We start from the raw sequence: 144,179 nt of genomic DNA, 5'->3' as shown, positions 1-144,179 counted from the left end.
ATTTGAATTTGGTTTGGGGTTTGGATTTTGAACAGCCCCAAAGTTTGGGGGTGTTTGGATCTTATTTTTAGGTTTGGGAACAGCTCCAGTATAAATGTTTGTAAAACTAACATTGGGCTTGATTGTCCCTGCGTTCCAGCCCTTCTAATAGCACAAAAAATAGGCCAGAAAACAGCATGATCTGGACAGCTGGCACAGAGATGTGTAGCCAACATCTCAACCATGCCTCATCTGGCTTGGCATAGGGGGTGTGTCAGGTGCAGTAGGGTGTGTAGCTAGAATGCAGTGTGCTCCAGCTATCCCAGGATAGCATGCCGTCCCTTGGTATTGCCTGTTGGTGTATGTTAGAGCAGCTCTGGGGCTAAGGCTGATGCAGATCAGCCCAGGGAATCAAGGAACCATAATTGGCTCCATGACCAGCCTCACCCCTGTCTCCTGTACCAAGCAGATCTTTTGTGCAGAATTGAATCTGGTCTATTAAGAATAATTTAACAAACTTTGTTCACTGAATATCATGTTCTGAGGGTCCATTTACGGGAGTAAATAGGAAATAATTCAGTTTAATTCATTGAACATACTCCAGCTGTACACCAGTGTAACTGAGATCAAGTCTGGGTCTCAGTGAGTAAGCAATGATTTACAGTAAGGTACAAATCATATGTGACCAAAGGCTGATTGTGCAACGTTTATACCTCTGAGATAGCATGTAAATTGAGGAATTGCACCACAGTACAGTTTACCACCTGTGTATGCATATATGCATCCTTCATTTTTCATGTAGTCATTTAACTGGGTCTGGGCAGGAAATGAATAATTGTTATGCTGTTGTTGTTGTGAATTTTGTTCTGTGTGAGTTTTGCATATTTTTCCTTTGTCTGGAATGTGCTGTTTCAAATGTGACAAAATAAGAGAATGGTCTTCATAGGAATTTGGATGCAGATTGGATCTTGCATTTTTTAAAATATACATTCAAAATAAACAATGGCACCCATGCAGGGTGACCAAATTACCACGGTTACTTAATTCAGTGGCTATAATCACCAGTTTTTCGAAGCCACATTCGTCCAAAGTTCATCCAAAAGCTTGCCTAAACCGATACACCTTATAATGTGACCTGACTGCTCCTAAACTGTGGTTCTGGCAAGTTGTCTGAAGGGGCAAGTTACCGCAGCAAGGCCCTTATACAAAAAATGAACCAATTATTGTGCAAACCTGGTTGTCTGAACTCTGTTTAGAAGGAACTCCTACTTAAATGACATTTATTTATGTATCCTCAGGTTGTACCATACCCCGGAATGAAAACACTGGCTGCCTTTTCAGTGTAGCCACTGTAACATGATCCATGTTCCCTGGAGCTGAATGGACTATTATTGATGGGACACAAGGAAAACAGGGAAGGAAGGGAGATAGGATGGAAACATCTCAGAAATATGGACAGAGTAGTGCACAGGATTTCATAAAGTTCCACTTGTTCAATTTAACCTGCACTCATCTTCACTCTTTGCATATGAAACAGCAACTTTGAAAGGGATGCCCTCCAAGCCCTACCATTTTAAAGCTGTTTAGCTTGCAAAGCCTACACTCCGGGTTGGGGAGCTGAATGAAGCATTTTCAGGCCTGGTCTACACTACACAGTTAGATTGACGTAAGGCAGCGTATGTCAATCTAATTACGTCAGTGTACACACTACAGCCTTGTCCCACCAATGTAAGTGCCCTACTGCACTGACATAACAACTCCACCTCCACAAGAGGTGTAGGGCTTATGTTGATGTAATTAGGGCAACACAGTGTCTGTGTAGATGTTACTTACTTCTGCTGTTGGCTGTCCTGTCAATTTCACCGTGAAATTGACAAGAAAGCTAGGCAGCTAGAGCCCACCTGCCCCCAGATCCTCCCTCTCCACTCAGGGAGGCGAAAAGTCTTGGTGGCCATCCCCCTGACCCCGACAGCTGGGTTCCAGGAGGGGACCTGCGCAGAGCTGAGAGCCCTGGCTGTCAGTCCCCCACACTGTCCCTCATCAGTCAGTGAAAGCGCTTCTGGTGTGGACACACATCACCCACAGAAGAAGGGCAGTGTGGAAATCAGCCACTGCAGTAATTACTGCAGTGGCTGTAAATCAACCTAACATACATTGACTTAGGGCTGTAATGTAGACATGCCCTCAGTGCCCTCCAACTGGCTGCCCTGCCACTACTTCTGTAACCCTGTTTATCGGAAGGTTTCTGATGCCCCTGAGGCTTTTGAATAAATGGAGTTTATATTGTATTTGAATGATGTTGCTCACTTTCTCTCCTTGTTTAACTTTTCCTAGCTGTAAAAAGTCCTCCAACATATGTATGGTTTGCAGTAATTAGGAATTTAATAGTTGCATTTACAAAATGTTTCAGATGGCATCTGTAAAAGCAACTGAGGATATTTTCTTTAGCTGCACTATGTTCCAAACTATAGTCTTTCATCTGAGTTATGTGTATTGATTTTTGTGAGGCTATTTTGATCTTGTGTTCATTTTCTGTTGTTGGGTTTTTTCCCGCAAGCTTTCTCTGCCAAGCATGATCAAATTTATTAGTTTTAAAAAAAGAAGAAAACAAAAACAACAACAAAAAGAAAACAAAACCATAACAGCCAGGAGACATATCTAAAAATTCCATCTGGCATCAGCGTTGCATCACAGTGTGAATCATGATTCTGACCAGCAAAACATTACAGTATTTTTCTTTCTTCTCTGGCTGGACTATCAAAAAACCTATCAATTATGTTTAAGCAATTCTAAAACCATAAGGTTGAACTAGGGACATAAATGTTTTTAATCTGGTAGTGAATACTTCCCATGAATCTACTACACAGAATTTACTGTTCACTTAGGTAACAGCGCCTATGTGAGAATTCTCTTCCAAGAGTTTAATAAGTACTTTTAATCTTTAAGTATTTTATAAACATTCATTTATTAATCCTCATAACACTTCAGAGAGGGAGGTAAACAAGTATTATTATATCTGTAATAGACTGAGAAACTGAAATGGAGAGGCTAAGTGACTTTCTCAAGGCCACAGAGGGAGTCAGTATGAGAGCTGAAATAAGCAGTCAAGAGTCTTTGTCATAGGTTGTAAAGGCCAGTGTCATGCATTTGATCCTTGGCTGATTAAGAGCTATGAACATTAGGTTGCAGTGAAAAGCCCAAATTATTTATATCTTTTTTGAGAGTCAATGGGTATATGTTGTTGCTCTATCTCAAATGCAGTGACACTAGTGCAAGATTCAGTAGAATCAATTTGAGAAGAATGCAGGGTATTTGTTACAGACATTAGCCTAGAGTTTCCTATAATGACACCTCTATATAAATGATAATTCAACAATTTTATGTTAGAATTATTTGCTGGTGACAAAATTTTCAGACTCAAAGGTATGGGGATAATTAGGCCTCTTGTTAATCATTCTGCAGTTTTTTTCCTCCTCAATGAAATGAGATTCACACAGATTAATTACTACCTGCTATAAATAAACTCTGAGAACGGCAATCTGCATAGCAGAGGCAGAGGGTAACTGTCATTTAATATATCACAGCTTTCCATGCACCTGTTCTCCCAATGCTGTTACCATGGAAACCACACTTTATAAGAGAAGCGATACACAATTAGCATGGATCGAGGTCTATATCAATCAGAATAATTTGGAAGAATACTAGGAGCCCAAAGGAGAAGGCAAAGGTACTTGTCTCAGTAGGAAGGTATCAGACCTCTGCTGTGTGGTAAATAGGGAGGCAGCTACTGTGGGAAATCAAATCAGCAGAATTAGCAATTCTGGGGTTACTGAATTACACAAAAAGCAATGTTAGTTTCACTAAAGGAGAAAAACTTTGTCCTCTTGGTTTTCATTATAAACATTGTTTAAAAAGGAAGGGCACTAAAATTAACAAATACATAAAAACATATTAATATACTAGCATTAATGTCCAGACACAAACCTGGAAATTCCAGGAATTTCACTGATAAGGCTGTCAGTTCTGCAAGAATGGTGTGACACAGAGGCATGCTGGTAAACTGACAACTTTACTTCCTGGACCTTCAAAAGGGTACAAAGGCACAGTTTTCTGACCTGTGAATTATTATAGTCACAATGCTGTGAACTAAGGATGGAACAACAGCTTTAACTTTATTTTTTTTTGCTTTTGTCAGTTTGTGTCACAACTACAAATTTTAAGAGAGGGATTTAATGGATTTTTAAAATGTCTTTAAAAATCAAAAGTAGTTTTAAAAAGAAGTGGTAGGTGTGTGTGAGAGAGAGAATGAATCTTTTGCTAATATCGTCTTGGCTCTGAATCGCTGTTGAACTTGACAGAATTTTAATAAAACTGCTACAGTACTGAATCTGCCTCACAGTCTTTGTGGTAGTACATGAGACAATGTCTTTGAATTCTTAAGGGGTCCAATTTGAATGCAAGTGTCAGTGCGTAGCATTCTATATTTCTATACTAAATACAATAAGCACTAATGACAAGATCCATCAAAAGGAAAAGATGAACAAAAGGAATTTGAGCTCTTATCTTTGTGTCGGTGTTTCTTGGCATGAGTGATAATAGGAAATAGTTTCAAATACAAAGATCAGTATGCTAGCAACAGTTATCCAACTAAAGTACCCCCACTTACATGTAATATGTCTAGATGTAGTAGGTTGTATTGTCTTGACGCTTAACGATATCTATTGAAATTACATCAGACCTGAAAGATTTGTAGACCTTATACAATGGGACAGTTAGAAGTTCTTTCATGAAACCAGAATGGTCTTTGATACTATATAATACATAGTTCAAGAGTTCACTTTACATTACTATATAGATTGGACTCAGTGTGAAATGGAATGAAAGTCACAAATTGCTTCATTTTATTTCAGTGGACTTTCGTTCTATGTATTATGAAGGTAAACTCTACTTATCTCAAATATTTTCTTTAGCCATAAGCAGGCTCCACTGTGAAGTGCTGCACTACAAACTGGTTAGGTCTCCTCGTTTGCTCAATGAAAACAGTGGGAGAAGAAAAGTTTGTTGACCAATATATGCTGATAATATATATTATCCTCAGCATTAAGTACAAATATTATAGCAGTTATGTAGCCTAGATTGCCCTATACCTTTAGTACAATCCTGTTCACTTGCGATAAATATCCCATAACACCTTGCATTAGCTGAAGTAAGCTCTGGCTTAAGTAGATAGGAAAGCTGTCAGGTTCAAGACATATGAGATTTTTACCATAGCAACAGGTAGGGAGTTGCCTTCATGGCTTTGTATCTGGAATGTTAATATCCAAAACAAAGGTAAGGAAAGGAACAGAACAACAAGTAAAGGAACTGGGACAAACTGATGGGTTGAATTTTAGTGACTTGTAAAGAAATGTGTAACTTGTAAAATCATCCTATAAATACTAGCAGCTGAAATGTGTAATATTGGGAGCACACTTTTTGCGTAAGGTGACCAATCCATGAGATCATTTTTCAGAGACTGGTATTGTGGAGAAACTTTGTCCTGTACTATATTATTATTGGCTCAGAACAATGAACCTGACTGATATTAGTTATTTGCTTCCCTGAGTATATTTAATAATGAACCAAAGTGTGGGCAAGCAATTAACTATACAATTTATCAACAAGTTGTTGCTAGTCTTCAACTCCACACACCCCAGGGATTGGAGATGGTGGGGCAAAAAGTTGACATTTTCAGCTTCCACCCGTGGAGTGGAAGCCACATCTTGGCTTTTTTCTGTGCCTGTGACAGATAAAGAGATCATGATGTTGGTTCCCCATACATCTATTGGGACTAGTATAGTCTCCAGCTTAGAACATGACTGTCAGAGGGTGAGATGAAGAGACCCTGTCCATTATGCCTGATGCTTGTGGGAAAGGGAAGAGAGAATGCAGCATTGAAAAGCTGGGTTGAAGCTATAGTGAAACATTGTTTATAGGGAATTATTTATGCCAGATCCTCACCCATGCCAGTTCTGCACCTGTTATAACTGAAGGGGACGGGGAATGGAAGCCATAGGTCATTAACTCTGAAGCCTCATGAGTACAGTTTATATGTCAGCCTTGTTAATTATGTCACCGCTGATCATTTTAGCACTAACATCCAGGTGATATGCTTATCTCACAATCTCTAACTGCATCTCATAACTTCCTGACGCCAAAAGCCCTGATTGTCCCCTAAGCAGCTACTAACATTCCCAGTTTCTCCTCTGATAACTTTTGTATCTGAATCCTTTGAGGAAGACACAGGAAGCTTGATAACAGCAAAGGTAAGGCTTATTCCTCTCAGTCTTTCACACAGCTCACACTCTTCTTTTCCTTCTCCTCTCTCACCACCTCTTCCCTTGGTGCATCCTGGGAATTGTCGTATCTGGACCAGAGGCTACAGGAACCACCTAGGAAGAAACTTACAAACACAAACTGTGGTAGCTGTCTGACCAAGTTAGATACAATATCTACACTACAGATGTGTTGTTGGTACAACAATGCATAGGTGCTGGAACTAGGGGTGCTGCTACATCCCCTGACTTGAAGTGGTTTCCATAATATACAGGGTTTACATTTGGTTCAGTGGCTCTCAGCACCCCCATTATACACATTGTTCCAGCACCCCTGCAACAACATGCACCATTTGAGTATTTCAGCCCACTTCAGTCGTCCTAAATAACTTTTCAGACTGAATCACATATAGATCTGATAGTAATGATCTATCCTGCATGTCTACACAAATTTGCTTCATGAAAATAACACTCCCTCTGGTCAAAAAAAACCAACCAAACCCCAAAAAACCCCCAACCATGATCTTGTAAAATATCCCTTTGAAATCTCCAGATCTTAAAAATAAACACACTCCCAAAACCAACCCCCCCAAACAAAGAACCCCACTAAATTATTAATATTTTAAAAAGAACAACTTCGCCCCAAAGTTAGGAATTTGTTTAGTATGATTCAGCCAGTTTCATAAACCTCTTATAATTGGAGTTAATCCTGATTTACACTTCTGTAACTGAGAGGAGAATTGGGCCCCTTGACTCTAGCCTTGCAAAACAATTTGCAGTTGTACTGATATAATAAGTGAAACAGAACACTTCAGTAAGAAAAGTCTAAAATGTATGAGAATATTCATTTGGAAGGTAATGTCTCTACTGCATTAGGATTGAAGGTGTAGATGATCAGTTAGAAGCTCTTTCTAATCCAGACCAAATTATTCTGTGATCCAGTAAAGCAGCATGCTAGATCTTCTCTGTGTGCCTGTTTTTATTTTTTCTAGCACATTTTTTGATTAAAATAGCTATATATTTTGTGCCCTCTATCAAAACTAAGAGTGAAATTATGTATAGAGTTGCCTCGAAACATAACACCATTTGTGCATGTACCATGCACATATTAGAAGGAAGATGATAAATAGGAAGTTCTGATGAAACAGAGCCATGAACAATATAGCGGGAACAAAGATTATTTTAAGAAATGGTTTTTAAGGTTTGCTAAAGGTGCTGGGTTGACAGGACTGGAAACGGACATCCTGCATTTATCAATACAAAAAGTACAGCCTGGGCACATCTGTTACATGACTCCATCAATGTGCTTCAGCACTGACATGGAGGGACCACCACGCAGGATGAAAGAATAGTTCATTCTGTCTCTCAAGTCTTGGCCTCTGGACTGAGTCTGCCTCCTGTGGTAAGGACACTTGTATACAAAGAATTGGATTGAGACCACTAGCTCATTTCATGCAGGTTACCTCAAAAAACCTCTCAAACGATGGTAATCTTTTATGACTACCGACAATGGCCACGTTTGAACCCCGTGAACTCAAGATGAGAGTCTCTGTATCTTATTACCAATCCCTCAGTGCCAGCCCGTGTGTTTGCAATAAAAATTTAATCATGGTTTCTGCCTAAATTTAATATGTCTTTTTGAGGAATGAAAGGAACACATAAAAGTCCTTCACACTCTGACCTTACAGTTATTGCAGCAGACCTCTGTGAAGGTGACAAATCCTCTCCCTTCTTAATTTAGGAAATTAGGTACCAAATGTTCCACAATATCGCTGCTGCTTTGGAAAGCAGCAACAGCTGAGTGGGCATCATCAGTTGTTCCATACAATTTTTTTGGTGGAGCTTTCCACCCCCACTTGAGATGGCATGTTGGGGGGATACCGTTTTATTAACAATAATGGATGCAGTAGGCAGGCAGAGTTATAGGAACGAGATCTTTATTGATTATGCAGAGGTCAGCATTATATCCTGATAGGCCTGGGTTTGTCTCATAGCAGACTAGCCCCAGAGCCTCATGTGCCCCACTAAACTGGATCCCTCTTGAAGCCTGAGCCTTTTTCTCCAGTTCCACTCACCATAATACCAACACCACCTCTTATGACCTCATGTACCATGCTTAAGCACAACTGTTGTCATATTTTCTCTCTGTTTTATATCCATTTTTTCCCCTCTTTCCTATCCTTTTCTGACTCCTCTTAGTTCCTTTGTGCCCAAGGCTGGGAAATGATGGACCTAAATATGAAGAAAAATGAAGTCACATTCAGAGCTGTAAATTACATAATACCTTTTACAGAATGCCTGGGTATAAATATTGTCCCTGATTCCCCATCACCTTTAAACCAATATTATGCCAGGGTGACTGCATTGATTTAAATGTAAAACTGGTGTAACGGAATGGTGACTCATAAGCCATGATTCATATATTTCCCTGTCTATCCCATGCATGGCTGTGAAATCTGAGCTCCATATTTCAAAGGAGTTGGAAGAGAGTGTGAGCTCACTTGCACAGCCCCCTTAAATCCTATCGTGCCATTTGCAGTGGGGACACATAAATTCCTCAGCTTATGGGGCCGGCCCCAAGAGGAATGTGATGTATCATTATCTTGCTTCATTAACAAAAATCTTGACTGATAACTAAAACTAGAAGAAAAAAAGCCATAATTAATGATCATTCTAGAATAACTCAGCATTTTATCCCCCTGCCTTTTACACTTAGGGAGGCACAGAGTTTTTAAGGTACAGGGGCTGTTTGACTTCTACCACCAACAGAGGCACACACAGCTCTTTGCTTTTATTGCTAATGCGATGGATTCATGCTGATTCCCTGTTACAAGCCCCATGCAAGTTATTTACAACTGCAGCAGAGGGATCAAAACAACACTGTGATAACTAGCCTCCATTGACACGGTCAGGTTTCCTGTTCTGTAAGAAAAATGTTGTTTCTAGCCCACTGCGACCTGTGTGCCATGCATTTTGATGCAGATTTTTATTACACAGTCGGAAGCACAGGAGTCATGGCTTGTAAAGGGGCTTAGATCAATACCTGAAAGTGATGAAGTCATGTGAACAACAGGATCAGCAGGCAACTCATGTGGTACCTGCCCCTTGGCCTCAATCTCCAGGGAGGAGGAGGAGGAGGAGGAGGAGGAAGTGCCTTTCTAAAGAGCCTCAGACTGTACATGCACTTAATTAGAGCTTTCACGAAGGCCTACAATTATTTAAAATAATGGAGTGTTTCTGGAAGAGTTGGTGACTAATCCCATCTTGTTCTTATTGTAGGTATCCAGCCGGTTGTTGCTATTCATTATTTGTATTGTGGCAGCACCTAGAGGCCCCAGCCCCTTATGATTATGCACGGTATAGAACAAAGACATGACCTGTTCTGTAGAGCTTAAAAAAAATCTAAGTATTTTCCTTCCTTGATCTCTTGATCTTTGTGCAGCAACCTGAACCGCTGCCACTGCTGTCGCAGCAGCTTGGACTTTGTGTGTGTGTGTGTGAATTATAATTTAGGAGTAAATTTTACAGCTCATGAGAATAAGAGAAACACTGCTGGCAAGGGCAGAGCACAGCATTGGCAGGCAATGGCCAGGGTTCCCCACTTAGCTCTGCTCCTGTGCTTTCAGCCTCATCTGGGACATCCCTTGCTCTATCCGGCTTACTCTGTCATTATCAGAGACATCCAGTCTAATCAGCAGCAGGACCCAGTAATCTTCTGCCAGGTCCCACTGATTTGCCATATTAAACTTCAGAAGGTTTTCTCATACTTACCCTGCACACTGTGCCATTGATGTGGCATTGCAAAAATGGCTCAGCTGTGGAATGGCCTCATCAAAGTTTCAGGTCTGATTCAATTCTAGGTTCAGAGAGTTGAACTTTAACCAAACCATGCTTACCATGAAGCATTACCTCTTGATCTATGTCTCTTTGTAATGAAATATGCCAGAACAGCAGCTAGTTCTACAGTTTTCCTGTGGCAGAATCCCGCAAGATCTCTGTAAGCAATTTCTGCATTCTAGTCCCTATTTATATCTGCAATTAAAGAAACAAATATCATTGTTATCTTTCTAATTTCATAATTACCTCTTTGAAATAATAACTGCATTCCAGGTGTTTTCTAAAATAAAACAGCCAGGGAAATTAATTTCAATTAGAAGGGGAAAAGTACAAACAGAAGTGGAGCTGGAAAAAGAAAATACCTGACACTTTTCTTGGAGGGCGCTTCATTTAGATAATTAAATCTTGGCAGTGTGAATGAACCATTGGTAGCGATGCCCTTTAAAGAATGACATTCCAAATACATTAATCTGCTGAATTCTGAGGCTTCCCAACAGGTTAAAACACATCTGGAGGCAAAAAGCCTGTAAATTCTGGATAGTTTTTTGGTAAGTAGTACAGCTACTTTAGGCTCTCTTGCTTAGATGAAATAGTAGTGTTAGGAAACATGAGTGTACACAGGTAAATGCGTATAAAGCAATTACAAGTTTATTGTGTGTGTGTCTTGGCATTCAGAAGAAACATAAGTCTATAAGCTCAAAGGATGGTGGAGAGTCTACCAAGAACCACACTTACGTTTTAATGATCCATTGCAGACATTTCTCCTTTTGTTTTGTATCCCCCTCAATCACTCTGCCTACTCTCTTTGTATTGTCTTGTGAACACCATGCAGCCTCTTTTCGTCCTAATGCTTGACAGGGTAGCAGGTGGACACCATTTGCAGTGAGATATGTGGAAGAGAGCTTGTAAAGACCTGCCAGATCTGGCAGCCTTCAGGAGAAAGTCATGCTCATTAAAGCTGCAAGTCTAAAACTGAACTGAATATTAACTCCTCTCTCATTCTTTAGTTCAAGGCCACCCCAAAGATCCTGAAGCAGAGCTCACAAGAACATACAGCAAGGCATAAAAGCAAATTCTGGAGGTCACAACTTTTCTTATGAATATTTCAAAATACATTTGTTGACACTAGATGTGTTAGGAGTTGTCTTTACTGAGGTGTGACTCAAGAGGTTTGGAATTTTGGTTCAGATAAGCACCCAAAAGTCTAAGATAAAGTTCTTAGACTTTATGTGAAACTCTTAAAGCTGGCCTAGGAATTTCATATGAGCTGGCTGGTAATGCTACACCAACAAAATTTCTTGTTGCACTGATGTACTGTACTCCGGGTCCTGATTGAAATCAAGAAGTACAGAGAGAAAATGGCCAAAAGTAAACATAAATGTGATTCTCTGGAATGTCCTCTCCTGTGAGCTGAGTCTACTCCTGTGGCCTCAGTCTAAGGGTAAATCACTAATGTTTGTGTCCTGGTACAAACGTTTGTGTAATGTCGAGCCCATCATTTACTATTGCGTTAGCTACAGTGAGTAAATTGGCCATTAACTCAAATTTAAACACGGCCACAGACTTAAGTCTAAACAAATCCTGTACGTGAACTCATTAAGGGGCATGAGTGAGAAACAGAATTCAAAACGGGCAGCTCCAGTAAAAATACTGTACGCCTGGAGAGGGAAATGTTTCAAATGAGGAGTGGTTTGACACACTGATGGGATAGACAGTGGTATACATGAAATCCTTCACATCATGACTTAGAGCGACTTTCCTTGCAGGGAAAGCATTCATAATTATCTCAGTAAGGTATACATTCATTTGCCTTAGACATATTTTTCATAATTGCTCTTCCTTTCTTTGCTAATAGCCAAAGCTACTTGTATTTAAAGACTTGTTCCCTCCTAGCCTGCCTTTTGCTTCCTCTTTGATCCTTCAGTGAAATCATAGTGCTGTGTTATTTGTGATATTACAATCATTTCCATGGCAACAGACTGATGTCCAAAGCACAGGACCATGACTTCAGTGTGGGATCAAGCAGGAGGATATAAAGTCCTTATTAAAACACATACTTTGTCAATAAGAGTAAAGGGAACTCATAAAAAATCCATTAATTTTATTATTCATTCTCCTTTCCAAGTTAGCACTAGTGCAAATGAAAGTACCCCCTTTAAAGGATCATTTGGCTTTTGTTTGTTGGTTTTGATTGTTCAGACTTTGGTTTTGATGGCTGTGGGAGATATGAACTAAAAGGCAATGCAGCAACGATTTATTCAATAATTTGTTTAAGGGCCTGATTGTGCAGCTTTTTCTTCTATTGAGTTGTACTTACTCACACAAGTAGTTCTGTTAAGGTCAATGAGACTGCTTGTAAAAAAAAATATTCAATGCGTGAAATTCACACTGGCACAAATGGGTCACGCAAAGACTATGCCCCACTTAAGTACTCAAAATAGGTGGCACTTAAATGGTGCATAAACCTTGCATGGGCTCTCTGCACAGGGGTGAATTTTACTCTCGGAGAGTCAGAATTGCACAGTTGGGCCCTGTAATGTGGTGCTGCTCTTGGACATGAGTGCATATTCCAATGCCCTCTTCCAAGGCGTGGTTTCTTAAGGCTGAAAAGTGACTGCAGGCTGAAAGCAGCACCTGCTATAAACAGAAGCCGTATCACTCTGTAGAGAGAGACTCAGGATCAGGGAAGGGAAGGGCTCTCTCTGCACCTGTCCGGTGGAAGGCCTAAGAGGGAGACGCTTGCAGGAATAGCAGTTGGCTGGGAGGACGTCTGAGCTAGGGCTGGTTGTGAAGCTCTGAAAGAAAAGCTGCAAGGACTGTGGAGCTCTGGAAGAAAAACTAGACAAGGCTGTAAGGGGGCACCGAGCCTGCTTGCAGTTGCTTTGTTTTGAAGTTAATACGAGAAAGCTGTGATCAAACAAACTGGGGCTGTTCTGTTGGGAGTACAATTTCACCTACCTGCCCTTGCTGGTGCATCTGCTCCAAATGTGTATTTGTTATGGTGGCTGATGAGATGCAGCATTAGACACTTACATGGGAACAGGAAGGAGAGATGATCATTCGGACAGAGTGGAGATTGTGCAGGCCTCTTAAAGATTTTTTGTGATGACAACAATAATGGCCAATGTGGAAACAACATGGGCAACAGGCTTGCTGGGCAGATGGCTCCCCATTCTGTTACAGCGCGGAGCCATGTTCCTGGAGATCAAGACTGTCACAGATGTGCCCAAGGGGTGAGAGTCCTAAGGTCTCTTTTGATCCCAGTTCTCCTGCATGGCAGAGAATAACACAAGGCCTTTCTATTATGGTCCCCTCCCTCATTTTAAAATGTTATATTTGTTGTGTGCTAGCTTAAAGGATACTTTTTATGTTGAAGACGCAATTCTGAATCTCTAAGCTCCAATCATTGTCCCAGTCACTTCAATAGGAGTTGAAGTTGCTATTCCTCTACAGTTTGCTGGCGTGGCAGACAGTAGGTTAAAAAAAAAAAGGCCAAATTTTCAACTGGTGTAGCTCCACCCAAGTTTCTAGCTTAAAATACAAATTCACATGAACTACATGGACAAACAATGAGCCTTCAGTATCCTGACCTGGCTGGAAAGGTGAATGATATTCCACCAAATTTCACTGAGAGTTACTGTAAAAAACCAAAACCAACCAACCAACCAACAAAAACAAAACAAAACAAAAAAACAAACCAAACCAAACTGCTGCCTGCCCCCAAAAAGGAAACAAGTCATTTCAGTAGGGGCCTAAAAGCTAGTCTGGAGAATGATTGTGATCATAGCAGCACTGTGAAAAGTCCCCCATTCTCGCACAATGGGCCTGGTTCTCCTCTGACTTATGCCAATGCAAATCTGGAGTAACCCCACTAAGGTCAACGGAATTACCTGGGTGTAATGCTGGTGTAAACAAGAGGGAAAATCAGGCCCTCATTTCAGTGGGTAAAGAAAGCAAGTAGGCGTCAGGATCTCATCTCCCATCAATGCATGCAGTGATTTATGCATAGAACTCCTCATTAGCATCACTGGGGGAACAGATATTTACATTATTAAACAGGGCTTTCTCTCTGATGCCTGAAGTCAGTGAGCATACGGCATATTATTAAAGATTTAGGAGAAGAAATGGCAAAAAAGGAACAGGAGAGAGAAAAAACAATCTCAAACCAAATAACTATAGGAATTTTTAGATTTTTTTTTTGAAGCCAAGAATTGTTTAACAGTTTTGAAGCAGTGGTGCAATCTCATTTTTAAAAGTGGTGTGTGTGTGTGAGAGAGAGAGAGAGAGAGAGAGAGAAAATACATGAATCCTAGCACTACAATGGGCGGGGGGCACGACACACACATAAAGGACTGTAAAAAGTTGAGGGTGCGGGAAATGAGCACCCTTCATTGCTCCCTAGTGGTTGTTCCAAATCCGAAGGAGCCCTAGATTACAATCCAACTTTCAACATTACAGCATTCTGGAAACACTGCCACAGCTCATGCTATTTCCTCAAGTTAGTTTTTCTCTGTTTTCCTTTTAATGGAATGAGGGAAGATTAATTTCTGATCTGGTTACTTGGCCTCTTCCTTCAAATATATCTAAGGCTAGACTATGTCTTCAAACATCAGCATTTTGCTTTTTCCTCTGAAACGCTATCGCAGGATGAAATGGAACAGCCTCTCACTGTAACCCAAAACCAGGAATCGCAGCAAACTGGCAAGAGTTAATCTTCATTAGGTGGATGCCTATAGGCCCAGCACAGACTCTATAGTCCCTCTATATTCTCATGCTTACCATTTCCTTTATTGATTTGCCTGTCTAAATGAGTACTTCTAAACTCTGTGGGAGTTTTCCAATTAGATAAAAGGCAATTCATGTCACCCTGCTGCCGCACTAACAGCCATAACCAAGAGAGCACATTGAGGATTTCTCAGCAGAACAACCTAGTTTAATCAAGGCGACCCCCTTCAGAGCTACCTCATCTGCAGGACATTTCTCTTAATATGCAATGCTTTCTTTATTAGAAGTTTAGAATAATGGGCTGCAGCTAACCTAACAGCTGTGGTTGAGTTTTATAGGCCAACTATATGGTTAGTGGAGAAGATGCATGAGCTTCCCTTCCATAGGCTGTTTTTGGGAAGTGCTGCTTCTCAAATGAGAGAGTGGGTGTTGTGCACACAGCTCAGTGCATTGCTCCAATCAAAGCTGCCAGAGGCATGACCCTTTTTCAAATTAGAACAAAATGTCTCGGAAGAATGTGGCTGTTGCTGAAGGAATGTTGCTACCACTGTGAAATCTGCCCCTTTGAATCTGACAACCTGCTAATGTACAGAATCCAAAGAAAGTTGTGCTCAGAGTTCTGTATCATCTGGTGCAATATAATTTCTGAATTTTGGTATGGAAAATGTGTCCTCTCGAATGCTCAGAATTCTTTGAACACCCCAATGAGAAAGACAATGTGTATGTGGCAGAGAACTCCTGGACAGGGAGGGGTAAACTACAAAAGAGGTGGGGATTGGGTTCCATTCAATTAAGCATAGAACAATTCTGCTGCTTATCCCAATCTAAATAATTTGAATTTCCCCTGTTACATGCTCCTTTCAACTTCTTCTGCCATGTGGCCTGCCTTCCCAACTGATCTGCCAAGAGTCAGTCCTGGCACTTGGTGACTCACCTTCTGGTCTCTCACAAGGTCCCCGCACTTAGTGGCCCTGGCTTTAACCCCCCAACTGGTTCTGAGAACTCTCCTATTTGTTGCTCTAGTCACCCAACCTAGACTCCTGGCAACATGTGGCTCTTCCTCCCTATGAACACGTGGACAGGCGCTAGACTTCATGCAGCCTCCATTCCCAGTAGGGTCCCAGCAATCCTCCTGTCACACATATCCAAAAGTTTCTTGGTGTTGCTCTACTGCAACAGACTCCAGCAGAGCTTCTCTCATTTTGGGACAAGCTGTGGTATTCACCACTGGCTGGGGTAGAGGAAAGCATCGAGTCAATCCCTTCACAGTAGTCTTGGGTGTATAGGACAGCACAGGCTGAACCATTCTTTAGAATGGTGCAGCCTGCTCCCTATAGACAATGTTCTAGGAGGAGGATTGGCTATGGCTCTGCCTCCTCCTAGTCCCTTTTGGGGAACACTGAGGGAGAAGTTCCCAGGCTTCTCTGAGCACAGGACTATAATTGTTGTAGGGTTTAGTGCAAGTTGTGCCAGTGTGGGTTATAGGGATCTGTGAGCGATTTTTTTAAACTGATAGCAGGAAGCCAGGCAGGAGTAGGGATGAGGAAAGTTCCAAGCAGAAACTCTCCAGTGAAGCAGAAAGATACAAAACTGTTTTAGGTGTGTAGTAGTATGCCTTTAAATGGTTTGAGAGCCCTCTTATGGCACTCATTGTGTGTAAGTCTTCTGGCCAAAAGCTCGAGGGGGTTCTCTGTTTGCAGCTGTTGATGAACAAGGAAGAATGGCCACAGGGCTGCTTCATGTGCATAAGCTATTTATCCAGAACTCCAGATGGACATGAGCTTCAGAGGGGAAGGAATTCTCTGCTCCAGCTATTGGTAAACAGGGGAAATATAACCACAGAGAGAGTTTTATTTGCACAAACTTTCTACCCAGAATTCCTCCAGTCCCAATTTGGGAGTCACCATAACTATACACAAACTCAGAATTGGTTGGGTAGAGAAACCAAATTAAGAAAGGGATGAGAGTGTCTATCTTGTGGATTGGGATCTGTTGCAGGGTCTTATATACCATTGGTTCCCTATCTGCAGTGGATCCTACACTGTTGCAAAGGACTTTGCACTGGGAGATATCACAAAGATAATTCTGAGGTAGAGTGCAGCAGTGAGAGAGACTTTTACTGAAGTTACAGCAGGACACTTTCCCCTGCTATACTTTGAGGAGAATGCCACCATGACAGCTATAGTACCACCCTACACAATATTTATTAGACAAAAAAAACAGTTAATGAAGTACATCTCATCCATTTCTTTTCAACAACATCAAGCAATTTGCAGTTTGATGCTGTCAGACCAAATTTTTACAAAATTAGTGTAATCCTAATAAAATAATAAATACAAATTCCATTAAAAGCTAGCTTTTTGAATATTCCTCTGCAACATTTGCAAGACAAGTGTTGTGGCATTCTGTTAGAGTAGGAGATACAGAAAGTGAAACTGACTGATCTATTTTCATTGGTCAAATTGAGAGAAGTGTAAAAAGTAAATGCCATGACTAGTAAAGAGTAATGGAGAGGCTGAAAATTATTTAATTATCGTCTAAAATGATGTTACTAACAAAAGGTGAGGAAATCTGTTGTTTGAAACTATGATTTTCGACACTTTTGATATTTTACACAATTACTTAATGACTATTTATTAACTGTAAAAGTTCTTTTAACCTTGTTTCACATCATCGAAGGGACTTAATCTTGCCCAGGATTATGTAATCATGTAGTGGACACTGCATCACAGGGCAAGGTGACTAGAACTAAGGTTGCATTGGCAGCTTCTTCTGAATATCCCAACTCCGTGGGTTTAAATCCTAAACTTAAAAGTCCCAGCACTTTGATTTTTTCTTAAAAATTTTGCATTGAACACACACAAATTAATAGCTTACTCAGTGATGCAATGTAGTGATTGCCATTACTATATAGTGTCTAATTTCCTCTGTACAGACTAGCTTAGTTTTATCTAGTTCTCTAGAAGTTTAATTGTCTAATATTTTGCTGTATGACATTAAAAAAAAAACCTTTCTAGCTGTATGGGTATGTAGCAAAGCAACAACTCACTGGTGCAGCACCTCCTGCTGGTCAGCTGGCAATAAGCTCTTTTTCCAGCATACGGAGTGCCCTCTTCCAGCCAGTGATTCATCTGCCTCAGGCACCCTTGTCCCTCCCAGATCCCAGTGCCCTTTATCTCAGGGTTCTGCCCCCAGCAGTAATCCACAATCTGGGTCTCCCTCCCCAGGGGAACCCCCAGCCTCTATCCCCACTTTGCCTCAGTAGCTACTGCCAGTCATCATCTAGCCCCCGCTCACTGGAGCAGACTGCAGTCAATAATGGCCACTCATCATTGGCAATGGATTAGGACCTGCTGCCTTTGCTTATCCTCAAGCTGTCCCTCTACAGCCCCAGTACCTTTTGGGCCCTTAACAAGGCCTGTAGCCTGAGGGTTTACCAGGCTGGGGAGCTCCCTAGCTCTGTTCCACTTCAGGTACTGTCTCTCAGGTAGCTAGCCCTTCCACCTCCAGGGCTAGAGTGAGATTTTTCCCCCAGCTTCTGGGCTCACAGCCCTTTTATAGGACCAGCTGTGGCCTGATTGGGCATGGCCCCAGCTGTGGCTGCTTCTCCACTCACCCTAGCTTGACCACTTTTAACCCCTGCCTGCAGGAGTGGGGCAGCCCTCCCACTACAGGATAGTTAAGCTCTGGAAAAGGCTTTCAAGGAAGGTTATGGAATCCCCATCACTGAAGGTTTTTAAGAACTGAAACACTTGGTCCTGCCTCAGTGCAGGTCCCTTCTAGCCCTACATTTCTATGCTTTTATAAAGAGCAGGTGTTCAGAACCTTGTAGCAATAAAAGAAGATCCAGGTTATCTTTTGATCAAGAAATTTGCTCTAGTGTTTGGAAGGAGTGAGGTGGAAGATAAATGAAGATCAGCATTCAATTAGCAGTTCTATGGATACTATTGTAGATTATAAAAAATGGAGGTTTTGAATACAGCTGTGTACATAGTATTGGTAAGGGAAATATTAGATCACATGGCATTTCTGACCAACTGTGTAAAGTTCTGAAAGCTTTCCGTTGTTGGAAGACAGGGATGATGGGTTTTATTTCTGATAGCCTGAGAGAGTTTCATGGGAAGGTTATATTGAAAATATATTTCATGAGCACAGACCATGATTTTGAGATGCTTCAGGTTAACGTGAGGATGGGCACTGTGTTAGAATCTAGATAGCTAGAACAACCTCATCATAAGGCCTAATTCTGCCTCTGTTTAAGGTAAGTGCAAAATTACCATTGACAGAATCAGATGCATTGCATAGATTCTAGATTTTGCTCTGTGCTTCTGAAACATGGGGGAAAGAGCATAGGCAGCTTCTTCAGACTTATAAGTATCTAGGTAGTATTCTCATCCTCTGTGGATCGGTCACAGGGGAAGACATGTAACACACATTGACCAGTGAGTCACATGTGCTCTAGCTGAAGGTGTATGCTTCTCCACTTCATAACAGTCCCAAACTGCATCTCTCTGCAAAACTCTTAGTGCCTACTCAACAGAACATTTTCTTCTGGCAGGAGTCCTAGAGCACAGGATGCATCTGCTGGCATCCTGGTTCCCTTTAGCAGCACTGACTGGAGCAGGATTTGGCCCACAGAATTTAGTGATGGAAAGGACCAATTAGGTAATCTAGTCCATCTGCTTGGCTAGTTCATGATTGTTTCCTATAATGTATTTTCTAGTGTTTCGTCTAGTTTAATTGAGTCAAGTGACAGAGCTTCCACTACTTGCCTTGGGGGACATCTTTCAAAATCTAATAGACTTCTCTGTTAGGAGACATTTCCTGATATGCAGCCTAGATTTTCACTTGTTTAACTACCATTGGTAATTGTAAAATGGCAATGATCATTGCTATCTTCATTAGCAAAACACTGTAGCCAATTCTGAATTTAGCTGGCATTTTAGACCTCCCACTGATGGTGGGAAATAGAGCTGGTCAAAACTCAGAATACCCATTTCTTGGGAAATTCCAAGATTTTGAAAAATGTTTTGTTACTAATTGGAACAAAAAAATTTAAATTTTTCTGGTGGAAATAAAATGAAATATAAAATAAGTATGCAAATAAAATACTGAATTCAAAAGTTTCATTTTGAAGAAAAATGTTTAAAACAAAGTGTTTAAATTTTTCAAAATGAAACTTTTGAATTCAGTATTTTATCTGCATATTTTTAAATTTCATTTTATATTTAATTAAAAAAAATGATTAAAAACAACTGCTCAGATTAGTATTGAGTGAAACATCTTCTATTTTCTTCTTCAAATTGTCTTCTGGTTGATGTTGTTATGACACAGTTTGACACTTTGAATCAAACGGCCTGCAGGATGTTTCGGATCCATGGAATCAGTATTTCCTGATGGAAAACTGTTCCTTCTGAAAATTTCTGACCCTGCCTGGTGGGAAAGTTGCTCCAGCAAGGTGACAAATAACTGTGTGTTGATTTTGCTGTTGTGGTTGGAATTCCTTCTTGTTGCTGAAGATACATTGATATGTCATTCTGTCCACTGCATGCATATGAGCCATAGTTGGGTGGATTTGTTTCTGCGTATAAGGCATATTCTGAGGCAGGATGAATTTTAGATGCTATTACTTTCATTAGAAATGCAGCATGTATAGGATGGCAAGTGTTAATCTTGATAGAGCGCAGTTGTTATTTCAGCTTCAGTGCATTTTAATCATACTACTTTTGTCAAACATAGTAACAATTCCAATTTTTGACCAAGGTCTCTGTTTCTTTCTACATACATATATATATCTATATATCTCAGGAACATAACAGAACAAAAGTGCTATGGCAGTTATGGATCTCCATATAGGAGTAACTGGGTGAAATGTAACCACCCGTGATGTACAGGAGGTCAGACAAGATGATGTAATGGTCCTTTTGGACCTTAAAGTCTATGAATCAATGCTAGTAGCCAGAGGTAGAAAATTTAAAATGTGTGGCTATTTTTTTAAGCATAAGCCTGATATTCCAGGATACATTTAATACTTCAGTCCACAACAGTATTTAAGGGAAGAAGGCCATCTAGTAACAGGAAGGGAAATTAAACAGTGGCTCTTCTTCTCCAAGCCCTATAGCTGGGAAGATTTGCAATTTATAGCCAAACCATAATATTGGGCAATTTCAAATGCACAAAAGATGAGTACCAGCATGCTCTGCTGAACTGAGGGCTCAGAGATAGGTATTCCTGAGTTCTTATTCTGCCTCCATGACTGGTGTGGTGTTTAGTCTGGGGCAACTCATACAGCCTCTCTGTTGGCTTTTCCCATCTGTAAAATGAGGACAATAATACTTCTGACTAATGCAGGCTGAGGATTAAAATGCAAAGCACAATATAAATATGAAGTGTTATTTTTCCAGCTTGAGACTAAATTCAGGACAATCTTCTCTTAGTATGTTTTTCTGGAAGCCTTTCCCCTTTTAGAATGTGTATTAGAATGTCTGTGTTTTTTATACATTGGTAAAATGAAATGGCAATAGACACAATAGTGCAGTTCCAACGGAGGACTGAAGCTCACTATTAACTGAGCACTTTTCCCAGTAATAATCACAAAATGATTGCTCTCCAATTTCTTGGTGCTGCAGAGGTGGTAATATTCCTGTTCCCTCCTGGAGTGGAAGGCATTCTGAACTTTCACTTCGGGTATGTCTACATTGCAATTAAAAGCCCATGCCGGGTCCATGCCAGCTGACTTGGGCTAAAGGGGCTGTTTAACTGCAGTGTAGAAGTTCAGGCTTGTGCTGGTACCTGGGCTCTAGGGCCCTATGAGATGGAAGGGACCCAGAGCCTGGGCTGCAGCCCAAACGTCTACAGCGCAATTAAACAGCCCCTCAGCCTGAGCCCAAATCAGTTGGCACAGGCCAGCTCTGGCTGTCTAATTACAATGTAGACCTACCCTTAGAGACATGGAACGTGCCTGTGGCATGCCTCTGGTGTGACATCCCTTTTACATACTCCTACAGAACCAGAGGGTGCCTCTATCAAGCTGTGGCTCAAAGGGAAATCTTTGAGGGAGCCAGTAGGAAAAAGAGAGGGGATGACAATAACTGTGAGGATATAAAGGGAAGGAGAGGAGCTTCATGCACTGATTTTGTAACTCAGCCAAAGATTTTCTTGCCTGGGAGAGCTCAGGACAGGTCTACACGGCAATTTAAGGTGTGACTGTAGCGTGGGTATGTATACCTATGCTAGCTTTATTTGCGCTAGCATGGATAAAAATATTACTGAACACGTGGCATTATGGGCTTCAGCACAGGCAAGTCTTGAGTCCCCTGAGGAGTTGTACTGTCAGCACAAAAGAAGCAGAAGACACCACTAGCTCAGATATGGTGCACACCGGGGTACAATTCGGGATAGCTCAGACTCTCTTTCATCCAGATCATTAGTTGTTAGAGAGGCAGAATTCAGCCCTTTTTCCCTGAGAGCTCCAGCCATTTTTACTGTCTGACCACTACTGCACTCCCCACTTTGGGTTTATCATTTTTTAGGAGCCCTTTCTCAGTATGCTTCCTTGGCAGCTGGCCCTTTAAAAGTGGGGTGAAATGGACAGCTTCAGCCCTAAGGAGATAATTTTGCCTGGGATGGTTGCAAGCTTGGGGACCTTCCCATGGGGCCAATAAGTATTTCAGCAACTTTTCAGATATATTTTCCTACCTTCTTTCTCAGGAGGTGGCCCATCTTTGCAGTACTGATAAAGAATAGGAGGAGGGCTGGGTTGAGTTGACGAGAACTTTCATCTAAGCCAGAAGATGTCAAGAGTGGCTAAAAACAGAACAACAAAAAAAAAAGATACAACAGTAACAATTATGGGGAATTTACTCTTTCCCTGCTAGATACAGAGAATCTTATTTCCAATGAGCAGTCAAGTACATCTTAAAAAAGGCTTTATTTGTATTAGGGAAGCTTCTTTTGTTTATCACCACTTATACTTGATCCTATAAGTGGTTTGTCTTAAAGAGTTGCTGTCTGCTGACATGCTAGCCTTTAAAAACATTCTTTTTTAGAAACTATGCTCCATATGTGCCACACTCATTTCCATATGTCTTTTCCTTCATTAGGACAGCTAGTAAAAATGGAATCACCATCTGAAGTCACTATGACATTTTCTGTGACATAATTTCCACAGTTATATGTCACTGAGGACTGAGGCAAATTCTGCCCTGATTTACACCATTGACATCAGAGGGGATGCATGAGATGGAAGTCCAAATACAATAACTGATCCTTTAATTCCCAGAAGAAAGAGCAGGAGTGGATGAGTATTTTAAGAAAGAAAGGACCTGATTCTCATCCCACTTATCCTGATATAAATCAATAGGCTTTCTACTAAGACAATTGAATTACACAACTATAAATGAAATCAGAATCAGATACAAAAATCTGTTTTCTTAGAAATATCCTCTAGTGAAGGGAAAACAGGGAGAGAAATATAGCAGATATCTGGAATAATCTGAAGTATTTCCTAGCTCTGTAACTAACTAGGATGGTCATTGCCTAACAATTGGATGGCTTGGTGACTAGTTGGCCTGGGATGCCATCACACAGTAGAGATGGCATCATCTATAGCACCTTAGATTATCCAATTATTTTAATGTTTCCCTTCAGATTGAAATGTTAATGTTTCACATGAATAGCTAACAATATGACATCGCAATTCCCTCAATAGAGTTTGAAACTAAGTTTTAATACCTTAATAAGAAACAGAAATTGTTTGTTAGTACAGAAGATTTTGTGACTATTGACTTACGTACACTGAATTAAAAAGAATAAGAAGTGGTTATCTGATATATTCTTTGGAGGATTATTCCATGTAGATGACATTTATGATTTCCTCATAAAGCCATCTTTGAATCATCAGCAGTTGATTTGCAGAAATTTCCACATACACCATTGCTATTAGTCCAGAAGCTATTCTGTGTTTTTCTTTGTTTGGCTCCCTTTGGAACATCACGTTTTAAAAAAAAATCTTATTTTCTAAAGTTTTCAATGGGAACAATCAAACAAACTAATAAATTCCAGTCACTAACCCACCATTTCTGTCCTGTCAGGGTTTTGTACAGGACTATTCTTCCCATATATTCTGGAATCTAAAATCAAACATGTTTAAACATATTAATAAAAAGAACAATTTTAATTGGGGACAAAATTCTTCTTTCAGACAACTCCGTAACAGGCCTGTGGATGTTGGGAGAACAAAATACTGCGACAGAGCAACACCAATTTAGACCAGCAGAGGAACTAGTCCATTGCAATTAAGGAATTAAGATCTGCTATGTAGAACTGAGAAACAGCTAGTGTAATGACACCGACCTAAATCAGAAGATAATAATTAATTACAGTGCTCTGAAGAAGTGAAGTGCCATGGAAGTCTTAAGTATTTTCATAATCTCATTTACACTCGAACAACAGAATAGGTTTTGCTTTCAATGAAACTTAAAAACAAAAAGTTTGCTTCTCTTGTAAACACACACATAATTTTCCTGATGTGTCCTATTTGACTGTGGAGTCAGAGAAGGAAAAAATTGATTTAATATCTGACTTCCAATATTGGTACAAAAGCTCCAGTGTTTTACCCTGAGAAGTTTTGGATTGCCGTGGCTATAATTAACCACAGTTTCACTAGCGCCCCAGGAACAAAGAGAAGCAGCAGCAGTAGCTATGGCTATTTTGTCAGAGGAGGAAGATACTAACAAGTCTTATTTTCCTGAATTCTGTTGTGCATGTGAGAAATCTTATGGGATAATGTTATTTTCAGGATTCCTTTTTCCTCTTTATTTTAATGTAGTAGGATATTATTTGATTTTGATTTCTGTAAGAGGTGGAATCTCTGGTGGACATTGTCAAGAAGAAAGAGTCATTACTTGAACATTGATCTGTCCACTAATGTTGCCCTTCTCAACTGACATAAGCGTAGTTGTAATTTTGACCATCTGTCAGAGATCCACATTTGCAATGGACCCAGCACATCAAAATTTGTCAGGCTTCTGCTCTTGACTGTTCCCAGGAAGAGATTTTTAGTGCTGCTACAGACCTTGATAAGATTCCACTGGGCACAATCCTGATGGGTTTTTATTTTTCCTTGAAGCCATCTCAGTGCTTTTGGCCTATCTTCTCTCCAACTGGTGTGGTGGCTGGTATCTTTAGCGGTGTAGTCTCTTTGACACCAGAGGAATATCTTCTACATTCTTACTGCAACAAATCTATGACTTGCCTTGTATAGCCATTATGGTTATCAGCTATTCTACTCACATGCAGCATGTGGGATAGAACCCAAGATGATCATCTCCTAAAATACAGGCCTCCCTATCATTTATGCTAAAGGAAAATCCTCCTTTATTTGTTCTTGTTGTTATATGTAGTAGTAGGGCTTTTATCTTCTGAGAGTCATCTCTGGTATATTATGTCATGTTATGATATGACAGATCTCCCAGGCTTTTCCATTGTGCTTCTCTTCTTTTGCATCCTATAGTGCATTCCAACTTCATATTCAATTACTTTGACCTTGGTCCCTTCTTCTTAAGTGAGTATGCCATTGATGCTTATGCACTTTATTATTTTTTCCCCCAAGCAGTCACCATCTACACACAGTTCAGATTCAATTAAACTAAAGCAAACCTTCCTGTTTTGTATATTTTCTTCTTGCTGTTCTTTGTCCTTCCTAGTGGGACTGTTCTGAATAACCATTCTGACATTCTTGCTATTTATTTTAAGTTATGAATAGACCAATGACCAATAGTGAATGGCACTTTTTAAATAATAGAGCCATTATCCTTGATAATATTGTATGCTGGTGTAGAACTGATAAATGAAATTGTTCATAAGTAAAGCTTTATGAAGGAAACAACATTCATTCATAAAAACCGGTCACCCCAATAACTAGCTAATTGACAATTAAGATGCTTGTTAAGAGCCATAGCTGTTCAGCCAGCTGCCCTTGTAAATTTCACTTTCAATCCAATTGCTGCTTAAATCACTGAAACTTACATTATTTCAACATTGTAACTTCTGCTCACTGTTTGTCATTCATTATCCTTGTCTATTTTGTAACTTCTGTTCACTGTTTGCCATGCCTTACACTTGTCCATATTGTACCTCAAAAACTCCATTTTAAAATGCTCACTCCATTTTGTAAACCCTGCTGCAACCTTCATTTTGCAAAACCCTGATGTAATCTTATTAGTGTAGTTTAGATGTGTGAATGAGGTATGTATGGATGATGGAATCAACCTCATATGGTGTAAAGCCAGGAGAGCCAGCTCCTTTGTCAACTCCCCCCCCAACTTAAACCCTGGCATAGAGTGTATATCGGGAGGTATGGCTGAGGAGGAAATATAAGGGTGAGGAGGACTGTGATAGTGCACTACAAATTCTTAGCTAGCATGTGGTCCCTTAGGCATATAGCCAGCTGTTGTAAATTAAATCAGCCCATATGCTACGTTAACTTAGTAGGGGCAGCTGGAGCTTGAAAATCAGGGAGCTGTAACCATCTCTCTGAGAATCCTCCTCCTCTCACATGAAGGCAGATGACTAAAAAGTAACAAATTTTATCAGTGCTTGTGTAGAAATGCTAGAAGTCTAAATACTACGATGGGTGAACTCGAGTGCCTGGTATCAAATGAGGATATTAATATACTAGGCATCATAGAAACTTGGTGGGATGATGACAATCACTGGAACACGTTAATACCAGGTTACAAAATATATAGGGATGACAGAGTAGCTTGTGCTGATGGGGGAGTGACACTGTATGTAAAAGGAAGCCTAGAGTCAAATACAGTAAAAATCTTAAATGAAACAAACCATAGTACCATAGAATCTCTGTGGATAGAATTTCCATGCTTGAGTAATAAGAGTATAGCAGTAGGAATATACTAGGGTGATGATGGTGACTGTGAAATGCTCAGGGTGATTAGAGAGGCTATAAACATAGAAAACTCAATAATAATGGGGGATTTCAGCTATCCCCAAATTGACTAGGTACATGTCACCCCAGGACAGGATGCAGAGATAACGTTTCCAGACTCCATTAATGACTGATTCTTGTAGCAGCTAGTCCTGGAACCCACAAGAGGAGAGGCAATTCTTGATTTAGCCCTACGTGGTGCACAGGATCTGGTCCAAGACGTGAATATAGCTGAACTGCTGGGTACAGTGACCATAATATCAATTAAATTTAACATTCAGGGGGAGGGAAAATACTAAAGAAGCCTGGCAGAGTAGTATTTAACTTCAGAAAGGGGAACTGCACAAAAATGAGGAAGCTAGTTAAAAGGAATAGTCACAAAAGTGAAAAAGTTTCCATACAGCTTGCAGGCATTTAAACACACCATAACAGAGGCTCAAATTAAAATGTTTACTGCAAATTAAAAAAATAGTAAGAGGAATAAAAAATGCAACCATGGCTAAACAACACTGTAAAAGAGGTGATTAAAAGCAAAAGGGCATCCTTTAAAAATTGGAAGTCAAATCCTCCTGAGGAAAATAGAAAGGAACATAAACTCTGGCAAGTCAAGTGTAAATGGATAGTTAGATGGACAAAAAAGAATTTGAAGAGCAACTAGCAAATGACTCAAAAATTATCAGCAATTTTTAAAAAGTATATCAGAAGCAGGAAGCCTGTAAAACCATCAGTGGATAATTGAGGGGCTAAAGGATCATTCAAGGAAGACAAGGCCATTGAGGAGAAGCTAAATATATTCTTTGCATCATTCTTACTTGAGACCATTGCTCTTTGTTCTGTCATCTGCCACCACTGAGGACAGCCTAGCTCCATCCTCTTTGGAACCCCCTTTCGGACAGTTGAAAGCAGCTATCAAATGCCCCCTGATTCTTCTCTTCTGCATCCTAAACAATCCCAGTTCCCTCAGCCTCTCCTCATAAGTCATGTGTTCCAGTCCCCTAATCATTTTTGTTGCCCTCTGCTGGATGCTTTCCAGTTTTTCCACATCCTTCTTGTAGTGTGGGGCCCAAAACTGGACAGAGTACTCCAGATGAGGCCTCAACAATGTCGAATAGAGGGGAATGATTACGTCCCTCGATCTGCTGGCAATGCCCCTACATATACATCCCAAAATGCCATTGGCCTTCTTGGCAACAAGGGCACACTGTTGACTCATATCCAGGTTCTCGTCCACTGTAATCCCCAGGTGCTTTTCTGCAGACCTGCTGCTTAGCCAGTCGGTCCCCAGCCTGTAGCGGTGCATGGGATTCTTCCGTCCTAAGTGCAGGACTCTGCACTTGTCTTTGTTGAACCACATCAGATTTCTTTTGGCCCAATCCTCCAATTTGTCTAGATCACTCTGGACCCTATCTCTATGCTCCAGCGTATCTACCTCTCCCCCCATCTTAGTGTCATCCATGAACTTGCTGAGGGTGCAATCCATCCCATCATTGAGATCATTAATGAAGATATTGAACAAAACTGGCCCCAGGACTAACCCCTGAGGCACTCCACTTGATACTAGCTGCCAATTAGAAATCGAGCTGTTGATCACTACCTGTTGAGCCCGACAATCTAGCCAGCTTCCTATCCACCTTATAGTCTATTCATCCAATCCATACTTTTTTAACTTGCTGGCAACAATACTGTGGGAGACCGTATCAAAAGCTTTGCTAAAGTCAAGATAAATCACTTCCACTGCTTTCCCCATCTCATCATAAAAGGCAATTAAGTTGGTCAGGCATGAGTTGCCCTTGGTGAATCCATGTTGACTGTTCCTGATCACTTTCCTCTCCTCCAAGTGCTTTAAAATGGATTCTTGAGGACCTGCTCCATGATTTTTCCTGGACTGAGGTGAGGCTGACCAGTCTGTAGTTCCCCAGATTCTCCTTCTTCCCTTTTTCAAAGATGGGCACTATATTTGCCTTTTTCCAATTGTTTGGGACCTCCCTCAGTCACCATGAGTTTTCAAAGATAATGGCCAATGGCTCTGCAATCACATCAGCCAACTCCCTCAACACCCTCTGATGGATTAGATCCAGACCCATGGACTTGTGCATGTCCAGATTTTCTAAATGGTCCTTAACCTGTTCTTTCACCACTGGGGGCTGCTCACCTCCTCCCCATACTGTGCTGCCCAGTGCAGCAGTCTGGGAGCTGACCTTGTCTGTGAAGAATGAGGCAAAAAAAGCATTGAGTACTTCACCTTTTTCCACATCATCTGTCACTAGGTTGCCTCCCCCATTCAGTAAGGGTCCCACACTTTCCCTGACCTTCTTCTTGTTGTTAACATACCTGTAGAAATCCTTCTTGTTACCCTTCACATCCCTTGCTAGCTGCAAGGTCCATTAATAATGAGTAGCCAAGATGGTCAGTGATGCAACCCCATGCTGTGAGTATTCTTAAATTTCTGACTGCCAGATGCTGCAACTGGATGACAGGGGATAGATCACTTGATCATTGCCTTGTTCTGTTCATTCCCTCTGAAGCACCTGGCATTGGCCAGTGTCAGAAGACAGGACACTGGGCTAGACGGACCATTGGTCTGACCCAGTATGATTATTCTTATGTTCTCTCCTGTGCCAAGTGGATCTTGGTGCAGGATAGAATCTGGCCCCATATTTTAGAAGCAAATGAAGACCAAGATTAGCTTTGGCCCAACATCCTTAATAGGGACGTTTTCTTTTTTCTGATGTGGCTGCTGCTAATGTTGCTTAAAGCAGACAGAAAAACACAGCTGACTGTGCTGGGAATGGGAAATACTGACTGACCTGAAAGGCAGAAAAAGGAGAGGAAGGAATTAGTGCTGTTATCCAGGCTCAGCTGTTTTATCTCTTGCATGAGGTTATGACCAGGAACCTTTTCTAAGACTCAAAATTCTTTGACTCAAAACTAAGCTTGGTGAGTTAGAGGGTTGAGTTTACCACATACCATAGATCTTCAGCCTTCTACACTTTGGTTTGTGGATGTTTAAAAATAAATGAGGGCAACATAAGAGAATCCAACCCAAACCAAAATCCCAGCAGATTCCTGTGTGTGTGGCTAGAATGGGGATATTCAATTTATTTGGGTAAATAGGGGACTTTTCAATGCAAATGATGGGTAGGGGTCACAAGCCAATCTAGAATGAGGTTGGTCTGTAATACTCTCCTCAGAATGACAGTTTGTAAGTTCACAAACCAGAAAGCATTTCACTCCATTACATACCTTGTTAATTTTTTTATTCATATAAACCTAACATACTTTTTCTCATCATAATTGGCGTTTCTGAGTCTCCTGCTGGTGAGGCCCAGCTTGCTTAAGAAAAAAGGTGATATAACTTGTGACATAACGTGAGAGACTGCAAGGAAGTGTTCATCTTGATTTACTATAGTAGTAGTTTGACACTTAGATTTAAATATTACACTTATTTTTACTTCCATGCTAGTACTGATAACAGATTTAAGGTGCCTGTGTCCACCTGTAGCATTTATACCTGAGCTGATATATCTTAGATCATACCATAGATCCCTAGACAGACTAAATAAAGAATGGGTCTGGGAAATTATGGCTGATTAAAGGCTAGTATATTAACCACACTAGTGCTGTGTGGAAGCACATAGCATGCTGTGTGAATCATAGACATTACCACCAACATATTAGGGTTGTTTTGGATAGTAGTAGTAGAAACGGCAGCAGTTGATCGAGGAGAGCTGCTGCTTCCACCCAATCTGAGGCTCAGCGTTTGTAGGGTTTAAACCCCTGAGGTACAAAAATCCAGGACAGCTGGGATGATCCTGAGCCTATAAAACTGGACAGATGGGAGTGTGTACTGAGCACCTTTACAGATTTCCCAAGACAGCTACCTAAAAAAATGGATAATCCTGGGAAAACTTCAACAGGTGGTGTCACAGGGTTTTCTGCTCACTACTGGGGTGACTCCTTGTTACTCATCTGGGGATTAGTTGTCAACCAGCCTGACGACCCCTACAGTTGCTTGCTTTGTGGTCACTCTCTCTGGACTCAATTGTTCCTTCTTTGCGGCTCATGGTGCTTCTTCATGGCTTGGACCTCCAGCTAGGTCACTGTAATTTTATCCTTTCACGATATCAAAGGATCACTAGACTGGCTGACGAGGTCTTGTTCTCAGCAGTCCTCTAATTCAAGCCTATGCCACTTCCTTGTGTCTGGTGGGGAACCTGGGCCAACCCTCTACTCTACAGCCCAGGAACCATACAATCAGCAGCCAAGGTCTGCACCATCTCTAAACCCTGCCACCTTTCTCCTGGCTGCTTCCTATTCTACCTCTACCAGGCTTCTCTCTCCACCACCCCCCTATGCAAACCCTTCCTTCAGGGCTTGGATCCTGGGGCTCAAATTTCCCTCTAGGTTCCCTCCTTTCCCTCTCTAACCTCAAAGAGTGACTGCAGGCATCCACACTAAAGCCCTTTCTGCTCTCATTTCCTGGATTTATATAAGCCCCGCCTGCTCCTACCTGGTTGGGCTCCACCCTCAATCAGTGTTTGCCTATCAAGCCTAACTCTCCTTCAGGTGTGGCCTACCAGGTTACTCAACCCTGCTCTGAGCCTCATTAACTCTTTTCCGGCTCGTGTGGGTTGCACACCCCATCACAGGTGGAAACCCTAGCATGCTGGATCTCACATGATTGTGGTGATTTCATTGTGGTACTATTATATATCTCCTTTCCCCTTTCCATTTCTGTTCATTTGGGGCCTATCCTAACTCTCAGTGAAGTCCATGAGTCTTTCCATTGACTTCAATGGCATTTGGATCAGGCCTTGGAACAGGAACTGTATATCTGAAATGTCCAGACTGAAGTCACCCCTCTGCAACCTGGGTACTAGGGATACAATTGCAGTGACATAACAGTGCTCACAAGTGGTATAATTTTCCTCTATGCAAGAGGATCCGCACCAATCCTTTAGAAAAAACATATGTTCCACTTCATCTCTAATTTGAAGGCTTACGTGGAACTTAAGTGTTGTGTAGGCCTTTGGGATGGATTTCATTCATGGTGTACCAGTACTGTACTAGTACTGTCCTCTTCCTCCCTCTTTCCATTCCTTGTAATATGAATGTGTTTTCTGAAACTATTCTTAAGCTTTGATCCTGGTGCCATTGAAGTCAAATGAAACACTTCCACATAAATGATATTTTCAGGGATGCATAACTTGACTTGTTGCCTTGTGTATTTTTACCCCAAATCCTCCCTCCCAATAGACTATTAATGCTGAGTTCCAGTAAAATCACCTATATAAGTAAATTCTGGGGGAACCTTTCTGATCATGCCATTAAATATACACAGAACCGTAGTACAATAAAAACAAACACCTGGTCTCTGGGGGGAAAAACAAAATGGGCCAGATCTTCAATGGGTATAAAATGGGGTAGCTTAATTGAAGTCAATGGAGCCATGCTGATTTACTTTACTAGCTGAGAATTTGGCCTGTGGTTAGCCCAGCACATTGGAAAGAGAAGAGTATTATAAAACAATACATGAGCATAGCCATCACAGCACACAATTCCTTAAGCACAAGAAGTGTCAACTACCCTCATTATCACAGGGCTTAAAAGAAAATCTCTCAAAGTTTTAAGAGCATATGTGAACAATGCCCAAAACAAGTGCACGTGGTGGGGTTGCAAGCATATGCCAGCAACTGTAGAATATGCAACTGCTCGATGCAAATGCACGCTTCAGGAAAGAAAGGCTCATAGCACTGGCACGTTTTCAAGAAAGAGCTTTAGAGTGAAAAAGGAAATGTGCACCTGGGCATGTGCGCATGCATACACGATTTTAATATACCACTATGCAGAATAAAGAAAAGAAACGTATTTTAATTAGCCTCTCACTGAGCTGAGCAGTGTGCCTGCTGTGAAAAGGTGGATATGAGAGGACTTTTGCAAAAGAAGAAAAAGTACAGTTGGACACATTCAGGCCAGAGTGAAAATTTCTTACCCATCTCAATGAGAAAAACACAAAGTCAGATAGTTTATGTGAATTCGATCTTGGGAGCCAAATCCTGCTCACCTTCCTGTGTGAGAAGTCCCACTGAAACCAATGGAATTATTTTAGACTAACACCAGTGTAAATGAAAGCAGAATTTGGCTGATTGACCTCATTGGGCTTACTTGCATAAGGCAGGCAAACAGGATTTGGCCTTGTGTTTATATATATATATATATATATATATATATATATATATATATTCTCTCTCTCTCTTTGTGATATATATATTTAGAGTAACAATTATTAATAGAAAGCTAATAGGTTCAGGTTTTTAAAATGCTACTTTACATTTGCTGTACTTAAATCTAAAGCTAGGAAATTTATTTGACTTCATGAGCAAACTTTAGTCTTCCTGATGACTACATGTAGCAAGGGCAGGAGACAAAAGAAAGAGAACTACCAGGGTGATGCTTAATTGTACTAAATCTACACATTAAATCACACTCCGGTGACGTACTGCAGCATTCAGATGAAATAAACTATGAAGAAGACATGGCAAATATTGGATTGTGGTTTTTTGTTTTTAATATTGGCATATTAAATGTTGTTTTACAGTTGCTTAACACCATGGATTGGATTTCAATACGTCTCCTGATACGCATCGCTGTGAGAGAGGAGAAGCAGGCTAACATCTTGGTTTTATTTCACGTTAGTAAATTATTCACTATTGTTAAAGATGAATGGACAAGCTTCAGTAAAACTTAGGAAAAGTAACATAAGCTGCTAATTTCAAATGGTTAATGGTTGAAAATTAAGAAGTGTTATCCCTTTAGATCTGGCAAAGGCAAGCAGCTGCAGCCTTTGTCCATAATCTTTGGTGGCTATAATTTTTTATCATGGGAATGTTTCTCAGGGATTCTCTTTGGCTTCAGTTAATTCAGTTAATAAATCCAAATATCTCTGTGGTGTTCCCAGCTGCAGAGTATGTAGAAGGTCAGAGATATTTGTTCCTATTCAGGTGCCAGTTTGATTTGCCATAACAGGCCATGAGACATGTTGTACAATAGGGAGCAGCAGAGCTGATGAAGGGAAGAGAGCTCAAGCAAATGTGCTTACCTACCTTCCACACATTCATTACTCCCTCTCCTTGGTCCTAGTCGAGGCAGGTGACATGTGAAAGTGGGTTTTCAAACATGAGACTGACTCAGGGCTATCTTACAGCGATAGGTAAGAGCCCACTCTAGGCTTTTGATCCTGCATCCTTTGCACACCCCAGATTCTAATGGAAGTCAATGGAGCTTTAGGGCACTACATCTAACTCAAAACCAAGTAGGCACTTGCCCTTAGGAGTCTTTATAATTTTCTGTGACTTTGTTCCTTGCTGTGGCTATGTATTCTGTGGGAATTACTCCAGCTCTGCAGTGTTTTTCCATCAGGAAAGATGCAATAGCTCAGACTCTTTCTAAACACCAGTGTTCTTTTAACTAAAACATGTGCCTGTACGGATGTTATTTTCCTTCTTGGTTATCTTTTTTTTTTAATTAAATCCCATAATATTGTGGATTCAGAAATGCAGAAGGGGATGTATGGATCATTTGCCAAGAAGGACAGCTGGGGTTCCTGGCATCTGCTCATTCCTGATTTCTGATTATTCTGACACTGCATTGGCCTTGGCTGTTAAGAATCCCTGTCTACCTCTTGCTCCAAGCTTTGGTAAACTTGAATTCTAGAACAGCTGGATCCTTTTTGAAAAGCAAAATCTCGGAGTCTCTTGGGTCCTAGATTCAGAAACTTCTTCCTTCTGGCCTTTCATGTCTGAGTGTGGTAGACAGCATTAGACTTTATAATTCTTTCTTTCCAGTCATGTTTGACAAATTTAGGAAAATCTCCTGCTAGGTCTTCAGAGCAGCAGTTTGCCTCTGGTGTCTGGCTGGAGACTTCAGTAAGGTTTTGTAATCCAAGGATATGCTTTCTGTGAACTGGATTATGAATTTAGGTGTCAAATTTTTCTTCAGTCAGAATCACAGTGGGAAATGATTGCTCTACAGGAGAAAAAAATGAATATAACAAGGTAGATGGGGGCCAGCCATTAATGCCAGTGTAGCCAAATTCTGTCTGTATGCAGGTTCAGGTTTTCCATTGAAATCAGAGTGAGTGCTACATGTGTAGAATTTGTTCCATAATAACAACCCTGAGAGTCTGGCCCCACATAACATCAACCTTGTCCTTGTATTAGGATAACAACAACAATCTGAGTTCCAACTAAAAATGTAACACTGTGATCTGAAGGAATGGGATGTGTGCATCTCCTGGATACATTACAGATGGAAAAGAGCTATTAGACTATCATCCAAGTCCATTTCCCTGCCAACTCTACAGTACAGTTTCTAGTGTATTGCCAGTTAGTTTTATATGCCCCCAGTAATGAGGTTTCCATCACTTCAGTTGGGAAACTATTCCACAGCATAATACACTTGACCATAGGAAATATTTTTGGTTATTCAGCTTACATTTTCCCTTTCTAATACCTTTGGTGTAGCTGAACTGGTGCTGACTCATAAGCATAAAAAAGTCAAGATGGGTTTTGCACCATTTCAGCTAATGGGGAAACAGACGGCAAAGAGAAACTGCAGAACTAAAATTCATTTGCAAATTTGACATCATTAATTTGGGCTTGAATAGGGACTGGGAGTGGCTGGCTCATTACAGAAGCAGCTTTGTCTCTCCTGGAATTGACACCTCCTCATTTATTATTGGGAGTGGACCACATCCACCCTGATCGAATTGGCCCTGTCAACCCTGGTTCTCCACTTGTGAGGTAACTCCCTTCTCTTCATGTGTCTATATATATATATATATATGTCTGCATCTGTAATTTTCACTCCATGCATCTGAAGAAGTGGGGTTTTTACCCACAAAAGTTTTTGCTCAAATAAATCTGTTAGTCTTTAAGGTGCCCCCGGACTCCTTGTTATTCTTTTAGTGTGAAATTCACCATGTGCCAGGGGCTGCCTAGGCCTGCATTGGCCTGAACAGAGGGGAGGGAGGTTATGGAGCAGCCATGCAAGAGAGTCTGTATGATGTCACTCAGTGAGGCTGTGTGCCAGCACCAAACAGGCCAATGTAGAGGTCAAGGACACTAAGGCAGGACAGGGACTAGCTGGAAGAGGGGCTACTGGATCCGTACTTATGTGATCCTAGTGCCCGAGCCCCCTATATGAAGGGAGTGGCAGGGCTGGAGGGTCCATTGAAGCCTTGCAATTGTTCTGTGGGACAAAGGAGTGATTCCATGGTCTCAGATGAGTTACCTACATAATGTCTGAATACTTTTGTGTTTGTGTGTGTGTGTGTGTGTGTGTATGATTCATCTTTAAAGTGTCGTATCCCTGTGGAATTTTAATACTTGTTTATATCACTGACAACTATATAAGAAAGAGATTATTAATGAAGTTATAGTCATTTTGTGAAACACTGCTATGATTTGGTGACTTAGAGAAACACCAAGCTTTAGAGTAATGAAAAAATAAACTGTGCATTTGGATTTGGTTCTGGACACTTTAAATCTATCATGACTGAGACAGACCCAAGACAACTTTGAGACGTAACATATCATCTTCACTCAGACATGCATAAAAAACACTTCAGTGTGCTCCCAGTAGAAATAAGTTTCTATTTCTTCTAGTGAATATTTATCTGTGTCTTTCTGTTTTGAACATATTGGTGTAACTATGTGGATAACTGAAACATATGATTTTCTAACTTTTTCATGCTGAGAACCACAATTAAAAGTAATTGATTTTATCTCTAAGGTAAAACACGCCTCTTTTAAAGTATTATACACACTAGCACCCAGGGGACATTGTTATGTCACGTAGAGATGGTTTTCTTGTTTCACTCTTCAGGTTCTCCATCTGCCTATTCTAAAGCAATTGTGTCTGAGAAATGAATGAAGCTATTTCCTGACAAAGAGGCAGTGTAAGAGGAAGAAAAGCACAAGGTACCAAGAGGTTAAAAAATATTATATAAATATGATCATTTGTAAGAGAGAAACACTAAACCTACGTCAATCGAAAGGCATTTGTGCAAATTGCTCCACAAATATAAACAGCGTAGACTGCTGTGATAAGTAGAGACATTTAAGACTGAGATGTTTTATATACAACTCTGATGTTAATTGTAGATCAAAAAGATTCTGTTGATAAATGCAACTTGCATTGCATTTTTGCTTATAAAATAAAGATACAAATTGCACAGTCTGAAGCTGTTATACCTCTGTAGTGGCTTCGAGTAGTCAGCCTTGGAGGGAGGCCACTCTGTCTCGCTACATTACTTAGCAAGCTATCAATAATCAATTGGCAAGGGATTAGCAAGGTAGACTAGTAGTCAATGGTCTAGGGCCCCGGCCCTTTGTGATGGGGTCTGATAACTAGCAGTCTGGCACCTCAGCTCCCTTGCTTGGGCAGAGGCAACCACCATCAGGCTTTAGCCCTCTGGGTGGGGCAGAGCAGTTAGCAGTCTTTAGCTCAGCCTCCCTAGCTGGGGCAGGCAGCAAACACAGGCCTTACAGCCTCGGGTGGGTAGGCTGCTCCCCAGGGATGGGGTTGGCGGCCAGGGGTAGGGAGACCTAGTCTCACCCTACTCCTCTGGATTCTAGCCCAGGGACCTAGCAGTGGTGAGTGATCCCACCACTGGGTTAACGGGGAGCCCACTGCAACATGCTGACTCAACTCCTGGCACCACAACTGGACTAATGTCTGGTTTCCTTGGGCTCTTTCCTACCCCAGTCTGTTCATAGGGCTCCTTCATTCTTGGGTTCTCCATCTTCTTGGGGTACTCGGCGGATGGCAGCAGTGCAGGGATGTCTGCCTCCTTCACTGGCTCCAGCCCAGCTAAGCTGAAGGCCCAGCCTCTTATACTTTCTGGCTCCTCCTGCTTCCAGTGCAGGGGATGGGCCTGGTCTGGCTCCACCCACCACGGCGCATGGAGTGGTTCTTCCTGGTCAGCCTCGGAGGTAGGCCACTCTCATAGAATCATAGAATATCAGGGTTGAAAGGGACCTCAGGAGGTCATCTAGTCCAACCCCCTGCTCAAAGCAGGACCAATCCCCACTTTGCCTCACTACAACCTCTATCTTATTATGACTAAAGGAGACCCAAACCAGGACCCCAGATCTGAATAGCTTTGAACTTTGGAGGAATGTGGTGGAACAGAGGTGCCAAAGAAGGGCTGAATTTTGCCCTGCGGCTGTAGCTGGAGGAACTAACCCCCCTCCTCTGAACATCTCAGACTTGAAATCTCTGAGTCTGAATAATGTAGTTCGAGTCTGTTGGGATGAAGGCCACAAACACGCAACAAACCCAAGCTCAGGTACCACAGGAACAAATTATTGATGTTAAGAGGAGGAGAGACTCCTTGCCTAACTCATGGCTACCCAGCATGAACTGCTGTACTCCCACAGTCAGAGCCAGAGGGAAGCGTAAAGAAAGGGCATAGAGGAATCTGCCCCTAAGAAGGACAGACAAGCACAAACAATGCATACAAAGAGACTTTAACTACAGAGACTGGGGCAGATTCTTGTGATGTCCAGCTTGTGCTGGGCACAGTGGAGTGAAGTGGGGAGACAGCCTGTTGGAGCCAGTTACAGCTCCCTGATTCGCTGGCCCAGTGGCAGTGCAGGTTAGAGAAGTTTGGGAGCTGCTTTAAATGATACCAACTGGGGTAAGGCCCCACGGGGGCTTCCCTGCTGACAACATGTCCTTTTGCTGGGCACTATGGGAAGACGCTCTGCTGGCCCATGCCAAGAGTTTCCCAGCTGGTGACATGTGGCAGCTTTATGCTGCCTGAGGGACAGGAGGAGAGCAGTTTGGGCCAAAGAATCTGCCCTTCCATCTCCAATTCTAACAGTGCTGTTTTGAACTTGGAATTTCTGAAATATAATTTTAATAAACGTTTTTCAATTAAATACAGCATTATGTCGCTTCAACCAGATCTCTTTTAGTTTTGCTAGTTGCATATATGTTTACATTTCATGCACTGTAGGTACAGTGCATACATTCAAATACTTCTGAAATATGGAAGTATAGAACTGGATACTTTTAAAGGTAGTAAAAGCCTTGCAAACCTCTCTGTTGTATGGAATATCATCCTAGCTTTTGGTATACCTATGGGGCCAAATTCAGTTCTCATTTACGCTGTGGCATCCCCACTATAACCCTGCCCCACAGATAAAACTGAAGAAGGTACTCAGGTCAATATGTGACATAATGGACCAGATTCTTAAAAGAGATCAGGGCTAGATTTACAGGCTATCATCATCCACAGCTGGGTTCAGATTTTCTAAAGTGCTCAGCATCCCATGTGTTGAGCTCTCCTAAAAATATAGCTATAGATTGGGAAAAAATTATAGGTAAATACTTCATCGAGAGCAAGGATGGTCCTGTGCTAGCCTAGGATTTGTGAGACCTGGATTCAGTTCCCTGCTCTGTCACAAATTTCTTATGTGCCTCAGTTCCCCATCTGTAAAATGGGAATAATGGTACTTCCCTACCTCACAGGTATGTTCTGGGGATAAATAAACTAAAGTCTGTGAAGGGCTCAGATACTGTAGTGATGGGAGTTGAGATAGACAGATATAATACATATGTTCCCTGAACATACAACATGTATAATATATTCATATACAGTTGACATTACATTGGGCCTGATTCTGAACTCATTGGTAAATCCATTGATTTCAGTAGGAGCAGGACTGAGCCCACAAAGATTACCACATTCACAGCTTGTTAAATATAATTATATTTGAAAATTGGGTCAGTTAGGTAACTCTTTAATATTTTGCTTTATTGTTTAAAAAACTATGTCAGGTCAAAATGATATGCAGGATTTTAACCCCTCTTCTGCATCTGTTGTCAAACCCCAGAGCTGTGGGGCAACTGGAATAAGCTGCAGCAGCATACAGGGCCATTAACAAAGCCTTGGAGCTACCGGGAGAGAATTTCCCCAGTGCAGCCATGTAAGGGCCCCTCTCTCCTGCAAGCCCTGTTGTATGGAGTGTGCTATGGCTGGGACAGAGGGCAGGAGGATGTGGGCTTGGAATGCATAGGACTGTGGGCCTTCCCAGAGGTGCCAGAACTTATTAGGCATTCTGGGGAGGCTGCTGTCATTTAGGAAAGACCCCTAATGCCTAAGATACAATTGGGGCTGATTTTGCCTCCAAAGTAGCTTGGAATCAGGAGGTTGCAAACATGGCACAAAGCCACATTTGCCTTCCCTCCCCCAGGACTGTGAGATCTGTGTTGTGTGAGGCGCCGCAGATTCTCATCTGATCTTTCTAAAGTAAACAAGAAATGAAATAGAGCAAGTATTTTTGTTTGCAGAATATATTTTTCTCCACACAGATAGACAAAGAAATACCAATTAGATTCTGCTCAAGTTCAAAGGTAAATGACAAAGATATGTTGGTCTCTTACCTAAGAGACAATGCTAGGCTTAGGAAGCATATTTTCCTAGGTAGTGGGCAAAGTAATTGTTGTTAACGTGATGAAACTTTGTAACCACTTAAATGTGAGAGTTAAAATACACTTGCTGTTGGCCTTTTTTCCGAGTGTGTACCTGAAAATAAATGCCTAGAAAAAATGGTTTGAAAAGAGTGCAGGATAAGGTACAGTCTGAAGCAAAGGAAGGTGAATAAGGAACAGAAACACTGTCAGAATGGCAATTGTAATAGCTGGGATCTACTCCCTTAAGGATATAGAACAACTGGGCCCAACGTGAAGGTGCTTTTTTTTTTTTTTTGGTGTGTGTAATGACATACAAGTCACAGCATAATTACTTCATCTAAGCCTGTGATCTTGAGAGAAATCCCAGAATACTCTGTCATGCTCGCAGATGGCGTGACTTGGCATCTCTGTGAACTACTTGGCATATCTTAAATAACTTTTCCCCTTGCCTACTCTCCACATGTCTGCTTTTCAAGACTGAAGAATTATCATAGTATGTCCAGGAGCTAGACGGATTCACCAATCTACTTTTCCCAACCCAAGGGTATGGGGTTCCCTAGGAAGAATTTTTTAGGGTCTAATGAATCCTCTTTTATCAATTTTCTCTATAAACTCTCTCCTCCCCCTCTATTTGTGTCTCTTTGCTATTCCATCATCCAATTTTCAACCAGTTGTTTTTGCCCACTGTTCTGTTCCTTTTTTCAACTGCCTTGAAGCTCTGATGTCTGGCAGTAAATGCCGAAGTAATTTAGCTGCTGATAAAACAATGGAGTAGCCAAGTCATGTAGATTTGCTAAATGACTGTGTGTGATTTTTGCTGAGTGCCCACTTACCCAAATATGAATGCTGGTTAAAAACTGATCACAAGAAAAACAATTAGATTATTCCTTACTGGCTGTATGTTGTCAGGACTTTCTTTACATAGGTCTAAAATCAAAACAAACTGAAAACCTCACACAACAGGTAAAATTTTTCTCTGAGATCCACATGATGGAGCTCAACTGATTTCCTTTGCTCTCAATGTTGTCAAAACTCCTATTGATACCAATGGAAGCTCTGTATATATAAAGCGAGCATAATATCAGTCTAAAACTGCTCAGTGGATCTGAGCTAATTTTGCTGGTAATTAGTTTTCCTACCACTCTTAAAAAAAACTTTGAGTCTAAACAGCACAGACATGCTTCTTTCCATTTGAAGATTCCCACAAACATTATTTCCTGGCAGGAAAGGTCAATCCTGAGCAGAGTTTCCAATAGGGTAAGATGAGGCTTCCAAGATTAAACTGGAAGGAAAGAAAGGTGTTAGTCACTAAGAAAATCTAAAAGGAACTTTAATTTTTGTTATTCTTGTCTCTGGAAGTGATCAAGCTAAGGGGCAAATTCTAATCTATACACCCCCCCCGAGTGATCCCACTGACTTGCATTTTTTCTTTTTCGTGCCTAAAGTCAAAGACAAGATGATACAGGAATGGATCATATAACGTTCCACCAATGAAAAACTGGTTTATAGGTTGAGGAATAAGATTTTTTTTTTAAAATGGAATCTTTTGTTAGATAAAATGGCATCAAACATTGTAATCCACTGACAGGATTCTCTGGTTGCTCATGGCTTCTTGCACCATACTGGTGGTCCAGAGCGGTCTAACTCTGTTTAATGGGCTAGCGGACTGTAGCACACAGTCGTTGGCACAGGGAGCATGACCATGGCAAAAAGGGAATGACTTGTGGTATCCCTGTGCCCATATGCTAGAATAACCCTGCTGAGTGGTTGGCAGCTGGAGTAAAATAGAGGCTGCACTACTGTGTTCTGGAGACTGGTCTAGTATCCAGTGGTCCCAGGATCAGGGGACTTAAAATGTGGCATGATCCACATTTGCACTGAGCACAACTTAGCTGGTCTGGAAGAACTGGGCTCCTATGTTTGTAAAATCAAAGCCCTGCTGATACTCTTTGTATATTAATTTCAATAAAGGACTCCTTTTTTAAAGTGATCATTCTAAAGATAATGCAGCTGGCAGCTCCTACCCTACTGAAAGGCAGTGTCCTGTGCACCACCAACTGTAGCAACAGCAGTTCTTGATTCAGTCTCACTGCGGAGAAGTTTGTTATTCTATTTAACCTCAGTAAAAGAAACAATGGGCCTGGTCTACACTGTGTGTGTGTGTGGGGGATCGATCTAAGATACATAACTTCAGCTACGAGAATAGCGTAGCTGAAGTCAACGTATCTTAGATCGACTTACAATCACTTACTTCGTGTCCTCGCGTCACGGGATCGACGGCCACTGCTCCCCCGTCGACTCCGCTTCTGCCTCTCGCCATGGTGGAATTCCAGAGTCGACGGCAGAGCGATCGGGGATCGATTTATCGCGTCTACACTAGACGTGATAAATCGATCCCCGATAGATCAATCACTACCCGCCAATCCGCTGGGTAGTGTAGATGTGGCCTAACTTACATTGGCTTTACACCCAGAACCAGCACAAGGCATAAGCTGACTGAGCAATTGCTTAGGGCCCTGAGCAGTTCAAGGGGGGGACCCCAATTCGCTTTTTATTAGGTGTTGTGTGTGTGTGTGAGGCCAAAATATAACTGCGTAGGATCTCCACAGGCTGGCACTGCATCTGTTTACATCAGTGGACCACTCCAATGTAATTATGATTTTCACCAGAGTGTGATCAAGAATGGAGCTCATGGGGGCCAAATCTGTAAATCTGGAGATAATACAGGTGTGACTGAGACTAGAATATGGCCCACTGAGCCCAACTGAAGTCAAAGGGAGTTGCAGCTTGTGTCCTTTATCTGAGGTCTGAATTTGGCCCATTACTGCAGTTGTAACAGACAGTTCTTGCATAATAGCGCTGGCACATATAAGAAATTTTATTATCATTTTAAAGAACTATCTATTCTTGCTTTATTACCCAGCTCTTCCTAATTATTACTCATGGCTCTGTGTTATGTCCTGTTCTTCCATATTCTGATTCAAAAACAAAATAGCCAGGGAAGTCTTAGTATTTTTTTCTGGCAGCTTCAAAACAGCCACGCCTTTCAATGGCATCACAAAAAAAGGAAAAAAGAAAAAAAAAGGGAAAAAAATGCCAAAGTGATGAGATGACAAAAATATAAACACTTGACAAACCTCATTTTTCCCCAAAGAAAAGTTAAATCCTTGGCACTGCCTAAGGGTAGCAGATGTTCAGGGCCATATATCCAGCAGATACATTTGTGCAGGAGATAATTAACAAAGAAAAAGATTTTGACATCTCAGTCCTTGCCCGGTGCTGCTTTTAGTACTATGTTCTAAAACCTGAATGTCTGCAGAGGACTCTCTGCCAATAAGTTTTCAACAACTGCTGAACTTTCCCTAATGGAGGAATTTACTCCAATGGCTTTTGCACTGGGCAGGGATATATCAACCTGACAAAGACCAATATCTAAGGATACTTGATAGAGACATTCCATCTGCTTTCCTCAAGAATTAAGATTATCCTTATCTTGGAAACTGTTTACATAGTCCAAGGATGAAGTTTGTAGATAGGTTTAAGGTGAAATTAGCTCTGGGTGCTTAGCATGTTCTCTTCAAAATAAAACATTTATCCTGAAAAAATATCTATAACCTTCTTGGTCATACAACTGCAGAAAACTGTTGATTTAAATTTAAATTTCAACTCATTTGCTGTATGGCTTTATTGAATACTGAAGAGAGTGCTTCTACTGCTGCTTTTGCATCTGCTAGTAGTCTTTTATTGAATATTTCTTTGTTTAAGAAAGCAAACTAGATGTAAATGACATTGTAATTTCTCTAACATTTAAACTGAGATTTCATCAGCTCTCTGTACTGAGAGAAAGAACATTCTCTGCTCCAGTGAAATTAGCCAATAATCCCATTATTAGAAGAGGAGAAAAAAGTGAGACTTTTTGTCCCTTAAAATGTTCCTAAGAAAAGTTCAAAGATGTGATGTTGTTTAGAGATCAAAGAAAACTAGATGGAATTTAAATATGAAGAAGCAAGAATTTGCCTTCAGGTAAAAGATGACATTTGCATAATAATGAGAATGACTCCTATGTTGGGAGGTGAATGTCTGACTAGAATCTAAAATTCAGGTGCTTGAACGATCTTTTACCTTAGATGCCAATAGGAAATATGCTAATCTGCGGAAGTTAGTTGTCCATCATATTCAGCATTTTCCATAGGAACGAAATGGAGTGAATTCACACACAGGGTATAATGTAACAAGACACTGAGCCAAATTTTCCTCACAATTACACAGGTGCAACTCTCACTGTTTTTAATAAAGTCAATGGATTTTACACCACCTGGCCAGATATGCAGTTAGCAAACAAGTAGAGCCCATAAGTTATTTCTGAAGTGCTTACTTAGTCAAAATTCCCACTGAGAGTTTAGACTGAGTGAGAACTCCAAGATCCATTTTGAAAATTCTGCAGTTTTTCCTATTTGATAATATATGCAAACCTGATAACTTTCATTGATGCTTTTGCTTCATCTTTCTCTCTTGCTGTGTTTCCTCTCACTCTTTATTACTCATTCCTCCTTGTTTTTCTTTTCTTCTTCTCTTTACCACACATCTCTCTTCCTCTGCCCAGTTTATTCCCCACCCTTCGGTCCACCCATCAAACATGGCTGTAATTTTCTTCCTGTGTTTTGGATTTATAGGAACATATGCAATGATCTATCTCCCTAACCATCTCTCCCATCTGCATGGGGCATTCAATTTTCAAAATTGGTCCTTAAATCTATATTTAGGCATTTAATTACTTGTGATAAGCATCTAAGTACTGATCTGTGGTGCCTAAATTTAGGTACCCAGCGCAACCATAATGTACATTTTTAACACCTTTAAAAACAATTTTTCCCCAGAGCAGCTGGGTTCAAATATAATTTCCAGGTCCTCACTGTGATGGGTTGGATCATAGAAACCCCCTTGGGAAATGCCACCTGATGTGCCTAGACTACTTCTGACCCTGTTTTCCCTGGCAGCTTGGGACTTCAGTGCCCTGCCTGGTTTGAGCCAGACACACTAGCCTGCTTCAAAAACAGACCCAGGTCTGAACTACGTCCCACAAACTGCAGGCTTAACTGAAAACAGCTCAAGAAGTGCTCCTGTCTCCAACACTCAGGTACCCAGCTCCCAATAGGGGTCCAAACCCCAAATAAATCAGTTTTACCCTGTATAAAGCTTATACAGGGTAAATTCATAAATTGTTCACCCTCTATAACACTGATAGAGAGATATGTACAGCTGTTTGCCCCCCCCCAGGTATTAATACACACTCTGGGTTAATTAATAAGTAAAAAGTGATTTTATTAAATACAAAAAGTAGGATTTAAGTGGTTCCAAGTAATAACAGACAGAACAAAATGAATTACCAAGATTAAATAAAATAAAATAAAACACGCAAGTCTAAACCTAATACAGTAAGAAAATGATTACAGATGAAATCTCACCCTCAGAGATGTTCCAATAAGCTTCTTTTACAGACTAACCTCCTTCTAGTCTGGGTCCAGCAATCACTCACACCCCTTCAGTTACTGTCCTTTGTTCCAGTTTCTTTCAGGTATCCTTTGGGGTGGAGAGGCTATCTCTTGAGCCAGCTGAAGACAAAATGGAGGGGTCTTCCAGGGGCTTAAATAGACTTTCTCTTGTGGGTGGAGACCCCCCTCCTCTCTCCTATCCAGAATCCAGCTCCAAGATGGAGTTTTGGGGTCACATGGGCAAGTCTCATGTCCATGCATGACTGAGTTCCTTACCAGCAGGGCCACATTCTCGGGAAAGCTCAGATGTGGATTGGCATCTCCAAGTTCACTGTTAGCTTAAGTGTTTCTTGATTGGGCACTTACTGAGAATAGTCTTTTCTCAGGAAGCTGACCAACTGCTTCACTGAGGCTACTTAAAATTAAACAAGTACATAGCCAATATTCATAACTTTGAATACAAAAATGATACATGCATACAAATAGGATGAATATATCCAGTAGATCATAACCTTTGCAGAGATATGTTACATGGCATATCTAGCATAAAACATGTTCCAGTTATATTTACTTTCATAAGCATATTTCCATAAAATCATATAGAGTGCAATGTCACACTCATTTTTTAGTACACTGGGCTGACCTCTTGAGGCACCTGGATATCAACTTACTCTGCCAAAGCCTCTCATTGGGTCGGTAATTCAGCCAAAATGTGAATGGAACCCTTCTGGCCTGCCATTTGCTTGTAATCATCAAGTCATATTGTCTACTAATCTGACACCTCCACCTAGCCAAGCAACCTTCAGTTTTCACAGATTCATAGATTGATAGATATTTAGGTCAGAGGGGACCATTATGATCATCTAGTCTGACCTCCTGCATAATGCAGGCCACAGAATTTCACCCACCACTCCTACAAAAAAACCCACCTCACACCTATATCTGTGCTACTGAAGTCCTCAAATCACAGTTTAAAGACTTCAAGGAGCAGAGAATCCTCCAGCAAGTGACCCGTGCCCCATGCTGTAGAGGAAGGCGAAAAACCTCCAGGGCCTCTTCCAATTTGCCCTGGAGGAAAATTCCTTCCCGACCCCAAACATGGAAATCAGCTAAACTCTGAGCATATGGGCAAGATTCATCAGCCAGATACTACAGAAAATGCTTTCCTGGGTAACTCGGATCTCACCCCATCTAATAGCCCATCACAGGCCATTGGGCCTATTTATGAATATTTAATTACCAAAACCATGTTATCCCATCATACCATCTCCTCCATAAACTTATCGAGTTTAATCTTAAAGCCAGATAGATCTTTTGTCCCCACTGCTTCCCTTGGAAGGCTATTCCAAAACTTCACTCCTCTGATGGTTAAAAACCTTTGTCTAATTTCTAGTCTAAATTTCCTGGTGGCCAGTTTATATCCATTTGTTCTTGTGTCCCATTGGTACTGAGCTTAAATAATTCCTCTCCCTCTCTGGTATTTATCCCTCTGATATATTTATAGAGAGCAATCATATCTCCCCTCAACCTTCTTTTAGTTAGGCTAAACAAGCCAAGCTCCCTGAGTCTCCTTTCATAAGACAAGTTTTCCATTCCTCGGATCATCCTAGTAGCCCTTCTCTGTACCTGTTCCAGTTTGAATTCATCCTTCTTAAACATGGGAGACCAGAACTGCACACAGTATTCCAGGTGAGGTCTCACCAGTGCCTTGTATAACGGTACTAAAACCTCCTTATCCCTACTGGAAATACCTCTCCTGATGCATCCAAAGACTGCATTAGCTTTTTTCACAGCCATATCACATTGGCAGCTCATAGTCATCCTATGATCAACCAATAATCCAAAGTCCTTTTCCTCCTCCATTACTTCTAATTGATGCATCCCTAGTTTATAACTAAAATTCTTGTTATTAATCCCTAAATGCATGACGTTACACTTCTCACTATTAAATTTCATCCTATTACTATTACTCCAGTTTACAAGGTCATCCAGTTCCTCCTGTAGAGTATCCCTGTCCTTCTCTAAATTGGCAATACCTCCCAGCTTTGTATCATCTGCAGACTTTATTAGCACGCTCCCACTTTTTGTGCCAAGGTCAGTAATAAAAAGATTAAATAAGATTGGTCCCAAAACCGATCCTTGAGGCACTCCACTGGTAACCTCCCTCCAGCCTGACATTTCACCTTTCAGTAGGACCCGTTGTAGTCTCCCCTTTAACCAATTCCTTATCCACCTTTCAATTTTCCTATTGATCCCCATCTTATCCAATTTAACTAATAATTCCCAATGTGGCATGGTATCAAATGCCTTACTAAAATCCAGGTAAATTAGATCCACTGCGTTTCCTTTGTCTAAAAAATCCGTTACTTTCTCAAAGAAGGAGATCAGGTTGGTTGGCACGGTCTACCTTTTGTAAAAACATGTTGTATTTTGTTCCATTTACCATTGACTTCAATGTCTTAACTACCTTCTCCTTCAAAATTTTTTTCCAAGACATTGCATACTACAGATGTCAAACTAACAGGCCTATAATTACCCGGATCACTTTTTTTCCCTTTCTTAAAAATAGGAACTATGTTAGCAATTCTCCAATCATACGGTACAACCCCTGAGTTTACAGATTCATTAAAAATTCTTGCTAATGGGCTTGCAATTTCTTGTGCCAATTCCTTTAATATTTTTGGATGAAGATTATCTGGGCCCCCCGATTTAGTCCCATTAAGCTGTTTGAGTTTCGCTTGTACCTCAAACATAGTGATGTCTACTTCCATATCCTCATTCCCATTTGTCATGCTACCATTATCCCTAAGATCCTCTTTAGTCTTATTAAAGACTGAGGCAAAGTATTTGTTTAGATATTGGGCCATGCCTAGATTATCTTTGACCTCCACTCCATCCTCAGTGTTTAGCAGTCCCACTTCTTCTTTCTTTGTTTTCTTCTTATTTATATGGCTATAGAACCTTTTACTATTGGTTTTAATTCCCTTTGCAAGGTCCAACTCTACTTGACTTTTAGCCTGTCTCACTTTATCCCTACATGTTCTGACCTCAATAAGGTAGCTTTCCTTGCTGATCCTTCCCTTCTTCCACTCCCTGTATGCTTTCTGCTTTTTCTTAATCACCTCTCTGAGATGCTTGCTCATCCAGCTTGGTCTACAACTCCTGCCTATGATTTTTTTCCCCTTACTTGGGATGCAGGCTTCCGATAGCTTCTGCAGCTTTGATTTAAAATAATCCCAGGCCTCCTCTACCTTTAGATCCATAAATTCTTCAGTCCAATCCACTTCCCTAACTAATTTCCTTAATTTTTGAAAGTCAGCCCTTTTGAAATCAAAAACCCTAGCTGCAGATTTATTTTTATTAATCCTTCCATTCAGTTTGAACTGAATTAGCTCATGATCACTTGAGCCAAGATTATCCCCTACAACCATTTCTTCTATGAGGTCCTCACTACTCACCAAAACCAAATCTAAAATGGCATCCCCTCTAGTGGGTTCAGCAACTACTTTTTTTGTCCCCTGTGAAGTATTTTCAAGTCCTAGTTTGGTCTTTTTAATAATATTTTCATTTCCACTTATTTTTCTCTTTGACATTTTCAGTTGTGTGTCTATAAATTACCTGGTTATTGGATCTGGAACTTTTGCAATACAACTGCCAGATATAACCTAAAAAAAAAAATAAATAAAATTCTCTCTTAGAGGATACAGGTGAAATATATCACAACTTGTACTTTTAGTTCCTTTTTTTTTTCTTGGACAAGCTTCTGAGTAAACGTGGTGCTCCAAAATGCAGGGAACGTGCTGTACAACATTGACTTGAGCCAGGCAGAATGAAAGTTGTGAAATGAAATCTTCCCTTGCACAACTCTGCCAATGTCCCTTGTTGCTGACTTGCAGCATCCCTTGGTATTCCAGTCATGGATTCTTTTTGAGAAAAGGTTGGCCGTTTTGTGATGTGCTCAAATAGATATTAACCTAAGACCAGAAAACTTATTTTTGCTTGTCATCTAAATACAAATACAGATCACCAGCTGTTGTAAATCAGTTGACTTCAGCTGAGGAATCAGCTTCAGGTAAACAACCATTACAAATATTTCATGGATCCCCTGGCACAGTATTACACAGTTAATGCAAATTCTACTATGGCATCAAGACCCTATGGACCTGATTTTGTTCTGATTTCTATCAGTGTAAATCAGAAGCAACTTGATTCTTCACTGAAGTCAACAGAGTTTCAGCAGTGCAAAAGGAAATTAGAATCAGGCTCCATATGAGAGTCTTTAACACCATGTTTATGTGTGGCTCTGATTTTTGCAGCATTGTGTGACAGATGCAGCAGTAATCTTGTGCATTCATTTCTGAGCCTGACTGCCACATTATTTTTCAGAGTGACTAAGATCTCCAGAAATATAAATGATATACTGTGTGTCCTAACAGCGTATATGTCTACTACACAAAATTATTTTGGCCCACAGATGTAATTTTCTGTTGGCAACATACTGAAGGAAGATTTCAATATATTTTTGCAAGATTTGCTTTTAAAACATAAAGATATAAGAGCTGTGCAAGTTATATCCTTTAGATCAGCGGTACTCAGACTGTGGGTTGGGACCCCAAACTCTGAAGCCAAAGTCTGAGCTACACTGCTCAGGGCTGAAGCCGAAGTCCAAGGGCTTCAGCCCTGTGCAGCAGGGCTCAGGTTACAGCCCCCTGTCCATGGCTTAAGCCCTTGAGCTTTGGCTTCGCCTGCCCCCACAGGTGGCTGGTCTTGGACTTGGGCTTTGGCCCTCCTGATGGGGTAGTGGGGCTCAGGCTTTGGTCCTCCTTCCTGGGGTCATGTAGTAATTTTTGTTGTCAGAAAGGGGAGGCACTGTGCAATGAAATTTGAGAAACACTGCTTTAGTTAGTGCTCTTAACAAAGGTGGTAGCAAAAATGTTTTCTCTCTTTGTCACATAGTGGACTATTATAGTGTCTGTGGATGTTTTGATTCACATTATGGAACACTCTAGCACAAAATAAGTCTCCAGCTGACTGTTCAGTTCAACATTATTTTAGTGACTTTTTATTGGTATGCAAGGAAGCTTTTTGCCTACCGTATTTTAGTTAGATTCAGTATGATTTTTACTCAGTGCTGTTAATTGGCTCTGAGGATGCCTTTGTCTCATTTTTTCCTACCCTCCTTGAGCTGTCACCAGCCTCCACTTCATTTCCGGGCATAGTTTAATTTTTAATCATTCTCACTTAATTTTATTCTAATCTGGCTTTTGTTGCCAGCTCTGCCATTGGGTCATGGACAAGCCACATAACCACGCTGCGCCTCAGTTTATCCATCTTAAAAAAGGAGATATAAATACTTGGATTGATCACACTTTGAAGATATAAAATAATGTATTATCATTATTAACGCCTCAAAACTGAGAAGGCTAAAGTATTCTTTAACGAAAGCTAGTGGGTACTTAAACAATGCAAAACAGGCATACTTATTATTTGGATGAGTATGAGAATACATAGAGTATGAATATTTTCAAGAATAGAAAAGCCAAGAGTCTGATTTTATTTCATATCGGTGTGGATCAGGGGAAAAGTCTATTATTGTCAGCGAGGTGCACTAATGTAACATTGGTGAAAGTGAGGCCAGACCTGGGTCCAAAGTCTATACATAATGTTAAAGTTTATTCTTGCCTTCAGGTCTGTTAGTATATATAGTAAAGGTCTGTGACCTTTCAGAGTTTTTTTCCTTGATCCTCTATAGGCTGCATATTTGATGGCAAAAAGGCTGAGCAGGAAGCAGAATTTGTTTCTCAGTATTAATTGCTCGAAAATGTGTTGCTTTTTTTTGTTTGTCTTCTAAGTTCATTCCTGTTCAAAGTGCGGGCTTTCTGTTACATTGTGTTAAAGGGATTTTAGCAGGGGAATGATATTGTTTGTGATGAGGAGGACGTTGGGCTTTGATCAGCAGTTTTTGTGCTTGTTGAACATCCTTGTTCTGTTCTGTATGCTGTGTAGGTGCCTGTGGGTTCTTGATCTATGTGCAGTGAATTTTGTTCACTGTAGTTCTTGTCACAGTATTATGCAAAGCTTGTTAAAATGTGGAAACTTTTTTCCCTCTGTTTCTCCTATGTTATTCTAGTGACCTCTGGCTGAGATATAGACTGTATATTCCTTATATACTAATCAGCTTTTGTTTATGCCAGAAATTTTGGTTTGTCCTGTACTATAAATCTATGTAGGTTACTGCAATATATATTCAGCATTGGAAACTCTCTGTTTCTTTCTTCTCTCCTTTCCATCATATACACGAATAAACAGATATTGAACTGACAGAAAACTAATAACAGCTTCTCTCCCTTGACATTTTCAAAGTTGTCAGGACAAGGGACTGACATTCTCATATAGTGGCAGCCATCCCTGCTGAGTCACATACGTTTCTCTATACTAGACTTTTTGATGCCAATTAACTCAAGATAGTTAATATATCTGTGTGGACATTTCCCAAAGGTTTTGTGTCAGTAGGTAAGCTGAGGCATTATTCTCCTTGCCAAACAAAGGTATGTTTTTTATCTTTGGGTAACTAATGCGCATGAGCTATCCCGAAATAAAAACTAGAGCTGGTGAAGAATTTTTTTGACAAATTTTTTTTGTTGGCAAATGGCAATTTGTTGAAACTGAAACTTTTTGTGGAAATATATTGACTTTGATAAAACTTTCACTGGGGATGTTTCCCGGGTCCAGGATGGAATTTCTGGTCAAAATCAGAGAAAGAGAGAGAAAATGTTTGTGAGAGCCCTGAATAACCAACAGTGGTCAGGTGCAAGTCCATGCTCCGTAACCTGTGTCTCCCACATCCCAGCTGAGTGCCCTAACCACTGGTCTATTACTATTCTGGGGTCTGTCTGTCTGTTTCTCTCTCTTATTTTTCATGAAAAATTTTGGAAGGTCTCAGTCTGTGTGTGGGGAACAAAACCAAATGCTAACACTTTGAAATTTTTCACAAAATGGAATTCTTGTTTTCTGGCTAGCCTTAGTAAAAACATGGCAAAGACAAGGCACTTTAATTTTACCTTAAGGGTAAACTAGGGAAGATCAACTCCAGGCAGGGGCAGAGTGCTGACCTTGCCTAGTTTACCTCATAGTAAAATTCAAGTGTTTCTCTTCACTGTGTTTTTTTAAACCTTGGGATAGCTCATGTGTGTTAGTTACCCAGAGGTAAAAAATGCCTCTTTTTTTAAAAAGTGAAGTAAGATCTGAGCCCTGGAACAAGCATAAATGTTTGCATCTTGGAACAAACGCTTAGTGAGTGTCCATGCTAGCCTTTACAGATGTGTTAAGTACTTCATGTTAATCAGCAACTACTGTAGTTAAAAAAGCCTAGTGTAGATACCCTTACTGTCTGCCAGCCCCACTTCATGGCTGCACTGAAGCTGATATTTGCAGCAAAGGATGCATTTGCCTGTAAAGCGTACTGTTGAAGGTGTTGGTGTCAAACACAGTATCATTACTACCGCTGTCTCAGTATTTTCTCAACAGTACAGCATTGCTTGTCAATCAAAATTAAATTGCTACTGTATTTCTGTACAAACTCATTCACAACCAAGCAGTCTGAGAAAGAGAGTGAGAAAGAGACAAGCACTAAGAATGTTCAAGAACGAAAGCCAACTCCATTTCAGCATCAACAAAAACACAGTCAACATAGCGTGCTGACTGTTTTCCAGTTAAATATGCAGGAAGCAGAACTTTCTAACTTGCTAGGCGCCTCAGTTCATGAACTTTGTTCACTGAAACAGAACTTTTATCTCTCAGTATATGAACTATGAATTGTGTTCTGTTTTCAGTTATTCCACCTGAGACAGCATCAATTTAAAACAATAGTTACTCTGGATTCACACTGGTACCAGGACCGGCTCTAGGCACCAACAAAGCAAGCATGTGCTTGGAGTGGCACATTTCCAGGGGCGGCATTCCGGCCATCCTTTTTTTCCCTCCAGCCCCACTCCGTCAACCAATGAGCCCCTGCGAAAAACCGAGAGCCGGCCCTGACTGGTGCAACTGAGAGCAGTATCTGGCCCTGTGTGTGTAAAATGCTAGGAGATTCTGAAGGATTTTTCTCTCATTTGAAAGTCAGAAGAGACGATAAAATAGGAGGGAAACATGATTTTTTTCTGCATGAGATGGCTGAATTATGAAAATCCTACATTATACCTTTCAGAAATAGTGGGCCTGATTCTGATTTCACTTACATTGGTTTTATATTGGTGAAAATGTATGGACTTCAGTAGAGATAATCCTGATTTACAATTGCATAACTGAGATCAGAATCAGAAGCATTAACTCTTATGTCTAGTATCACATATTGATTGACAGAACAATAAATCTCATGTTATGGTTTTTAAAGATCTAGCATTACATGAGCACAAATAGTTAACAATACAAAATAGTCTACCTTAATAATAAAATATCACTCTTCAATTATATTTTTAAATTACCCATAGAGAACGCAGCACAAATAGTATAGACTAAAGAATTCCAGTAAACGGAGGCTAAGCCAAGGCAAGGTATTGAAAAATGGTCCATCTAATCAATCCATCTTTGCACATAATAATAGCATTTATATAGCACTTTATGTGCCAAATCCTCAACTGGTGTAAATCAATACAGCCCCAGTGACTTCACTGGAGATATGTTGATTTTGACCCGCTGGGAATCCATCCATTCATGTTCAAAGTGCTGTACATACATATAAGCAGCCCCACTCTATGTTGAAATACAATCTATATTTGAAGTTTTCCATATTTCAAGAAGTAAGTTTAAAATGAAAGCTCCTGTATATATGTGAATTCTTCTGGAGTAATAGGGGAGAGAGAGAGAGAGATCAGATTTGGTCTTGAATGTGGCAAGCCCTTTACTAACCGACTGCCTCTATTATTGCAGTGGGATCATCGAGCTTGGTCTGCAATGCTTCCCGGCCATGTGAGCATCTTCTCCCTTGCAGCATGCCCCGTTCCTCCTGATTGGTACAGCTCCCAAGAACAGACCCCTTTCATTAGGGGACAGTCCCAATCCCCCCAGCTCAAGAGCAAGGATCCAGGTAGATTCTTGAAAAATAAAAACAGATCACCAAGGCAGGTGGGTATCTGCTTGATTCAGTCTTGCCATGTCCTCCTGGTGCTACATGAGCTTCCCAATACTGCTCACACAGCTGGAAACCAACAGGTGTGGTGAGATTGTGACACTACATGGTTTGAAATCTATTAATAGATTCAAAATTCCGCCAGCCTTCATTCTCGTGACTTCAGTGGAGATACTTCTAATTTTTCCCTGATGTAACTCAGAGCAGGATCTAGCCCTTTCCTTTTGATTCACTGCAGTTATATTTTTAAGGTTGATTTTTTTCCTTAGTGTTTGTTTACATGTTGCTCAGAGCTGATCACACACAGCTATGACCCATAAGCCATAGTTAGTGCTCTGTAGCTGTATAGACATGTAGACCAGTGGGGTGTAATATTCTCATTATTTCAGGCTAACTAATAATCAGTAGTTCTATCCTAGTTGCCAGTGTTTAGATTTGTGAGTTGAGACATCTTGAACAAAATGTTACTGAGAACATTTCTGCAGTGTCTTGCTGACTGAATACAAGGTGCTGCCGAGTTTGCCATCTGCCTGCATGCTCACAGTGGTAATTATATCAGTCTCACAAGTGCTGGAACAAGAGGGATGTCAAATGCACTTTCCTGCCTTTTGAAGGTAATTTTCATTTTCTGAGCTCATTTGGAACTGCATATGATTATCAGCTGCTGCAGGTGTGAGAGCAGCACAGAAAAAGAGATGCACAGAGAGAAAGAGAGAGAGAGAGAGAGGTCTGAACTCCTAGAGTGCCCAGAGTAAAGTGCATATGCTAATCTTGGCAATTTTAAATTAAGTGCAGGGCTGGAAAAATTCCTTCATTATTACTGCACATATTTTTGACTGCTATCTTAAGGTCTTTTTTATTACTCAAATAGCCCCAAAAGCATGTCCCTTTGTTTGAGCGGCATTTGGAATAAAAAAAAAAAAAAAAAAAGGAAAGCTATTGAAAGTGAAACTGTACTCAGTTTGCTGCAGATGCAAGGGATTCTTTGTATTGTTTTGCTTGCTGCTTCTGTTTGGGTTGTAGTTTCAAAAGATTATGGGGTTAAGAAGGTTGGTGGGTAGCAGGGGAGGTGATTTAGTTAGCATGAGATGTGACTTAAAATATAGACTACAGGGCTCTAGACAAGCAAGGTCTAGTATAAGGAGGACTGATAATTATCATTTCTCTCACTGGGAAAAGGGGAGATTTCAACATCTGTTTACATCAGCACCCCCTCCTGGCTGATCCGGAAGAACAGAGAGGTTAATATGGACAACTATGTTGTCTCTCGACATGACCAAGAGATCTGTCAGGTGGCTTACAGAAGAACAGGTAGGTAGGAATTGACCTTCATTTTAGGAAGTATTTGAAGAACTCTCTGGATTGGAACACTCCCAAACTTTGGGGAAGTTTGGATCTGGCTCTGCAACAGATCCTTATTGCTACAGTGGGCTGATCCAACCCTCAAACTCTGGGAATGATTAGGGTGGGATTGAAATGTTGTAGCTTTAATCCATCTCATGGAACTTGTGGGAAGGGAGCCATGTGGGAGGAAAATTTCATGAGGGTCCTCTTCCATAGTTTCGTCCTGATTGTTCTGTCAGGAGATTTGCTCCTCAGGAGATGAGCTGTGGAAGCTGCCAACAAACTGCAAAGATCCTGGGGGAATCCACTGGGGAACCGGACCATTCATAGCCACTTTGGGCCCACAGCAATCTCTGTCCTGCTCTGTGGCAACAGGGCTGTAAGGAAGTTTTGTATCAGAGACTTCTCTTGAACATTGCCCTTTGAATCGTCCTTAGAGGAAATCTTCACTGTCCAAACTCAGCATCTCCTCCAACACAAATACTGCCCACACCCCACTGCAGCCTGCCAGGTCCTGCCTGTTTATATCCCAACCCCAGGGAACACCTTCCATGAGGTCTTGAGAAGAAGTTGATACTGTGGAGAAGTGGCTGTGAGATTATGTAGTGAGGGAAGATTCACACACAGAGGATCCTTTCCATGAACGGATTTTGAGGGGCACAGTATCTGGGACCCTCCCCACTCATGCGGTCCAGAGCTCAGTCTCCAGCCTGAGTCCAAACATCTACACTGCAATTTTATAGCCCAGCAGCCCAAGTGCCACAAGCCTGAGTCAGTGGACATGGGCCAGCCAAGGGCATTTTATTGCAGTGTAGACATACTCTCTGTGCCTAAATGTTTGTGGGTCAGGGCCTAAGTGACTTGCCCAAGTTTACTCAACATGTCTGTGGCAGAGGCAGGAAGAGAAGCTGGCTTTCCTAACTCCTGAGTCCATGTCATAACTGAGGTACTACCCTTAAAATCACTAATTTCTTTTAAGAGCTCCAAATAATTCTGAGACACCCAAAATTCCTTGTTCTTTCAAGAAATAAAACTATGTTAATTCTGAGCGTCTTTCACCATTTAATATTACTTGAATCACATTTTATTTTCTTTCCAAGCAAGACTTCTGCAGCTGTTTATTAATATTTGTGGTAGATTTTACAGATAAGATTACCAGCCAACAAATGGACAGTGCTAAGTATGGAGACAGACAAACAGACAGTGCTATGTATGGATGGTCCATTGAGCCTTAGGAAAATAAGGTTTATGTCTCGGGACTGGATAACTTTTATCTCATTTGAAATTTTTTTAGGGTAGTGGCTTTTTTGGTGACAAACCCATATATTATTAGTGAGTTACAATAGCGAAACAAAAATTGTCACTCATCCTCCGTGACTAAGATGGAGACATACAATTGAGGATGGTTCTGTTCCCATTTCCAGATATAAATGGGCAGTGAATATACCTTTCTATAAATTAAAGGGTAGGACTATTGGATAATATGTCTTTAGAAAAACAAATAGCTGTAGACAAGTGGCTAGCTAATATTTTCCAATATTTCCAAACTCAGACCCCTCCTAATTGTGTCTTCAGGCCTCTTGTGGTTCAAGTCTGCACAGAATTCTAGTTTCAATTTTCAGGAACTTATTCTCTTTCCAGGGCACTTTTTGGATTTCTTTCAGTGCTGTAAAGGTCCCCTCCATCCTCCCACAGTTTTTACACTAATCACCACCAAGTCTCCACATCACAGGCACTAGCAAGCTTCTTTCTGATCAGAGGAATGGGCACAGTTCCATTTACAATCTAAATGGTTCAAGCTTTGAGTGACATAAAGCCCTACTTCTCTCTAAGGGGATAAAGGTGCTGGGCCTGATTCATCACTGCCCTCCACCTTGTGTACTCATCACTGCTCTCCACCTTGTGTACTCACAGTGTAATGTGTGTGTGAAATGGAGCCATTTCAGTGTAATGTGTGTGTGAAATGGATCTGGTGGCATTTTACACCCACTTTGTAGTCATGCGAATGCAGGGTGATGGTGAACTGGGCCTTCTGTCACCGTGAGATGGCTGGCACATACGACAAGAGACCAAGACAAAGACTAAACCTATATCTCCTGTATGGTAAATGTCATGGACTCAAAGGTTGTGTGCCACTCCTCAGTTTTTAAATGGGTCCTTGGAGTCCCTTCAGTGTGACAGACCCCCAAAGGGTCCTGCTCTTCTTTAAGCATAGGCCATATGGCCACAGTGCCTCAGAGACTGAGCCTCTAGACTCCAGCACTCCTGTTTCACACTGTGAGCTCTGCCCAATGAGTCCAACTGAGATATTCTTCTTCAGAGAATGTTTGCCCTCTTCAGGGATCAATGCATCTCTGCCAGTATGTGCAGTGACACCAGGCAGCCTTTTCAAAGAAGAGTAGGGTTTATTAGCCAACTGGAACACAGCATCGGGAAGTCCTGAGGTTAGCACAGAGAAGCAAAGGTGAAGACATAGTCCATATTGGCCAAGTCAGGGCTTCCCTGAGCCATGCTACCGTGAAAGCATCTTGACTTCCTCTCTGTGTCTCTGTCTCCCAGTCCCAGCTGAATTCCTTTGGCTCTCCAGAGACCCGGTCTTATCCCAGCTGCCTGTCACTTCTCTGTCCCTTGTCCTCCTCCTGCAGACCCCTGCTGAATTCACATGTTCATATGCTGAAGTTTCCTATTGTTAGGTGTCAGTTGTTTGGTCGTTAGGGTTCCAATTGGTTTTGTCTGCTCCATCAATATGGGTGGGTTTCAGCCGGTCTTTAACGATTCATTCATACCGCCACAGACAGTTACACAACACAATTACCTCATGTTTCCAATTCTACCCCCAAAGCAGATTTTGAATTCTTTTTCACTTGCTGGGTAGCAATTCCTAGTCAAGTCAGTCATTGCCATGCATAGCGTTCATAAAAATGTTACAGAAAATTTTCACTTCATCACAGTCATGATGAGCCATACTTCTAGGCCACCAAGCTGGCCAGAGTTTTGCCTGCTTTAGAATAACTGTTATACTGAGACAAGTGTTTATGCTAGATCTAGACCAGTTTTTTCATATTGTGGGCCACATTTTAAAGAGATTGTCTGGTGGACTAAAAGGATTGTACTGTGGACCACCTACCTCTCTTCTTTGTGACTGCATGGGCCCCACACTCTCGCATTCCTCGTCACACAAGACCCCTGTTGCAACTTCAGTAATTACACAGGAGAGTATTTAATGCCTTTTTAGTTGATTTGAATGTGATAAGTGTGTTGTGCTTTTTGGAAAAAAATTAGTTGCACTGTGTTTGCTTTTTGCTTTTCATTTAATCTCTCCCACCCATCTCTTCTATTTCTCTTTGATGCAAAAAGGCGATGTGCCAGCACCAAAGCCCATTGAAGTCTATGAAAATGCTCCCATTGATTCCAATAGGCCTTGGATCAAGTCCTGTGTGACTAAGCAACTCTCTGTAGACTACCAATGATCCATAGACAAGAGTTTGGGAACCTCTGTTGTATTCATGATGTTAGTTATTATGTAATGCTGTCATTACTTACTTGATATTGTCACCCCCTGTGCTGAGCAGTAGTAGATGCCTGGGGCTTTGCAGAGTTGCCCCCTGCTGAAGGAGAGATCAGTGACACAGAGTCTGGGTATATGCTTAGTGTGACTTTGTTTTATTTCCACATATGCACCTCTTCTAGAACAGAAGTTATCACAAAGAATGCACAAGAAATATCTTCTGTCAGGAACTTAACTGAAACACCAATGCTTGGATCCTATGGAGCACTCCTTTGCAAGAATTGACTTTAGTTAGAGAGATTAGGGCAGAGAGAAAACTACCTTGCTGCTTGCCACAGCTCCCCCAAAGAATCTGCATCAGAAAAACAACATAAGGAAAACAAAAGTAACACAGCATTTTCTTCCAAGACTAAAAATTTGCTCAAATGCTAAAAAAAAAAAAAAAGAACTGCTAAGACTATGTGTAACAACACCACCTGGTGATCCCAGCTATAACAGAATAGACAACTCTGATGGAGGTCTGACTGACATATTCAGGTAGACAATAAAGGGGTTGGATCAACAATGTCTGGTGTGATTTTAACTAGATCTGAGCAAACAGTAGAGGAAAAAATTATTTTATAAATATTTGAAAGCAAATTTAGATTCAGCTGTTTGCTACATTTTTATGTTCATTTTCCATGAACATTTTGGTTTACCAGTGCAAATACTTGCAAAAAGTGAATTTTAGCTAATATTCACCACAGGAAAATATCAAATTGCATATTCAGTTGTAAAACCCCCCACAAATTGCAATCAGTGCCTCATTGGCTGATCATCCAAAGAGGGAAACAGAAGCAATTCCCAGCAACTTATGAACCATACCAGTAGCCAGCATGAATTTTGAATTGTGAGTATTTGCAATTTGCAGTTGTTACTTGATCTGTAGACCAAGAATTAATCACTGAAGAAATTTTGAATTATGAATAAATTCAAGAATTCCACAGCCTGTGGACAGCTATTGATAGGGGGAAAAAGGTGAAATTAAGCAAATAAATTATTCATTATGAATTATTCACCCAACTCTAATTATAACAGAGTAGGTAGAAAAATAATTAGGTTCTGAAAAGTGCTGGTCTGATCCATCTGATAGCTGGCATCTCACACACACACATGCACACACAGCTACATGGAAATACATCACAAGCACACTTCTTAGGGAATACTGCCTATTTTAATTATAGCCTCACATAAGACTGATGGGTTTGAATCTGCTACGTGGAAAACTCTTAACCACATTTTAGTTTTGGCCACTAGATAAACATGAGTGGTAGCAAATGGTTATACTGGCTTTTTCTCCCTCATTTAGTTTAATAGCTTTAAAATGTTTTCTTCATTAGAGAGAGCACTAAACTGCTGTGTACCTAGGTAGAGGAGTGCTAAAAAAACAACAACCAAACCCTTAGTTCAAACCAAAAATCCATACTAAATTAAGAAGGCTTTCTGACCTGCCAAAGACCTCCTATTTCACTGACTGCAAAATCAGAGTTCTGTAATCTCTCTCTCTCAAAACCAGTTAGTTATTTAAAAATAGTAGCCTCTTTCTTCTCCAGCTGTCAAGGCCTCTGTTTCCTACCTCAGAAGCCAGCATTTACTGATGTTCTTTGAATGACACCCTCCTCAGTTCTGAGATGGAGCAGAGCGTGGAAGAATGTAGCATTTCACTGATGGATGCTGAGACCTTATCAAGAATGTTGCTTAGCAACCTCCATGGTGCTGCATTTTGGAAGGGTGAGGGAGAAAGCAGCATAACATACAAATTAAGGGGACTGTATGAACATGTTTCTTAAAAGGTAGCCAGAATAGAGAAACACTGAGCTGTTTATCTCCAAGTTCTTTCACTATTTGGTAGGACTGGATCTGGCAAACCTTACCAGACCCACATGAGCAGTTGAAGTGGAACTACTCACTCCAAGGAGGAGTGCACAAGTGAGTAAACAAGATTTAGTTCTTAGGTGTCGTCTTTATTCCCCCTTACCTAAAAAAGGTGAATTCTTTCCCATGTGTTCCCTATAGCTACAAATCAGGTCAGAACTATGTGATTCTTACTTATTACTATATTTAATTTATTATCCATACCATCAAGAGGGCCAGAACCCTCTTCTAGTTGCCGAGGGCCCTTGTGCAGCAAGGACTAGCAATACTGGTGGAGCTGGGGTTGTGGCAAGCTGGGGGTATTATTAGTGAAAGGTCATAAACTCTGCTTTTCAGGCAGCTTCTGGAGTTTTTTGTTTGTTGACTTTTTACTATGTTAATTACTTGAGGGCAGTGTTTGGATTGAATGTCAGGTGGAAGTCATTGGTGGACCAAAAACAGAACTGGCATTTGTGTGTGTGATTGCAAGAAAGGGATCTTCAATGCTCTTGTTAATATCCTAATGTAAGTGAGAACTCTATATTAAAGTGTACATGCATAGTGACATTCGTGTAATCGGCACGTGGCAACTTTTTTGGACAGCAAAGAACTAAAGTGTTCTAAGCAAAATGAGTGGAATGGCTATAGGAACTTTAAGATGCTTCATGCCCGGGGATTCATTCCAAGTGTATGTTCTGTCTACAAGTGGCACACTCTTGTATTTATCTTTGTCATAGATCCCTTCTTCCTCCATCCTTATAGCTGATATTCTAACTCAATTTACTGCAAAAATGCCCATAATTCAAATATAAATAGCCCAAGCTGCTAGCTTCCTCTGCAGTCAAGTTTTAAAGCAGAATGTGACCTATATACAGTAAGTATAAAAGGACAGAAAAGTGAGGAGGAAGAACAGGAAGAATGATGGGGAAAGAGGAGGATTATGCGTACATGTCACCATTGCCTTTGTGTCTTCCAAGAATCCCAGCCCTTGGGTTAAGGTGAAACCATATCATATTAATAAAATTCTCACAAATAACACATTCTTACAAATATATTTACATTAGATTTTTATTGTCTACCATCTTAGCAAAATTCACACTGGAGAAAAATTGTTAGTCATTAATATACAATAAGGCTTCCATTTCTTCCTCTTGAATATCATGTCCCCAAATACCACATAATAGTCCACAGTATGCCAGTGACTCTGGGATTTTATAACGCTAGCAATTTGGAATGTACTCTCAGTGTTTTTGCCAGGGTGATATGAAATCAATCAGCACTGCAGAAAAGGAAAAGAAACCAACAGCATGTATTAGTCAACTTCAAAGCATTACAAAACTCGGATTTCCACATGCTGAATACAAATGTGGCTAGAAGTGTTCAAATATTGCAATCAAATAGCTTTGAATGTCAAATGAAATTACTTTGGGAATCTGCTTAAGCCCTCTTCTTAAAGCACATTGGTACATAAATCCCCTTATTTCACTTGATTAGTCCAAAAGGCTACAGGATATATTATTACATAACAGAAAACATGACCAAAGTGTTAGTCATTAGCTTCATTGAATGCACAAATTCCCCAAGGTCCTAATTTATTCTAGTTCCGTATCTTCTGAATGGAAAGCAGTCAGTGAACTTAATAAATAAAAATATACTTTAGACTCATTCACACTTGTTTATGAATACATTTTTTTCCAAGAAAATCCCTGGAGACATTAGCATCATCCCTATCTTGCTCAAACTGAATGTGATAGCAAAATAAAAATATAGTTATTACATGCATACTAAATAAGCGTTATGGACAAAACTGTTTTTGTTCCCTGTTAGATGATAAAATCCTTCTTGCTGACACAAACTCAGATAATAACAACAACGATCAACTCTAAGAGTAGATTTCTTTCTCAACTTAATTAAATCACAAAGACGCATACTCAGTCTAACTTTGACAAGCTGCTATGGCAGCAGAGCCAGGTAATCAAATGTCGCTATAACCCGAGAAAACAGTCATGAAAAGTGACGGCTTCGTAGTGCAGAGACATTGACACGAACACCGGAAGAAACACAGGCTCCAATTCAGGAAAACACCCTGTTCAAGAAAGCCCTTCAGCATCTGCCTAAGTCCCAATGAGACTTAAATATGATCTCCAATTTAAGCGTGGCTTTAAGTGCTTTTCTGAATTGCATCCTAATGTGTTGCCGTGGGGATGTATGGAACTCCTGAGTCTCATGCGTGTGCTCTTGTTGGAGAGGTTGCTGCCACCATACCAAACCAGGAAAATTATAGTGCAGAACCTTTCACTGCAAATCATTATTTGACAGCTTATTAACTGGTCAGTACACGCATCGGGCCAGGTACTGGTATGAAAGTGGCATAGTTCCATTGACTTCAGTGGATCTACACCAGGTTATACCACCAGATTAGGGATCTCCGCAGTGGAATCTAGAGGAGAACAGATTGGACTCCTTTGAATCTAGTTGTTTAACATAACCATGGCAATTATTCTTTACGATGTGCAAAGAACTATGATAAATAAAAGCAGACATAACTCTCCTGTTTTCTGTATGATGGGGTGATGGGAACGTAGTTTTACTTACCTCAACTTCCCCTACAATTTTAAGCCTTGTAGTGTAGCTGGATGCTGTTAAGCAGTCATTGCACTCCACCCTGGAGATGGTTACATGTGAATGTTTGGTGAAAAAGTATGTCGCTTGTATTTAGTTTAATGGTCTAATTCTATGACCTGAACTTGGGTGAGGGTGCATGGAAAATTTTTCCTGAACAAATCTGGGGTGAGGCCCTAAGTTTCTCCACATTGAAGTCTCTCCCGAAGACCAATTTCTGTCATGATGCCTACAAGAAAATTGACAGTGTCACACCTGAAAGAACAATCTAGGTATAATTTACAGCATTTTTACACATGTATTTGCTCCCCCCATCTGCTTGGTTTGCATACATGTCAATCTTTAGACTGTCAGATCTTGGGGGTGGGATAATGGATTCTGGACGGAAAACACACTTTGGATGGGTTTCAGAGTAGCAGCCGTGTTAGTCTGTATCCACAAAAAGAAAAGGAGGACTTGTGGCACCTTAGAGACTAACCAATTTATTTGAGCATGAGCTTTCATGAGCTACAGCAGTTTGCTCAAATAAATTGGTTAGTCTCTAAGGTGCCACAAGTACTAGTGAGCTGTAGCTCACGAAAATTTATGCTCAAATAAATGTGTTAGTCTCTAAGGTGCCACAAGTCCTCCTTTTCTTTTTACACTTTGGATGCTCTGGGATAAAAATAAAAAACAGTAACCATCCTTACATGAGAATTATTTGCAGATGCTGGGCCTACATTTGTAAAGTACTCTGGGTATAGTTGGGTATAAGAGGCATTGTATATTGTTAGTGCAAGCTACTATTACCATTAAATACAGTACAAATACAATCAAAATACAATATACTCTTCCAGTTTGCAAATAACAGTAACAGGACAGAAGGCAAAACAACAGAATTCAAAGATGAGGCTGGAAAACTGGAGAGGTTTTTGGATCTGTCTAAAGATGTGATTGATTCTCTATTCTACTTCAGTTTATTTGTGCTCAGAAGTCAGCTTCTGTGTTAGAGAAAAATAGAAAGACTAAATCAGCACTTTTCCCTCCACGCAAGATTTGTGTATATGTTGCAATTAGGGTAACAGATTATACCTCCAATTTTAGAAAATTTTCTGTTTTAAATTTGCAAGTACATATACGCCCCTACAATATCTGACATCTGCTCATGCATGCAAATAATTGTTTTGACTCTGTGACAGTTGCAGAGAATGTTTTTTAGTTTTTGAAACATGTCAGACTGATAATTAGAATTTAATTCCCATTTGCTAGTGACATAGATTTCTGAGTCAAGGATTTTCTGACTTTTGCAATCCATTTTTCCGAGTCCACACTGGATACTTCAAAACACTCAATGTGTTTCTGTGAGACTCAAGCTCTTTCTTATTCAATAGCCTGCTTTCTGTTTTCCTTACTACTACAGATCAAGCTATTTCCAGTTGTTTATGGATATTTTAATTGTTTTGAGACTTTTTTTTTTAAAGAAGGATTGTCTTATGGTTCATGTATTGGTCTAGATTTGATGAGATTTAGATTCATTTCCTGGCTCTACCACAGACTTTGTGTATTATTATTTATCATTTGAATGGTCATAGTCTCATGAGGCCAAGCACGCCAGAGCCCCATTGGGTATACAAACATAGTAAGAAACATACCCTGCCTCAAAAAGCTTACAAACCAATAGACGAGACAGACAAAGGGTAGGGGGGAAAAGTGTTTATCTTAATTTCATAGATGGTATGGAGAGATTAAGTGACTTATCAAAGGTCATCTTTTCTTTTAGATTGTACACTCTTTTGGGCAAGGACTGCATTTACTATATGTTTGCACAGTCCCTACAACAATGAGGTGGGGGAGCGCAGTCTCAGCTGGGGCCTCTAAGCATTTCTGTAACACATTGTTAGTAATACATTTCCATATATTTACAGTTTGAGGTTGATAAATATACTGCCTCAAATATATTAAATAAGGGCTCTTCAAAGGGGGGAGGCTGATCTCCTTATTGATCTCTTCCAGGTGTCCTAAGCAAGTGTGGCAATCATCATGATGCAGAAACAACCCCTTCTCTAGAATTGCCTTCCTCTGTGCTGTGGGTTGGCCTCTTATGGGAACTATTTCCCAGAAGGCTTTTCTGGGGCCTGGTTCCTCTAACTGTGACAGAGACAAGAGGCTGCAGCTGTGAAGTAGCCATTTTGCAAGAGAATGCTGTTGTCTGCATCTCCCAGTTGTCCAGATGGTAAGTGTTCTTAGCTCCTGCTGGGTTTTGCTTTCTTATTTTGGCAGAGATGACACAGCCTGACAGGCCCTGTCTTTATAAATGTTAATGCACCTATGTAACTTATCTCATGTATGCAGTCTTGATAACTCCATACAGGTAAGAATCTGCAAATTCATGGCTCAAAGAAAGCCAAAGGAAACTAGAAAAATAGTTAATTCTCCTTTCTTAATTGTTTTCATCGAGGACTTAATAAACATGGACTCATTATTTGTGCTGAGAATGTTCTGTGGATAGCTTTTAAGTGGTTCTTAAATGGAAATAGGCTAGTGTGAAAGGAAAACAGAGATGCTGTCCTTGTCCATGTGTTTAAAGGATGCTACTAAAAAGGTTCTGTGTTCCCTGAGAGTATGGGGGGTTGTTGGGGTTCCCTCCCCACTCTGAACTCTAGGGTACAGACGTGGGGACCTGCACGAAAGACCCCCTAAGCTTATTTCTACCAGCTTAAGTTAAAAACTTCCCCAAGGCACAAATTCTTCCTTGTCCTTGGACGGTATCGCTGCCACCACCAAGTGAGTTAGACAAAGATTTAGGAAAAGGAGCACTTGGAGTTCCTGTTTCCCCAAAATATCCCCCCAAGCCCCTTCACCCCCTTTCCTGAGGAGGCTTGAGAGTAAACAAGGTGAGCACAGACCAGACCCTTGGGTTTTTAGGACACAAAAAAACCCAGTCAGATTCTTAAAAACAGAACTTTATTATAAAGAAAAAAACTAAAAGAAGCACCTCTGTAAAATCAGGATGGAAGGTAATTTTTCAGGGTAATAAGATTTAAAACACAGAGGATTCCCCTCTAGGCAAAACTTTAAAGTTACAAAAAATAGGAATAAACCTTCCTCTTAGTATAGGGAAAATTCACAAGCTAAAACAAAAGATACTCTAATGCATTTCCTTGCTATTACTATTTCTGTAATTTTAGATGTATCATTCAGTAGGAGCTGGATTACTTGTTTGGTTTCTCTCTTTGTCTTGGAGAGAACAAAGAGCACAAACAAAAAACCCTCCCCAGATTTGAAAGTATCTTCTTTCCCCATTGGTCCTTCTGGTCAGGTGCCAACTAGGTTAATGGAACTGATTAACCCTTACAGGTAAAGGAGGTATTTTATGCTACCCTTGGCTGTATGTTTATGACAGGCATGTACACATCCACATCTCATGTTCTTCTGGAGAGATTTGCACTGTTTCCTTTTCAATGTTTCCTATCAGTAGAAGCCAAACCATTCCTGTACTTTAAAGCAAGGAACCTTCGGACCAAGGTTTCATAAAATTTCATAAGAAACAGAGAGCCAATACACCATTCTTGGTACTACTTGTAAAAATAAAACTAAAATAGTACTATTGAGCACCCCAATATAGTGTAACCCACTGGCGGATGTGTGTTCCCCTCTGCGCCTGATCCTCAGGAGATATGAGTCTGTGAACAACCCCACTCGTGGAGTTTTGGATCAAGTTGTAGCAGCCCAGGCTTTAGAACTGGCAGTCCCTTGTTCGATCCTGTGTGTGTTGGTCCAAATGTCTGCTGTCAGAATAGCACCTGCATCCAAGGATTTTAAAGTGCTTCACGTATATTCAATGATTAAGCCTCACAACATCCCTGGTATGCTAGGATGTATTATTGAGTAATAATAGCTAGGGAGATTAATAAGTGAGGCACGGATAGAGTCTATTAAAACCGTGATCTCTTGACTTCCAAGCCGATGCTAAAACAATTAGATAATGCTGCTTTCGTAGTGAAAAATCCTGTATTGAAGGGCTCATTGTAGTAGGCTTCTTGTTTTTCTCTTGTCCCAAGAAAGCTCTGTCTGAGGGCTTTCAGAATCGTTACCCTATTAAAAACATACAGATTTCACTCAAATGTTTCCTTTGACTGACGAGTTTGAGGCTGCATCAATAAAATCAAATGAACTTGTGACTAAGCCGGGGCAATAGCTGGATAAAATGACAGTGTCCACAGTACTGGAAGTCTCTTTGGAAGATTTATGTCTATATTACCAATGAAATAAGAAGGTGGCCTGAAGTTCTGGTAACGGGAAAAATATAGCTCTCCCAAGAAAGACCTGTTCATTGCACATCTTCAGCAGTAGCCATTGTAATCACCTTATAATGGTGTCCTCTTGAGAAGTTAACCTGCATCCGGGATTTCCTTGGGAATCTGAAGGGGGTTTAAGGTGCAGGGATTCTTTTCTTTTTTTAAAAGAAAAGGAAACTGACAGGCACAGGGCTTGAGTGGCATAAGACTAGCTTTATGCCACCTTTACAGACTGTTGATGGTTGAGCCGGACAGAGCCTTTGGCACAATTTAAAGCTATCTCATGCTTGCTCTGAGCTGTGCCTGGTTGCCAGTGACTCAAAGAGTTTGTGCCACCAGCTTGAGATTACTGTGATGCTCTGTTTCCCCACTTTGCCTGCCACACTCCCCCTACACCTCCTGTGCAGACAGATGGGGTGGTGTAGAGCTGGTGTTGCCTGCCTTGCCACGTAAGGGAATCTTTAACTTGCAATTAAGGTGGCTTTATGGTCCCTTTGTGACGGGGGCTCATAAGCACTTCGGCAATAGAAATAATAATAGATAATAAGGTTGTGGCCAAGAATATGGCCCACAATCTGAGTTGAAACAATATCCACTCTCAGCTGTATTATTTACAGAGGCACCAACAAATTAATTCTGTTCTTTTCCAGTCTTGTCTGCCTTCAGTAGACAGCTACTCCTGCATTAACTTTGCATCTTCTACCACCATAACAGGAAAAGATGAGGGTGGGATACAGAGAAACTTCTCCCAAGTTCCCTTTCAAAAGAGTCGCTTGGAGTATCTGCTTATACAGTACTAAAGAGTCTGGGATATGATTTGATATCTGAGTTCTCTGTAAAAAAACAATGGTCAGACCTAGGCCCAGGAGGATGCTGGGAGTATGTGATTTTCCTGACATCTGGATCCAAGCCTTTTAGGTTTTCCTCTTAATGCAAAATGTTAGAGATGCTAAATTAAAAATTGACTACTACCCATATATACAGATCTCAGAGTAGCAGCTGTGTTAGTCTGTATCCACAAAAAGAAAAGGAGTACCTGTGGCACCTTAGAGACTAACACATTTATTTGAGCATAAGCTTTCGTGCGCTACAGCTCACTTCATTGGATGCATTCAGTGGAAAATACAGTAGGGAGATTTATATACACAGAGAACATCAAACAATGGGTGTTACCATACACACTGTAACGAGAGTGATCAGGTAAGGTGAGCTATTACCAGTTGGAGTCTGTTTTTGAAGGGTTTTTTTGGATGAAGAATTGCGACTTGTAGGTCTGTAATCGAGTGACCAGAGAGACTGAAGTGTTCTCCGACTGGTTTTTGAATGTTATATTTCTTGACGTCTGATTTGTGTCCATTTATTCTTTTATGTAGAGACTGTCCGGTTTGGCCAATGTACATGGTAGAGGGGCATTGCTGGCACATGTTGGCATATATCACATTGGTGGATGTGCAGGTGAACGAGCCTCTGATAGTGTGGCTGATGTGATTAGGTCCTATGATGGTGTCCCCTGAATAGATATGTGGACACGGTTGGCAATGGGCTTTGTTGCAAGGATAGGTTCCTGGGTTAGTGTTTTTGTTGTGTGGCATGTGGTTGCTGGTGAGTATTTGCTTCAGGTTGGGGGGCTGTCTGTAAACAAGGACTGGCCTGTCTCCCAAGATCTGTGAGAGTGATGGGTCGTCCTTCAGGATAGGTTGTACATCCTTGATGATGCGCTGGAGAGGATTTAGTTGGGGGCTGAAGGTGATGGCTAGTGGCGTTCTGTTATTTTCTTTGTTGGGCCTGTCCTGTAGCAGGTAACTTCTGGGTACTCTTCTGGCTCTGATTCTCCTGGACACAAAGGCCCCTTCATGCCACTCTGGCAGCGTAACCTTACTTGGCATCCATTTCAATCTCTCTGGTCACTCGATTACAGACCTAAAAGTGGCAATTCTTCAACAAAAAAAACTTCAAAAACAGACTCCAATGAGATACTGCTGAATTGGAATTAATTTACAAACTGGCCACCATTACATTAGGCTTGAATAAGGACTGGGAGTGGATGTGTCATTACACAAAGTAAAACTATTTCCCCATGTTTATTTCCCCCCCCCCCCAGTTCCCCTCCCTTCTCCCCCCACTGTTCCTCACACATTCTTGTCAACTGCTGGAAATGACCCACCTTGATTATCACTACAAAAGGTTGTTTTTTTTTTCTCTCTCCTGCTGGTAATAGCTCATCTTACCTGATCACTCTCGTTACAGTGTGTATGGTAACACCCATTGTTTCATGTTCTCTGTGTATATAAAATCTCCCCACTGTATTTTCCACTGCATGCACCTGATGAAGTGTGCTGTAGCTCAGGAAAGCTTATGCTCAAATGAATTTTAGTCTCTAAGGTGTCACAAGTACTCCTTTTCTTTTTACCCATACATAGTCATTCGCCCCTTTTTACCCATATATAGTCATAACACAGATGAATTTATAGTACTTAATGTACAGTGCTTATCCATGTTAATGTCGAAACCGCTCTTATGATACAAACTGTCACTATATGCTACCCTGGGATATGTCTCAAGAAATCTGTTTCACAGTAAAGGGCTAGACTGTGCTCTCAGACTATACGCATATACCAAGACTCTGAGACATGTTTTATGGATGTCATCTCTGTCCAAAAGTTCATACAAAACTCAAAGGTCTAGGAAGAGGCTCTAATTCCTTATTCTGTGTATTTCCTGTCTTTGCACCATTCACTCATTCCTTTCCACTTGGTGAATACACTCATTTTATAGTCATTCGTACTCTTTCCCAATGACTATTTAAGCATTTCTTACACACTCAAACAGCTTCAACGGGAGAGATTCCCACCTCCGAATGACAGTATGCATCCGATGAAGTGGGCGGTAGCTCACGAATGCTGATGCTCAAATAAATTGGTTCGTCTCTAAGGTGCCACAAGTCCTCCTGTTCTCTTTCCACCTCAGAATGTCACTCCTATCGCTCGGTGGAGAGGGTGCTCACCTAGGATGTGTTCTGTGTTCAAGTCCCTGCTCTGAATCAGGTAGAGGAGGGACTTGGAGCTGGATCTCCCACATCCTAAGGCATGTGCTCCAGCCCAGGGCTATTGGGTGTAAGGGTCAGAACCACCACCACTGTGTTTTGTGCACAGCCCAACTGGGAGGCATGTTCTTAGATGGCCTCTGAGCATGCTGACTGGATCTCACCGCAGGTGAGATGCGGGTGTGGAACACCTGAAGTGGCAGGTAGGTGCCCAAGTCCCCCATGTGAATCTAGACCCAAAGAAGAAGAGGATGCATAAGTAAAACACCTGCAGCATGTCTTCAACTACCATTCCACTGCACTTTTTTCCCCTTGCATCACAGCTTTAACCCACTCCCTCTGCAATACCACAGAGCTGGAAGTATTAGTTCCTTGAATAAGCCATTGAACACCGTGAATGTTCCCACTGTATTACAATTACAGAAATACAGGCACTAAGTGAGTTTATGCTGATCCACTGGGAACACTTTAGAAAGTTTAATAGCCCTTAAAATTTCTCATTTCTAACCTGTCATGGGGTTGCCTAGAGGCTGCTCATTTTGCTGCACTATAAAACATGTAGGGAATCAGGAATCTGGCTCAAGGCATCATTAAAACCTTCTTTTTAGGCAGTACTAGTCATATGCCAGATAGGTTGCTGTGTCCATTTCCTGCTGCACTTACAGTAGGAACACTGCAACATATTGCAGGACTTTGAAATGCTTCTGATCTAATTAGAAGGGCTTACAAAAACCCATGTACAGATTAAGTGAAATCTTCAATAGAAGAAATAAATAAAACACAAATCTAATGTTAAAATCTGGGCATATTGCATATGCAAAAGAGAGTCAAAGTATGGATTTTTGTTAATAACACTAGACGTATCATTAATGATTATAGAGGCTTGATCCCCTGATACACAAACAGAGGCAGTTCCTGTGGTTCATAGGCTACGTCTACACTTACGGCAGTATGTAGAGCACATACACTGCATGCATGCCTCCCTATCATCGGTATAAATAGCTCTGTAAACAGCGAGGCACTGCTTAGGTGAATTAAGACACACACCTGAGCCTTAGGGAATGTCCCCTACATAGCTCTCTACATGCCCAAGCAGTGTCTTTTGGGTCTACACTGCTGTTTTTAGGAGTGTAGTGTCCTGCTGTCACCCCACTCCTGGAGCCTTTCCCTACTGTAGAGGGAGACTCCAGCAGTGAGGAAGGGCTCTGGCAGGGAGGAGGCAGCGGGAAAAGGCTCTGCTGGTTCTCCACTGCCTCCTCCCTGCATCACTGCTGCATGGAGCTACACACTACAGTATGAGTGAGGCCTGCTTTTCCCTGTGGCGCGTAGCTACACATACCCTACGTGCTGCCAGAAGTAGAGAGAAGGCCACAGAAGATGAGCTTTCAAACAGTCTGAACTACTTCTAGTTTACTAGCCCCAACCTCTTGGTGCTTTATCCTGTGAGGTGTTGAGTACGGTGTACTGGATCCAGCGAAGTACATGCTTACCATGAAGCATTCGAGACGTCCCATTACCTTCAGGGCATTACTCACATGTGTAAAGTTAAGAGCATTCTTAAGAGCATTGCTGGGTGAGGCCTAAAGTACTCATCACCTTGACGATCTAGCCTCTGGTGTATTTATGAAGGAAAGATATTTCACAGTATGGTTTAAATTGAAAATCTTAATGCTGTGAAGATTGAAGACACCTGTATTATATGAGACAGTGTTCAGTGGTGGAAGAACAGAAAGATGGGTCCCCTCCCTCAAATTCTGATGAGGGTAACACTTATTTGTACTCATCAAGTGTGCTAATTCAACTTTTCAATATGTCAGAACATTTAATTCTGCTCCATTCCCCACACTCTGCACCCCCATAGCCAGTCCTGCTCCTCTCCCTCTTCCTCTCTGTCCTCCATCTAGCCCTGCTCCTCTCCCCTGTCCTGTATGCCCCACATACAGGATTGCTGCCCACCTTCCCCAGTCCACATCCAGTCTTACTCCCACCCTCAATCCAGCCCAGCTCCTGCTCCTGTACCTGGGGTCTCTGGGCGGGAGTTGCCATCACAATCTGCAGTGGGCAGGAGCACACATACCAGGTGCCCCTGTTCCAGTGGCGGTGGCGTGCATACTTCCCCCCCCCCCACTTCCCCGGCTCAAGGCTTCCTGTAAGTCCCTGGTGCTGAGAGAAGGTGCTGCAGGTTCTGGCAGGAGCGCCCGGCCAGCAGAGTGGGACCTGGGTGCCATCTCTCATTCAGGTGAGCAGTGCACATCTGGGCCTCATTTCTGTGGATGCAATTGTACCACTGAACCCTGCCTAGAGCCACCAGCGCTCCTGGGCTCCTCTGAGTTAGATGGGACCCTGTGCACTTGCACTGGCTACTCCTCTGCCAGTGCAGTTGGCAGATTAGAGAACTAGCCTAAACAACCACTCTTGATGGAAAATCCAACTGATATTAAGAAAGGAGTTGATTAGCGGTTTCAGTATAGCTGTACAGGAAGGTGGTTAAAGACTTAAACACCCCCTCCGTGAGCGGACAACTTAAGAGAAAGTTCCGTTGCTAGGAGACTGCAACCACAAAGTATCATGCTGATTTATGTTTTTATTTTAAACAAGAAATGTTGATTAATGAATAGATTTAACAGATTCTTTTTTCATTCTCTGGTCCTGTATCGATGATAGAGCAAAGTCTGGGGGCTACTTTCATTTGTGCTGGAGCTCCAGTTGGACATAGAACTGCCCCAGGATTGGGTGGGGGACTACAAAGATAATGTAAAGATGCGCTGGGCACTCCTCAGCTGGAGCCAAGGATCCGGGTCAGAAGCTTGAATTGAGGGGGTTTTAAGAGGAAGAAACTACCTTTTTGTTTTTTTCTGTCTGTTACAGTAACATAAAGACTTAAATTTAACTTAGCACCCGCAAACAATCTCCTTCAGAAACACAAGAGTCCCACAATAGATGCTATTATCCTTCAGCATGCAGAAACTATTCTAGTAGGTTTGTCCTGTCAACATGAATTGCATCTTGCCAGTTCACGCGCCATTCTTCCTGGAGTAGATGATTCACTCTTTGACATATCGAGACAAATGATTCTCTCGTATCCTACCCCTCACAGATGTATGATCTGTACTTGGTAGGTCAAATTTGGAAAAAAAAAAATAGGCAATGAGACTCAGTTCCTGCAATGTGTGCACCTGTCAGACCCTCTGCCCACACTGGGCGCCATGGACTTCAATGGAACACTGTGTGGGCACAGACGTCTGCCCCATTGCAGCTCATTGTAGGGTTTGGGGCCTTAATTTGCAAAATATAAGTGGTGGTGGTTTCTTGATAACTATATGTGCCAAATATGCTGTTGCAACCAATGTGCTTTGCATGCACAAAACCAGCTCCTAAAGTTCTTACTCTGTGAAAAGCCCATGGACATCAATATGAATTTTGTTTAGTTAAGAACAATTAAGAGCTATGCCATTTGTAACACACTGTCCCGATTATGCTTCTACATATGTGTATAAATTAGCAACCTATTTTTGGCCTTAAGGATTTGATCCTGCACCTACCTATTGACTTCAGTGGTGCAGGATCAGGCCCTAAATAAAAAAACTGGACATTGAGTGGGATTCACAAGGGGGATTTAGGCACCTAACTACACATTAGGTGCCTAAGTCCAACATTTAGTGTCATTGGCATTCACAAAACCACTACTCAATGGTCACCTAACCCTGCATGTGCCAAAATCCCTAAGCCCTTCGGTTTCTGCTGTTGAAGTTCCCAACTTGCCTGTATTTCTGTGGCTGGACATGTGCGCAGCCGAATCCTGACACTGACCGGTGGCTCAATATCTAACTCACGCCTAAGCCACTGCAAGATTCAGAGACTAGGTGTTCTCCCACCTATCTTGCTTTTGGGGCCAATCTGGTAGACATGCTCAGAGCACATCCACATCCACACAAAACAGATGGGAGAGGTGCCCCCACCCACAACTTTAGCCCAGTGGTTAGAGCACTCGCTGAGGATGCGGCAAACCCAGGTTTAATCCACCCCCACGCTGCTTGACATGCATAAGTGTCTGCTATGTCCCAGCAGTGACCTCTGGGGTGCATGGTTCTCTGGAACAGGGCACTCTCAATCTCTCCTGTTGAAGCTGGTCCACATTGTAGAAGTAGTTGAATAGTCATTGGGCTGGAGAGAGTGACTCAGAATGATTCCAAACCCCAGTGGTTAAGGTGCTCATCTGGGAGGTGGGAGAGCCAGGTTCTGGTCCCCCTCCTTCAATGAATGTTTAATTATTTAGACACAGTAGAATGGCTTCAAAAGGAGAGCTTGAGAGACCACTGCCGAGTGGTTAAGGCCCTCCCCTGAAAGGGGGAAGCCCTAAGTTCAAGTCTCTGTTCCATGACAGGAGGAGGAGAGAATTGAACTGGGGTCTCTAACCACAGGGGTAATGGTTGGGGGAGAGTGGGAAGGCTCGTCTGCCTTAGTCTTTCTTGACAAAGGACTAATCTGGCTGGTTTAGGCACCTAACTCCAGGACAGAGCTCATAGCTGTGAATCCCAAATGGAGATGGGCACCTAACTCCCACTGAGGAATAGGGCTCAGGTCACATCCCTCTCCTCAGCATTTCCTATTGGCTAGTTAGGCATCTTCCCTGCTCAATGTACCAGCTTCTATGAATCCCATTCTTAGGCACCTCACGCTCCCATGCCTTGGATAGGGAGTCTGGACACCTAACTCAGGGCTGCAAATTCTACCTGGCAGCAGGCAGTCCAGTGCTCAGCAGGACAACACTCCAGGCCCCATTGTGACTTGTACCCTACAGTCTTTATTCTTCCCATGTAACATTCATGAAAACACAAACTGATTTAAAATTGATAGAAGGGGAAGCAAAACCGGCCATGATGTGACACCACAATGTTGAAGAGGCATGCTCTGCATCCAACCCCCCTGCTCCTTGTCCCCTGACTGCCCCCTGGGACCCCCTACCCAATCCCCTAAGTGCTGTGCACGGCGCCGCCGCCACCACCCCCTTACCATGCCGTTCAGAGCGGCAGGAGCTCGCAGCCCTGCTGCCCATGCGGTGGCACACCTGCGTGGGTGGGGGAACAGCGGGGGCGAGCCTCCCAGGCAAGGAGCTTAGGGGCTGGGCAGGATGGTTCCGCGGGCTGGATGTGGCCTGCAGGCCGCAGTTTGCCCACCTCTGGCCTAAAGCCTAGCTACTGAGCCGGTAGAATAAGTTTCTGTGCCACTGCAAGCCTCATTTCTTCAGGGAGGGTTTTGAGCATTCAGGAACGCTCTTGGTGTGGTGATAGGTGTGTGCAATTTATTGCACTCTAGTAGAATTCCAAGTTCTGGGGTTGGATTCTCTTTTCATGCTTTAGCTTTAGTGGAGTTCCTGCTGTTTTTCAATGATGTAAGTGAGAGGGGGACCAGGCCCCTCTCCTCCCTGACCCCACAATTCTGCACCACTGGAATCTTTTTCGTGCTATGTATTAGTGAATCCTAGCATGTTGCCTGCTGCTCATAGATCTGAATATTTTTCCTACTTGAAGAAGTGGATATTTGTAATAAAGCTGATTTGGACACCTTCCTACTCCTTTTAGTCATTATGTCTGAAACGTTAATACAAAGTGCAAATGCATGTTTCATCTCTATACATCTCACTACATACAGATCTGAGAAACTGTGAGCTTACCACAAAAGCAAGTTTGAGAAGGAAAGATTTATGCTAACAGAGGCCAATCCAGTTATAATTGGCTCTGATTGGCACCCCCACAAGCTATAATGTTCTTGCAGACGAAAGGCACTCTCAAAGGTGTGAAATTCTTTCCTGCCTTTGGAACATCAAAGAAAATTAAAGCAATTTCTTCCAATCTGATTCATAATCTCAAATGCCTTTCTGGCCATAAGTGAGGGCATGCGTGCGCACACATACACGCAAGTCCCTATATGAAAGAGAGGCTGCCACCCTTCTAAAAATGTGCCTCTGTATATTCAAACATCCACCGGCACCACAAAACCAAAAAAGACTAAATGCTACTATTTGGTTTGGGAATGCAAGATAGGAAGGAAATAGGAGAGAAGAAAACTGGTTTTAAGAGGAGGGAAAAATTCTAAACAAACCTTCTAATGTATTAGTTGTAACATTTAGCAGAGGAGCTCTTTAAAAAGGGTTTAAAAGCTGTTAAAAATATCAGCATCATTTAAAGCCTTTCAAAGAACCTTCAGTCCATTCTTATCTTGCTACTACCTTGTCTTGTTCATTTTATGTTGCTGCCCAAACTGTGCCCTGGGGTACTAACACATGCTTGGTTTGTAGCTCCTCTCAGTTGGATACTGCTGCTGGCATCAGATACAGATCTGAATGTTTCCTGGAAAGAGATTCCAGCCCTTCATTTCAAAGAGCCGTCTCTAAGTCGTGAAGTACTAGTAATGGTTTTTCTTTCTTCTGTTTCTGATAGTTTGATGAAGATTTAGCAGCAAGCGGGTGAATCCATGTAGCCCCTTTAACAAATGCAGGCTTGGGGAAAACTCAAGGTCATGACTGTTCTGAATAAAAATAGTGGCATAGGAGGTAAGAGCTCAATTCTTCTATTTCTAGAAGTTTAAGCACTGCTTAAGTCACAAGATGAAGTGAGTTTGGTGGTTTTATTCTAGTACCACATGGATATTTGTCTATATCAAAGTACCACCAGATAACTGGGGGGGCCATTACTGGGAGTGTCTGGGTAGCAGAGACCAGTGGTGAACTAGCAGCAGGTTATTCTGAAGCAGTGAACTATGGAGCTAAAAGGGCAAGTTTTAACAGTGTCTCCCCATGCTGTGCCTGGCTTTGTTGAGTGCTCTCAGCACAATACTTCATGAGCTCCTAAATTTGTTCTTTATTCCAAAAGAATAAATGTTAACATTACCTTTAGATTTAGTTGTGCCATTTCTGCAAACTCACCTCTCTGAATCACTGACTGAACTCAGCAAAAGGTTTTTATCTGCTGATAACTTTTCATTTGAGAGATTTAAAGTGCCAGATGACATAATTAAATTCTCACCTTAAAATCTCACATACAGGAAGCTCTCATCAGGGTCACATGAACAAGCTGATTGTATTAGTCATGCTACAAGAGTGATGTACTCATTCCAGTAAGTTCATATATTCATGCTGAAGTATGATATATGATAGGATACTTCACATTTAACATGATATGGTTTCTTTACTTCAGTGTTTTTACCAGTTATATTCTTGTCACCATAATTTATATCACTTTTGCTTTGCTGTATGCATTCTGTAGTCTATTTTCATCTTCTTTGCTATGCTATGTTCCACTACAGTAAAGAAGTGTCCTCTGAGTGTATGTAATTTTGAAGGATAGTAATCTGTCCACATTTAAGCTTGAAGCTAAGTTTCCCCAATAACCCCCCCTTTTTAATACCTCCTGTAATTTACCAAAACTAAACCAATCTCATTGAAATTTTACATGTAGAATTCTTCTGGAAAGTCTAAAGCAAATAAGGCATTTGTGAATGACGAGTTATCAAAATGAAGTGTTTGAATGCTTTTAGAAGTCTCCCATCTTCTGCCTTGTCATAACCCAAAAATGTACAGATGGCTTGAAATAGCTACATCTTCGGATTTTACTCTCTCCTGGTCTAAAAATTTGATTGGTACCTGTCAAGGCTGATTCCCCACTCTGGCAGTTTGAGTGCAGAAGGTCCCACAAGGGGGCCCACAAGGATTCTGAAAATTTAATACTGGCCGCTCCGGGCTGGTATTAAACTCCCAAGATCACAGCTTCTCTCTGATCTTGGATGGGTAGATGCTGCCACCACCCAAGTGCAAAAAACCCCTTTGGACCCAGGAAGGTGCACTTGGGAATTCCTCCCTGTGGGGTACCCTCAAGCCCTTTCACACACCCCTCTGGGGAAGAGCTGAAAAAAAAAAAGGAAAGCAGCTGTTGCCACCACCTAATTAAACAACATATGCACAAACCTCTTAGGACACACACCCCCATCCTGTTCTTAAAAAGGGAAATATTAAAAACAAAAAGAAAGAAAATACATCTGAAATTTAGGTTATTGCAAGATTTAAAAAGCGCAAATATAATAATTAAGCATCAAGAATGGCTTTCTTGAGATCCAGCTTAACGGTTACAAGCAAAACAAAAGCATTTGTGGGTTAGCACAGAGGAGTCCACGAGCCAATAAGAAGAAGGGAAAAAAAAAGAGATAAATATAATCGCATCTTCCTAGACATTCCCTGATCTACTTGTATATCTGGGGGTTTCAAAGAAGTAGTCTCTAGGTATGATCTGATGGTTTTTCATACCTGTCTTAAAGCTTCCTATAGCATAGTTCAGCCCTGTTCCTGCTCTGTGTCTCCTCTCTCCAGAGAACAATAGACAGACAGACACAAAGGGAAAGTTTTTTCCCAATTTTAAAAAGTTCTAGCCCTCCCATTGGCTCTTTCGGTCAGATGCCCACTCCCATCCTTTTACCTATGGGCTTTTTTAACCCTTTAAAGGTAAAGCAAGTAGAGAACAGCTACTAACAGGAATTTTATGGCTGGCTGGCTGCCCATAAAAGGAAGCTACCCACCCCCTTCATTTATCACAGTACCATTGGCTAGCTTTTGGGGATTAGAAGAGTTTATCCATGGATTAGGAATTCTATATGCCAGTTTTAATGGTCTTTAGGAAATGGGCATCACTAGATGCAAAATTTCTGATATATCTATGTGCTTTTATGGACCATATCATAGTATCTGTGCACCTCAGCAACATGACTGTTTGCTGTATCTTAACTCAGCATTACCCAGTGGTGAGCTGGAGCCGGTTCGCACTGGTTCGCTAGAACCAGTTAAATTTAGAAGCCCTTTTAGAACCGGTTGTCCCTCATGGGACAACCGGTTCTAAAAGAGCTTCTAAAAGAGCTTCTAAATTTAACAACCGGCCAAAAGTGGCACCTTAGGCACTGACTCCATGGGTGCTCTGGGTCTGGAGCACCCACAGGGAAAATTTGATGGGTGCAGAGCACCCACCAGCAGCTTCCCGTCCCGTGCCTGGCCCCAGCTCACTTCCGCTCCACCTCCGCCCCTGAACACGTCGTCCCACTCTGCTTCTCCGCCCCCACCCCCCAGCTTCCCGCGAATCAGCTGTTCGTGCAGGAAGCCTGGGAGGGCTGAGAAGCAGGCGGTGGCTTTGCGCTCAGGCCCAGGGAGGCGGAGGCGAGCTGAGGCGGGGGGGCGCGAGGAGGGCCACCCGTGCCGCAGCAGGTAACCCGGGGTGGCGCAGGGGAACCGCTCCTCGCCCCAGCTCGCCTCCACCTCCCTGGGCCTGAGTGCAAAGCCACCGCCTGCTTCTCAGCCCTCCCAGGCTTCCCATGCAAACAGCTGATTCGCGGGAAGGCGGAGAAGCAGAACGCGGTGGCGCATTCAGGGGAGGAGATAGAGGCGAGCTGGGGCAGGGTGCAGGGCGGGGAGCTGCTGGTGGGTGCTCTGCACCCACCAAATTTTCCCTGTGGGTGCTTCCCGCTCTACTCTGCTCCACCTCTTCCCCCGGAGCACCCATGGAGTTGGTGCCTAAGGCGCCACTTTTGATGTGATCAGTGGGGGAGCAGCCGCTCCCCCTGCTTCCTCTCAGTTACGCTCCCCCGCTCCTGGGAGCTGCCCCAGGTAAGCACCACCAGGACTCCGCACCTTGCCCCCCGGCAGGTCCCTCTGGCTCTTAGCGGTGGGGTTGGCACCCACTATGGTGGCTCATGAGACCCTCCTGCCCAGTTCTGGGGGCAGTCAGAGGTCAGGGGAGCATGGGGCAGGGGTCTGTGGTGGGGGGTGTCAAGGAATGCGGTGGGTTGGATGGGGCAGGAGTCGCCGGGGGTGGGCCACGACCCTCTCATGGGGTGAGGAGGGAACCGGTTGTTAAGATTTGGCATCACTGGCATTACCATATTTTCCTGTGCCTGAATTTTTGTCTTTTTAATATCAGGGGTAGCCGTGTGTTAGTCTGTGTCCACAAAAACAACAAGGAGTCCGGTGACACCTTAAAGACTAACAGATTTATTTGGGCATAAACTTTCATGGGTAAAAAACCACTTCAGATGCATTTTAAGACTAACAGATTAATTTCTGAAGGTGCCACCAGACTCCTTGTTGTTTTTGTCTTTTTAATGTGTAACCTTAACTTTAAATTCCCGGGCTTTTGGGCCGTTCAGCGTTTCAACTGTTGCATTCTATTAAGGCTTTTTCAACTTAACTTACTGATATTTGTTTACAATTCCAGCTTCAGCAAAGGGTGGTTTTTTGTTTTTTTTTTTGCTGGTATAGCTGTGCAAAATGTATTGCTCAGGAAATTGAGGGTCTCCTAGCAGACTAGAGCTAAGCTAAGAATGAGCAGGTGTTGTGCAAGTTGCCCTCAGACAGCCCTGCTAATGCATCTTTAGTCTAGAATTGCAGTTCCCCTGTCATGTTTTGAATTACTACAAGGCAACAGCACAGTGTACCCTGGCGTGTCTTAGCCCATAAATGTAACTCAGAAATATGGGAAACAATGTTCTGAATCTGATGGCCTTTTTAGTCACAATTATAGAGACAGCATGAGTTTGAAAACATCTACACAAGGACATATACAATAATCAGACAGTTGGATATTTGCACTATTAATCCAAATGTGGATGAGCTTTTGGCTACAGTTTTTCCCCCCTAATATAATGCTAGTGTTGTAACAATATTTCTGGTCCTACATAATGGATGGTAATGCACATATGTATTGTCACTTTTAATGATCGGAATATCTCACTGTTTTGTATGGGCCCCTACAGACCTAGAGAATATGAATGATGGAAATGTTTTTATTTGGCTGCAGATTAAAACACTTTAGTCTGGAAAAATGGTGTGCTCTAGTGCTTTGAAAATGAAAGAGGGGATGATGAAAGAAGATTAATCCCACCCAGGAGAGAGAAGACATTCAGCCTCCCTCTCCCACATTTCTCTCATTTAATTTATTTTGTCAGGATCATACCCTGCAAAGTGCTGAGCGATTCCTCTGGCATGCTGAGTGTCTCTCAGCTCCCACTGATGTAAAAGAGTGTTGAAGGCCTTCAGCACCTTGCAGGAGATGCTCAGCACTTTGTAGGATTGGGTCTGTTGTCAGTAAAATGTCCCCCATCGCAAGGGATAGGTGCCTGCGCAGAAAACATTCAACCACATGCTTCAGAACAAACTAGATAGACACAAAGTCAGTTAGTCAGAACTCCCCAAACTGCAAGAAAGCCTCCCACAGTTCCTCAAGCTACCCTTCAGAGAAAAGCCTGAGCAAATATGCAGAACACAGTGTGCCTTGAAGGCCAACCATCTCTGGCTTTCTGAATGGAGCCACTCACATACTGTCAAGGCTGAATCCTTACTTTGAGTGCAGAAGGTCAGGGCCCGCAAGGATTCTAAAAATTAATACTGGTCACTCTAGGCTTGTATTAAACTCCCAAGGTTACAGCTTTTCTCTGACCTTGGCTTGGTAAACACTGCCACTACCCAAATGCAAAAAAAAACCCCTTGGACCCAGGAAGGAGCAGTTGGGAATTCCTCCCTGTGGGGTACCCTCAAGCCCTTTCACCGCCCCCTTCCCGGGGAAGAGCTGAAAAAGAAAACAAAGGAAAATTAGCTGTGGCTACCAGCTAATCAAACAACATGCACAAACCTCTTAGGACACCAAAAATCCAATCATGTTCTTAAAAAAGGTAAATTTTATTAAAAACAAAAAGGAAAAAAATACATCTGGAATTTAGGCTTTTTGCTAGATCTTAAAAGAAACAATTACAAAAATTATGCACCCAAAATAGCTTTCTTGGGGGTTCAGCTTAAAGGTTACAAGCAAACAAAAGAATCAGGGGTTAGCACAGAGGAAATCCACAAGCCAAAATAAGAAATAAACCTGATAGCGTCTAACTAAACATTCCCTATTCAAATTATTTCTTTTAGGTATGGAAGATACTTTTTCAGACCTGGTTCAAACCTTATACAGCATTTTTGCTGATAGCATTGCTGCTCCGTGTCCCTGCAGCCCAGAGAACAACAGACAAAGGGAAAGTTTCTTTCCCAATTATAAAAAGTTCTACCTTCCCATTGGCTCTTTTGGTCAGGTGTCTATTCCTTTTCTTTTACCTGTGGGCTTGTTAACCTTTTACAGGTAAGGCAAGCAGAGAACAGACCAAGAAGGATTTTACAGCTAACTGGCTGGCTGGGTGCCCATCAAAGGGAGCTACTTCCCCCTTCATCCCCCCGCCCCTTCATGTATCACACATACCGTGGTAAATGGGCCTGGTTAAGAAACTAGTTAGACTGCTGGTGAAAACAAACAGAATCAAGAGACATTCCCTGAGTGCTCTGTCCCTAGGCCCTTTATGTACAAAGCTAGAGGAAACTTTCTTCTTCATGTGAACTGCAGTGTTGGTGCACAAGGAATGCTGGTCCCCAAGATATATTTGGGTTGCTGTTTCTCCTAGGCATTGAAGTGGTTTGAGTGAATGGTATACGGACAAACGTTGACTATCCTAACCTGCTGCATCCTGATCATGCCCATGGAAGCAAAGTTGTGTTTGTGACAACACAGTCATTTTCCAGGCAGTAAATCATGATACCTTCTTGAGAGAAGGTTCTGGTTTAGGCAGACATTTACCAGCAAGAGACCTTGATGTGTGTGTAAATGGTGTTCCTACTACCAAAAGGCAGCTGTTTGAAACAGTACCAGCAGAGAAATGCATCTTGCGCTTTCATTACATATTCATGAGATGCAGTTTAATAGTAATTGTTTTTAGTGTTGATGGAGTGAGAATTTCATCATCTCTCTCAAAGGTTTTTTTTCGTTTTTTTAAAATTTCATTTTGCAAATAATGTGAGAGAGAATTGCTTTTTTTTCACCAGTTTAATAATGGTGAAAAGCCACTCCCAGGAGTGGCTTAACTTTTAAACTTTTTTAATAGTAGCATATACTAAGATTTACATCTATGGAGACAACCCCGTATTCTTTAGTCTCCAGGAGTGTGGCTGTGTTTTCCTGAAGCTGGCACCTTACTTACTTACTCTTTTTGCAATATTGAGACTCATTTTAGGATGATTTTAGGAGAAGGAGTTTTCTGACCTGATGCTTCTCTGCTTCCCCAGAGAACACACAAAACAAAGAGCACAAACAAAGCCTTCCCCCCACCCCAGATTTGAAAGTATCTTCTTTCCCCATTGGTCCTTTTGTTCAGGTGCCAACAAGGTTATTTGAGCTTCTTAACCCCTTACAGGTAAGGAGGAATTCTAGGCTGCCCTTAGCAGTATGGTTATGACGGGGAGTTTCCAGCTTCTCTTGTTTTAGAACTTTCATAGCACTAAGTGTTTTGGCCCTTTTAAGGCACTGGTAATTAAAGATGAGTTTCCCTTCCCTTCCACTTTCCTTCGTGTGCTTCAGCCCTGCTGCACCTTCCAGTCAGTCCTTGATTTGCACAGGTAGTGAGCTCTCCCTTGTATAAGCATGTATAAAAATAGACTAGATATAGGCAAACATAATAAAACTAGATCTGAGAGCAAACAAAAGCCTAGACAACTTCAAAAACATTAAGTCAATGGGGCTGTGTGAGCATATAATTTGTCCCAAGTTTGGATCGTATTTTAAAATGGCTTATCACTGAGTGAAAATCAGGTGCCATTTGATTAAAAATCACAAGAAATAGCTGGCAATTTACTCCATGTAGCGTTTTGTATTGAGATTTTCAAAGGCACATGTGGGAGTTAGAGTCCACATGGAATTGGAACCCTGCTACCAGAAGCTCCTTTGCAAATCCTGACCTCAAATAATTTGCAGACGTGCTTTTGCAAATGTTTTCCTTCTCCTGCTGCACTGGGCAATCCTAGTGTTCAGATACTATGATGACTGCTACTGTATAAATGACAATAGATGGATCTTGCTGTTCCTAATTAATATTTTTTAATCTGTCAGTAATTAATTTTAAAGTCAGGAAGTATAATCTGAGACTTTATCTGAGATCCACTTTCTAGCAAACAATGAATGTACATATTCATTATATCAGGAAATTAGAAACTGGAGCAAGAGTCAATCTATTTGACATTTTGTAAGATGATATAAATTGTCCTACTCAATAAACACTAGATTTATGTGAGGATATGAATGATGTCTGTCTGGGACAAAAGTATAACCTTTCTCATGAGAGTTAGTTAATGTCAGACATCAATTAAATATAGTTAGTTCATTAAAGCTGCTGGGTAACCTTATTTTTTTGTCTGGATTTGAGGAGCTATCATCAAAGGACTGACGGAAGGGTCATCTCAATAATCATCTCCACTTTTCTCCTTTCATATGCTGGGCTAAGTGAAGTAGTGTATTGTCTGTAAAGAAAATAAGCTTTTCAGTGAGAGTATATGTAGAAAGAAAAATAATAGGAAGTGATTACATTTGTGGTAGTTGCAACAGGTGTGCCCTCAGATGTGTGAGCCATGATATTAGTGCTGACATGATAATGGTTGACTTATGCACCAACTCCCCCTTCCCATGCATGTACCATTGTTAGTGCTAGATTTTGCAGAGTGTTGCCCTTTCATGCTAGATTTCAAGAGGTAAACTTACAAATTGGAACCAGCAAAGTTTGTAGCAGTTTTAAAGACAAGGAGGTGGAAAAAAAATCCCCAAACCTCTGCTTTGGCCAAAATATTGAAATGTTTTAGGGAGTTCTTTACTTTATTTTTAGCTAGCTTCAATTTTAATTCTTTTCCTGTATTTGATTAACTGTCTCCTGCTCACACCTTTTTGAACCCTTTTGCTAGCTAAGGAAGTTCTCCTTTAGCTTAAGTGCAAGAGGCCATATCTTTGCAACTGAAGGACCATATTTAACTAGCAATAAATGATGTGGTGGTCAGGCAGCATTGTAAGAAAGAGGTTATTGTTGAGCATGCATAGAGGCAGAGTGTAACAACCTGGGAAGCCTGTGTTTGTCTGGTAGCAATCCAGCCACCAGCTTGCATTCCTGTCCCATCAAACTATGTCCCTCCTGAAACTTGACCCTCTTTCTCCAGTCCCTCTCATCCTATTACAGACCAGGGTTCTACCATGGCATCTCAGGTATGCTTAATTTATGTAGTAGTTGTCTGTTGTGTGTTTTTTTTGTTGTTGTTTTTTTTTTTTGCAGCACCAGATTGGGAGGACAGGAGGGGAACACCATTGAATGATGTTACGTTCATGGCATATGAAGAGAAGTTAGATTAAAAAACAAATACTCTTGCTGGAAGGTTGCAATGTAGCACTACTTTAATTCTTAGCGTTCAGAGTGGTAACACACAAGAACCCAAAGCCAGAGAGAGGGAAAAACAGGCTGCTCCCTGTGGCAGAGGGGCAAAACTCATTCCACCTTGCTTTAGGTTGGCTCTTTCTAGCTGACTCAGATTGCACACTTTGCTACAGAGCCCTCTTGCCTGCAAGAAGGATCAGGAAAACTCCCCTATCCTTAAAGTGGTAGCTTGCAATTCCAACATAGTCCTCAATACACCATAGGGTCAAAGGTGGGCACACTAAAAGTGGCAGAGAGAACATCATCAATGATTTAGATATAAAGTTTGCGGATGATACCAAGCGGGGAGGGGTTGCAAATGCTTTGGAGGATAGGATTAAAATTCAAATTGATCTGGACAAACTGGAGAAATGGGCTGAAGTAAGTAGGATGAAATTCAATAAGTACAAATGCAAAGTACTCCACTTAGGAAGGAACAATCAGTTGCACACATACAAAATGGGAAATGACTGCCTAGGAAGGGGTACTGCGGAAAGTATGTATGTATGTAACATACAAAAAGCCAGTAGGAGAACCCTTCAATCTTCCTGGACATTTTATAAGCGATTTGAAAGTAGCTATACTTGAACAAAAAACTTCAGAAACAGACTTCAAAGAGAAACTGCAGAACTAAAATTAATTTGCAAATTTAACACCATTAATTTGGGCTTGAATAGGGCCTGGGAGTGGCTGGCTCATTACACAAGCAGCTTTGCCTCTCCTGGAATTGATACCTCCTCATCTATTATTGGGAGTGGACTACATCCACCCTGATCAATTGGCCCTGTCAACACTGGTTCTTTACTTGTGAGGTAACTCCCTTCCCTTCATGTGTCATTATATAATGCCTGCATCTGTAATTTTCACTCCATGCATCTGAAGAAGTGGTTTTTACCCACGAAAGCATATGCCCAAATAAATCTGTTAGTCTTTAAGGTGCCACCAGACTCCTTGTTGTTTTTGTGGATACAGACTAACATGGCTACCTCCTGATGCTTCATTCCCATAGTGCCATCCTGAGGTATTCTGCCTGAGTCTGCCCTGTGGAGGTAGAATGCTTCAAGCCACATCTGCTCATCTGCTAGAGCTGTGCTATCCAGCTGTCCATTGCGAACCCAGAATCTTGCCCATAGGACAAGCTTAATGTATGTCACATCTCCAGCAGCATATGTCAGCTAATCTCTGCATATATTGGAGGTTTTCTGTTTCGGTGGCATTCAGAGTAGAAATTCATGTCAGATGCTATATAATGAGAGAAAATTGGCACTGTTGACTTACTGAAGGGATTATTTCTCATGGGCAACTTATACCATCATGCAGGGGGTTCAGTGTTTGGGTTTCTGTTTCTTACCATGCTTCCCAAAGTCTTTCAGAATCCTTGTATATTTTTCCTTGTAGCTATTCCGCTTTGCGTGTGTGTGGATTTTTTTTTATTAGTGTTAATTGGACAGACAATAACACTTCATATCTAAAGGCAAGAAATCATCTATTGAAGGCTTGGGGCAAGAGGCAAACCCTGGGAATGGCGTAAAAGCAAATCTCGTGGATACAACCTCAGCCAAAGCAGAGGTGTTTCTGAAAAATAGTTCTAAACAGCCCTATTAGTGAACCTCTTGAGCTGTACTTGAAGAGCTGGCAGTAATCCATCCAGCTTCAGAGGTATAAAGTTTTATTGTGTTACCTGCCTTGTCACACCACAATTAGCATGCTTCCTTGTCGGGCCATGCAGCACCTTAGTTCACAGCAGCTGTCAGCTCCTATGGCAGAGCAGATAAGAGGAACATATTTGATGGTGCCAGCTTCAGGAAAATACCCTTTTTTGCAGGGGTTACTCCAATTCAGATTTCTCCTGCAGGGCTTTGATGTAACAGGATCAAAGAAGCAAAGTGTCGGCGGGATGATGTAACCCCTTCAGAACAGAGGGAAACCAGCAGCTTATTGACGTTGGATTTCATGTTTGCCTTTCCCTCATTTCTGGCAGCTTTTGTGCTGGATGTACCTGATGATGATTTTCTGCTCTGCTGGCTGCTGCCTCCATGTATGAGACACGTGTCCACCATGCCAATGTAATGTCCCTTGTGATAGAGCAGAGAGAGAGCTTGGTTGTAATTAACAAATAGCGGATTCTTTGTTGAGACCAATCGATACAGACAGACTCTGTAATTCTCCCTGGCTCTAGCTTCCAGAATAAGACAAACCTGTTCTGCCTAGTGTCACCAGCCAGGGTCTCTCTAAGACGTGATTAATTAGTCCAGCTCCACTGTATATACAGTACAGTTTAATCATCAAAGAGAATATGCCAACCTAATATGGTGCAACCCTAAGGTGCAACTGAGATGGGGAAAAAAGTCAGATGGAGGACTGGTTGCCCCTCCCCCTTATCTTTTTCTGGATGAATTTAAAAAAGGGATGTGTAATAGGAGACCTCACTACAGAATCTGCTATCACATCTTTGCTGTGAGGTTGGGGAAAAAATGCTCATATTTTGTGCAGAGTACACAGGTGGTGGTTCAATGAACTGCAGATTAGTGAATCTACTGTATTGCTGCTGCTACAGTAGCTTAAATCCTACATCACAGGATGATGGGAAATGTGACCATGTCTCAGAATCCATTCTTTCAGATGTCTATTTTTAAATGGCTTTCTCCAGATTAGCTAAATGTGCCATCTCAAGGTTTGATCCTATCGCTCTGCTATACCCTAAATTGCCACTGAATGCAGCTTGTGGTTCTCATTTGCTGATGTTTAACTGGTCCATTACCAATTTTGTAAAATCTTCCCCCTTTTTTTACCATGGTAGTGACTATCACTAAACATACCCTTGTGCACTTTATTTAAATTTAAATATTCCCCACATTGGTTTTTAATTTTTATTTTTGAAATTGTATTACCCTCCCCCACAATTATATAATTCATTTAAGGATATCGCAGACATAAAAGAATGAAAAGATGCAGCTACAATATATACCTGAGACAAGACTTGCTGGCCATTAATAGGGTCCCAAGCGCTCTATTTATATGCCTCCCACAACACTCAATGCTTTCATTCATGCTGAGTTTGTCACCCCAATTCTGCCCCTTCATAGTTCCTCAGTTTGTTAATTCACCCCCTCCCCGCAGTGTGGTTTTAAGAAAGAACATGGCTCACCTCCTTTGGTATCTTGAAAAGTGCTAATTGAAAACACCTGTATTTGCAACTGCTGAATCTGTGCATTTGGATAAGTACAATATGGCCATAGTTTGTCGTCAGTCTCTGGTGATCATATGTTGTTGTTTTCACCAGCTCATATGATTATACTCTGTTATGGCTCTTGGTAATGCCTCAGAATGCAGATTAAGAGACTACTAGATTGGGAGGTCCTAGGATTCTCACTTACTGGTTTAGGCATGAGCCCCGCAAAGAGAGTGGTGTAAACAGACCCATGCACCCCAAAGCCAATGAGGCTGTTTGGGGGCACAAGGGAACTCTTGCATAGTTCTCTTTACCAAATCAGAGCCTTATGTCACTCCTTGTGGTAATGAACAAAGATAAACCAATTGTCCTTTTCTTTAAAATGTGGGGAACATATGGTGGATGCAAGAGCAAAGGGACATTCTAGCTAAACAAAAAACCATGCATAGAAAACAACTCTGATATGGACCCTGTACTGCAAAGGTATGGGTACTAGGACACCATTCCATGGTGTTAGATTTGAGAATAATATGTACTAAATATGCCTGTGTTAATTTTATGTGAAAATGTGTGGTGATAAATCAGCCTCACCATGTCTTATTTCTTACTCATGGTGGGGCCAGATTTGAGGGTGCAGACTGGGTTGTGAAAAATTACATGCAGGATTTTACAAATGTTAAAATAGGCTTTTCTAAGAGCATCTGAGCATTCTACAGTAATTGTCTACAGCGTTACAGCCTGTAATAGCAACCTTGAGCTCTGTTGTAAAATACTGCAGCATTTTTGTGTTAGGGAAGTAGTAGGTGATGCTCTCCGTGAGAAGCAGGCAGTTTCTTTTGGTATCTTAGTGGGCAGACTCAAGCAGCAGGTTCTTCACTAGTATCACTACCCACATAGCTCTCATGCTTTTCGGTGTCATTTTGTTCTCAAAAGGAAACCGAATGATTGAAGAGAATGACACAGTCGTGATACAGAGCTCTCAACATTATTTTTTTTAAAAGCCCCACCACGTATTAAGATTTAAATTAAAATGAAAGACAAAACCTACATTCAAGAACTTGGCTAATTTCTCCTTTTTCCTTTATAATATATTAGGTTTGATGCAGAAGAGAGGTCACATTCATTCTGCAGTGTTGAGGCTGTGCTGAGCTCCAGATTATCAACAGCATTTTTGCTCTGAAAGCTTTGTACCTCGAACATGAATAATAGTAGGTCACATAGACACACAGGCTATATTCTGCTTTCTGTTACATGCAATCAGTTTTATGCACTTAAATAAGGTTATACTGTATAACTGAAGGTGAAGTTGAGGGCAGATTGGGGCTACTAACTTTTAAAAGAAGATACATTGGATAGGACAGGGGATTGACAATGGGATTTCCACCTCTAGGCCACTGGTTAGAATCTTGCCACGGCTGGTAGTGATGGCTATTTGGTGGGTTCTAGGAAATGAGCTGGTGGTCTCAACCCCCTTCCGAGTGGACAGGCCCAAACTCAGCCATCTAGTTGGTAGTGCTAGCAGAGAGGCTAAGGACTTATTGGGCATAGCGAGTGTTCCCTCCAGGACAAGACTGAGTCAGAATGGAGTGGCTTGTGCTGCCCCTCTCTGTGCCATCCTTATGATGTGGCGGAGCAGAAGACTTCGGCCTTTAGTGCTGTTGAACTGGCACCTTCCACACACGTTTTTGCAACCCCCTCTAAGAATTAGTTATATTTTCAGGCCTTCTTCCTATGGGCGGCATATGAACTGCTGGCTGGGGAAGGCTAGCCCCCAGCCCCACCCCTTCCACCCAAGGCCCCACCCCTTTCACCTCCCGCCAGAGCCCCGAGCTCCCACATCATGGCCGCCAGCCCCTGCCCAGGCTAGCCCCCCAGCTCCCAGCGCCGGGATAGTAGGTTGTGCAGCCCAAGCTGGGGCCATCACATAGGGGGAGCCACAGCCTTCCCCAGCTTATGATACCTGCTGCCAGTTTTTCCTTATTGTAAGCCAGCCACAGTTGAAATCTTCGCATGGAATACAAGACAACACAAAATTACAATTTCATAGAATATCAGGGTTGGAAGGGACCTCAGGAGGTCATCTAGTCCAACCCCCTGCTCAAAGGAGGACCAATCCCCAACTAAACCATTCCAGTCAGGGCTTTGTCAAGCCTGACCTTAAAAACCTCAAAGGAAGAAGATTCCACCACCTCCCTAGTTAACGCATTCCAGTGCTTCACCACCCTCCTAGTGAAAGTTTTTCCTAATATCCAACCTAAACCTCCCCCACTGCAATTTGAGACCATTACTCCTTGTTCTGTCATCTGCTACCACTGAGTACAGTCTAGATCCATCCTCTTTGGAACCCCCTTTCAGGTAGTTGAAAGCAGCTATCAAATGCCCCCTCATTCTTCTCTTCTGCAGACTAAACAATCCCAGTTCCCTCATCCTCTCCTCATAAGTCATGTGTTCCAGTCCCCTAATCATTTTTGTTGCCCTCTGCTGGACGCTTTCCAATTTTTCCACATCCTTCTTGTAGTGTGGGGCCCAAAACGGGACACAGTACTCCAGATGAGGCCTCACCAATGTCAAATAGAGGGGAATGATCATGTCCCTCGATCTGCTGGCAATGTCGCTACTTATAGAGCCCAAAATGCCGTTGTCCTTCTTGGCAACACGGACACACTGATTCATATCCAGCTTCTCATCCACTGTAACCCCTAGGTCCTTTTCTGCAGAACTGCTGCCGAGCCATTCGGTCCCTAGTCTGTAGCGGTGCATGGGATTCTTCCGTCCTGAGTGCAAGGACTCTGCACTTGTCCTTGTTGAACCTCATCAGATTTCTTTTGGCCCAATCCTCCAATTTGTCTAGGTCCCTCTGTATCCTATCCATACCCTCCAGCATATCTACCTCTCCTCCCAGTTTAGTGTCATCTGCAAACTTGCTGAGGGTGCAATCCACACCATCCTCCAGATCATTAATGAAGTTATTGAACAAAACCGGCCCCAGGACTGACCCTTGGGGCACTCCGCTTGATACTGACTGTCAACTAGACATGGAGCCATTGATCACTACCCATTGAGCCCGACGATCTAGCCAGCTTTCTATCCACCAACTTGTGCTGCTGTTTCGATGCAGTGCTTCTGTAGCTAAAGTAGATGGAAATTTGACTTTTTTTTTTTCCTTTTACTTCTCTTCTGAATTAATACCCTCTTAGTCTTTCCACCTAGTTTAAACATCCCTTTATGCTGATAGCAGGGAATCCATGTCTGTGCCACTTCTAGTGGTTCATTTGGATTATAGATGTTGAAATCTAACAATCTTTCTTGTTTCATATTCTTAAGAAGGCCTTTGTATAAATTCAATACAAGAGCATTTCACTGTGTTTCTCAAGTGTGTGTAGGCCAAAAAATAGCAGGAGCCGGCTCTAAAAGACATATTTGGAACTCTAGTGGCAAACACTTTCCTCCTATGCTGGAAAACTGTGAAAAGCTGTTGAGATGCAGGCATGCATAATAACACTTCCGAGGACTGGAGGTGTTTTATTTTTTAATCCACACTTCATTTTGGCATTTAGACTAAATAAAACAAACTCCCTCTGACACAGGCTATGAAAATGCAGACTAAGCACTTCCAACTACTTAAAACTTGCAGCATTTCAAAGCATTCACTTTAGAGCCGCCATGCTTCAGACAAGTATATGTAGCCCCAGACGGGGCTTGATTCTCACTGCACACAGCCTGTACCCCAGTGTAACAACACTGACTTCAATGGTATTGAAGGTTGAGAAGGATGACAGGCCCTAACGGTTGTTTTTACACTGTCTTCTGTAACACCATCTCACTATGGGCCAGATTCTAATATTCTTACTCACCCAGAAGACAACTTTACTGTGGGCCTGATCCAAAGCCATTTGAAGTCAATGGGAAGATCACCAGTGATTTTAATAGTCTTTAAATCAGACCCTAAATGAATAATCCCATTTATGTCAATAAGACTTCTTATGAGGTAAAGTATCACAAAAGGTATTGGAATCTGGCCCTGTGTAATATGTATGTGGAGGGTAAGGTTAGTTTAAATCCAAGCCTTGAATTAAACACAGTGGTTGCCTCTTTTTTAAAAAAAGATAACCTGAACATTTACTACAGTATTTGAATTTACTGTGGTGTTTTCTATACTTAGGCTCAGAAAAATTGTTCCTACAAAGCAAATGCCAAGGTGCAGTTAGCGTGTGTGTGTTTTTTTGTAACACTCAGTGTATAAAGCAAAAACAAAAAAAAATCAAGTGAAAAATCTAAAAACTCTGAAAATGTGAAATTAAAACTGCTGGCTATGGTTCTGCTTCTCCATCTCATGCCTGCATGTCCAGCCCCTCTAATCTCTGCTTCTTCTTAATTGACTCCACCTGAAGTTTAAATCAGCAATGGTATCAGGGGTGAGTCCTTTTAAAATCATAAGACCTTAGCTGATCGTAGACATAGCAAAAATAAAATGTAGGAGGGGTGTACTGCACCTAATAGTTAGCAGCTCTCCTCTCGTATTTGTTGGGAGCTCTGGGCTCCTGGTCTGATGCCTGGTTGTCTCCTGCAGAATTTCAGAGCTAGCCATTTCCCCTGTCACTGGCTCCCTCCTGGCTGCTCCAGGGATATCAGCCTCCACCATAGTTTTTGGCTTCTTTAGTATCATTGCTAAACTCTCTAGGAAAAAAAGAACAGGAGTACTTGTGGCACCTTAGAGACTAAAAAATTTATTTGAGCATAAGCTTTCATGGGCTACAGTCCACTTCATCGGATGCATAGAATGGAACATATAGTAAGAAGATTGTGTATATAATATATATATATACACACACACACACACACACACACACAGAGAGAGAGAGAACGTGAAAAGGCTGAGTAAGAGGCTAATTAAGATTTTCATGTTCCACCTTTTCATGTTCTGTGTGTGTGTGTGTGTATATATATATATATATGTGTATATATATATATAGTGACAAAGTTCCTCCTCTACCTTGGTGGGTCTTGCGCTTATTGGCGGATTTGCTCGCCTTGGAGCTTCACGGCAGCCCTCAGCTTGGCCGTTTTTCTGAACCCACAGTCCAGGTCAACTCCTCCTGTGTCTAACCAGGAGTTGGGAGGATTTGGGGGGAACCCGGGCCCGCCCTCTACTAAGGGTTCCAGCCCAGGGCCCTGTGGAATGCAGCTGTCTAGAGTGCCTCCTGGAACAGCTGTGCGACTGCTACAACTCCCTGGGCTACTTCCCCATGGCCTCCTCCCAACACCTTCTTTATCCTCACTCTAGGACCTTCCTCCTGGTGTCTGATAATGCTTGTACACCTCAGTCCTCCAACAGTCCACGTTCTCACTCTCGGCTCCTCTTGCTCCCAGCTCCTCACATGCACACCACAAACTGAAGTGAGCTCCTCTTTAAACCCAGGTGCCTTGATTAGCCTGCCTTAATTGATTCTAGCAGCTTCTTGATTGGCTGCAGGTGTTCTAACCAGCCTGTCACAATATCTTCTTACTATATGTTCCATTCTCTGCATCCGATGAAGTGAGCTGTAGCCCATGAAAGCTCATGCTCAAATAAATTTGTTAGTCTCTAAGGTGCCACAAGTCCTCCTTTTCTTTTTTGAGGATACAGACTAACACAGCTGCTACTCTGAAATCTAGAAAAAACACAGAGCAAAGTGTTTTCAAAAGAGAGTTTCTAGCCCTTACCATTGTAGAGGGAGTTTTCAAAATGTAACCCAACTGATAGGTTGAAAGCAGACCTACCTGACCTCCAGCTTTTAGCTGAAAGATCAAGCATTTTGCTCCCTTTTCTCTGGAATCTGGATCTGGCTTCCTGGTTAGCTGTTTATAGCTATATCTGTGTGTGTGTGTGTGTGTGTGTGTGTGCACGCACGCACGTGCAAAAAAGAAAAAAATCTTCAACACTTGCCTGCCACTGAGGGCTGCTTGCCCAGCTGCTGTAGGGCCTGTGGGAGGCAGATCAGTAGCTCAAACATTTTCTCCATAACCACTCCGAGTGCCTTCTGTCTCTAAGCTCCTTCTCATCCTCCTGGCTGTGCCCCACTGCCTTTCACTGCAGTGCTGTGTTTGCAGCAGAGGAGCTGGGGAGCTGAAAGAATGCTGCAAGCAGCTGAGAGACAGCAACACAGCACCCAGAGGTGATGGCAGCCACATTCTTCCTTTGTCTAGTGATCTTGGAAGACGAGCAAGAGGGGTCAGGACTTTTGGGGAGGTAGAAAATAATGGCAGAGAGTAAAAGACTGGGGTGGGGTGGGGTTTGGGTACAAAACAAAGAGACCTCAAAGGCAGATAGAAGGGACAAAGGGGAGGGAGAGAGAAAGATGGGGAAGGAGAATGAAAGAGAAACAGAATAGAGATGCCTCTTGCTTGACACAAGGTAGGGGATAGGGAAATGGCCCCTGAAATTGCTTATGGGGGTGTGAGAAGAATGTGTTGACTGTCTGCTCCTGTAGATGTGGAAAGTAAAACACTTTGTTTTCCTATAGGCAGAGGATGTACTTTTTATACAGATGTTATCAGGTTCCTTGATAGTCTAGTGTAGGTAAGTGTAGTTGAAAGCTTGTTGTGGGACTATTCCCTGGACACAGAGTAATTCTGCTTCACCCCTTGTTTCTCTGCGCTCTTTAGGGGTTTCACCCATTGCATAAACATCTCAGCTCTTCAGCACTTTCTCTTCAAAATTCTAGAAACCTTCTGAATCTGATTAACCTCTGCAAACAAATGCAGCATGAGCGAGGCATTTTCCTGAGCCTGGCACAATAGTGGAAGTGTTTTTATCTGCTCTGCCATAGGAGCTGACAGCTGCTGCTGTGAAATAAGGCTCAGATGTCAGAAGGAATGCAGGACTTGGACTATTCTACAGTGACCCATGTGCTTGTCAGGTTGATAAGAAACCACATGAAAATGCTTTTCATATAATCAAGGAAAGGTCTAGTTGAGTCACTTGGAATACAGAAGATAATGATTCTTAGGAACATAAGAACTGCTGTACTGGATCAGACCAGTGGTATCTGATAGTGGACAAAACCCGATTCTTCCATGGAAAAAGCAAGAGATGCTGGAGTGGGCAAGTTTAAGGAATAACCTGTCCATAGGAGCAATTCTTCCTGACCCCCATCAGTTAGTGGTTGTCCTTTGCCCTGGACCATGAAGATTTACATTTCTTATAAACATTGCTTATCCTATCTTATGTAACAGTAGATGTTTTCACTCGAAATATAAATATCCAATCCTTTCCTTTTCCAGCAACAAGACTGAGAAGGCAATGATTTTGCTCTTATTGTTAGTAGACGTAAGTCCCTTTGTACAGGAATGCACCAGCTCCTCCTCCTCCTCCTGCTGAAATTGTGTTGGTTGTACCAACAGTCCATGTAAACAGTAAACTTCGGAATGTAAAATTCTTGCATGACCGACATTCCACTCCCACTGATTCTTTTGAGCACTGCTTTTTAACATCCAGTAGATGTTAACTGGGAAATGAACAATGTAAGACCGCTGTAGGAGACCTGTCTTCTCGGGCCCCAATTTTACAGATATTATTATACCATTCTCCTCTTCAGTCCATGTACAATTGCCATTTTTCCATACAGCTTGAAATAATGATGTTTCAGTGCAGAAACTGCTGATGTAGTGAGCTTGAAATAGCATTTCCTGAAACACATTCCAAGGGCATGGACATCACATCATCTCATTTCAGTCATTGATCTTATACCATATCAGTGTTAGGGGATATAGTGGACAATATGGCTTGCAATATACTGGTGACACACAGGTTTCTCTTTTTTTTTTTTTTTTTTTTTTCAGCCTGCTCTGACAGCGTTGCTTCTCGGCTATCTCAGTGCAAAGAGGAAATTGGAGCCTAAATGAAGAACATCGATCCTCTGGTAGATAAGGCAGTGTAGCCTTGATCATGCTGGGCTCATTGCTAACTCTGGGTATGCAATCAGCAACAGCCATCAAAGCTTGATGCCGTCCATCTTTAGCTAGCAAGCAGAATCTGTCCATTCCTCTTGGACAATGACCAGGTCACAGTAGTTTGTACCTTTTTGCCCCCCACTCCCCGAATTCACTCTCTTTGGCTCCTAACAAGAAGCTGAAAAACAAGCTATAGCTTGTGCATAACACCAGCATTCATCTCTTTCTCTATTCATTACTAGATCCACTTCAGTGCCAATCTACAAAGCCTTTAATAAAGCAAGCCCATGTTATTGCAGGGACCCTCTTTCTTTCCTTCTGCAACCCACCAGTACAAGTACGATCAGAGCCCAGATATGTACTTGAGGGAGCCAGAAGAAGAATCTTCCCAACTGTAGTTCCAAGGCCCTGAAACACTCCCCCAATGGAGGTCAGAAAGAGTTATGCTCTTCGCACCTTCTGATCTGGTTGCAAGACTGTCCTGTTCGATTAAAATTTCCCCCAAAGTACCAGAATAGAAGAAAACTTGGCAGTGTGCATAAAATTAGAACCCGGTGTTTAAAACAGAGTTGGACAGAGAACTGGCTTTCCCTTCCGGTTACATTCCACTGTTTTGTGTAACCCCTGGGAAGTTCCTACACGCTATGGTAATAAGCACTTTAGAATTTGGTTGCAAAGGGCTGAGGAATGCAAGTGGGAAACTGGTCAGCACTGACATAGAGAAGTGATGAGTGGAGGGCATGTTCCATCTAAAAAAAATACATGTAACGAGTACTGAAGGGGTGTTGGGACCCAGAGACACACTATGCCTATTCCTGCCTTCTGCAAGATAGTACAAACAGGAACCCAAGCAAACGGTGCTCCACCTCTCTCTTTCCCTCACAGCTCAGGCTTGCGGATCCCATAATATGTAAAGGGCTTGGTCTCTCTCTGTAAGTCCTTGGCGTTCAGCATGCTTGCTGCAGAAAAATATTGTTTTTCTAACTAGCCTGTTCCCAACAGATCGCAAGCAGTGAACTTTGCCTATGGGAGGTCACACCATCCTCACAGTCACAACCACCTTAGGATAATACTCTTCAATAAACTTCATAATAGGTGTCCCAAGGCATGACCACAAGTTGGGTTCCACTGCTGAGATGACGACAATCTACCTCTGCTTCAGATATCTTTATTGTATCTTGTAAAGCAAAGGAGTGAGCCAACTTTCCCCCCCTGCATGCTTTATACTCGTTTTGGTGTTTTTCTGGATCCTCATCTCTCATTGTGTCAAAGTGAACAACTCGATTCTGGGGCTGTGAAATCACATTTACAGGGTTTCACAAAAGAAAACATTTTGTCCTTATCTGGGTCCTGAAGAAACCAGCTGCCCAGGCATGTGTCATTTACTGTTGCAGCTTTTTTCACTTGCCCTATCTTGTTCTGTAAAGGGATTTTTTTTGCCCCTCTAGTGTGTCTCCTTGGCACTGCACAGAGAGAAAGTGTTCAGAGAGATGCAGCAGCTTGCATTGTATTTTTTTTTTTGTATAGCTCAGAAGAAAACAAAGGGAGAATTAAGCAGATTTCATGTCACATACAAAAGAGAATTTGTGGAAATGTCAAACAAAAGCAATAAAGCAGCCAACATGCGCAAATCCAGAAAACAAGAATTTTACTTAAGAAATGGAATCAGCTTATGAAATGAAAATATTCTATAGCTGGAACTTAACTGAAGAGTCTCAGAAACAAGCACAGTTAGTATAGAAAAGATTAACTAAAATAGAGATTAACCAAATGAGACTACCTGTGGCCCGCAAAGACTGCATGCTTCAGCAACTAGGGCACTTTGAGCGTGAAAGAGCATTGCATGCTGGGACCTGGAGTTCTGTGGACTGCACCACCATGTCTGAGGGTGGGCTTGATTCTGCTCTCACACTGGTAAAATAGCAGTAACTGTACTAAAGTCAATGGAATTGCATTGGAGTGAAAAACAGCATGAAAGGGGATTCTGGCCTAGAGATGGGCCCAAGATGCAAAGCTCAGATCCATATGCAAATTCTCCAGCATGTGGTGGGGTCAAAACTGGAGTTTGGACTTGGCCCATTTTAGAGATGGGCTGCCTGCAAAGTTTAGATCCAGAGGCAAATCTGGATGCAAATGCCTGCAAATTTAAGGGTTGTGTGGATTCAGAGTTTTGTTACAGACCTAACTCTAGTTAAGATCAGGGCAGCTTCAAAATGTTCCATTTTATGCAAATTGGTGTATCTGTCTGGCTCCTTATGAATTTGCCAATATGGTCCTAAAATGAGAGGGTTTGGGGTGCCCTTGAGTTAAAAGTTGCAGATGCAAACCAGCAAATCTACATCTCTGAATATAACCTAGATCTACCAGGATTATTTGTGGTCTCTTTTCCACAGTCTGACGGTAGAGGATGATGGTGCCATTATACTATGGTCGTGCTTTTGTAGACCATCTAAACTTACCCACGTGTCCCAGAGTAGCTGGTCCCTGGGGATAGATTAAGCCCAGGGTCCCTGTACTGGAGCAGGTGAGCCCCAATCCAGCTAATTAAAAAGGCTAGGCTACCCCTGGGCCTATAAAGGGCTGCTCGCAGGCAGCTAGGGAGGAAGGACTGAGAGGAGGGAAAGCTACAGTGGCATGGAGCTGGCTGCTGTGATGGGCCCCTGGAGCAAGGGAAGGGAGTAGAGCTGACTGAGCTTGGGAGGCTGCCAGGAGGAGACCCCTGGGAAGAGTAGCCCTGCAGCTTGGGGCTAAGAATGGAGTTGAGACTGTTTTTCATTTGTTTGTTAACCTCTGTTAAGAAAATAAACCTCCTTGACTGAGACTGGACGTGGCAATACGTGCTTTGGAGCCGGGGAGAAGCACGGCCCAGTGACAGCACATCACTGAATTAAAGTTATCCTACGGCTGCCTTCTCAGTACAGAAATCTGAAAGATCACATGGCAATAGCAGGGCTGGGCAAGCTCATTTTGCCTAATTTCAGACTCACTCAAACGATGTTATTGGATTTGCATTTCTCTTAGGCAAATGTGGTGAGAGGTGCCTAGGGTGAATGGAAGGAAGAGCATGGCGAAGGTGAAAGATGAAAAGGAGTAGGGAGGGGAGAAAGTAAAAACAAAGACTGAAAAAGGTGTAGAAAGGCATGAACTCATGAAAGATATAAACAGTATTGTAAATTTGTGGTGTCCCCGTCCTTCTTCTAACACAGCATATGGACTGCGGGGGTTGGCTAAACTCATGCTGCCCTCCCACCTTTTCCTGGGGATTTACTTTTATTTGTAATGAAAATAACAAAGCCTGAAGGAAGCAGGACTGTAGTGTATTTAAAAACATAAGCCTTAATTCAAAATATCCCTTCTGACTTGGAATATTTAGCATTTCTACCTGTAGGACCTCTAGCCTTTTCCTCTAGCTCTCTCTTGCCTGAGGGAGACTTCCTTTTTGCATCCATGTTTAAGTGGAGCTAATGAGACCTTCGTGGTCTAGCTACCAGGGTGAGTCAGCAGAATAGCTCTGCAACCCCTCTCCTCTCTGTACAAGATTTTGTGTACTGTTAGTCTCTAAGGTGCCACAAGTACTCCTTGTTCTTTTTGTGTCCTGACAGTCAGTTACAAGTATATAAACCACTTGTGCCAGCCTGGCTTTTGAAGATGAGGAGGTTCTAGCTATAAAGCATGACACTTAGCTGGAATTTTTATGTAAATTAAACCTTTTTTGGAAAAAAATGGTTTTGTATTTAAAGAAGTAAAAGGTTCACTATCTAGGTTTGCACACTGCAAGCCCTAAACATATTTCAGATAGTTTGTCAGTCTTCAAAATCCATGAAGTTTACCCAGCCCTCCTGATCAGCATTTCTTTCTTCAAAATGTGAAAAGTATTTGAAAATAGACTTTTAAAAAGAAAAACAACATTTATGCATTTATTGTTGGGGATGACCATAATTCATTAACTTAGCATTTAACATCTCCAGAGCTCTTGGTCTTCTGTGTGAGATAGGTAAGTAAATATAATCACCATTTTACAGAGCCTAAAGTGAAGCAAAGTAGTTGTGACTTTCCCAAGATCACAGAAGGAGTTTGTCAGAGATAGAGAGACAGGAGTTTCTGGCTCCCAGTCCTGTGCTCAGACTACTACACAATTGCTCTGTTTTAATTTTGCTGAAGAGTAGATTGTTAGTAACATAAGCGGTGTGGGAATTCAGAGTAAAGAATTGTACAGCAGTTTTCTTTGCTTTGATGTTGATTTCAGAATCAGACAAAGGATTTTATTGATTGAACATGAACCATTTTGTTTAAATATTAAGCTAGAACATCTGTCTTCTGATTGCTGAACCATTAGTACAGGGGATGGAAATTTATTTACAGTCTCTTTCATTAAGTTCCTGCATTGCCTGTGTCGCAAATGATGTCACTTTTCAGCAAGATTACAGTCACCAGCAGTATAAGCCATGGGGGAATATTACGTACAGTTAAAGTCTTTACAGTTAAATGCAAATAGGCAGATGGGAAGCAGCATCTCCCCGTGGTTAGCACACTGGACTGAGTGTTAAGAGATCTGTGTTCTAGTCCTGCCTCTGTCCTGGACCTGCTGGGTAATCTTGGGCAAGTCACTCCTGTCTGTGCCTCAATTTCATGACCCTTACAGTGGACATAATAATATTTACCTAACATTTGTAGGACGCAGACTCTACAAACGTTATGAATAGCATGCAAAGAACGGGACAGCTCACGTCTGCAGAAGTGCTTGACAAACTGGGGCCTTTCAAAGCTAAATATTTATTTTAAATTTCTTGTCGCCACTCTTGCAGGGATTGCTATAGCGAGTCTTGCTTTAGCTTTCAGCATGGTGTTGTGAATTCCCATGGCTCTGCTATTGTCTCCCCTCTGCAAGGCCTTCAGACAGTCACTGGGGCTCTTAGTTCTACTAGCTGCTCTGACACTGTTAGGTTTCAACCAAGATTCTTGTTAGAATGGGGGAAAGAGATCTCATCACTGATGATCACATCTCCCCATTGTGCAGAATCCCCCACATGATGACTGGTCTCACAGTGCATGGGCATCCTGCACATTATTGTAACTGAGATTTGAACCATTGTCCAAAGGCAGGAATTCTACCATGTGAACCAAAAGGGAGCCTCTGTCTGGTGTATTTAGGTGGGGCTGTGCCGAGCTTTCCTCAACTGGAACTTTATTTGAGCATGAGCTTTCGTGAGCTGCAGCTCACTTCATCGGATGCATGCCGTGGAAACTGCAGCAGACTTTATATACACACAGAGATCATGAAACAATACCTCCTCCCACCCCACTGTCCTGCTTGGTAATAGCTTATCTAAAGTGATCATCAAGTTGGGCCATTTCCAGCACAAATCCAGGTTTTCTCACCCTCCACCCCCCTACACACAAACTCACTCTCCTGCTGGTAATAGCCCATCCAAAGTGACAACTCTCCCCTCAGACAGAGACAAACACCTACAAGATCTCTGTCAAGCTTTCTTACAACTACAATACCCACCTGCAGAAGTAAAGAAACTGATTGATCGAGCCAGAAGAGTTCCCAGAAGTCACCTACTACAGGACAGGCCTAACAAAGAAAATAACAGAACGCCACTAGCCGTCACCTTCAGCCCCCAACTAAAACCCCTCCAACGCATTATTAAGGATGTACAACCTATCCTAAAGGATGACCCAACACTCTCACAAATCTTGGGAGACAGGTCAGTCCTTGCCTACAGACAGCCCCCCAACCTGAAGCAAATACTCACCAACAACCACATACCACACAACAGAACCACTAACCCAGGAACTTATCCTTGCAACAAAGCCAGTTGCCAACTGTGCCCACATATCTATTCAGGGGACACCATCACAGGGCCTAATAACATCAGCCACGCTATCAGAGGCTCATTCACCTGCACATCCACCAATGTGATATATGCCATCATATGCCAGCAATGCCCCTCTGCCATTTACATTGGTCAAACTGGACAGTCTCTACGTAAAAGAATAAATGGACACAAATCAGATGTCAAGAATTATAACATTCATAAACCAGTCGGAGAACACTTCAATCTCTCTGGTCACGCAATCACAGACATGAAGGTCGCTATCTTAAAACAAAAAAACTTCAAATCCAGACTCCAGCGAGAAACTGCTGAATTCGAATTCATTTGCAAATTGGATACTATTAATTTAGGCTTAAATAGAGACTGGGAGTGGCTGAGTCATTATGCAAGGTAGCCTATTTCCCCTTGTTTTTTCCTACCCCCCCCGCCAGACGTTCTGGTTAAACTTGGATTTAAACTTGGAGAGTGGTCAGTTTGGATGAGCTATTGCCAGCAGGAGAGTGAGTTTGTGTGTGTGTGTGTGTGTGTGTGTGTGTGTGTGTCCCCGGGGAAAAAAGGGGCAGGGGGTGAGAGAGCCTGGATTTGTGCTGGACATGGCCCACCTTGATTACCATGCACATTGTAGGGAGAGTGGTCACTTTGGATGAGCTATTACCAGCAGGATAGTGAGTTTGTGTGTGTGATTTTTGGAGGGGGGGTGAGAGAACCTGGATTTGTGCAGGAAATGGCCCACCTTGATTATCATGCACATTGTGTAGAGAGTTGTCACTTTGGATGGGCTATTACCAGCAGGAGAGTGAGTTTGTGTGTCAGGGGGGTGGAGGGTGAGAAAACCTGGATTTGTGCTGGAAATGGCCCAACTTGATGATCACTTTAGATAAGCTATTACCAGCAGGACAGTGGGGTGGGAGGAGGTATTGTTTCATGATCTCTGTGTGTATATAAAGTCTGCTGCAGTTTCCACGGTATGCATCCGATGAAGTGAGCTGTAGCTCACGAAAGCTCATGCTCAAATAAATTGGTTAGTCTCTAAGGTGCCACAAGTACTCCTTTTCTTTTTGCGAATACAGACTAACACGGCTGTTACTCTGAAAACTGGAACTTTGTCGCTCTGTATCTCATGCTAGAGGAAAATATGACAACCAGTTATGGACAAGCCATCCAATGACACATTTTCAGTCCTGACCTGTGATTTTGTATGTGTGCAACTAACTGAGTCCTCAAAAATCGGGATTTAGTCTTCTCAGGCAAAATCTGCTTTTGCATGCTATACACTAGGATGCCCAAATGCCCAACGTGTTGGCTCAAAATGGAACTCTCACACAAACGGTTGTGCATATGAAAGGAGGTGTGCAAAATCAGAGGCTGGGGAATAAAAATTTGAGTTAAGAGTTTGGCTTGCTTTTAACACAAATATCATTGTAGGCAAAAACATTTAACTTATGGATACATATGCATTATAGGCTGGTGCTACACATAATGTGTGTGTGTTTCACTGAATCTGGAATAATATCTTGAATGCTGAGAGAATGAATCAATTCTTCTGTTGATTTGTTGCTACTGTATATTCAATGTGACAGGTTTTTTTTTTTTTTTTTAAAGTAAGATGTGTAGCACATTAGCAAAGCATTACATACCTCATTATGGACAGACTATATGAATATAATGGTGAAAGGATGGCTAATTACTGATGTTCAAACACAGCACTTCCTACAGATTGGATGGAATAATGAAATTAGTCAAACCTACATGTTGAATCAGCCCTCAAAGGTCAAGGAAAAATAAGCAGGACATGTGTGAAACTCTGATCTTCTCAGAAAAGTGCACTGTGCAAATTAATGTCTGCAACTTGGCACTTTGTCAGCAGTTGACAGGCCTTTAACAACTGTGTGCATGTGTCTGCATAGGTGTGTTAAACTTCCCCATCTGTAAGTAACTGATGGTGGGAATGGGGAGAGATGGTGAAGGAGGCACCTAAACTCGTAAAGAGAGGTTGCAAGGAAAACGTAACCAAAGGGACAATGGCCTCTGTCACCAACCTTTTTGACAAAATGTGTAGTCTTTTTTTCCCCCTCCCCTCTCAGAACTGTGCAGAAAGGGCAGCATGAAAGAGTGAGGCTGGCAGGTGTGTGTGTGTGTGTGAGAGAATGTAATCTCCCAAGACCTAAGCTGCTCATTTTATTTATTTATTTATTTATGTGCTGAAGGCAAAAATCTCTGTACTTTCCAACCTATGTTCAGATGAAAAGAATTTTTAGGCTAACATGCTTTGTTACTTTGTCACTGCGACTCAAGAACTGGCTGCTGGCTTATTTTGATTAGAAAGAAAACAGTGTGGATTTTTGTAAGTTTTAAAATTATATATCTTGTACGTATAATTTTGCATCCTTTCTCACTAGGATCTCTGCTAAAGCAGAGGACTTCTATTTTGTCACAAAGACAGCTTTACAAAAGTCAAGTTACCATAACAACCAAATGCAGCTTTTAAATCCAGAAACTATGCTCTTCTGCTAGTCTTTTTCTTTTTTGTTTTTACTCACACAAAAAATAAAAGACAGATAATATAGATGGATACATACAGATACACACACCAGGGATGGCCAGACCTCAGAAGATACACAGTTTGGATACATTCTGGAGAAATATCCAAAACTTTGCATGCATATGTTTGTCCAAACCCTTTGCATCTGCAAAGCTAAGCTGGAAATGTAACAAGAAGAGAGGAAAACATTTTTCTTCATCTGTTCATGTATCAAATGATTTCCCTCTTTTTCTTCATATTTCTTCTGGGAAGCCTTTTAACAATTCTAACTAGCACCATTACCGGGGTATTGTTTACCTTCTGGCTTGGGAATCCTAATTTTCTTGGTCTTTGTGCATTGCAATCTCAGGGTCTGACTCTCCACTGCCTTGCTCCTTGTGTGATCATTTATACCAGTGCAAAGTAGGAGTAAAATGCTATCAAATCGGAAAGGCAGTTCTTTATATCTACTTTACACAAAGATAAATGATCACCTAAGGAGCAAGGCAGCAGAGAATCAAGCTCTCAAATATAATGTTGTGTTAGTGTCTGTGATATAACAAGCCTGTCCAACTTTAAATGTGCTGAATATATCTGTGTTTATTAGTCTGATTGTTTTCTCTGATCCATTGCCACCCATGAATTATGCTTATACAAAAGTCATATATGGTTCGCTTTTTCAAATTCAAACTTTAGAAACTTGAAGGCATCCTAAAACACAAAAGGACAGGGAATATACATTTTATGTCTTAGGATGCCTGGTGGCTGAGCAGACAAAACCTATAAAGTTTGGAACTTTTTGGTAATCTACAGAAGGGCAGGTGAGAACTGCGAGGTAGACGTAAAGACAAAGCTGTACAAATTCTAGTCTGGACTCTCGGTGCTGTACAGCTGCTTTACACTCTATTGTTGGCAGAATTTGACTATGGAGTAAGTATAACTGGCTAAACGAGGACTTCAGTGTAGGGGAGAATGCTTTAGTAGCACAGAGTCAGTGTATCAGCTTCCACAGTACCCTTACTTTTCTGCTGACGTGGCCCTGTACCCTCTAATCTCTGGCTGTGGTTTCAGCTCCTTGGAGCTGTTGGCAGCCAGTGTAATGAAGAGCAGCCTTCAGGGTGCTATATCATATATGGGGGACCAGCCAGGGTACTCAGAAGGCCCAGAATCGGGGAATTGTGCGTGAAAAGTTTTCCCACCACTTTTGCTCTGTGCTCTTTGGCTATAAGTAAGAATCTGGTCCTATGACTCAATTAAGAAAACACCGTATGGAATGTCTTCTCAGCTTATTCCTAATGTGTTTGCTAAGCAATATGTTAGCTTTAGTTTCAGATCCTTTTTGTCTTTAAGAAATACCGCTGGCTGTATTGATTAAATAGTCAAATGAAATAACAAAGGAAAAAAAAGTCAAAGCTCATATAAAGCTCCCCCCACAACCCCATCTGTTCTCCTCAAGGAAATTATTACAGTGTGAGCTCAACTCAAAGTGCTGCTAGAAAAAGAAAACAAGCTGGTACAAGCGATTAAGAAAATAACCCTATTTTGATTTTGAGTCAAAAGGAAATAAAAACCCAACACCCCCTCTCCAACCTCTATTTAGGGCACTCACAGATTTTAGAACCAGAGTTGGTTTCCTTGTGTTTTTTTTCTTTTAAACCTCTCTGAGGAAATCTGTCAGAACTTTAGAGGAAAAGCTTTCTGTTCTGTGCCATAATGATTAGTTTGGAATAAGCTGAAGACAGCAGGAGTGAAAACTCTGGGAAAAATTCTGTCCTGAGGGCTGGAGTGTGCTGGGGTCAGTACACGGTCGGCTCTCCGTTTTTTGCTGCCCCAAGCAACAGCGGGGAAAAAAAAAAACAAAAAAACCACCCCTGCCAAATATGCTGCCGCCGGAGAGAACAGGAACATCGGAGGGAGCTGCGGTTGAATTGCTGCCGACAGCGAGACCCAAGTCAGAAGAGTCACTGCCAAATTGCCTCCGGGGCTGCTGCCGGAGTGCCGCCCCTTCAGCAGCGCTGCCCCAGGCCCCAGCTTGCTTAGCTGGTGCCTAGAGCCAGCCCTGGGTCAGTACACTGCACACAAGTGAGGGTAGCTGTTTTCCCTCTGAAATTCCATAGTGTGTGTGTAAATTTAGAAAGAGAAAGGACATCAGAAGTATCAGAGTAAGGCCCTGATCCTATAAACTGATCTGTCATGTGGACCACTGCCCCGTTGTAGTCAATGACTGAGGTCTGCCCATATCGATTAGTTAGTAGGATTAGAGCTTTAAGAGTCCAATCCTGAAAAATGTTGTGTACCCTTCGATCCCAATGAAGTAATGGAATTGAGGGTACTCAGCACCTCACAGGATTAGGCCCTTGATTTTAATCCCAGAGTAAGGGTGACTATAGTAACCATGTTAATTCCAAGCCAAACAACTCTGCTTTTATATAGCTGTTGCTAGCATGGTTAGAAACAGTGCTGTTTCTGCCATGATCATGTTTTGGCTGTGTTGTTCACACTTACTGACCTTCCATAATTTGAACCTGTCCCTCGAGTGAGCACACTTAAAAATTCATTCTGGTGTTACAGCTACTGCAGGTTCGCAGAGTTATTTCCTTTGCTTAAAATAGAGAACATTGCTAGAAACTGGTGATATCTCTAGATCCAGAATGCGTTCAAGTGCATCCCCTATATCTGTGCATGACAGGAAGTGATTTGGATAAAATAAAAATAGATTAAAACTTAAAATGAAGCATTTTGGGGAGTGTGAAAAAATACAGTTAATTTCTTTCTCCACTATTTTGCATTTTCACACACCCCTGTGCTTCCTGGATCTCAGTGCAAACAGAATCAGAAATCCTGAATATCATGAGGAAAGTGGTTCTCACAGTATTTTCAGCTTATCCAGAAGCTGGATGTATCAGAAATCTTTTATGAGAGCCTGTGCCTGGGAGATTTTGAGCTCCATTTTGCAGATTGTGAGAGAGGTTAGGTAGTTCACGTCAAAGTTGGATAAATATTCCACTCCAAATGAAATCTTTTTATTGTTCCACTTGCAGTTATCTCTAGCGCATGTGGAGGCCAGATTTTCAAAAGAACTCTGCTCCTATTTAGGCACCTAAATGAAGAAGCCAGATTTTTCAAAACTGCTCAGCATGCAAGACGGTGAATCTTCTGAAAATCTGGCTACTTATTTGGTGTATAAATGGGAGCTGAGCTCTTATGAAAATCTGGCCTTTAATGTATGGAAAATACAGAGGGAATCCTAACTCAGTTTTTGCTCAGTCATGACTCTTCAGGCCAAACTTCGAGCAAGGCCGGCTTGTCTACACTTAAAATGCTACAGCGGCGCAGGTGCACGGCAGCTGCTGCGCTGCTGTAGCACTTCAGTGAAGACACCACCTATGCTGACGGGAGTGATTCTCCCAAGGTAGCGTAATTAACCCACCTCCTGAAAGGCAGCAGCCAGGTCAACGGGAGAATTCTCCTGTCAACCTAGCACCGTCTACACCAGGGCTTAAGTCTGTTTAACTGCATTGCTCAGGGGTGTGGGTTTTTCACATCCATGAGCAACATAGTTATACTGACCTAATTTTCTAGTGTGCACTGAGCCTGAGCGTAAGTGTAACCCTTCTGCCCGTCAGAGTTGGCAGCAACAAGCCGGGTTCAGTATCTAGGGGTTCCATTCCAATAAGACAATGCAAAACCGGCTCGAGCCCCCACCCAGTGACCTGGGACAAATATATACCACCCCCACTGGGTGCCTCCAAGAGGCAATACTTCCCCTCTCGGAAGCACAGAGTCTGAGTGTAGCAAAAAGCCTTTTAATAACAGAGAGAAACAATGTGGCATTATGTTGGGGAAACACCACCAACAGGATTCATAACATGACCCATGAGCAAAAAACCCACTCCAAGCAAATTGGGGCATGCCCTTTTCCTTTGGTTCTTGAGTCCAGCAACCCCAAATCACCCAAAGTTCCAGAAGTCCAACAACCCAAAAGTCTCTGTCCCTGGTCAGGGCAGCCCCAGAGTTCAAAAGTTTATCTGCAGAGCTTTACCTCCCAACCTGGGTGGAGATTGGGGGGGGGGGAAGAGAGAGGTAAGGGGCACCTTACATGATCTGAAGCTGACCGCCCTGCAGCTCCATAGGGCTTTGCGCTGCTCCACCAGCCCCCCCACGAACTGCTTCGCTCAGCTCTGCTCCAGGGCCCACAAGCAGCTCCCGCTGTCCCCATGAACTCCTCCACGAGCCGGTCCACGAACTGCTCCGTGTCCCACAAGCAGCTCCTGCCGTCCCATGAACTGCTCCACAATATATCTTCAGGCTCCCCCACTACTTAACACAACACTCAGTGATTTCAGCTCTTAGTCAGTTCAGCTCTTTTGTGAATTCAGCTTGTAGTAGGGGAGCCTCAGTGCTGGTGCACCATTAGCCCAAAGTGAGCTCAGCAGCTTTAACTAAACTCCTAATGGAATCAAAATTAGCTCTGATATTCCACAGTGGAGAGAGGAGAAAGTGCAATTAGCATGTAATCACCAGGGGTCCCATACCACCAAGTATTAATACCTGTTCCCAGCCTTTCTCCATTCACAGAGTTTTGGAACCCATGACCTTTGCCTAGCGAGTGCTACTTAGTTGATGGTGAGTCCCTCCATCATAACAAAAGGCCAAGTACAGTTCCAAGCACAGTTCCCATAATCAGGGTAATAACAATTTATTCTGCCTTTCCCAATAACAGAGACACTGGGGATCCCACAGCAGCCAAAGTGACCATTTGGGCAGCTATGGCCTCATTCTCGGCGGGGTGGGTGTGCCTATGCAAATGAGATAGGCCTCTGAAGTTCTTTTCCACAACTTGCCACACCTCACCACCAGGTGTCAGGGTGGAGCTCATCCTGACTCTGCTTACATCAGGACTAAGCCAAAGCTTGGTAAGAATTTCAGAATTTGGGTCCAGTGTTCTCTTTCTGGGAGGAAAATAAGAACAAACTACTTGGATAAATGTGTAAGAGAGAGAAAGGTTCCATGTAGAGTTTAGTTGATCAAGAAAACAAATACACATACAATATTTTTTCCTATTACAAGGCACTTTGGAATACTTTTAGTACACAAGGTGCAATGGTATATTAAGCCAAATTGTAATTCTATATTTGTCAGTTTGGTTTTGTTAGCATAATACAATTTGTTTTTATTGTAGCTGTGGAGAGGGAGACATCTTGCTATTAATTTGCTTGCATTATCCTCTAATGAATGATTCTCCCTTCCAAACATTTTTCTTTTTCATTTTTTTAAAACTTTTTATTTATTTCTTCCAGACTTGGATCAGATACAAAGAAAAACCACTGTTTGTTACACTGTTAATGAACCAGGAACTGGCATGGAAGCAGAAGTTTAATATCCTTTCATTCTTTTAATTCTGTGTATTATTAGAACAGTTGCTAAACACTCTAATGCTTTAAGATCTGACCTTTTCTCCTGGCCATACAGCTAAAACTCTCATGAAGGCCTTCATCATCTGCCATTTTGATTAATGTAACATTCTCCTCATTTGTCTCCCTGGTACCCACGTCACCAACCTCCAGTCCACACAAAACAGTTGTTAAGACTGTTGTCTTTGCCTGTCCATCTGACCAGTGCCCTCTTTGAATCCTTATACTGCCTCCATCTTCTCCACTTCATCCAGCTCAAATTTTCTGTGATCACCTGCATGGTCCTATAGAACACTATCCTTCCCCGTTTATCCATAACCGTATCTAATGCAATTACCACTCTGTCCCCTCTGTTCTGCCATTGTTGGCAGTTCCATTACCCCTGCCACAACTATCTTCTCCGCTTTCTCCCATGCAGGTTTCTATGCTGGGAAAACTTTGGTTTGCTCTAAGTTACATTAAAGGCTGTTCTGGCCCCAAACTGGTCCAGAATTAGGGGAGCAGAACAGTGTCTCAGACCTAGAGTTGGCCAGGAACTGGATTTTCTGTTATATGGGAAATGCCACATTCTGAAATGGAAAAAAAATGAAATTTTTTTGAAATGTCCCATGAAATGTTGTTCAGAAAAAAATTCCTGGTCGATCCCAATATTGCTTTGATAAAATTAAAACATTTTTGTTCTCATTTTGACCTTTTAAACTTGACAGCTTTACAAAATGTTTTTTATATATTATATATACACACCAAAAATGGTTTTGAACCAAAAAAAAGTCATAAATGTTCTGTTCTGAAACAGGATTTTATTGAAACACTTTGTTTAGATTTTGTAAATGAAACTTCATCTGTATGTTTTCTGAAATATTTTAATTTTGACAAAAATAGCATTTTTTTGGGGGAAAAAACCCAACAAAACCTGTTTTTTGTCAAAAAGTTTCTGAACAGCTCTACTGAGAGGCACCTCTCTTCCCACTCTCTTCCTTTCAGCATGACCGGACCACAAACACTTCAGTAGAACTGGAAGTATTTAAAGAGAGAAAATACCTGTCTGTATATCCAGGTTTTTATATTGGTGCCAATCCTTGTAGTCTCAGAACACATGTGAGAATCTGTAGATCTGTCAGACTAGAATATTTCTTAAAGCATCTGCTGTTCATTATTTTCCCTACCAGTTTAAAAAAATAAGGCAATTCCTCCCTCATGTCCCCCAGAAAGAAAGAAAAACCAAACTGCTCTGTTGTACTGGAGTAGTTAGTTACATTTTTTTAGCTATGGTCAGTCATTAAAAAAAGATAGTGTTTATCAAGCTAATTAAAAAGTCTAGCAAAACAATAGACTGCAGCCTTGTACAGGATGTACAATTAACCTTAAATGAGTGAGGAAGAGAAACAGCAAATTAACAAATCAGTGGCCATTATTCAGTTTCTGCTCAGCTTTCCACTCGCTATTAATCTAACGGATTGTTACATGCTTTGGGATGTTTAGCTGACTTGCAGTATCAGCACAAACCAGAATCTCACCGAGGAGATCACACTGTTTTGGAAAACATCTGAAAATTTATAGCTTGTGAATTACAAAAGCCGCTCTAATTAGCCCCAAGAGGCAGTTACATAAGAAACACCAAGAACATTGTTTAGTCATAGATGCTTTCTTCTCGCCATTTTTATACGAGATTCTGGTAATGAATGTTGTTTAACAATTAGAGCTGAGAGCCCATGGCTAATAGCACTCCTGAGTAAACATTGTTCTGTATTTGCGACTCTGTAAGTGTTAAATTTAGCTTAAACCAGAAGATACTACAGTTACTTGAGAAATTTTTTAACCACCAGCCCCTTCGGTTCCGTAAAATTGGTAGTTAACGGTAATCAGACTGGTCCATCATTGCTGTATCTTTGCATTTGTTGTGATAATTCTCTTATAAAACATATGTGAGGTTTTCAAGGTATCTTTTTTTCCACCATCCTGCCCCCACAAACTCTAGATGTAGGACTCCCTCCTGGTTCTCCTATTCTGGGGTCTGATCCTGCACCACTGACCACAATGGGAGCTTTGCCATTGATATCAATCAGAGCAGGATCTGAGACTTTAATGATGACCAGATGCTGCCATGCAGTGTGTGTGGGTGGGAGGAAGGAGAGAGGGGGAGAGGGGAAACAATTTTTCTTTTATAATTCTCGGTCTCAACATCTCCATTTTAATCCCAGATTTTGCTAGATTATATAAAGTGTAAAACGTTTGAAAGGCAATGAACAAACCAAATACAGGGAAACTGAACCTTCAAACTGTATTCATGTGAATAATCTCACTGAAGTAAAGGGATTACTTACTTGCATGAGTAAGGGTCACAGAACCAGGGCCAATTGAATGTGCTGCATTCCTACGATTCCCTCCAATGACTCTGAAATAAAATTAATTGTAGCTTTGGTATACAGACAGATTTCTTGTGTCCATATGGGTGAGAAAATGTGTAGGTGATATCTCAGAATTTGCTGGCCTGGATATGTTTGAAATAATCGGCGTTCATTAGCAACCTTAGAATCATAGAATATTAGGATTGGATGAGACCTCAGGAGGTCATCTAGTCCAATCCCCTGCTCAAAGCAGGAGCAACACCAGCTAAATCATCCCAGCCAGGGCTTTGTCAAGCCAGGCCTTAAAAACTTCAAAGGAGGGAGATGCCACCTCCTCCCTAGGTAACCCATTCTAGTGCTTCACCAGCCACCTTATTGCCTTCAACAATTATACAAGGTCTATATAGGCAGATTCCATTAAATATGGCTAGTTGTCTTTTAAAGTCCCTGGGCTGGTATGCATAGTGTTGCAATACCACATCTTGGTATGCTCAGCACTGTACAAGGTATTGCAGACATAATTTCCTTATGTCTCTCCCAGTATGTGTAAATGAAGCCCATAATCTTTTTTTTACATTTTTCATTTCTTAAATTAATGTAGCTGTTTCTCACTATCTTAATCATAAAGCCAAAGCTATAAAATGTGGATGTCTAAAGATAGGCACCAAGGCCCAGATCTTAAAATTGTCCTTGATTTCTTGGGAATTAGATGCCTAAATGTCTTGGAGGAGCTGCTCCTAAATAAGTGACAGGTTTCAGAGTAGCAGCCGTGTTAGTCTGTATCCGCAAAAAGAAAAGGAGGACTTGTGGCACCTTAGAGACTAACAAATTTATTTGAGCATAAGCTTTCGTGAGCTACAGCTCACTTCATCGGATGCATGTAGCTCACAAAAGCTTATGCTCAAATAAATTTGTTAGTCTCTAAGGTGCCACAAGTCCTCCTTTTTTTTTTAAATAAGTGACCTGATTTTCAGTGGTGCTGAAGAAACCAAAATGAACATGGAAGTCAATGGGAGCTGCTAGGCATTTATGAGTTTATTAAGCACCCAAGTATGAAAACTCTGGCCTTAAGTGTTTTTTGATGTCTCTATTTATTTTACTTAGCCAAAAAAAAAAAAAAAGAAAAGTCCACTAAGACCCTTACAGAAATGAAAAGAACACCTCCATTCCCTGAACATCTAGAAATAAATCTTTGGAATGAATAGGCATCTCTTAATATAATCTGACTTTGTGATTAAAGACTTTTGTTGGTTTTACAACTGACACATAACTTTAGAGACTCAGGGGGAAAGGCAGGAAAGGAAGAGAAAAAAGCAGGGAAATGAGAGACAAGAATTAGGGAGAATGAAATACCATTGATGGATAATAAAATGAGAATAATGTGATTGTTTCTTGTTTAATTTTTGTTTTCTATCATGAAGTAAATAATTAGGAGATGTCTAGAATCAAAGACATTAGTCTTTGTTTTAAGCTCTGCTAACTGCTATCAGTAACTAATCTAACAGCACAATTCCTGACCATCATTGACTGATAACATTTAAAAAGACAAATCAGGTATTCAGAAAAGGTATTTACATAACTGAAATACTCTCCTGCCCATACCTTTATGGATAAACTGGTCTCTGACAAGCACAGAACAGATCTGTCTCAAAGGATGTATTCCTTTTGAGGTGCTAAACACCATCCACTCCCACTGATTTCCTGAGTCAAGAAGTGCTCAGCATCTCACATAAAGGGCACTAAGATGATAAGAAAACAACAGGTAAGCAATGGTACATTCAGCAACTGTCACGCTGCTGCCCCGATAGATCTATTAGAAACAGAACAATTGTCTATGCTGAGGATTTGGTACAATAGAAGTTACAGAGCATTATCACAATAACAGAGGCTTTTACTATAAAAGACAATAAATGACACTGTTTCACATTAATATTTATTTGTCCATAAATGCAGCAGCAAATTTATCTATCAGTGGGAAACCATTATCCTATGACAATATTCTAGTCCTGTGGAATTAATTCTTTACTCTGTTATCTATTGGTATTCATCATACTTTGTATATTATGTAAATTCATTAGAACAAGTTTCTTTAAAACAATGAATACCACAGATCTGAACTAGCTCCCTCTCCTGGACACTCACCAGGCTGTTGTTCAGCCCATGTTAGCAAAAGGTGGATTTCACACACACACAGAAACATTCCCTGATACAGTAGCTTTATAATAACTTAATAGCATCAATCAGAATTCTCAGCTTATAAAGAAAGATTCCCCCAATCATCACAATGACTAATTCAGAATTATTCAGACCTACTGTCTATGGCTTGCAGGCATCAATAAAGGGGATTTCATGACATCAGTAGATTGGAAGGATGCCTAATTCCCAAATATCCCAATTCGACAGTCTCAAACATCATTCCTACACTTTGCTATTGGAGGACAACATTACCAGTTCAGGCCGTGGCCTTTTGGTGAGTGTTTATGATAGTACCGGTAGAATTAATAGCAACTCATAGACAGGAGGAGGGTTGGTGTTTACACCTTCCTGGAGGAATGCCGTTATCTGAGCCTCATGCAGAATATGAGCTGCCATTTTAGGCTTCAAGTTTCAGTTTCACATGTAATCCTACCCTCTGAGGCCTCATGCAGTGTGCATTGTGATGGCGGTGAGTGGAAGCCAGCCTCAAAACCTCCCCCTGCCTCCCTGCCTTCTGGGCTGCGGTAGGGGCAGAGATAAGGGATCCCCAGGGGGCACTGGAGCACACTGCACCCCAAGCCCTGGGGATGCACTTCACTGCTCTGCTGCCAGAGGCGGCTAGGCTGGGGTGGGTGTGGTTTTCCTTTGAAATCTACATTTATTTCAAACTTCAAAAACAGAAAAAAAAAAAATGAAAAACCGACCAACTAAAAACCCCTTCATTGAACATCCCAGTTTACCAATTCAGAATTGCAGTTTCATTTTAACAGTTTGACAACCCTGGAGACTGATGTCCTAATTATCCTCAGAACAGGTGCACATGGACAATGTCCTGCCAACGTAACTGAGCCTAGAGGTGGAGAACCCAATTCTCAGATTAGATGGTAGTTCAGTGTAAAGCCTTTTCCAACTGAAGTCATTCTACTCAGCCAGCCACTAAAGGAGTTAGTAATGCACTTCATGTGCTTCTTATGGGCACCTGAGTGCCTAGCACCATCACAGTGAGGAAACAGGGTGGGCAGTAGAGTTTTCCCACAGTGCTCTATGTTCCTAAGGCTAGAGTGTCGACATTAGCAGGGGGAGAGGGGGTGCTAGGCACGCTGGGATATGGTTATTTTCACTTGGGTCTGTGCACTGCAGTGTGGATGCAAGAACCCTAAGTTTGAGCAAGGGTCAGAACATTCTTAGCCTAGGGTTAAAATGCAGTGTAGATGCTCAAGGTTCCCTGACACGGGTCAGCTGACTCGAGTCCCACTACCCCTGGCTTACATTACTGTGTAGACTTACACTTAGTTAAGTACTACAGATCCATCAGATAATTGATCTATGCACCTGAATTTGGCTCTACCTACTTAAAAAAAATAAAGACACGGGGTAGTAAATTGTAATACCAGAGCCCATTCAACAGCACCGGGATCAATTTTGCAAAGGACTTTGAGATTTACTGATGAAAAGCACTGTGTAAGACGTACATACTAATTATTTATATATTAAACATAAATGCAAAATGCATAAATGCAAAATGCATAAATGTAAATGCAAACATTAAAACCTTTTTGATCTAACAAACTGATACACAAGAGAAGACAGAGTGACTTTTTGTTGAGTTGCATCACAACTTGCAAAACTTCAGACTTCTTGGGTATTACGATAAAGATCCTCTGCATCTTTTCCCCTCTTTCCAGGTGGATGTGTCAATCTCTACTGTCCTATACATACGAAGTAGTCATCATGATTTTGTCCTTTGCTGAACTTTTCAACTGTGCCACTGGCATCTAAATACATTTCAAAATTCAGTTTAACTCTTTCCCCATCCTATCAAATTTCCTTAAAAAATGAGACAGTGTTGAGGAGCTGTGTTATTCCCCATGGATTCCTGTTTATTTAGGATACCACACAATAGACAGTCATTTCCTAACTCCATTTATGAACAAACACTGCATTTCTGCATTCTGCATTTACACAACCTGTTTTGCAGCCAAGTGCATTTATCGTTAAACATCAGTAATGTGTCCTCTATAACAGTATTTATCTGTACTTTTTATAAGACTGGAGAATGCTGATGTTACAGTGTATTCTGTGAGTGGCAAGTGTATGCAGAACCCAACTATGTACAGTATTTTGGAGGGCGATAGAGGACAGTAACTTGTCTGACACCTTAAATACTCCTCCTTGCAGGAGAAGCAAATCCAGTCCTCTGAAGAGTTAGCTCAAATGCTCATTATTAAACACACACATTTCCCCTCCTCTCCTACCCCCCTCCCATTGTTTGGTGCTATTGGGATGTGGTTTATTGTCTGAGCTAGAAATTATATCAATCTTCTGAGCAATAGGAGACCCTAGGAATTTTGATTACTATCAAAATATTTTGAGACAGCTAATAAAAATAGCTAACATGCCATCTTATGTTGGTATTTCACCCCCTCCATATAGTAACCACTTTCAGAACTAATCCAGAGCTGGGGTGTGGGGAGTCCTTCATTGTTACAAGTCTTAGCAGTCAGTACCACTCTGGTACTTGTGGCTGTGAAATGCATTTCATGCCTAATCTGTTACCTAAATGAGATGTGAAAGCAGTTCACACCTTGTTTACATTAGTGCTGTTTTATAGAACAGGACAGACACAGTTCCACTGAAAGTAATGGAATGAAGTCACCTACCCAGTTCTCTCCTTGGATTGAATCCATAAGGTCTAATCCTTGCAGTTCACTAAATTGAAAATGAATCTGTGTCTGGGGCCAGCTGCAATGAAATACCATCAGTAGCTGTCTATATTTTACAAGAGAAGTAGGCTGTTTGCTGGAAAGAAAGAGCTGGCTATGCACTGATATTACATATATGGGAAACGAGGGATTCTGTTTGGATTATAGGTAATGTAATCAATGTGGACAAGCATGAAAAATAACCAGCCTGATTTGGGAGGGTAGAAGAAAAAAGATGTAAAGAAAATAGTGTCCATTGGTTACTTGCCATCTTCTTTACAGTTGTGTGTGTGTGTTGGAGTTTGGACAAATTGCAATAATGCACCTATGTGGCAAAGTTTGGCTCAAGATCGGAACATTTTTAAAGTCTGAGGTGTATTTGGATCTGGGGTTCTGGTTCAAACCCATCTTAGTCAACTGTAGGTATTTAAGCCCCAGCGACTTAATTCTCCTTTGCCTTGTCCCTTATGTAGTCATTCACACCTTTGCAAAAGGAGCACTGTTCTCATTTTGCCTGGCTTTTTACATCCCCCTTTGCATGCATGTAAATAACTGCACAAGGCAGGGGAGGATCAAACCCTAAGTTTATAATTGTAAAGACTCAACCACCTTCATTCCTTCTTTTTTAGTTTTAAGTAAAGACTTTGGTGTCTGAAAATGAATTAATGAAAAAGTAAGTTCTTGTGATGGTCTCATTATAAAATTCTATTACGTTAAGAAAAAAAGGACTTTTAGCCAGAAAAAAGTGAACCGTGAATAAATTCTACATGGAGTTTTAATGTAGCCTTGGTATAAAGTTATAATGCTGCAAGAGGAGCTTTTCATTGAAGAAAATATGCTAATTCTTGTAGTTTGAGAACAACCCCTCCTCTCCCTCCTTGAAAAATTAAAGTTTATAACTCCTCAAGGAGTCTTCTAAAGCTGGCTGGGGACTAACTTCCTTTGCAGTAGTTTCATTTCTTTTCAATTTATTTCATGTCATCAGCTGAGATGTAGGCCTACAATTGAAGCCAGGATAGAAACACTCTCATGGTGCCTACTAAATCTGACCTCACTGTATACCCTATGGAACCTGGGGGAGAAAATCCTCCCCCCTGCCCTTTGAATGTCCTCTGCAAATGTTTTTGGGGCACTCTGTTTCTGACTGATCTGGGTCACTTGTCTTTTTTCAGTCAATCCCTGTTGGAAGATTAGGGTTGAGATTAGAGAGGGGAATACAGGTGATTCTTCTCCAGAATCAGAGATATTACTAGTTTTTTGCTTTCCCAGGCTCTCAGTGTCTTGAATTGGAGATGTGAATGATTCTCAGTTTATTAACTCATGGTCTGACTCAGAGCCCATTGAAATCAATGGAAACACCCATTGGCTTCGCTAGGCATTAGATCACCCCCAAAACCATAGTCCTCCTTCTGTATATCAAAAGGCAACCAACCAACTAACCAGATGTAGGTTTGGATCTATAATAAATGAAACAGACAAATTTAACAAAAAACTTGACTGAACTGGTGAACTTTTCACAGTGTTGTTTTGGGAACATACAAAGCGCACCACACAGGGTCAGACCAATGATGCATTTAGTCCATTACCCTTGTCTTCCATAGTAGCCAATAGCAAATCTTTCAGAGGAGGATGTAAAAACTCCATAATGGATAATTTTGTAATAATGTGTCTGGAGGGGAATTCCTTTCTAACTTCAGGCAGTTAATGGTTGGCTTGTGTCCTGAAGCATGACTATTCATAGCCTTTATAATTTATGGATAGCATTCTTAATATTCATGTCAATTTCTAATTCTTGCTTGAGCTCTACAAAGATCTTTGAGTTGATAACATCTTGCAGCAGTGACTTCCACACGTTAATTGTGTGTGTGACAGGCACCCTTTTGCCAGCACATTAGGGATTGAACCAGGGACATCCAGAGCTAAAAGCACGAGCTGTTACAACTTGAGCTAAAGAAACAAACCTCTGTAGCTGGCGGTTGTAACTACGCATATCATCTAGATTGGCACTGGGGGACCTGTAACACACATACTCACCAATGGTGGTTTACATGTGCTTGCAATGAAGCTGTCATGAAACCTATGAACAGACTTTTGCTCAGCTATACAAATTATTTTATTGCCAAGAAATTGTAAAGAATTTCCCTTTACTGTATGTGGGAAATGCACACAAAAAGGTCCCTCTTAGTTTATAATGCCAGCAGAGAAAGTATAAAAATACAAACAGATTTATTTGAGCATAAGCTTTTGTGGGTAAAAACCCCACTTCTTCAGATGCATGGAGTGAAAATTACAGATGCAGACAAATATTCGGACACATGAAGAGAAGGGAGTTACCTCACAAATGGAGAACCAGTGTTGGACGCAAATCGGACATCAGGAATGGTAAGACACAAAAGCCAGGGGGAGAACACTTCAATCTTCCTGGATATTCTATAACAGATTTGAAAGAAGCTATACTTGAATAAAAACAAACAAACAAACAAACAAACCCCCTTCAGAAACAGACTTCAAAGAGAAACTGCAGAACTAAAATTCATTTGCAAATTTAACACCATTAATTTGGGCTTAAATAGGGACTGGGAGTGGCTGGCTCATTACAGAAGCAGCTTTGCCTCTCCTGGAATTGACACCTCCTCATCTATTACTGGGAATGGACTACATCCACCCTGATCGAATTGGCCCTGTCAACACTGGTTTTCCACTTGTGAGGTAACTCTCTTCTCTTCACGTGTCTGAATATTTATGTCTGCATCTGTAATTTTCACTCCATGTATCTGAAGAAGTGGGGTTTTTACCTACGAAAGGTTGTGCTCAAATAGTCTTTAAGGTGCCACCGGACTCCTTGTTGTTTTTGTGGATACAGACTAACACACAGCTAACCCCTGATATTTGTCTGCTGGCATTGTGGACCAACTGAATTACAAGCAGAGGTGGGCACATTCTTGCTGACATCAGTGATACCAGTGCATAAACAAGGAAGCAACCAAAACTAGTTGGCTTAGAATAGAACTATTACTGGCCAAATGGAAAAGGACAAAATCTGTCAAGGGAGAAGTGTTATTTCCAGGCTTCATAGGGTACTGCAAACAGAAAAAAGTAAGAACAAACAATGAAAACTAAAAATATTGGTCAGCAGCATCAGTGTCCCTTTAACGTTTGCCTGCTGGTGTTGAACTGCTAGATGAAATGCCAACAGCCTGTAGAAAGTGTGCAAAGCTACTACAGCCAGAAGGGATTTCCTGGGCATGAAGATTCATGGATTGGAGGGACAAGCTGAGATGCAACTGACATTCAGAGAAGCTGAGGAGTTCCCAGACAGCCAGGTTTGGGAAACACCAGTACCCCAGGTTCAAGATAAAATGGAACTGGCCAGCAAGGAATTGAAGAGAAAGGAAGTCAGAGAGGAGGACTGGTGGCTTGAATCCACCAGAGGCAAGAGGTAAAGGTGGCATTTTACATGGCTGGAGACAGATTAGGATGGGCAGGATGTGGTCTCTAGAGTGAAGAGAAACAGGAGGAATACCACACAGCTAGAAGTTTCAAATTGATACCAGGTCCTCAGTGTTAAAACTATGAAAGATAGCTCTTGAGATCCAGCAGGTCCAAGGGAATGGAGAGATGTATCGGGGACACCTGGATGGCAGTTCAGCCCAAACCTGTAAGAAAAATCAAGCTTTCCCACAAAGAGTTCTCTAACCATCCAAGGATGACAAACATGGAGAGTCAATACGCAGAAGAATTGAAAGAACATTCTGCAAGGGACAGGCAGACAACAGGACAGTGCGCTACTTTCCTTGAGCCAAGACACAAGATGTCACTCTAAGATTGGATAGTCTTCTTAAGTCAATGGGAAAGGATCCATTGGTGATGGTTCATGTCAGCACTAATGACACTGTTCATGGGATATCTTGAAGATAATAAATGACTTCAGGGAACTTGGAAGTATGTTGAAAAAAAATAATGTTCAAATGATTTTCTCTGAGATTATTCCTGTCCCATGAGTTAAAAAAAAAAAAAGACAGCAGGCAGAAGATTCTGGAAGTGAACCGCTGGCTAGGTAAGTGGTGTAGGGTGCAGGGCTTTGGTTTTGTGGAACATTAGTCCACCTTCTATGGGGAATGGTGGCTATATAGTTTGAATGACCTCCATCTCAGTAGAAGAGGAACCAATCTCCTATGGGACAGCATTAAACTAATAGCAAAATGGGAGGGTAAAAAGGGATGTTGAGAACAAAATTAATCCAGGAACCAAAGGACATGAAGAGAAGAAATTACTGAATTTGCTATTCATTGGTGCTAGGACCCTGGGTAATAAACAAGAGGAATGGGAATTGCTCGTTTATGAGCATACATTTGCTTCAGATGGTATTACTGACACCTGATGGGATGAGTCACATAACTGGAATGTTAAAATCAGTGCTTATAACCTATTTTGGAAGGATTGAGTGGGCAAAAGGGAGGAGTGGTGGCTATCTATGTCAAAATTGCACTACCTTCTCTGAATCACTGATCGCTCAGAAGAAAATGATCTTGAATGCTTATAGATCAATGTCTAACAGATAAAGACCACCAAATGACACGAGGGACCAGGATAACCACTTCCTTATGTATATACCTACATTGCAGGGGAAAAAAATGCTTGGTCATGGGGGACTTCAATTTGAGTAACATATCCTGGAGGTCTCATGCTGCCAGTATTAAACAATCCTTGCTATTTCTAAATGTTGTAGATGACAATTTCTTAATTCAGAAGGTGTTGCAGCCTATATGAGGGACTTCTTAGACCTTGTCTTAACAGATAAAGAGGAACTGATCAGAGAACTAAAAATTAATGGGAGCTTAAGTACAAGTGATCATGACTTGATTACATTTACAATGTGCAAGCAGAATAAACTACAGAGCAGTGGCATATATACTTGGGGCTTTAATAGGGCCAATTGCATGAAGCTGAAAACAGTTATGAGGCAAATCAGCTGGGAGAAAGAATTTAATCAGAAAAGTTTCAGAGTAACAGCCGTGTTAGTCTGTATCCGCAAAAAGAAAAGGAGGACTTGTGGCATGAGCTTCACTTCCGATGAGGTGAGCTGTAGCTCACGAAAGCTTATGCTCAAATAAATTGGTTAGCCTCTAAGGAATCAGAAAAGTGTGAATGATAATTGGGAATTGTTTAAGAATGCTTTACTAGATGCCCCCAAAATCACAATCAAGAAGGGCATACTGGTTAAAAAAACAACCTGGTTAAGAGGGGAAGTGAAGTAAAAATATATATATAACAAACAGAACAAATGGGAAGTCAATGATCATAAATATAAGTCAGAAGTTAGGAATTGTAGAAAATTGATAAGGGAAGCAAAGGAACACACGGAAAAAATCTATGACCAGCAGAATTAAGGGTAATAAGAAATATATTTGAAATATATTAAGAACAAAAAGAATCCTGGCAATGGTACTGGTCCAATACTAGAAGGAAATATACAATTATCAATAATAATGCAAAGGCAGAATTGTTCAATAAATATTTTTATTCTGTATTTGGGGGAAAAACAGATTATATAGTCTCATCATATGGTGATGATAACACTCCTTCCATTCCACTAGTGTCTCTAGAGGATATTAAACTGAAGCTACTAAAAGGTAGACATTTTAAAATCAGCAGGTCCAGATAGCCAGATGTTTTAAAACTCTTGGATTAAAGTTGAGGAGCTCACTGGACAGTTAATGATGATTTTCAATAAGTGTTGGAGCACTGGAGAAGTTCCAGAAGACAGGAAGATAGATAACATTGTGCCAGTTTTAAAAATGTTATACGGGATGGCCCAAGTAATGTGTAGACCTGCCAGCCTGACATTAATCCCAGGAAATATAATGGAGTGACTGATATGGGACTGAGTTAATAAAGAAATTAAAGGAGGGTAATATAATTAATGCGAATCAACATGGGTTAATGGAAAATAGCTCCTGTCAGACTAACCTGATACATTTTTTGAGGAGATTACAAGTTTGGTTGATAAAGGTAATAGTGCTGATATAATATACTTAGATTTTTATAAGGCTTTTGACTTGGTACTGCATGACCTTTTGATTAAGAACTAGAATGGTATAAAACTAACATGGCACACATTAAGTGGATTAAAAATTGGCTAACAGATAGTTCTCAAGATGTAAATAGGGAATCATCATCAAGGAGGTGTGTTTCCAGTGGGATCTGACAGAAATCAGTTTCATTTAATATTTTTATCAAGGACAAAATAATATTTATCACTGACAAAGTATGCAGATGACACAAAAATTGGGGAAGTGGTAAATAACTAAGTGGAAAGGTCACCAATTCAAAGCAATCTGGATCGCTGTGTAAACTGGGTTCAAGCAAACCATATGCATTTTAATATGCCTATATATTGTGGCAAATTGCCAGCACTACTTTGATGGGTCTCACACTTTCTCTTCTTGGGGGTGGGGTGGGGGGTGGGGTTCAGGGCACCATTTCTCGCTCCTGAACTGGGGTATTAACTTCCCCACTAGTCCTAAAGGAGTGGAGTGGAGAGGGAGGGACGGACCCAGGCCTGCTCTCTACTCCGGGTCCGAGCCCAGGGGCCCTAGGGATAGTGGTAAACGGCTTGAACTAGCAATACCTTCCCCTGGGCTACTTCCCTCTCCTGCCCTTCAGCTTGTGGGGCTTCCTACCCTCCCTCTGCACAAACCAGGTGTCCCTTTACCTAGGGTCTTGGCCTTGGTAAGCCACTGCAGTACTTCTCCAAACTCTCCTCTGCTTCCCTCCAAACTGCTTTGTGCTCCAACGCCAATCCACTCTGCTTCAACTCCTCCAAACTACTCTCTACTCTAACACCAATCCACTCTGCTTCAACTTCTTCTCCTGTCTGATTGAAGCAGGGGGGGGTTTATCAGGTGACTGGCTTCAGGTGCTTTAATTAATCTATAGCAAACTCTCTTCCCTCTACAGGGAATAAAAGCTCCCTTCTAACACTCTCCTGCTGCCCTTTGGCCATGCTGTATCACAATATATAGGAACAAAGAATGTAGGCCATACTTATAGGATGGGGATTCCTATTCTAGGAACAGTGACTCAGAAAAATATTGGGGTGCTTGAACATGAGCTCTCAGTGTGACAAGGTAGCCAAAAGAGCTAATGAGATCCTGGGGTGCATAAACAGGGGAATCTGAAGTAAGTGTAGAGAGGTTATTTTACCTTTTATATTTGGTATTAGTGTGACTGTGGCTAGAATACTGTGTCCAGTTCTGCATTCTGCAATTCAAGAAGGATGTTATAAATTCAAAAGAGTTCAGAGAAGAGCCATGAGAATGATTAAAGGATTAGAAAACAGTCTTATAGTGATAGACTCCAGGAGCTCACCTAACAATCTATTTCACCTAACAAAGACAAAGGTTGAATGCAATCTATAAGTATCTATCTGGGGAACAAATAATTAATAATGGGCTCTTCAGCCTTGTAGAGAAAGATACACCACGGTCCAATGGCTGGAAGTTGAAGCTCAACATATTTGGGGTGGCTTTAATTTGTGTGTCCGTTGGGGTCTCTTTTATAGGCATCTTCCTAGGGGAATAATGCCAGACTGACAGTGTTTCTAAGGGCATGCCCATTCTCCTCCTCCTTTCCAGATGACCATGCCTCCCTGTCAGGGTGTGAGAATTCTGACTCAGTTCCTCAAAGGTATGTAAGTGTTCAATGCCTAATGGGAATTAGGAACCTAAATACCTTTGAGAAGCTGGGCCTTTGTGGCCGGTGGCTTCTTAAGCTCCTATGGGGCTAAATGCATCTTGTATGCACTTACCATTTTCTTTGTATTTTGCATTGTATTCATTTCATTGCTAATGCAACACACATAGTGGTTTAATGCCATGATTTCTCTCCCTCTCCCTTTTCCTTCTGCCCCTTTATCTCTCCACTTTTGCTTCTTCTCTTAATATTTTCCCTTGCAAGGTAAACCTCATTGGAAATATTGTTGGAACAGAATGTTCTTTCAGTATATATTTGGAAACATTGTAAAAACAAGCTTCTTGCAGTATTTTCATCTATGTGGAAAAATCCGTAAGGACAAATTATAGTGGGTGGATTCACTGGATGTGTTTTCAATGAATCTTGCAGGATAAAAGGGTGGGAGTTTCTAGTTTTAAAATGAACCATTTGCCCGTCCCTGAAACAACTTTTGTAGATAAAGGAGGATCAAAACACATAGCCTATTTTTTTTTTTCATAGAAGCTGAGTTCTTACTATGTTCTGGGGTCTAACTATTTGCACCCTGTGCACCATCAATGACTTATTTTGATAAATTTTCTGAATATCAGTGAAGAAGACTTGAAACTCTGTGTGGCCTGTGAATTAAATTCTTTGCTAATGCATGCCCTTTGCAACCTCATTAACTGTGCAGAACAATTTATGGTACTAAATCAGTAGGGGCACCTGGGTGTGTAAGTCAGCTGAGAATTTGTCCACAGGCTACAAACTCTAACTAAGGTAATTCTTGTGAGAGTGATATGTAGAATGGTTTGGAGGTAATGAGGGGGGTAACTTTATATTAAAACCCAGGATATGGTTCTGAATAATTTCTTTTTATCGCTGAATTTTATTCAGATCTTTGTAGGTAGTTATATCTCACCTTAGTCATTGTTCAGCCAAGCTATACATATTGAGTTCCTTTAATTTACCCTCTTACAGTATGTTAATCCATTCACAAGTTTCTGACAAATCTTGTCTTTGAAGTTGTTGCAGTTTTGATCTAGTTCACAAAATCAGCTCTGGAACAGTTTATTCCTGATCCTCTCTGCTCTGTTCCACAATTTAGCGGTTATGTATATGTGAGCTACACAAGCTCATGATGGAATTAATTTGAGAAGATTCTTCAGGTGAGAATGAAGGTCAAAAAGTAACTAATTAACTGCCTATCAAAGAGATGATGTAAGGTCCAGGGTGTGTCACGCCAAGAATTTATTTAGGGTCCTACCTAAAGAGTTCCATCGTCTTTTGGTTTCTAGTCTCCAGTTTTCAAGGAGGTCCTCTGGTGTGTTTGGACACAGTGGGGCCCATGCAATGTTGTGGAAGCATTGCTAATGCCACTCTCATGTACCCAGTCTGCTTACTCGGGACTTCTAATCAGTATAAATAGGCAGAGCTGAGATCCACAATGAGGTATTAAAAAGCAGGCTCTTTGGTATAAATTCTATGAGCAGCACTCTGACATCATAGGCTGAGTTGGCAGCTGCAGTATCATGGGAAGAATGGAGTAGAGTGAGGAGACAGAAAAAGGAAGTAAGAGGTGAAAAAGAAGGAAAATATGAAGGGGAAGATGGAGGAGTGGCAGAAACATACAGATATTGGAAGCAAGGGGGAGTGAGCGAGAGACCAGTGTGTGGCCTAGCAAAGGAAGAGAACCTGATTACTGAGCTAAGTAATTCTTAATTCTACCTGGTGGAAAGCTGTGTTTTTCTGTGGTGTCTGGTGTAAAGGACAAAAAGAAGGCAGTTTTCTTTGTACAACAGAAAGATGTGCCTAAAACCTGGAAGAGGATAAGCTTAAGTTGCTCCTAGCCTCTGATGAAGCTTTCTAAGTCTGACTTGGCACAGAAGGCTTCTAAAATGACTCTGAGGTAAAGCAGCCCTCTGGCTGGTCGTCAGTATCTCCTTCCTAAGTCATCGATTTCAAAGGAGCCACAAAAAGTGTATGCTGCAAACTTTTCCCACTGATTCCCATCATTAGGAGTAGAGAGGGCATGTGACTGCATAACTGAAAGATTTGTTATGTTACCCTCCTTGTGGTCTACTCTATCTCAGAGGTGGATGCTCTGCTACCTAAGAAGCACGGGATGAAAAAAATATTTCAAATAAACAGAGAAAAGGATTATTGTCTTTTGAAGTTTCAAGAATTTAAGGGTCTCATTCTAAGGATCGCATATACTTTGGGATCAATGAAAGTCAAGGCCCGGGAAACTGTCCCATCTGTTCTTTTCAGTATCAGCAGCTGCATGTAGGCAGCACCCTCAACTAATGTCTGAAATGTCATATCCATTATCCCAAGTCTTGTTGTCCAAATGAATCACGTAAACTGCCAGAATACTGAATAACAGATTCTTTAGCTTAAAAAAAAAGAAAAAAAAAAAGAAAAGAAAAAAGGTAACATGCTCCATCAACAAGTTGCCTGTTCTTGGATGTGTCAATTTTTTAAATAAGATTAGACTTTATGCTTGGTTTTGTTTTAGAAGAAGGTTGAAGTGATGAGAATTTATTCATGGTGTGAGACAGATATTAATAGCCTTTGAACAAAAGCCCATCAACAGGATTTGAACAGTTTTTGTCATAAGTGTTGTGTGTAAGCCTGTTCGTTCTGTGAGAGTCAAAAGAATAGTTGGAGTGAGAGTATTATGTAAACAACTGACTCACATAGCCAGATAGACCCAGAGAGGGAGAGAAAGATCAAGCAGTTTCAGCTGGACAGTACAGAGGCTACTGCACTCTCAAACCCAAAACAATTATTTTTAGATCTCCTTACAAATTACCGTGTAATGGTGTGAACGGACTTGGGGGCACTTGAAACGAACGTTTGCACGGAGTTCCAAGGTGGAAGGGGCATTCCTGTTCTGGGCTGATCTGATGTCTCTCTTTAAATAATCACTTCTTGCACCGGTCCTTTCTGAATTTAAAATAGCTGCTACCTGCTGGTGCTGCTTTAAGTGCCTGCATTTTTGCATCCGAAGAAGTGGGGTTTTTACCCACGAAAGCTTATGCTCAAATAAATCTGTTAGTCTTTAAGGTGCCACCGGACTCCTTGTTGCATTTTTAAGTATGCAGAGGCCTGGTTTCAGGCCTCCAGCTTCCTATCATTACACCTGAGTGACCTTAATATCTCTGCCTACAGAAGTGATAAAGAAATGATGTGCTTCTATTGGCCCCTGCTCTCTGAACTGAAATATTGAAGCTTTCATTTTGTTAGTGAGAAAATCCTTGCTACACACTCTGTCATCTCTGACCTCATATTTTGTTACTGGACTGTAATCTCATCTTTCTTGGGTCACCAAAAGCTCCAAGGCCACTTTTGCACCAGGGGAATATGATATATCAATAGAGGGCAGCCTCCAAAAGTTGGAACATCATTCCCTGACAAAAGCTTCCCTTGTATAATGGACAAAAACATTGAAGGTCAGCTACCACCAGTGTCCTGAGAGCAGCCCTCTTACCCAGTGTCCTTAGCCAGCTTGCACAGTATTTCTGGTTAATTAGCCCAGAGAGCAGTTTTATAATTAGCAATTTCCATTTTAACACGGCATAGTGCTGAAGGGCACAGTTTTCACTTACAGTTCATTCCCAGTTGAACAGTGATAATTCTGCTATTTCTAAATCGTCATGCCTTTTTATATAGTCCAAAAACACTGCCAGCATTTCATTTAGAGTACAGCTCTGTCCTAATTCATTTAGCCTCCAGAATTAGTTTACTCAGTTCTTTCTTTCTCTTCTCCCTCTCTCCCACCTTTAAGTCTGGACACACAGAAAGTCATAAATCATGAGCTTTTCATATTAATAGGGAGACCCTTATTCAAACTCTTAAAAAAAAAATCCATGCCCGTAGTGGATTAGATGTGTTACAGGGATTCCTGCTGTGAAAGGATTAATTAACTTGAGTCTTAGTGTGTATGAAAACAAAGTCTTGAAACAATGGCTAGGTCTTTGACTTAGTGTCCTACAGAGTTTTCAAAGCGCATCTGCCACTCATCTGTGCCCTTCCTATTAATATCAGTCTTTCCCTTGCTTTATTTTAGTTACCCTTTTATTTGTTATAATGTTTAGGGGGTTGAGGTCAAAAGCCTCACTTTTGTATAATTTCAAGAATCTGCCTAGAATATTTTAATTTGGGCAAAATAATAACAAGAAAATTCCCCTCTTGAAAGCAATGTGCAGTTTATTAGGTTACTAATGTCCTTCTCAGTGAGCCAAATCCTGAAGTCCCTACTCAGGTAAAGCTTCTACTGGAACTTACTTCACCTGAGTCAAGATAGCAGGATCGGGCCCTCTGCTAATGGAAAAAACAGAGCTAACTCGATAGAATGTTTTATTTCTTTGTATACATTGCGTTTCCTGTCATGTCAGTTGAATTATTCTTCCTGCTGCCTCAGCTGAAATGGTGCCAAGTACCAGGATCTGCTGAATCACTACATGGGTGCACAGTGGGTGAGGGCATGAGGAGACATCCCCTCCCTTTCCCTGCTTTGGCTGCTCAAATATCGGCTCATACACTTTTCCAAACGCCTGTGCATGTAGCTCATAGATTCTAATTGTGGATTCTGCCCTCATGCTGTTGTTATTTATATTAGAGAGGCCTCAATAGAGACCAGGTCCCCATTTGTGCTAGGTACTGTACAAACACCTAGTAAGAGACAGTTTGTGACCCAAAGAGCTTACACTCTAAATAGACAAAGTCGAAAGGTTGGGAGGGGAATGGTGTGTTAATCTGGATGGAATATATGAGCCTAAAGAGTCAAAGGTGTTAACATGACCCTGAAACTGTCCCACATTAAACCGTTTTAAACAAGGTTCGGGGTTTGGTGTAGACACCTCAGCCTGCTTAGTACTATGGCAAACACATCATTAAATATCCTTTTAGTCTTTTATTAAAGATACAGAGGAAATAAAAGGCAAAAACAGCTGAAGCATTTGAAACGTAAAGTACTAAATAAGCCTTTCACTTTAACCATAACCCTTGTACCCTTTCCCGTTAGTTGTAGAAAGTCTTTATATGGAGAAACCCTCCTATATGACAGTTTTTAGATGATATTATAGATAATAATAGCTGTCCTTTTGGGGCAAAAGAGAAAAGTTAATTGAATTGGGCTGGAGCTGTTGTTGTCGTTGAAGTCTGTTCCAGTTTCCTAGAAGACAAAACTAGACAAACATGCACAAAAGGGAAAAGAAAATAACAGCTAAAACAGACAATCCAGTTTCTGTCTCTGGTGTTGCAATCTCATGGCTGGAAAAACACAGGCATGGCACACAGTCTTATCTGCCACGCCAAGACCTGGCAAACTTGTACCAGCATAGGGTGGTTTAGGGCATTGCTTTTGGTGCCTCTCTGGTCACAGGCTCACAGCAGTGTTGCAAAATAGGCAGTCTTGGCAGGCTAAGCCAGACTCTTATGAAATAAAAAAAATAAAGCGAGGAAGGACAAGGACATGGGAGGTAGAGACAAAGTCTCACATCCCAGGTTGTGTTTGGGATTTAGCCACAACCAGGAGAGGTGGTGATGTCATCTGGTCCCTCACTTGGTCCAGTCTGGTCAGGACATCTCTCAGGATCAGGAGGACATAGGCCTAATGGTGTTGTGCTAGAATCCAGGGTCTCAGGTGTGGGTGGCAACTACGATGATGAAGCCTGCTCCTTCACTTTCTTTCAGTAAGCTAGTGTTGCATTCACTTTGCCTTCTTATTTTTCCCCCAAAATCCTTTCTTTTCAGGACCTCAAAAGAGAGTAATGGGTGGAATAGGTCATCCTCTCATTATTTGGTCCATAAATTAAACCTAATTTCTGACCCACTTGTTTTTGTTCATTTAGTTCCAGTCCTACACTTCCCTTGTTTACCAACATGATCTTAACGTGGTCCTTGAATTATATCAGGAGGGCTTTTTGTTTGTCTGTCTCCCTTTGGCACCTTTCCCCCTCAACAATTATCATTATATGTGTCTAAAGCATTTGTAAACTTTTATCTACTTTCCCACAGTTGAGCTCACAATTTGGGTAAATTTGTAGGCCCAATTATTTCAACAGGAAACAGAGGCACAGAGAGGTGAAGTGACTTGGCCAAGGTCACAGAATAGATCTGTAGCAAAACTAGGAGCAGAACCCAGGTATCTTAATTCCTGTGCCCTGTCCGATAGCCCACACTGCTGTGCATTTGCCAACACGCATGCTAATGCTTGAAAATGAGTGCACAGGTGTGTTGCTCATTCCCCAAAAGCTGTCTGTGCTGAGGCCTACAGACCTGGAAAAGTAAATGAAAGGCAATGTAAAATGGAAAGGCATAAACTGTGGTTACAACATCTGGGCCATGTGCAAATGAAATAAAAGATGGAGACACCCCTGGGGAACGAACGAGAGCAATGCTGCGGTTCATTACATCTCCAGCCATTGTTCAGGGGATCACAGCTGATCAGGTCTTTGTTTCAGGAAGGGCTGCAGAAACAAGGGAACACATCTAGATAAGCAAAGAAGCAATGAGTGCGGGAATAAAATGTGAAGCCCTTCTTGATCCACTGTGTATGTTCAGAGCATCATCCTCCCCGCCTCCATTGCACGAGGATGTACAATATGAGGGAGAGGGCCACTGAGACCTGAGTTCCTCTCCCTGCCCCCCACAATAAAACACTTGAAGAAACACATGTACTGCATAACTTTAAGCCAAGCTGTTGTGAAAATTCACAACGTTCAGGAGTCAAGAATATGCCTCAGTTCCTAGCTCTGTGTGTGTGTGTGTGTGTGTGCGTGTGTAGGTGGGCTAGTGGTATCACGTTGGGCTGTCAGATAAAGCTTCAAGATACAATAGTGAATCCAAGCCTCTGAAATGAATTGTTTTGTTTTTGCGCATCGCCTGCTAGGTGCACCTGTGCTTCCTTCCCTTCTCCAGATGATATATGTGTTTGTTTTCTTATTTAATATTCAGCACATCAGACACAAGAAGGGGGGAGGAGAAAATAGATGTTTAATGTCCGTTCTGGTCTAAATCTTAAGAGTAAGAGCATTACACACTGGAGCCGTGAAGAGACCGGGGAATAAACACACTTACACTCACATAATAAATGGAGCCAGTGGATGCAAGCCGGCCAGCTTTCAACACAGGGAGTCTCCCATATTGCACCCAAGTTGACTGCCAACGGCACCACAGATGTACACTGCATGAACAGGTGCAAATTTGCTTTTGAGAAACGGGGATTTTCTGATGGCTCTGTATCCATAATACACTCACCCCAAGGTGCACATATACAGCTATTATGTATTTTAGGTTCTCATTGTTACTGCTGCTTGTGGAGCTATTGTACTGAGGCAGGTGAACGTACCTAGAAGCTCATAAAGGAAGTCGAGTCCATCACGGCTGCCCAGGGGTTGCATGGGTTGCATTCATACCAAGCGAATCAATGAATGTTGTGGAGGGGAAGGAAGGGATACGTGGTAAAATGCACCTTCACATCCTAACAAATGGATCCTTTTCCTTTGTTTGCTGGCATGAAGTGTCAAATTGGTCAAAGAACCAAATTGCCTTTTGGCAGCAGCTACTCTAGATACAGGCAGAGACTTTGCCCTCCACAAGGAAAGTTAAGAAATTACATCAGAAACTGTTTCTTAAAACTCAAGCTCTAAAAGGGAAATGAAATAAAAACCTATTATTTTTCCTTTATAAAATAATACCGCAGTATTCTACAGTGATGGCTTTGAACACTAGAGTAAGGGAGGGCCTCAGGTTTAGGTCCATTAATGCAAAGTATTTTTTAAAATTTTCAATTGAGTTTTATGCTATCTTCCCATGCATGGCCCAAAGACCAGGGAATCGAGAGGCAAACTGTCCAGCCTCTAAGTGCTTGGAGGGAGAGGAGCTAACATGGCACGCTGCTACTGCTTCTCTTAAGCCCCCAGATGCCCCTCTGAATTTCTTCCATGTTCAGTTCTCCAGGGGGTTCTCATGAGTGGAGGTAGGTGGCAGCAATTCTTTACAGCATGCTTCCTTCAGGACCCCATGGATTTCTGTATGAAAAATGATCCAAGTTATAAAAGCAGCATGGACTCCCATGGTGTCTCCTTCTACTGCATAGCTGGGAGTGTTCATCCATTGCACCCATGGCTCCTCAAGGAGCCATGCAGGCAGGACCCGTGGACAAAGGCTTTGATAGCTATCCATGGAGATGGGCTCTGATTTCTCCAAGAGATCCTGGGGCTGTGCCTGATATGGGATGTGCTTTGAGACCTTTCTGTGAGGCTGATAACTCCTCCTCTGTATGGGAGAATGGTTCCACCTTTTCAGAGTCACTGATGTTTTCACTTTCATCCTCATGAAGTGAGAAGCACGTCAAATCCTTTCCCCAGGAGGATAGCAAAGGGCCCTCTGTCTCTTCCTTTTATTTTTCTGAGGCTGTCCTGTAGTGTTGCCTGCCTGCTTGGCCATCTGGCAGAGGTAAAATACAATGACATTCCGATAACATGGCAGCCAAGGAAGATCTCTTAGCTCAGGAGTACTGAACCTCTCTCTGACTGACCCCTCCACAGTAGAACTCTGAGCCACATCCTCCCTAGCTAGCAATTATGGCTTTCATCGACCTATGATGGAGGGGGCCTTGCAACCCTGCCAGAGGTAAGTGGAGTTCAAGGGAGTGCCCACAGGAGCATGGGAATCCTGCAGTGAGGATGGTGCCAGGGGGAACTTTAAAACATTGTGCTTCTTCAGAAGCCTATTAAAGCTGACCGATGCCACCTCTGACTCATACCAGCACAACTTGTGCTATTTATGTCCGGTCCGTTGTGTCCATCTCTGATCTAGATTGAAGCCTCGCTGGGGCAGGCATCATGTCTTATCTGTTTGTAAAGTGCAAGGAGCACTGGGAGGGGCTTGTTAAATGAATGGTACTAATAGCCAGGCTGTTGGGAAGGAAGTGGAACAGTGTTACTATTGGAAAAGCTAGACTCACCAGCCCCTGTCAAAGGGATGTGGGACAGAAAGAGAGCAGAGCCATCTGAGGGAGGAGTGGGCTCACTCCTTGGAGAGGAGCAGAGTGTGTCATCTTGCTCTGCTGTCTGAGCAAACTGCGCTGTCAGGGTGGTCTCTTTCACCAACCCGTAGCGGACACACAGGCTGAATGACAGGGTGCTGCACACTCATTACCTTTATGACTAGGCGTTTAATGGGCCCGATGCTCTTTTAGGGTCTGTTCTGCAGTGACTCTTCGTTTATAAGTGAGTACCTCAGTCTTGACACACAGTCACTGCTATAGGAAGGATGAATTGTGCTACTGGAGAAAGCAGCTAGGTCTTGAAGTTATGATATTGGGACATATATCCATCTCTAATTCTGCCATTCTGTTAGAAATCCCTTTTCCTCCTTCATGAAGAGATGACTCAAAAGTGTGTGATATTCTTTTTCAGATCACACCACCTCTCCTAGTTCTGCCAGATAAATGGAGGTGGAAAAGCTCTAAATAAGGGTCCTGTTCTTGATATGTTTTCCATACACAAAGAAATCGATGAAGTCTGATGTAAAGCGCGGGGAAGTGGGAGGAAGGGTTCCCTCTCATAGAGATTCCTCCTAAATCTCCTCAGTGTTCGTGCCCTTTGCACAGCATCACCCACCATGGTCAAAGCATTCACACAAGGCTGAGAGCCAGCCCTCAGACCATTCAGAGCTGGATCTAGGTTTTGAATGACCCCAAATTCAGGGATCTTAGAGGCTTTGGGGTTTTAGTTTGGGCTGACTAGAAAAATGGGGTCAGCTGCACCACTCAGACCAGGGTTTGAAGTCCCTTCCTCCACCCCAACTGTAGGGGTTTTCTGAACTGAGATTTTTCGTGGAAGCCTAACACTAGCAGATATGTTTTCTTTTTTTCTAGTGCTGGTGGAGGGGGAAATAAGGCCTGCTTAACTCAGCATCTGGCTGCAGCAGATTTCAAAGTCTATTTAGACAGTGCCGGTCTATGGCGATGCTTTATTGACTGCATGGGTAAATTATACAGTGCTCCTGATGAAATACCATCTAGCATCAGTGACAGATTGACACAATTGCAGTCCTCTTGAGTGCAGGGACTAATTCCAGCTAGCAGTCTTTGGTCCCATCTCCCTCATTCTACACATACCAGTAGCGTGGCTAGGCACACACAGGTGTCTTTCTAAGATGTGTTTTCCAGGGCTCCCCCTTGTGACAGTGTTCCTCTGCATGATTTTAAACAGTCCCGTGTCATAAAGGCACAATCAGGTCTTTGATATCTTATTGTTGTAACGCAACAACTAATACATTGTCAAACATTCAATGGCCACACATTTCATTTCTCCATAAAGATTCTGGGTTGATCCTCTCAGCTGGTGTAGAACAACATAGTTCCACCAGCCATGCTGACATCAGTGCAACGAGCCTGACTCACCCCAACTGAGGATTTAAAAATAAAAAATAGAATATACTTGCCTATATGATCCTGTGAACAGTATCTGTTTTTACAGCTTAAAAAACCAATATAGACAAAAATGATCAAGAATATTATAGGCTGCGGCTTTGTTTCTATGGAAACATGCTCATTCTCTTATCTCTTTCTTTTTTATGTTAGCCAATATAACTGCTCTATCCTTTTAATAAAACTCCTCCTCATTAAATGCACAGTTGCAGGGTTCTTTGTTGAGAAATGTGGGCCGTGAAATATCATCTCTCTCAGCTGTTTGTGGAATAAAACCCAGATCCCTAGAAAAGAATGTGGAGGAGGGTGGGGGCGGAGGGAAAAATCATTTAAAAAAACCCCTCAGTTCTGATACCTGCTACCAATTTAGATCGTGGCTATGCAATCTAGAAATAGGTATTTCTTCTCCCCATATTTGTTCCACTGTATTCTTCTGCACTATATCAAGTTATGATCTGGCCCCTGGGCAAATGACTGGGTGCAATTTAGAGCTGTATGAGATTATGATAGTTACCAATAACATTTAAAGGAAGGATTTGGTTGGCAGGGTGGGTTGAGGAGTTGGTGGTGGAGGGGGAGCTAGGGTTTGTGGCAGCTCTCTCTCATTTTTATTCTTTGAGTCTGAGTTGCTTTCCCAGCCCCAGTGATGGGGCTTCCACATTGAGAACTACCAATAAATAATCCAATTCTCCTTCAAAAACCTCCTGCTAATTTATTCCTACTCTCAAATTCACCTGAATGACCATGGAGGTTTTATTTGCCAGTCCCAAACATTCTGTGCTGTGCCAGGTTGCCCTCCCCATGGGAGGCTCCTCAGCTAGTACAGAAAACAAAACAAAAGTATAGCATCAACACTGTTATAACTTCAGGCATCACTTATTCCCTCCTGTGCGCTCATTAATTTAACAATGTTTTTTAAACACTAATAACAACCATGCTACTGCTAGGTACAACCTCATTCTTTTCCTTTCCCCTACTGTTCTGTGAGTGTCGAGCATTATGTAGCGTGCCAGAGATACAGCATTTAAGCATATGGTAGGCAGAGAAATACCAGTCATTTATGACCGTAGAAATTACAACAAATTACAGAAATATTTCCATATTTTAGTATATTTGGATACTGTGTAGCTTTTGGTGCCTCCTACCAAGTTACATTACAACAGGCTTCACCCACATTTTGTCTTGATCTCAGAAGTTAATCTCCTGATGCTACAATTTGTTCTGCGCAGGCACAGGAGGGCCCCCTTGAGTGGAACAAATTGCGGGATCAGGGCTGGTGCCTGTAAATTCTTCAGGGAGGGAATGATCTTTAATTTGTCTGTCAAGCACCATGCCATCTCGTGGTGGTGTATCAATATTAATAATAACTAATTATAGTAATTTTGCTGTTTGGGTGTATATGTGAGAAAATGTATACATGGAAGGATGACCATAGTGGAATTCAAACAACATTGAGCACATAATTTTATTTTTCCTCCCGGCCATTCAGAGCATCAAGGAGCTCTGTCATTCCCCTCCCCTTCTTTCCTTCCCCCCAATCCTTAAACAGCACTTCACACTGTCTGATCTCCTGTCCCAAAGAAAGCTGGATATGGCTTCTGAGGGAGATCACCAATGATGCATTTGAATCAGATGCAGGGGTTACTAGAGAGCTACATGCATCCTTCCTACAATGCAGTGGATCTGCTGTAATCTCCAGTTTGAGGCAATGAAGCAGAGTCCCAGGCTTGTTGCCCTTTATGGTAATGCTGCTCCCATCCTCAAATCAAATCCTTTTGAGCACAGATAGCTATGTCTGTTGTGAACAAGATGCAGCCAAGGCCAGGCAGACACAATTAGTGTAAGTTTCTATATTGGTTGCGAAGCAGCAGTAAAAATCATGTATCTGAGTGCTATCCTATCAGGAATAGCAGGCCAGATTCTCAATTGCAATCAAACCACTTTGCTCCAGTCAGAATCTGACCATTAGAGGCCAGCAGAAGATTTCCTTTGTGTCGGAGGAGTGATGGAACAGAACTCTGCTATGCCTAGCTTCCATTAGTGAAAGGTCCCTTCAGTTCCTCTAGCTTTTGCTGGGACTAGCCACAGTTGGTTCAGGGAGCCTTAACCACCTCCCTGTGCCCTAACGCTTTCCTCCACCCTGCGACAGCGGAGTGCTCGGGCATGGTGTATGCACATGGGGGATGCACGTTCCTTAGGGGCTGGACTGAGACCACTGACTTGTTCCATCTGCTTTAGGTCACTCAAGCTTCTGAGTATGACAGTTCTCAATCACTACTGATGTGGGCTCAGTTCAAACCTGGAAAGGCTTTGTGTCCCATTGCCAGAAATGATCTGAGCCAGCCAGTCCCCATGGAGATATTGATTAAATTTTGAAAAAAATATTCAGTTAATTATTTCTTGGATAACATTTTAGATGAAAAAATTACCATGGGGTAATCAAACATGTTATTGATTTTGTTCTAGAGCCTTTAATTGACTTAGGGTATGTCTACACTATGGAATAAGGTTGAATTTATAGAAGTCGGTTTTTTAGAAATCGGTTTTATATATTCGAGTGTGTGTGTCCCCACAGAAAATGCTCTAAGTGCATTAACTCGGCGGAGCGCTTCCACAGAACTGAGGCTAGAGTCGACTTCCGGAGCGTTGCACTGTGGGTAGCTATCCCACAGTTCCCGCAGTCTCCGCTGCCCATTGGAATTCTGGGTTGAGATCCCAATGCCTGATGGGGCTAAAACATTGTCGCGGGTGGTTCTGGGTACATATCGTCAGGCCCCCCTTCCCTCCCTCCCTCCGTGAAAGCAAGGGCAGACAATCGTTTCGCGCCTTTTTTCCTGAGTTACCTGTGCAGACGCCATACCACGGCAAGCATGGAGCCCGCTCAGGTAACCGTCACCGTATGTCTCCTGGGTGCTGGCAGACGCGGTACGGCATTGCTACACAGTAGCAGCAACCCATTGCCTTCTGGCAGCAGACGGTGCAATACGACTGGTAGCCGTCCTCGTCATGTCCGAGGTGCTCCTGGCCACATCGGCTGGGAGCGCCTAGGCAGACATGGGCGCAGGGACTAAATTTGGAGTGACTTGACCAGGTCATTCTCTTTAGTCCTGCAGTCAGTCCTATCGAACCGTCTTATGGTGAGCAGGCAGGCGATACAGATTGCTAGCAGTCGTACTGTACCATCTTCTGCCGGGCAGGCAAGAGATGAGGATGGCTAGCAGTCATATTGTACCATCTTCTGCCGGGCAGGCAAGAGATGAGGATGGCTAGCAGTCGTACTGTACCATCTTCTGCTGGGCAGGCAAGAGATGAGGATGGCTAGCAGTCGTACTGTACCATCTTCTGCCGAGCAGCCATGAGATGTGGATGGCATGCAGTCCTTCTGCACCATCTGCTGCCAGCCAAAGATGTAAAAGATAGATGGAGTGGATCAAAACAAGAAATAGACCAGATTTGTTTTGTACTCATTTGCCTCCTCCCCCATCTAGGGGATTCATTCCTCTAGGTCACACTGCAGTCACCCACAGAGAAGGTGCAGCGAGGTAAATCTAGCCATGTATCAATCAGAGGCCAGGCTAACCTCTTGTTCCAATAAGAACAATAACTAAAGTGCACCATTTCTTATTGGAACCCTCCGTGAAGTCCTTCCTGAAATACTCCTTGATGTAAAGCCACCCCCTTTGTTGATTTTAGCTCCCTGAAGCCAACCCTGTAAGCCGTGTCGTCAGTCGCCCCTCCCTCTGTCAGAGCAACGGCAGACAATCGTTTCGTGCCTTTTTTCTGTGCGGACGCCATACCAAGGCAAGCATGGAGGCCGCTCAGCTCACTTTGGCAATTCGGAGCACATTAAACACCATACGCATTATCCAGCAGTATATGCAGCACCAGAACCTGGCAAAGCGATACCGGGCGAGGAGGCAACGTCAGCGCGGTCACGTGAGCGATCAGGACATGGACACAGATTTCTCTGAAAGCATGGGCCCTGCCAATGCATGCATCATGGTGCTAATGGGGCAGGTTCATGCTCTGGAACGCCGATTCTGGGCTCAGAAAACAAGCACAGACTGGTGGGACCGCATAGTGTTGCAGGTCTGGGACGATTCTCAGTGGCTACGAAACTTTCGCATGCGTAAGGGCACTTTCATGGAACTTTGTGACTTGCTTTCCCTTGCCCTGAGGTGCATGAATACCAAGATGAGAGCAGCCCTCACAGTTGAGAAGCGAGTGGCGATAGCCCTGTGGAAGCTTGCAACGCCAGACAGCTATCAGTCAGTTGGGAATCAATTTGGAGTGGGCAAATCTACTGTGGGGGCTGCTGTGATGCAAGTAGCCAACACAATCAAAGATCTGCTGATATCAAGGGTAGTGACCCTGGGAAATGTGCAGGTCATAGTGGATGGCTTTGCTGCAATGGGATTCCCTAATTGTGGTGGGGCCACAGACGGAACCCATATCCCTATCTTGGCACCGGAGCACCAAGCCGGCGAGTACATAAACCGCAAGGGGTACTTTTCAATAGTGCTGCAAGCTCTGGTGGATCACAAGGGATGTTTCACCAACATCAACGTGGGATGGCCGGGAGAGGTACATGACGCTCGCATCTTCAGGAACTGTGGTCTGTTTCAAAAGCTGCAGGAAGGGACTTTATTCCCAGACCAGAAAATAACTCTTGGGGATGTTGAAATGCCTATATGTAACCTTGGGGACCCAGCCTACCCCTTAATGTCATGGCTCATGAAGCCGTACACAGGCAGCCTGGACAGTAGTCAGGAGCTGTTCAACTACAGGCTGAGCAAGTGCAGAATGGTGGTAGAATGTGCATTTGGACATTTAAAGGCGCGCTGGCGCAGTTTACTGACTCGCTTAGACCTCAGCAAAACCAATATTCCCACTGTTATTACTGCTTGCTGTGTGCTCCACAATATCTGTGAGAGTAAGGGGGAGACGTTTATGGCGGGGTGGGAGGTTGAGGCAAATCGCCTGGCTGCTGGTTACGCGCAGCCAGACACTAGGGCGGTTAGAAGAGCACAGGAGGGCACGGTACGCACCAGAGAAGCTTTGAAAACCAGTTACATGACTGGCCAGGCTACGGTGTGAAAGTTCTGTTTGTTTCTCCTTGATGAAACCCCCCGCCCCTTGGTTCACTCTACTTCCCTGTAAGCTAACCACCCTCCCCTCCTCCCTTCGATCACCGCTTGCAGAAGCAATAAAGTCATTGTTGCTTCACATTCATGCATTCTTTATTCATTCATCACACAAATAGGGGGATGACTACCAAGGTAGCCCAGGAGGGGTGGTGGAGGAGGGAAGGAAAATGCCACACAGCACTTTAAAAGTTTACAACTTTAAAATTTATTGAATGCCAGCCTTCTTTGTTTTGGGCAATCCTCTGTGGCGGAGTGGCTGGTTGGCCGGTGGCCCCCCACCGCGTTCTTGGGCGTCTGGGTGTGGAGGCTATGGAACTTGGGGAGGAGGGCGGTTGGTTACACGGGGGCTGTAGTGGCAGTCTGTGCTCCAGCTGCCTTTGCTGCAGGTCAACCATACACTGGAGCATACTGGTTTGGTCCTCCAGCAGCCTCAGCATTGAATCCTGCCTCCTCTCATCACACTGCTGCCACATTTGAGCTTCAGCCCTGTCTTCAGCCCGCCACTTACTCTCTTCAGCCCACCACCTCTCCTCCCGGTCATTTTGTGCTTTCCTGCACTCTGACATTATTTGCCTCCACACATTCGTCTGTGCTCTGTCAGTGTGGGAGGACAGCATGAGCTCGGAGCACATTTCATCTCGAGTGCGTTTTTTTTTCTTTCTAAGCTTCGCTAGCCTCTGGGAAGGAGAAGATCCTGTGATCATTGAAACACATGCAGCTGGTGGAGAAAAAAAAAGGGACAGCGGTATTTAAAAAGACACATTTTATAAAACAGTGGCTACACTCTTTCAGGGTAAACCTTGCTGTTAACATTACATACATAGCACATGTGCTTTTGTTACAAGGTCACATTTTGCCTTCCCCCACCACGTGGCTACCCCCTCAACCCTCCCCCCTCCCTGTGGCTAACAGCGGGGAACATTTCTGTTTGGCCACAGGCAAACAGCCTAGCAGGAATGGGCTCCTCTGAGTGTCCCCTGAAGAAAAGCACTCTATTTCAACCAGGTGACCATGAATTATATCTCACTCTCCTGAGGATAACACAGAGAGATAAAGAACGGATGTTGTTTGAACACCAGCAAACATACACTGCAATGCTTTGTTGTACAATGATTCCCAAGTACGTGTTACTGGCCTGGAGTGGTAAAGTGTCCTACCATGAAGGACGCAATAAGGCTGCCCTCCCCAGAAACCTTTTGCAAAGGCTTTGGGAGTACATCCAGGAGAGCCGCAAATGCCAGGGCAAAGTAATCCTTTCACATGCTTGCTTTTAAACCATGTATAGTATTTTAAAAGGTACACTCACCGGAGGTCCCTTCTCCGCCTGCTGGGTCCAGGAGGCAGCCTTGGGTGGGTTTGTGGGGTACTGGCTCCAGATCCCAGGGTGAGAAACAGTTCCTGGCTTTCGGGAAAACCGGTTTCTCCGCTTGCTTGCTGTGAGCTATTTACAACCTCATCATCATCATCATCTTCTTCATCTCCAAATCCTGCTTCCGTGTTGCCTCCATCTCCATTGAAGGAGTCAAACAACACGGCTGGGGTAGTGGTGGCTGAACCCCCTAAAATGGCATGCAGCTCATCATAGAAGCGGCATGTTTGGGGCTCTGACCCGGAGCGGCCGTTCGCCTCTCTGGTTTTCTGGTAGGCTTGCCTCAGCTCCTTCAGTTTCACACGGCACTGCTTCGGGTCCCTGTTATGGCCTCTGTCCTTCATGCCCTGGGAGATTTTCACAAAGGTTTTGGCATTTCGAAAACTGGAACGGAGTTCTGATAGCACGGACTCCTCTCCCCATACAGCGATCAGATCCCGTACCTCCCGTTCGGTCCATGCTGGAGCTCTTTTGCGATTCTGGGACTCCATCATGGTCAC

At 42.0% G+C, this 144,179-nt stretch overlaps 1 long non-coding RNA gene across 2 annotated transcripts; it reads left to right on the top strand.

Moving 5' to 3' along the window:
• The first annotated feature begins 56,136 nt into the window (after window positions 1-56,136).
• Window positions 56,137-111,715, top strand: LOC311516371. Of its 2 annotated transcripts, none has more exons than XR_014710395.1 (3): window positions 56,137-56,214; window positions 66,263-66,482; window positions 78,031-78,119. It is a non-coding gene; the product is annotated as an uncharacterized lncRNA (long non-coding RNA). The 2 variants fall into 2 exon arrangements; XR_014710394.1 differs by lacking the exons at window positions 56,137-56,214; window positions 78,031-78,119 and adding exons at window positions 61,657-61,723; window positions 111,644-111,715.
• Window positions 111,716-144,179: the final 32,464 nt, after the last annotated feature.

This window comes from Lepidochelys olivacea (assembly GCF_965140295.1).
Source record: "Lepidochelys olivacea isolate rLepOli2 genome assembly, chromosome: 2".
NCBI lineage: Eukaryota > Metazoa > Chordata > Testudines > Cheloniidae > Lepidochelys > Lepidochelys olivacea.
This window is presented reverse-complemented; position numbering and strand designations above follow the sequence as displayed.